We start from the raw sequence: 112,874 nt of genomic DNA, 5'->3' as shown, positions 1-112,874 counted from the left end.
TCCACCGTGGTGATCGGGGATTCCATCGTCCGGGGGCTCTCGCTCCCCTCCCTCGGAACCACCGCAGCGGTCCACTGCTTCCCTGGAGCCCGAGTGTTAGACCTCAACACCCAGCTTCCAGCCGTGCTTGGAAAGCACTGTAACGTGAGTACTGTGGTGGCACACATCGGCAGCAACGACACATCTCACCGGGAGTCCGAAATATCAAAGGAACATTTCAAAACTTTGATTTCCAGTCTGAAAGCAACTGGAAAAAATATCGCAATATCAGGACCTCTTCCAACTCACAAAAGAGGCATTGAAAAATTCAGTCGCCTGTTTTCGCTCAACTTATGGCTAAAGTCCATCTGTGATAAGGTCACTTTTATTGACAATTTCGATGTTTTCTGGGGCCGTCCAGCGTTTTTCAAACGTGATGGACTTCATCCAAACCACAGGGGCTCTCAGATGCTCGCCCAAAATATAGTGCAGTGTATCTCTCCATGATCTCCTACCCCTTCAACCGCTCCTGATTTTATTAAAACCATCATCTCCACCCGTCACTTCTTCAATAAAACTACAAAGGGTCCAAACTTCAATAATCTGGTAAAAGTTCCCATAAACATAAATTCTATGTCCGCAAATAAATGTACAGAAATTAAAATGGCTCTTTTAAAAGTAAGGGCATTATCAAACAAATCATTTATTATTAACGACCTCATTAGTGATCAAAACCTTGATTGTATTTTCCTGACTGAAACCTGGCTGGGCACAGATGCGCCTGCCACACTCCTAGAGGCTTATCCACCCAGCTACACCTTTTCTTTTTCCTGCAGAGAGGGAAAGAGAGGTGGTGGAACAGCTGCTATCTATAAAGAGGCACTGAAAAGTAGGGACATAGATTTTGGAGAATTTTGTTCCTTTGAATACAATGCTACACTTTTAAAATGTAAGCCACATATTCTGGCAGTGACAGTATACAGAGCCCCCAACTTAGTTTTCTCCTCTTTCTTAACAGAGTTCTCTGATCTTTTATCTGTTGTTCACACAAGTTATGATGCTTGTATTTTAATCGTTGACTTTAATGTACATGTTGACAGTCTGGCAGATACCAGAGCCAAAGAGTTCTTAGAGTTATTAGAATGTATGGGTTTTAAACAGCATGTCAATACACCGACTCACAAACATGGACACACCCTCGATCTGATTATATCATATGGCCTAAACATTAATATTTCATCCATCACTGACCTAGCTCTGTCTGACCATCATTGTGTGTTTTTTAACAGTTTTGATCACTCTCCTCCAGGTGCAATAGAACGTACGGTTAACAAACGGCACATTACCCCAGAAGTAGCCACAACTCTTACATCACATCTTACAGCTTACATAAATACCACCTTACCATCATCCTGTGAACAACTTGTTACCGATTTTAATTATAAACTGAGGACAGTGCTTGATGCCTGCGCTCCAATCACAACAAAGACAGTAAATACAAAAAAGGTTGTTCCGTGGAAAAACAATGCGACCAATGCACTTAAGAGAGACTGCAGAATTGCTGAACGCAGATGGTGAAAAACAAAAATAGAAATTGATAAAAAAATATACTCATAGAAGCAATAAAAGACTACAACAAAACCAATCCGAAAATCAAGGCAAGAATATTTCTCAAACCTGATAAACAGCAACATTCACAACCCCAGACATCTTTTCAGAACAATAGATTCTCTGTTACACCCCACAACCAATAACAGCTCTGTGCTCTCAGGAGCTAAATGTAAGGTTTTTGCTGGCTACTTCAGGGATAAAATAGTTGACATTAGGTCTGGTATCTGTCAGCAAAGCAAACACACCGCACTTTTTCCAGTATCATGTACAATCAGTGATGTCAAGTTGGAAAGTTTTGCCCTGGTTGATGCTGCAACACTCAGGACAGTGTTCCCTTGGCCCAATTCCAACATCCCTTTTTAAAACCATTTTTAATTCAGTATCAGAAGATGTCCTCGATATAGTAAATCACTCCTTACAGCTAGGTGTTGTCCCTACCGATTTTAAGACTGCCTTAATTAAACCTCTTTTAAAAAAAGGGAACCTGGACATTTTAACACCTAGTAATTTTAGACCCATCTCAAACCTGCCATTTTCAAGCAAAATTTTAGAGAAGTTAGTTTTTAATCAGTTGAGTGCCCTTTTAACCTCAAACACTACATTAGAAATGTTTCAATCTGGCTTTAGGGCACGCCACAGCACTGAGATGGCCCTGCTAAAAGTAGTTAATGATATCAGAAAAAACCTCGACAACAACAAGCCTTCAGTTCTGGTACTACTCGACCTCAGTGCTGCTTTCGATACTGTTGACCACCAGATTCTTTTAGACAGACTAAGTGAGCATCTAGGCCTTTCTGGAAATGTTTTTAACTGGTTCACCTCGTATTTGTGTGACAGAAAATGTTTTGTATCGATAGAAGACTGCACCTCCAAACAATACGAGGTCTCCAGTGGGGTACCACAAGGATCAATTCTAGGACCACTACTTTTTAATTTGTACATGTTACCCCTGGGTGGTGTCATTAGGAGGCACGGAATCTCTTTCCACACCTATGCTGATGACACTCAGCTCTATGCTCTATGACTCACTTTTTAATTGTATTTTAGATATAAAAGCCTGGATGTCACAGAACTTTTTGCAGCTCAACCAGGACAAAACAGAGGTTTTAATAATCGGTTCAAAGGCTCAGAGAGAGAAACTGGCCCCCAAACTAAAAAAAATAGGACTCAACCCAAGTCAAGAAGCACGGAACCTTGGGGTGATCTTTGACTCAGATTTTAATTTTAAGGCCCACGTAAAGGGTGTCACAAAAACAGCATTTTACCACCTGAAAAACATCACCAAAGTGAGGCCATTTCTCTCTCTGAGCCAAACAGAGAGACTAATGCACGCTTTTATTACTAGCAGGCTGGACTATTGTAATGCTCTCCTTTCTGGTCTTCCAAAAAACACAACAAATCGGCTTCAGCTACTACAAAACTCTGCTGCACGAGTACTGACAAAGACCAGAAGGAGAGCACACATCACACCTGTTTTAAAATCTTTACACTGGCTGCCTGTTAGTTTTCGTGTTGATTTTAAAATTCTTTTATTAGTTTATAAAGCATTACATGGCCTTGCACCAGACTACCTATCAGATATGATTTTAGCTTATGAACCAGTACGGCCCCTCAGATCCTCCAGTTCCTCTCTCTTAGTTGTTCCACAGAGCAGGACAAAAACCTTTGGCGATGCTGCTTTCAGCTGTTACGCTCCGAGACTATGGAACGACCTTCCTGAGGGTCTGAGAGGAGCCCAGAATATCGAGATTTTTAAACGCAGTCTTAAAACTCATTTATTCAGTCTGGCTTTTATATAGTGTTTTATATCAATTCAAATCTTAACATTACTGTACTGTCTTTTTATCCTACTATAATTTTAAATATTTTCCTCTTATATATTTATTTTAATATCTTGTTGCTTTTATGTGTCGTATTTTATTTTATTGTATTTTATTTTTATACATATATTTTATTTTTAATTCTTATTGGTGTGCATTGGTCTCTCAATGATTTTATAAATTACTTTTGTCAATAACTTTTCTGCACTCTTGTTAAGCACTTTGAACTGCAATTTAATTTGTCTGAAAGGTGCTATATAAATAAAGTTTGATTTGATTTTGATTTGATTAACCTTTTAGAGACTTTAGGCACCACAAGCAGGCCTCCGTCCTTCAAGTGTAATTTTCTAGAGGGGTAAAAAGGCACAATTGGTGCCTGAACATGAAGAACATTGTAGATGAGGAGAAGGAATTATATTCTATTCTAGATAGGAGCCAGTGCAAACGAGCTGATAGAAGTAATGATTGTTTTCTTTTTTTTTACTAGTTAGTCAAGTCAGTATACCTGCTGCAGCATTTGTGACCAGTTGAAAAGTCTTCTGAGGCGAGTTAGGTAAGGTAAATGGAATTCAGATGATCAAGTCTATAGTTAACAAATGCATGGACTCGTTTTTTGCATCATTTTGTGACAGGACGTGTCTGATTTTTGTGATGTTGGTCAAGGTCAAAAAAGACGGTCCTTGAAATGTGTTTTATGTGGTGCTTGGTGCCAGAGTTGGTGTACTCTGGAAGTAGACTATTGTAACTAGAGCTGGACACATCATTTTTATCATGAGGCAGAATGTATACCCATTGTAATTGCTATTGAGCAGCACTATCATTTCTGTATTCAGACACTTCTTGTGTAGTGTTAAGAGACTTAGCTGGGATATTTAATTGAGAAAGTAATAATATTCTTATAAGAAATTACAAAGTCACACAGCTACAATCACATCTAACACTGAACATAAAATACCAAGTCACAAAAACTATTCATAAAAATACTATAAATTACTTCCTAATACTGAGTAGAAACACTTAAACTGTGGTCTCAGATGTGTTTTGATATGTTTTGTGTTTTTTATTCAGCAGGGCCCACACAATACTTACTGTAATAATTGATTATTAAATGAACAATTAAAAGAGAAACATTGCCACTAAATAGAAAAGTGACTCCCTTTAAGTTCTCTAATACAAATGATTTCAAACATTGCATCGCTGTTAAAAAATGGAAGTGTACTTCAGAGTTTTCCAGGTAAATATAATTTGAAACTGAAATAATGTTCAGCTTTTTTAGAGGGTAAGAAATGTAGACCTGAAGTTAAGTGACTGTCCGCGAGGTGGCGTACTAAAACAGAAGAAGAACATTTAGCGTCAGTGTGCCGCACGAGTCGTTACGTCACTTCCTCTTACCTTGTCCTTGGCAGCAGCAGCAGCAGCAGCATTATCCACGCTGGTTGGGGTGTAAACATGGCTAAACTGAGCAAAGAAACCAAGCAGCGTCTACAGCAACTATTCCAGTGTGGACAGTTTGTCATCCGATGGGGTTTCATCCCAACCGTGCTGTACCTCGGTCAGTATCAACAGTTTAAACACGAGAAGACGTGCTGAGCTAACTTTAGCCACTTAGCTTTGCGTTAGCATTAGCATTCACCTACAGACTAATGTAATCCTTAACCGGGGTGGAAGGGCAAAATGTCATTTAATTGAGAACCTTAATAAGTATCAACGGGGTCCTTCATAGACAGTGAGTGCGAGAAATGAAATGTCAAATTTGACGTTTCCAACCTTGTTTCGTTGGATCAGTTCCAGGTTTAGCAAATGTTTCTCCAGACATTTGATTCTTAAAACTGCATAAAGTTGAACTTTGAAGAAGTGCATGTATTGTTTTACATGCAAATACAGTGAAGTAGAGCTGGATATTGTCCACAACCTCACATTTCAATTCGATTTCAATTCTTTGGGTCACGATCATAGACTGTAAATATTAGGTCACGATTCGATATTGATCAATCAGCGTCGATTCTTAAGAGCAGTCCACCGTCACTTCCGGCTCGCCAGAGTGACCACGCCCCCGTTTGGGTGAAAAAAGGGCCTTTCCGAATTGTCACAGTTCAGTAGGCAGTATGTACTTTTCAGTATGGAGTTTCAGTAGACTGAACATTTCAGTATGGATACTAACTTCCAGGATTTATGCAGTATGGATCGGATGCGTGCTTACAGGAAATGAATTGTGTTTTACTACCCACAATGCTGTGCGAAATTAAACGTAAATCGTCACTTCACGTTCGCCTCCAAATCAAAACAAACAAGCGTGGATTAATAGAATCAATTTTTAATCTAGAGTTAAAGTCCCGACTGAAATCACTATTTTAAATTAACAACTGAAAATAAAAAAAATATCTGCATTATTATAAAACCTTTCCCCCTCTATTTAAATAATGATTTCACTATTTAAATACGTCTTTATTGGTTTATTTTACTTTATATTCTGTATATTACTGTCTTTCATTTGTTCTTTCCTTTATGTAGGCTACTGTATGTTATTTAGTTATTTAATCTGCCTTTTTGGGTTAGGGTTACGTAAATGACGCCACTTACATACTGAATGAATCAGAAGAAGTAGGAACAAATATCTGCCTACTGAATAGTAGATACTAACAGTATACAGCACGGATAGTAGCTACTGTCTACTGAAAGATTGAGTAGGTACTTGGCAATTCGGATACAGCCGAGCCCTGAGAATGTTTCGGCGGTAGATTAGAAAACACTGGTAGCCGTGCGATTAAACCTAAACGCGATTGAGAAGCTTTTTCTACTTCAAACTATTTTAAAAACACAATTTAGTATCAGGTTTTGATTTACAAAGGACACCGGAGGGTTAAAGAAGAGCTCTGTGTGTTTGGACTGAAACTAGAGAGGATTAAAGTGGTAAATTGTGGGACCGCTGTCATGTTCCTGCTTTAAAGCAGCGATCGCTCTGTGACAGAAGAGAAGTCTGTTAACAGATTCTTCACACATTCACTAACGTATTAACAACTGTCACGTCACATAAATATGTTGATGAAAATGTCTCTAAATGAAGGAACACTACAGCAAATCCTCTTACTGAAAAATAAATGTCAAAATAAAAAGTTCTCTAGCTCGATATAACACCTTGTCTCGCCCCACTCATCATTATTTACACTCACGTATGAATACAAAATGTTTTAATCTCATCCAGGTGACTTTACATGTTATTCTTTTCCAAATGAGATGATAACTCAGAGTTTATGTCCCCTTTTCTCTAAAATAAACATCTGTAACCACTCTATTACAGCTATGAACACTGTTAGAAACTATTACAAATAAATGTTATTTAAAAATAAAGATCCCTCTCGGGTAACACGGTTAATAATTACTCGTCAGGTGTTTAAAGTCAGTTTCCTCTGATGACTCATTTGAGCAGTTTGATGGCGAGAGATTAAACAAACACTCACATACATGGTTAATTCTATACCGTTATGATGCCGATCTCTGTTCAGAAATGTCGTATTTTAAATGTTTACATCACTGGTCATCAGATTTAGGCTCGTACTTGTAGTTTTAAAGTATGGTTTTCGTTTTTTAAAGACTTTAAATCGGTAAAGACCCCAGCTTGTCCATTAACCGCCATTCATTCAGAGAAAATGATTTCACCCAGAAAGGGGCGGGGCCGGCATCGTTTGGGCAAAGTACCCGGATGGGTTGCTCTCATGAATATCGATTACAAAAGATGACTCATCACAGTACCTTCTAATATTTGTTAAATAATAATGTGTGCATTATTTGCATAGGTTTAGAACAAGCTGACTCAAAAGTGTATTCTATCATTGAATTATTCTTTAATAGGCAAAGAATAGAACATTAAAGTACAGTATGATCTAAAGTGCACAGTTGTGCCTGAACTGAATTTGCAGCAAAATCTTAATAAACACAACAGTGCTGTAATGGCATGGACAAAAAGTAGATGTTAAGTGCACAATTGTGCCTGACCTGAATTCACAGCACCCACAGTGGAGAGGGGTGTCATTTCAACGAAAAAAATCAATCTCAGGATTTGCCTGAATCGATAGTGAATTGGGAAAATAATAATTGCAATGCATTGATTAATTTTTAATTTTTTTTTAAACCAGCCCTATGTGAAAGGGAACAATAAGTAGATGGGTTGTGACTGATTAAACTACTTGTAATGATTTTGTTAAAGTTAGCTGTAAAACCGTTAATGAGCTATTTTCTTAAAGAATAATGGCATGTAATGGGCAGAGACATTCGTCTAATGTGTCCTGTCAACTCTGACTGGATCAAACCTGTGGACCTGTGTCCAAATGTGTTTCAGTGCTAAAGTCTGGGGCATGTCTGGGGCATGTCTTGGGACCTAAAATACTTGGTAGTGGTTTGCACTAGTGCAAAGGGGGAGTTCAGACCTTTTGCATGGCTGTGGTTACGAGCAAATATAGGGAAGTTGGAGACTTTTGCATGTGTGACCCAACGGCCGCTGGAGTTACCATCCGCGGTGAATCCTCTCTGACTTCAGAATTGTGGAAAGACCAACAGTGATGTCATACTTTCTCCCCTCTCCCCTTTCTCTTCTGACAATCATTCACCTCTTGCATTCAGGATTTTCTGAAATTGCAAACATTTGGCGCTCGTGCATTATCACAATTTGAATAATAATAAGCCAGGCCCTCATGATGTGGTGGTGTTGAAACAAATCAATTACATTTAATGTTTAATTGATGATAAAGGTTGCTAGAAGTTTCAATTAAAATACATTTGGTCGTACACCTTTGGCTCTTTTCTTGTATTGTAGAACTCGTTTTGGAGAGGATGGGTTAGGGCTATATTAAGTTTTTTAGGAACCTGTTTCCTTTCTGAAAATCCTTTGCTTCATGGTTTGTTTATGACCTGTGAATGAAATCAGCAGAAATCTTGGAAATGAAATTTCCTTTCTGTTTACTTCAGATGAAGGCTGTGACTCAGATTCTCTGATGTTACTACAAGGCTGTTTTCACTATTTTCCACAGGAAACGTATTTCGTAAAATAAAGCTTTCTTGTGAAATAATGTTGTTTGATAAAACTGGGGTTTTGCAGCTATACTAATCTGTTGATAACCTAATGACACCAAACAGTGTTTCCCCTACCATTATATTGGGAGGGCGGCACGGCCCCCCTGCCCCCCCTGAAGGTCAAGTAAAAAAATTATTATTATTATTATTATTTATTTTTTTTTAGATTTATTTTTGGGCTTTTTGTGCCTTCATTGTAGTGATAGGATAGTGGATAGAGTCAGAAATCAGGGGAAGAAGTCATTTAAGGATACCTTTCTGATAGAAAAGGACAGCTGTCATTAAAAGTAACGCATGAACACCAAGATTCCTTCAAGTGTTTGTGTTGTCATGTTGGCTTCTCCCCACCCCCCCAACGCTGTAAACCTAGGGGAAACACTGAAATAAGACACCTTTTTTTTAGGGGGAAATGTTGGCTTATAAATTATTATTGTTAAATAAACAGAAATTTCAAAAATTTAATTTCCTAGAGCGTACTTTAATCAAGCTTGCTAAAATAAAATAATATTTTATACAGCAGAAGATGATTCAAACAATGTTTGCAGCTAGCTTGTGCAAGTGGTTTCGATAAAATGGATTTTCACCTTTTTTAAAAGTCTTCACACATATGCTTTACTGCTTCATGGTTTTTGTTTTCCAGGTTTCAAGCGAGGAGCAGATCCAGGGATGCCTGAACCCACTGTGTTGAGGTGAGCACAGGTTTGGTCTTAAGTGAACCCTTCCGACCAAATCATGTTTGTGTTTTCAGAAGAAACATCAAGTAGAACCGTAAGAGAAGAGACGCTGAAAAGGAGTTTTCACACCTTCTACAACATGGCTGTGTTTCCTGTAGTCATGGAATATTTAATTCAACTGTCAACTGATAGTCTTGTAACAACATTTTCTGTCTGTGTGAGTTGTTCTTCCACATTTTGAAGGTAATCAACGAGTTCTTCCAGTCGTTTTGACATAATGAATGCAAGGTTAGATGGTTTGAAAAAACAGCTAGTTGGAATTTCCTTCTTTTAAGCAGATAAGATTCATGTCAATGACGTAGATTTGATGAACACATTTGCTGCACAAACAATCAGCTGAATTTGTATCCACAAGCTGTTCTAATAGTGTAAATCTTGGGCATGCACTTATCAACATGTTTTCTTTTCTATTGAGATGTATGCTATTTATTTCTGTTATTGTTGTTTGTATACTAAAATGAAGGTACATTTACTCTTGTGCTTTGTTATTGTAAACAGTGTTTCCCACAGAATGACTCGATATCTGGGCGGTGGAGTTCGCGGGGGTCGTCATATTTTTTTGGGGTAGATTGCAGGGGGGTGGGGATACATTGTAATATTGCGTTTGTATTTATATAAATTTTTTCTTTTCCTCTACATTAATTTAGCAGGCTGTGAGATACCGTTGCTATTGTTAAGTTAACTGTAGACACGGTGAGTTTGATCACAGATCAACTTTGTGCTGTTCTAAAGTAAAAAGGTGCGTGCGTGCGTGCGTGCGTGCGTGCGAGCGTGCGTGCGCGCGCGCGTGCGTGCGCAGCTATGTTCCCAGCGACGCGCACAGTCATGACAGTAGAGAGAGGAGCAGGGAAAAAGTAGCTGCAGCTACATCTAACGCTCTTCATACTCAGCACGCCTGCACTCTCGTATGCTCTCGCTCCCCCGCACTCGCGGTCACAGAATGACTCGATATCTGGGCGGTGGAGTTCGCGGGGGGGTCATCATATTTTTTTGGGGTAGATTGCAGGGGGGTGGGGATACATTGTAATATTGCGTTTGTATTTATATCAATTTTTTTTTCCCCCTCTACATTAATTTAGCAGGCTGTGAGATACCGTTGCTATTGTTAAGTTAACTGTAGACACGGTGAGTTTGATCACAGATCAACTTTGTGCTGTTCTAAAGTAAAAAGGTGCGTACAGTCATGACAGTAGAGAGAGGAGCAGGGAAAAAGTAGCTGCAGCTACATCTAACGCTCTTCATACTCATAGCACGCCTGCACTCTCGTACGCTCTCGCTCCCCCGCACTCGCTCTCTCTCGTGCATGCAGCAATTTTATGAATACAAAAAAATTAATCTGTGGCGGTCCTTGTTGATAATGTGGCGGGCTGCCACGGATTAATCAATGTATGGGAAACACTGGTAAATAAACACAAATTGTAGGATCACATATTGTTAATATCTTCACATAACAAACCTCATTTGGAAGTAAACATTAATTTAGTTACAGAAATAAACATGTTGGAATTTGACTTTGAGTGACAGAACGTCTTTGGATTGATGGATTTCTCCTTTCCTTTTCCTCTCTTTAGTTTGCTGTGGGGCTGAGGAGCATCTCCACACAGCCAGTACATCCCATCCCAACCCCCTCATTAAGACCATATGACCCAGGTGATTGGAACCGGAAATGGACATTGTTTTTCTCTTTTGACTGAAGACCACACTGTCACAAATCTGAGAAGTAATGAGGGAATGGTTTCTGCTACCATCAAATTAACAGCCACATAAATAGAATGGAGAGTTTGGGCGACATGGGCTGAAGAACTTGGAATGAACTAGGTGGATTCAAGACTTTGTCCCTCAAAATATGTAGTCTGGACTGGACTATTTCTGGGGTGTGTTTTTTTTTCTTTCTTAGTTTTTTGGGTAACAATGACAGTGATGTTTGGATACACCATCCATTCCATGTTTGTCCTCTTTGTTTGTAATTTATCATTTCTGAAATTAAATCCTCAAAGAAATTCCTCTCTTATCTCCAACACCAGGACTCATGCTGATGATGCCTGATTTTCAAACAACAAAAGTCAAGTCTTGTAAGAAAAAATATGCAGAAAAAAAAACGGATTAAAAGTTGTTGTTTTTTTTTAAAAATACATTGAACATTATTTTTTGTGTTACATATACATATTCCCCAAACTTAAATGAATGGTTTTGTATGACCATGTTTTCAAGTTTGGAGTTTCACACAAAGTGTCGTATATCTTGGTTCCTTTTTAAAAGGCAGACCTGAGGACTCCCAACTAAATCTGCTTCAGTTGCTTATAGTTTCTAGAAGACGGTTACACAATGAGTTGTAACCCTTTAGTGAAGTGACATGTGTTGGAAAGAAGAACTTATTCATTTTTTTTCAATACAATTTTTTTATTTCTTCATTTGTACAGATTATTAAAATATCTTTGCACAAACCTCAACCTTAAATAAACAGCATATTTACTTAAATAATGTTAGATGTAAATAAATAGCAGTAAACATTACAGAATCACTGTTTATGAAAATAAATGTCGTCTTTGAAAAGTTAAGCAGTCCCAAAATTGCTGCTCAAGTAATCTCACCACAATTCAGAAATTGATCAAGACTCAAATCTAAATAACATTCAAGTACAAATGGCATTTTCAGTGCTGGAAACTCACAATCCTGACTAATAAATTAAACTTTACCTCAAGTATAAATAGGTTAAATAAGTTGTGCAACTGTGGGCAATTCCAGACTTGAGGTCTTTATAATTTAAGAAACCCATCACCTCCACTAAGTGCATGTTCCCCTTGAAAAACAATGAAAACACAAAATGTTAAAATGAGGCATACAATGTTCCTTGAGGTATTCCATCATAATTTCACCTTATTCTTGCATTTTTAAACTTGGTTACTGAACCTGATGGGTAACAGGTTCCTGTTGGCCATTCTTCCTCTGGCCATTTCTCTTTTTCTGATTGCTCTTTTGCATTGGAGGAGGAAGTTCCGGAGGTGGTACAGGATGCTGTTAGCGGTCATCCTTCTCTTGTAAGTGTCAGGGCTGTCGATATCCTTCAGAAGCTGCTCCTCCTGGCTGCTGTTCAGCTCTGTTACACTTTCGGGATGCTTCATCTGTAGGGCACAAATCAAATATATGTTCAATTGACACCTTTCGTTTGCAGAAAACACAATCAACTTATGAGGGGTTTATAATACATGCATCATTACCAGTTGTTTGTATACCAAGTATCTCTGACTCACATTTACTTTGATTAGGGTGATCAGCCGGCCGCAGTTGATTCTGGCCTCTGAGAGTTTGTAGTTGCTTGGATACTCCTTCTCCACGTGCTTAATAAGAACTCGGTAGATAAGTAGACCTTGGACCAACCTGTGGAGACAAGTCTCCTGAGGAGACGTCAGATAAACGCCATCAGTGCCTCAAATGAACCCAATAATCCATCACATTCTGTTACCTGTGTGACGGTAGGACAAGGAAGAGCAATACCTTTCTTAAGTCAGAGGAAGGGCAGCTTTCTGGGAGTGAGGAGATGTTGTATTCCTCCAACATATGATATTTCACCTGGTTTTGGAATTCAGCTTCAAACTAAGGGGGGAAGAAAAAAGAGTCAGGAGTGCAGTATTTTCTTTGTGCATGCTAAGAAAAAAGGAAACAGTCAGCCCAATCACATTTCGAAATTGACTCATTACACGAAATTCAGTTCTTCAAGTTCTTCAATAGACTAACCTCCATCGAGTGATTATCGGTCGCACCAAGGATCAGGCCCCAGAACCTGGAGGTGCTCAGAGACTCGGCGGCTGCCTCCCCCTCCTCACCTGAAGTGTCACCTGCCAGGCTTTCGGTGGGTGCAGGTTGAACTGAAGCTACCTGAACGCCCTGCAGCAGAGCGACCAACAGCAAGCAGGCATCTATACCGAGAGGGAAAAGCATGAATGACTGAATGAATGAAAAGAGGAAGAGAGGCAGGAAATGCACAGGCTGCAAATCACTTACTGAGTGTGTAGGGCATGTCCGCTGGTGGGAAGCACTTGTAGAGTGTCGATGATGTTGAGGGCTGTCTATCAAGGCAGGAAGGAATAGCCTTGTCTTTTATAGTATTCAGCCAGGAGGGATTTCCCAATACCTCACTTTCTATGCATGAACGGAATTAAAAGTTTCCATCCAGCATCCGGTGTCCCCCCCCTTGGCACGAAGGGGTGGATGGCAGGAATGGGTAAAATGTGGATGCCCATAATAGTGTTATGCTGGTATTTTTACCATCACGCCATGGTTATTCTATGATGTGAGAAATCAAAGGGGAGAGTGTATCCATTCCTTCCTTTAGGTTATTGGTGCTGATTTTGGTAAAGATTGCATGAAGTTTCCATTTTCAGAATTAGCAGAGAGGCAGGAAATCGAAGTCGAAACCGCTTTGGTGGTTCTATTGAAAGAAGTGATCTATGATCCTTTTAATAATGAATAGTAATAATGATAGTTATTTAATTAAACTGAATAATACAGTTTTTAACATACACACTCGCAGAAAAGCCTTGACAAAATTGTGAAAAACAAGAAAATCCCTATGATAAACTAGTTTCAGCCAGATAATTTAAATGGAAAATCCACTACAGCCAAATAGTTTCATAATAACACCAAGTAAATCCAGAACCAGAAGAGAGAAAGTCAAGTCAAATATCTGCTAGATTTTAATTTATTTCAAACTAAGGGATTACATGCCATCCCAGATACCTTCCAGAGTGTTAAACTTGAACTCCCTGTTGAAGCAACATTTGTCATGTGTTATGTAAGTTGTTATTCCTCTCACTCAACTGGCTAAAATGATCAATATCTGACAATGATCAGCTTTTCAACACTTTAATGAATGAAGATCTTACAATACCTTTCACTGATGTTTGCTTTTATAAACTCATAAATGTAACAAAGGCTATTTTCTTTTAACCACATACTTGAATTTAATTTTACATACCACATCCTAACTAAGAATAAAAGCTTTTATGTCTCTGTTAAAACAACTTATTTTCACTTATTTCACTCAATTTAACTTATTTGACAACCATTAAATGGGTGGTGTCCCTAACAGCTACTGGGGCACTCCTGTTATTATTCTTTTTCTAGAGTTCCCTTTTTTTTATTCAAGGGACACTACATATTTTAATTATCAAGGTCAATGTACTACTGTTTTTACAGTTTTCACAAGCTGGAGGGGCTTTGGGTCTTCTTCCCTAAAGTTAAAGATACTTTTATTTTATTTTTCCACAATTGGAATATTCCACATTGACTTCCACATTGATATACTCCAACAGACGACATGTCATGCAAGTTATTATTTAATTCAAAACTCTTCAACACATCAATTGTCATTTGCTTTTAATGATTGTATTTCAAATAAGCAGTAAACTCCATTTCAGTTGTGGGAAAATTTGATTTGTTTTCACATTTTGCCATCTTTTGTGGTTTCTTTGACAGACGTTATTAGATCTTTCTCGAAGTTAAATTTTGGACACCACAAGGCACTAGTCTTATCCCACTGATGTTTTTGCATATAAATCTCAACACCTTGGCGTCTCCAGTATAGCTCTCTCCTGGTTCCACTCTTACCTCTCTAACAGGCAGACAGTTTGTCACCATCAGCAAGTCCAGCTCCTCCCCAGCCCCATTAAACCAAGGCGTGCTGCAAGGCGTGCCGCAAGGTGTGCCGCAAGGCCCTCTTCTTTTCACCATCTACATTCTCCCCCTTGGTCTGATAATCCGCCAACATGGTCCCATATTCCATTCCTACGCCGATGACATGCAACTCTGCCTCAGCACTCTTCCATCCACTAAGGCCCCCCCCCCAGTGACTAGTCAGCTGCCTGCAGGACATTAAAACCAGGATGTCTTCCAACCTCCTCAAACTTAACAGCAGCAAGACTGAGCTCATGATTGTGGCCCCCAAAGCACTGCTCAGGAATGTTGGAGATCTCCTCCCTGGCAAGCCCTGGCAGCACATCACCCCCACCCGATCCCGATCAAAACCCGCATTCACTACAAACTCCTACTACTCACCTATAAATCACTCCATGCTCTAGCCCCACCGTACCTCACCGACCTCCTCCAACCCTACACCCCGTCCCGTCAGCTGCGGTCCTCAGCCACAGGTCTGCTCTCCACCCCCACACCAAACTGCGATCCTTTGGTGACAGAGCCTTCAGTGCCGCAGCCCCCACCCTATGGAACTGTCGCCCTGCCAAAATCCTTACTGCTGCATCTCTAGACATCTTCAAAAATCTCCTCAAACACTACCTGTTCACCAAAGCATTTGGCCTCAGTTAACACTTCCCCCAGCACCCACTTCTTTGTCCTTCATTTGTTTGATTTGTGTTTTTTTCTCTTTGTTTGTGTTTTATTTCTCTCTTGTTGTCTCCTATTACAGCCCCCCGTTTTGTACTATTGTTAAGCGTCCTTTGGTTTCTTGAAAGGCACTATATAAATCCAAGCTATTATTATTATTATTATTATAAATGGTAAATGGACTTGAGCTTGTATGGTGTTTTTTTCTAGTCTTCTGACTACTCAAATCGCTTTTTACACTGCAGGTCAGACATACCCATTCACACCCATTGGCACACTGGTGGCAGAGGCTACTATACTGGAGTGTCGACAAACCAGTGAGAGCAACTTGGGGTCAAGATGGGGATCCAACCCCAAAAATCGGTTGAGAGACATAAGCAACTTGGGGTTAAAAGTCTTGCTGAAGGACACATCGGACATGTGGCTGCAGGAGATGGGGATCGAACCCCCAAACTTGAGGTTGAGATACGACCGACTCTGCCACTTATCCACAGCTGCTTTGTCTGGCTATTTATTATATAACAATAACAGCAATCCAATCAATCAAATTGTGTACAAAAGCCAGATATCAGCACTCGTCAGTTGCTGGATCTTTTGTTTGACAGTGCAAATGCATTTCCTTTAAGACCACAAATCCTAAAAAATAATAATTGAATAATCAATCAGTTATCAGAGCTGCATTTGCTTCTATAGGACTATAGCCTCACAGAAAATCACAAATGTATAATAGCTTAATATTAGTTAAATAGTGATAACAGAAGTAATAGATAAGATAATCTTTTGGGCTTGTGCGTTGAATCTGCAACCACTGCAAAGTGGACTAGTTTCTGTACCAAAATGCCCACTCTACTATTGGAGCTAAACCAGTTCTCTGTGTAATACAGATTAACTTGGAAAACTCAAATGAGTTTGTTGATATACAGGATATTAAACATCATCATTCTGTGGAGCTCAGAGAGAATTTGACATTTATAATAAAGAAAACCGGACATAGATATGGGCTTTGTTTTTATTACATTTATATTGTATCGCTTACCTACAAAAACTGTTTTCTATCAAGCAACTGAAAGAGAAAGACAAGGGAAGTGCTTTCATTTTATTCAGCATGGACACAAATTGTGATCATTAGCTATTTTGAAATGAACTTTCCCTCTGTTAATTCAGATTACTCATGGGGAATCAAACCACAGAACTCCCAAATCAGGTCAAAAGAAGCAGAACATGCATATATTGGATGGGTTTTTTTTGCCCTACAAGGAGGATGTTGTAAGAACGGGGTTCTGTTCACTCTTCATTCAGGGTGTCCTTGTACTTTTGGTGAACACTTTGAGCCTTGAGACTATCTTAGTAGTATCACTGTGGTAGCTGAGTGCAGATTGTCATCACCACATGAAGAGCTTTTGACATATTTTCCATTTAATTTGTGGGCCCCAAATTAGAATTGCGCACTTAGTGAAATTCTGAATCTTAAATTTACTGAAGTGCTCTTGTAAATAATTTATGATGCATTTGTGATTATCATGCCACATTAGCTTGTGTAGGAAGTCGGTCTGGTGGGCTTAAAATAGAAGGTCTGGCTCTCATTTCTGTTTTTTTTTTCCTTGTGTCTAAATAAATCCAGTGTTTTACCACTATATGGTCCACAGTATGCAAACTCATGAACTACAGACAGTGTTGACTTAATTCAAGTTTAAGATACAGCAGATATTCTTTCTTCGGGTTACATTAACTCTTGTAAAGCAAATTGGTACTCGATTGTAACTTCTCAGAGTAATGTAAAGAAATGTGTCTTGAATGCCATTATGACCCCACTGTATAGTAAGCGATGGGAGTGTCACTATGAGATTACCATCAGCGTGGTGAAACATGGCTGTTTCAGGAAGTGCACAAAGTGAAACAGTATTTTTTAGTCTAATACAAGTTTGCAGGATGACCTCGAGGCTTCCTCTTGCTCTGCAATTTTTTTGTTCCTCTCGTGTTTCCTCTGAAATTCTATGTAAGGGAGGAGTATGCGTGAAACAGTTTCAACATTTCATTGCACTTTTATGACAAATGATACTCAAATTATTAGAAAGATTGACGAGTGATTTGTCAGTTGGGATTTGACCAGTTTAAAAAAAATGGTCTAACCAGTATCAAAAAAGTGAATGTAAATCCAACATTGGTAGTTTTGCCCTCACAACCTTGGCTTACATTAGTATTCCCATGTTTGCATCCTTTTCATTAACCTTAAGTACACATCTACCAGTTTTATTTTTTATGTATCAAATTTAATACCAAAATGCTGTGTGTGTGTTCTCCTTATGTCAAATGTTATTAGGATTTCGCTTGAGAAACTAAAAATACATTTTTATTTAAAACAATATTCAAAATGTTTTTAACTGATGCTTTCAGCCTCACATAAACCTGACAAAAATTGTACTTCCAAAAGCAAATATTCTATAATTGGTCTTGCATTACCTTAAAGCACTCCTGAACGTGAATTCTCAGCATTACTTCCATCAACTATCCAAACGATCAATCCTACATTTTGACACAGGACTCATCTTTATGACAGTGAATTTTGGTTTTAATTGTGCCTACATGACATATTCCCCTAGCACATTATGCAACACTTTAGTGCAGCACGTAAGGGTGTTGACTGTTTTCGAAAGAGATGTTGACAAAAAAAGAAACGTGCAACATTAAAATGTGTGATTATTAAAACAAATATGTAGTGTAGTGTACATTTTACATGCATCTAACCGGTCAGCCATCTAACAAAGCCAAACGAGTTGTTCTAGAAATGTTTTATAAAGTTTAATATTTGTTGTCCAACGTTTTGTGTCATTGCAGAGTTGGTGGAAAGTAAAGCTGTAAGATTAAATCCTAAAGTGTTTCACTAAGGTTTCCTACAGGACCAAAAAAGCACATTTTTTTAAAGTTTAGAAAGTGTGTGAGCAATCTATTCCCACCTGCCCCAACGTGTTCTTGCATGCACTCCTGTGTTTGATCTTTTAAAAAAGTCTATTGTGCAATGTCTGGTCCCATGCCTTTGAATAACTAGAGGATTCAAGGTTTCCACTCAAAATATTGTTCATTATGGTTGCCATATAGCGCCAGACACTGAAATTCTATTCAGTCTGCAGTTCCAGAAAGCCACCACTAGATGGCAATCACGCAGCTCTTATTATGAGCGCAATGTTTAGCCCTCTCAGGGGTTTACATGGTGATGCAAATGTAAAGTAAGAGCTTTTCTGTGCTATGCCATATCAACAGTGAAACATTTCTCTTCAAATGTTTTTTTTAAATTATGATCTGTTCATTGTTAGAATAAATGGAGCAGTTTGAAGGCCATCTACAGGGCTATAGGCGATGTTAACCGAGTAGGAGCCACCGTTTATGTTGTGTATGTGCATGCCTACATTTGCTAGTTAGCACTTAACAAAATAGCTGATGCTGAGGGAATGTCTCTTTTTTATTCAACTCAACAATGGAACTAATAGATAGTCAAGAGAATACCAAGGCTAATAAAATTCCTCACATAGGGGAGATGAAGCAACATCCAACCCCGCTGAGACTCACTTTGTCATGTCTCATACAAACAGGCACATCAGGGTCCTTCAAGTAACTATAAAGTAATCTGTCCACTGTAATTTAAGACCCTCAGAGAAACTGCTGTCAGTGATGTTGTACAAACAGTGGCGATATAGAGTCTGGTTGGGCCCTGGCAAAAATCAAATTGGGGGTCCTCCAGCAAGTGTCCCAATGCTTACTCCTCCTCCGAACAACTCGTGACCATATTCCAGGAGACTGTTATTTCAGGTCTAGTGTAAAAAAGTAAATATTGAATGTTTTAGCCCTTCTCGTGATGTTCTACCTAACTTTAAGCATATATTTTTCTCTGCCTAAACCTAAACAAACTCTTTGTGTTAGACAAGAATAAAACAGCCGCTGCTATGTGCTTCTTTTTGACACCAAACAGTCCATTTGTGTCTGTACTAGATGCCAAAATAAATCTGATGATGTGTCTGTGTTTGACTTGTTGGGATGAGAACAAGTTTGACTTAAATTTATACCAACTTTCATTTAAGTCCATCCAGTAGTTGAAGAAGCAGGTCATCTAAAATGACAAATGGCAACCACATTGTAGCATAAAAGTAAAATCAAAAGATGACAAATTGTCATTAGGATTCATTCTCTGGGGACCATGAATGTCTGGGCATGATTTCAGAGCAATTCATCTGATAGTTGAGATATCTCAGTCTAAACCAAAGGGATGCACCAACCAGCTTGCTAGCATGGCTAAAAAAGTCATTTGTCATCAACTAAAAATGATAGTAGTTACAGAACAGTATCGGCTATTCATGGTCTGTTCTTTAATACATGAACTCATCTGTCATACTGTGTTATAGTTTCAAATACATGTTAATATGGCTGCTCTTGCCTTCCATGTCGCTCCCTTCTGATTCTCCTCTGTCTTCTTGTCTGCTGTCACTTTCTCCCTTTCTGTCTTTTCATTACTGTCCAGCTGTTTTTTCACCACTCCTCTCCTCTCCCCCCACCCATCCTTCACTCTTTCCTCTCCTCTTTATCCTCTCCTTCTCTTTGTGCCTTTTTTTAGGCCTTCTTCTTCTTCCCTCCCTTCATTTTTTCCCCACTTCTTCCAAAGAGTGAGAGCTCCGCACAAGAGAGGAGAGGAATTGTATCTCTGCTCACTTTGCCACAGGCACTCCTCAATATTTAATCAAGAGTGCATTTGTTTGAAGAGAGAGCTCGGAATATGTGTGCAAGTGAGTGATAAAGAGAGATGTCCGACCGTGTGTGTGCGTGCAGATACTGTATTTGTATGCAGGACACAGCGGAGAAAAGATAGAAGTGTGTATATTTTTGTGTGTGGTGACAGTTTCGGGATGAAAGGCTTTTTTCAGTCCTATGGTAATTGGTTTACTATCTCGCTCTCCCTGCTACGGCCTTCCTGCTCCTCTCGCTCCTTCTTTACCCATCTCCTCCTTCCCCTCCCCCTACAATCTATTCTTCCCCCATGCATCATCACGTAGCCCCGTGTTGTACTGTATGTTTCTATATTCTCGGCTATGTAGGGCTCATTCATTCAAACGCTGTGCTATAAGGTTTATTTGATTCTGCTGTGTGTGCATATGTGTTTGTGTATCAGGCGGCTGGTCTCAGTGTTCCCCCGGGACGGCGGAGCAGCATATTTCATCATCCCAGAAGAAAGCCCAAAGTCCCTTTTTATTTCTTTTGCTTCTTCAGCGATTCAGCCGTGCGTGTGCGTGTGCGTGTGTGTGTGTGTGTGTGTGTGTTTCCTTTGTTTCCTTCGTTGACTATCAACGTGACTCCTGAACACTGAAAATCTATATAATATGTTACAATACAATTGTGCTGCTTTTTCAGACACACTGAACAAGTCATGTGCTGTAAACGATGTCCTTTGAAAATAGCTTCAGGACTTCTGTGCTGTAAAATGTGACAAACGTACACATGAATGCAGAATGCCAGTCTGCATGAATTATGATAAAATGTCCAATTTGTTTATTTCAGTGCATGCCAAATCTTAATTTCTCACAGTCTTTCACACAACAATATCCTCTCCTCAGAGTTCACCATGGCTCTCCTTCAGCTCTTTCCAGCAAATCTCAGCAGGCAGCTATCTGAATGATGATCTGCAAAAAGAACTGATGGATTTAATGATGGAGTTAGCTCTCCTTCTGTACTTTGGCAGATTGTGGCTATGATGAAGCCAGACTAAAGATTACGATTCTGCAGCAGAGAAGATCACAAATACAAAGCACCTGAAAGCCTTCCTTTCAAAATGAGCATTATGTGCTAGTTGCATAGGCAGCTTTACATTTTTAGTTTAGTTTTGAAAACTTTGTAGTTTCCTTCTTGTTTGTTGTTATTTGTTCTCAGAATTGACCTTACTGGGAGGAGAGAAAGGAAATGCAACTTTCCTCTGGCCAACAGGCAGCCATGGTATCAAAATTTTCAATCGCATGTAGCTACAACCCTCTCCCTTATCCAACCCTTATCCTTCTTTGTTGTGTACTTAACTCTAAAATCAACATTATGCTGTATTGAAGAAGACTTGAAACTTGCTATTGAGACTGTAAACTCATTAGTAAAATGTTCACTATGTATAACATCAACTCAGAAGTTTGGTTATTTTCTAATGAACTTCCACATTATAAGACCTTTGTTGAGTCGCCCCCTTCTGGCTATTAGAGAGTCAGCAGGGATTTATGCACTTTTGCATTAGATTTACTTTTGAACCAAACGCCTTCATCTATACTTCTCATACAAAGACCACACAACCTCCATCTTAACTGTCCAGCTTAACTGTGATGAATCATGAGGGAAACCAACACTGAACAACATGTTATCTCCATGGTTCAGTTCTTAAAGACCCCACAAACCTATTTTCTCCATCAGCTTTTACTATGACAAGACATTATACCCTCTGCCAATGAAAGAACTGTTTTTGTTACCTTGAAAGTTGTCTGAATTTTGGTTTGCATGCTCTTTTCTCAATTGCTTGAGGTGGGCTGAGCTTGGTTGGAAAAAAAGAGGATTTCCTATTCTCCCAGTCCCTTCCACCAATCGGCTGTTTACTAATGATGCAAACACTGCCAGTCAGATCTGATAAAACTACATCCACAAAGTTTAGATGAAAATTAACTCTGACATAATCTTGAACTGCTCAGGTATAACAAACAGTTTAAAAAAAAAAGAAAGATAGAAATTAAGAAATTTTTGTTAAGGTGGTTTACAGCTCTCAGATGTATCCCTCCTACCGAACATTTAGGATATTGGCTCTAAAACTTGAGGAAACTTAACATAAAATAAAAGTGAACTTGTAATGCTCACATATGCAATACAAGCACCGTGCAGATTCTGTACAGTTTTTGTTTTGGTGAAGAAAGAAAAAACAAAGAAACTTGTTTTACTCTTTGATTAATGATTCTCATTTTATCACCGTCAATGAAATCCTTTTCTTCTGACATACAGCCTTCTGAGTCCAACAACTCTGACAGATAAACATCAACAGCTTAGTTGTGTTGAGTACTAAAACAAAATGTATGAGAGAGTGATATTGGGTGAAATTGTCAGTGTTGCCATTAGAAAGGTGACAACACAAGTGTGAACAGCGTTTAGACAGTGGGGGGGAAAAGTAAAGTGTGTTAAGCGTTTCAGAGTACATCACGTTACATTTCTTAATATGGGTCTTGATTCAGCTCCACCACATTTGAGTTCAACATGTTAATAGATGAAATGTAGCGCACAGCTAGCAGGGCCATTACCTCTGACAGCGATGGTGTTGGCATAATCTGGGTCCCTGAAAGGGGCCTATTATCCCAGATTACAAGTCCTATCAGGAAAGCAGACTCGACATCTGAGTTATAAAACTGAACCCACTGCACTCAAGCTGAACCCTTCTCAGACTGATGTCCTCTCGAGTATCAGCTTCAGATTCTCTCGGATCAAACAAATTCAAATTAATTCTTTTTCGGATCACACCCACTTGAAAGCTTTTATCAAATTGAATGCAGTTTCACCAACTTCCCAGGCATGGATCCTTTTTAACCATCCAAGTTCTCTAAATAATAACATCTTATTATAGAACAAGGGTAGTGCTCTTATGTTGAAACATCCTTGAAGTGCAATAATAAAAATAAAACGGTTTTAATTTCTATAATAATGCAATTTAAAATATTTAAGATACATATGGGCTGCACACTTGTGTAAGTTACAGTGCTGCTCCCATCCCCAGTTTGTGCCTCTTGTTGGCTAACATCACATTGAAGTTACAGATCCACGTCACTGTTTCAATATGGTATGATCACTGAAAAATACATCATTTGTTTCCTGACAGGGTTTTCTGGAAATACCCGAGGAACAGAGATTACTTTTATTAAAGAATGGTCTTCAGTGGGAAAGGGGGCTATTAATTAAACCATGCAAATTCAAAATCAATGCATGTTGGGGTGGCTGGATACAGTTTTTTTATGATGTTTTTTTTTTTTTTCTTTGGCTGTGCATCATTTCTGAATTTGCAGCTCTTTGTCCTAGTAGAAATCTTTCGGGCAGTTGCAGCATGTTGCCTCTTTTGGGCTACAGTACAGTAAGTGTTCTATAAGCTGCACCATTACTTGTAAGCAAACAATAAGGTAGGACCTTTTGTTTTTTTGGCAAAGGATTGCACCTTGGAAAAATTAACTCTTAAGTGCTCTTTGACATAAAATGGCAGAATCCTGAAATCAGTATGAAAGAAGGATATTCAAATTGTTTATTTAAAAAAAAACATTTTATCGTAGTGGTCCTATTGGGTCTGAATAAGAAGAAAAAACATGAACACCCACTGAGTTTTGTTATTTGTATTTCATTTGTATTTGACCTTTGTGTCGACAGGTTGGTCCTACTGAGATTACAAATCTTTTTTAAGGGAGACCTGGTCAGGAAAGTCAGCAGCAAAAACACGAAGTTACAAACAGACACAAAGGGAGACAAAGTACAATTCACAAACAATATCCTTTACACTAAAAGAGAACTGAGTCAAAAAAGAACTTTCTGTCAGTAGCCGCCTACAGAAGACAAGCTAACACTGAATAGTCTGCTTCCAAATCTTTTAAAGTGAATAACAAACAAACCTACTTCACTGTATCAAAACGGTAAAGAAGCTGCAGTGTTACTTGGAGTTTCTTCTTTTTGAATGACAAAAGGCTATAGTACACCAGGATGGGCATACTGTAGGTCTGAATCGCTGCTAAATTAGAGGTTTAAACATACAGTACACTACAGCAACAAAAAAGATACAACAAAAGAAAGGTCGGCCTTTAAAGGCAATTTGTCTGATGAGATTTATTATGTACATTTATAGAGTTTGGAACCACATGACAGACATGGTGTCTCATCTTTAACAACCCACAGACAGCATGGAGGATGGGGCAGCCTCTCGTGTTTCAGCTCACCTGTCTTCTGCCCTCAGGTTAAACCGGACTGTCTTCTCACAAAGTAAGAACAAAGCCCAGCTCCAAAACCTGAAAAAAAAATGCTTTGCCAGGTATCACACACACACACACACACACACAGGGACATGCACTCTGTGGCTGCTCTTTGTTTACCTATGGAAATTTGAGCCAGGTAATATGATGACGTCGTCATCCTGAGCTTCCACTAGCTCCTTTTATACTACTCCCCCCTCGACTATTATTTAGTAGGCTATTGTGTTTAATTAAGCTTACAACTTATGATGTAACTACACTTAAAATGATAGGCTACTTAAATGTTAACTGCACCGATGCAACAGTGGAATGAAGGTGGAAGTGATGCAATGTTTTTGTGCACCTGTGACAACCCCCCCTCCTCCTCCTCCTCCTCCTCCTCCTCCTCCTCTCCATTCACACCCCCACACATCAACCTGGCAGTATGGAGGAGTAGGACGCGCGAGCCATTGGGTGGAGCAGCAGCAGCGTCGCGTGCTGCGGAACACATAGGTCGTTAACGCCGCGCGCGGTTTGGTTGCAGATGCAGGTCGTTGAGTGTAAGCGCGAGGCGGGGGGAAATGGCGTACGGGCGCGGGCGGCGGTGCGCCTCATTGTGAGGATCCAGTGTTGAGACCCCAAGCTCGAGCGCACGCAGGCGGAAGCTCGAGGAAAGACAGGAAAAGTCGGGAGACGAACCATGGACGAGTCCGAGCCCGCAGAGGACGGCTTGCTCGCGGGTTTGCGATGGAACCGGAGTGCACGAGACCAGGCTCAGCTCAAACACAAAATCCGGGATCTGCCAGGACTACTGAAGCACGGGCTGCACCTGCGGAAGAAGAGCGTGAGTACTTCAAACAGACCGCGGACCGACTGTCCGTCCTTCCTTCCTGGTTTTTTATATGTTTGAGGTTATGAATGACTGACTGTTTTATTAACCATCAGTTTTCACCACAACGTTTCTCTGTGCCGCGGGGCTGTTTCATAACCCTGTCACGACTCAGGTGTTTGCATTTTGACACAAACATTACTGTCGCAGAGGCAGTGTGTATGTGTAAACGTGTACATGTGTGCGTGATACATCAAAAATAACCAATTGCTGTTGGACATCATCATACCTTCACACTCCGGTCGTCAAGGCAACACTACCGTAACCAAGAGATTCACTTCACACACCAACACCTCTACCCCAAGCATACACTAAGAAATACACACCTTTACATATTTATAGGCTAGGCCTACAAAAAATAATTTGCAGCTATGCGCCTACACTGTGTTTTCACATGTTTTTCAGTTAGGCTACAAATAAAAATGTAACATCGATGCAACCTGTCATTGCTTGCTGTACTGGAAGCTCAAGGTGATGTCTTTTTTTTTTTTTTATCTGACCAACCTTAGCTCTCAAAGGGTTAAGTGAAATTATATAAAATTATGGGTTGCAGCAAAAACTCAAATTTGACCAAGGTGCGGAAACTGCAACTTTTACAACAACATGAAAGTAAATTAGGCCTATCTCTTTTAATTTACTAATTATTTGTTTGATTTTGCTCAAGCTAGTCTGTTTTGCATGAACTAGCCTCTCTGAAGCCGGGTTTCATTCCCAGTCCAAATGGGACAAATTTGTAGCCCAATCCTCTAAAACTCTTCTCATGGGTCCCCTTGTTCTTTCTTGTCGTGATGTGTCTACTAAGCAGTAAATGTGTGTGACTCAATGTGCCCTGATGTAGAACGAAAACACCTGACAGGCCAAATTTCTACTCAAAGTGTCCACTCCACTCATCTTCATCGTCAGTGACAGTCAGGAGAAAACGTGTCCCCGATTCCCGAGAGTGAGTGCCAGGACCAAATGCCAAATGGGATAAAGATATGCAGCAATTTGGTCGTGTTAAGCTTCTGTGGACAGAGGAGGTGAATGTTTTATGTCCTGGTACATCTTGTTATTTCTTGTGATGTTCAAAGGGCTTATGCTTTACGTTTGCTTAGTGTTCCTGTTATTTTTCTGATTATTATCACTAACTTCTCTTTCCATAAAACAACCCAGAAGTAGCCGAAATCTTCCATCAATTTTAGAACAAAATCAAAAGGTAGAAAAAGGACTCCTGTAAGAAATAAGATCACTTCAGTGGCAGCCTGTTAGCCTGTTGCATCAGTGACATGTTTTTGTTCTCTGTGATTGAAACTAGGGAAGGAAAAGATTTGAATTTTAAGCAGAATCAGAAAATGTAGTGTTTTTCTTCTCCTGCCTGATCTAACTGTGTGTGCATGTGTGGGTGAGTGTGATGAGGCGTGGGTAACTAGTGTAAAGGTATGGCTGTTCTGTCCAGACTGGTTCTTTCTGCACTCTGGCAGTTGACTTTGATTAGCCGGGCACTCACACACTTAAACAGCAGCACACTTGTTTTATATGTGCAAAAGATAACGTAGCATTTACGGCTTTTTTTTTATTTTTATTGCAGTGAAAAAGAAAACGGTGACATCACAGCATTGTTTCCTGTGGTGGACACTTCTGCACTGCACCTTTGATCTTCTTTTGTTGTTTCACATAGATTCTCGTCCTTTATTTTTATTTCGGGGCACAGATTTTTTGAACATCCTCCCGTGATTCTTTAATATTTGACAGCTGATGAAGTGAATTGAACTGTTGATTTGCACAAAGCCGTGGGTCACATTTGATGCCAGCTTTTTGTAGCCTCACCTTTGAATCCTGTCCTAATCTCTGTTGTGACTTGCTCTGGTATTCAATTATAAGTCCTTTATTGGCAGTGATATGACAAGAGAATTACACTAATGCCATTACACTTGCAAAGGTGATTTGTACACTGAGGATGGGTACATCTATAGTTTTATTATCTCCTCTTAATAGATGACCACAGCTCAGTGAAGTACAGCCTGGAAGGATTCTTATTTGTCAGTCACGCACTAATCCATACTGAAAGTGGAGTGGAACATATTGGTATATGCTGAAACATTTGTAATGATACTTGTGAGTATAACGGATCCCAACTCTCAGGGTTCAGATCAGATCACAGATTTTTGTCACGCATTGGATAATTTTAAGGATCATCAAAAAAAAAGACGACATTTAAATAGATATAAACCGTCTGTAATATGAAAAGCTTCATCATTTCATAACGAGTATTTGTTACCCTCCATTAGAGACATCAGCTTTACATACACTGAACAGAAATATTTCAGTAACAAATTTTCTGTAAATTACAAAATCAATATATTTTTCTGTTGTGAGTTTTGACAATGTTGAAAATGTAAAATATGCACACTGTTCATTTGTGTGCGTCTGTGCACTAGAAGCTCCTGCAGATCACGGTGAGTGAGTCACACAAAACAAAACAGGATTTTTACATTTAGCAACTATATCTTCAGTTTTTGAACCAATACAGCGCTTTTTAAACAAAGCTTGTTTGGCTAAGTTTACAACTACAAACAACAGCAGGCTGATACTTTAACTTTCTGATTGTCTGTTTGATGTTATCAACTACAAGCTGATACCTGCATGATAAATAAAGACATGGTGAGATGAAATGGTGGGTAGGGTTAGGGTTAGGGTTTGGGGTTTAGGGTTTAGGGTTTTATCATTGTTTGATCTCCACTGTGCCTCCATGCACTTCTTAAATGCTGTCTTCTTTTTACTGAGAATCTGCACGGGGAGTCAGTTGCAGTTCATTTATTTAACACAATGATGAATGATACATTTTTTATCAGTCATGTTTAGACCCGTCAACTGATCAACTGTGACCTGTTTCACCACTACCTGTGAGGAAAAAAGGCAAAAACTCCATGGTATTTTGCTTAAGCCTGCAGTCAGTGGACAGGGGGGAATGATTGTTGATCATGGCCTGATCCACCGTCCAGACCAGTCAGATGACTTTCTGATGATTGAGAATTTGGACATATGATGTAAGTACAGTGTGAGCGCTGGTGTGCTTAACGATTCACTTCATACAGTGTAAGCCTGGCCTTTGTTGATGCAGAGGCATTGGTGTAGAGACTCTATTTGTGATCACCATATGTACACTAGTGCAAGAACATTGTGAGTGATGATGAGGATGAGCGATTTGGGAAGTGCATGCTGTAAAGTAGTCGAACCTTGGCCACCTGCTTCGAGGATAAAAGCCAGTGTACATGTGGCGCGTGACACAACTTCAAGCGCCCTGACTGTTTGCTTTCTTAATGCAAATAAAGGAAGTCATGAATGTTGATTGTAGAAAAAGTGTAGACATGCAGAGGTATATTTTTTTGCATAAAGCATCTTGAAAAACAGCTGAATTTTGAAGAGCCTCTATTTAATTATGGTGTTCTGTTTGGGGATTATGATGTTTTTGTTGTTGTTTTTTTGTCGGATGTGTTTATGGAAGACAAATTGTATTGCATCTGCATCACGTTACCAGATTATATAGTTTGAAATAAGACATTTGGATGAATTTGATGAAAAATTACACTTTGTGTGACCACTAGTTGTTGAGTGGAGGCTTTTTTTGGATGAAAAGTTGAACACAAACCCACAATACCATAGAAATGTGCGCTTCTCAAAACACATACTGTAATTAAGGCTGTGAATGAGATTATCACACTCGTACTATAAGCTTTCAGAATTTATGATCACGGCATAAGAGGAAAGTTGATGATATTCTCCCCAAGATTATCTCATTTCTGCATCATTATGCAGCAAAAGAGTGGTTTATGTTGTGTATTTGTATGTCTGCCAGAAATCTTTCACATCCATAACTACATTATACATTGAGATGAGAAAGATGAAAGGGCAAGAGCGGAGGAGAGAGAGAGAGAGAGATTCGACTCACACTTGCACACAGCATAAATGTTTCCACATGCTATCACAAAAACGCTGTATTTGTCTGGAAGTCTTAGCATAGTGAGATTATCATCCTTATCATTAACCACTTAATTATACTAAATGCATACACACATAAAATATGCACAGTAATGCAAGTGTAATCACAGTCAAATACTGAAGGAGAAAATGAATCAGCACGTTTTTATTTTTTCAAACAATTCAGGGACTTTAATACAGTATGAATAAGAAATATTTTTTTAAATTGGACACATGATGCAATACTTGTCCTACAAAGACCAAAATCACAGTAGTTAATTTCTGCCTTTAGAGGTTCTACATAAAAACATAGTGAAAGATGGATTTGATGACGTGGGATCATGGTATTTTTTATTTCTTTTCATATTTTTGGGCCATTTTTGCCTTCATTGGAGAGGACAGCTGAAGATAGACAGGAAGTCGTTTGGAGGAGAGAGAGGGAGTGACATGCAGCAGAGGTCGTAGTCACGCCGACTGTAGACTCCGGGCATGGGGCGTGTGCGACATAACCACTATAGGCAATCTGGCGCCCTGGGATTATTGTAGTTTTTATAGGTTTGTGTATAATATGAGGGATAATTAGTTATTCTTATTATTATTCTTGAATTTCTGATGATAGATATCTCAAAGAGAGGCGGATTCTTTTCTTCTTCTTTGAAATATCCTCTGTTGTTGTTGGAATAATGCATGAACACAACTCAACAAAAAAGCTGTAGTTCTGGTTACTTTTTAGATATTTAATGGTGAAAAATGTTACTTATTATATAAAACAAGATGTTGTTTTGGGATGCAAACGCTTACAATTACTCTCCAGAGAACTAACTTAATTATTTACTTAAAGTGTGGATTATGAAATGCCAGAAAATAAAGTAATATGTAAATATTTCCGTTAATCCCAGTTGACATTAAAATAGAGCGCCCCAATTCCAAGGTTTTTAGTTTATTACAACCAAAGACTAAGAAACAATCACATTTCAGATCATGAGCAGGTACATTTTCATACCTTTCTTTTGTAGACCGACCCTGAGTGTTTGTACATCAAAGGTCAAGTGTGCTGGCAGTGTGTGTGTGTTGTGTGTATTTGTGTCCATTGAGTTATAGCTGCTATGATGTCTCTGTTTTTACTTCCTTGTTTGAGGGATCTGTTGGGGAGTCGACAGGAGCTTAGTGTGTGCCTGTGTGCAAACTGTGCTTGTGTGGGTGCTTGTGTGCGTGTGTGTGTGTGTGTGCGTGCGTGCGTGTGTGTGTGTGTGTGTGTGTGTGTGAGGAGGCTTGCCAAGCATACCGTGCTACAGCTCGTCACTGTGCTCAGCAATCTAATCTGAGAGTAATCCATTTCTTGCAGATAATGACCTCGCTCTCTGCTGCTCCCTCCCTCTCTCTCCCTCTGTATACACACTTTGAAGTCATCACACAAATAAGCGTGTCAGCATGTGCTCCCTCTTTATAGCTCTCATTCCTACTCATTCATCCTCTCCTCTCTTCTTTCTCTCTCTTTTGGCCTCCGGTGTAACGACAGCGATGGGGCCTGTGATGGAGGAGTGTGTTTTTGAGAAACACGTCCGGCCGACTAATCTCTTGTCTCGTGAATGAAACACCTCTAACACTGGTGTGTCTTTAGTGTGTGAGTGAGAAGAGATGGTAGATGGCGGTGAAGAAACAAAGACCTCCTGAGAGATCTGTATTCACCAGACAGTATATAGTGAGACAAAGAGATAGAGAGATAAGATAGAGCGACCGAGACAAAGCAGAGAAAGACAGAGATAGTAAGAGTCAGAAGCAATTTATTTAGTCTTGTGCCTGGCTGGCTGGCTGGCTGGCTGGTGTGCTCTACTTAACCCCCAATCCAAACATTGTATGTCTTCAAACACTCACACAAACACAGAAAAAAACCCCGCTTTTTACTGATATCTATTGTTCATACTGAGCTGGCACTTTTCTAAGTCAGAGACTGAGCTCTTTTTAAATTGTTTTCCAGTGTGGATATATCGAGAAGTCCAGCCTCGGGATTTATTGTGAGAGGGGAACAGCCGTGCTTTTTGAACTTTGAGTGACCACAAGCGTTCTCTGTGATCTCTCATTTCTAATGCATCTGGTGCAGAACACTTTCTTGATTAGACAATAGATTGTTATATATCATGAGAATTATGAGCAAGCGATCCTCAATAGGGCGTCCAAACGTTTGCTTGTTTTTTTTAAATTACAATAAAAAACCCAAAGATGTTTAGTTTATTGTCACTTTGCAACTTCTTTTTGATGTATAACACTTTTATTATTAAAAAAACAGAAACCTTGAAACTTGGTTTTTGATATTTATTTATTTGTAAGTTTAATTCATTCATCAACCAAACCATACAAGTCAATACAAAGGGAAAGGGTAAAGGGAGCAGAAATAATCTTATATAATCTGTCCCTCTTTCACATATATTAATTAACAAAACACATTATTCAACACAATATCCAAGTTTGCCGTAGCTCGGGCGTAGGTCCGGTGTCGAGTTTCCAGTCCTGTTAACACCACATCATCTCTTATTGAATATTGCTCCAGTTCATCCACCCTCTGCACATATACCTTTCTGTCCTTCTCTGTCAACATGGTTTTCAGTGTTTTCACTTCCTCCATCAAGACGTTCGGTCTTTCCTGCTGCGAAATTAACTTTGTCAAATTAAGTGTAGAGATCTTTTTATCTCCTCCAGGTTGTCTGCAGTTATCATTTCTTTGCTCCGTGTATTATTCTTTCTGTTAGGGAATTCTTCTTCTCCTGCCGCTAGCTGTTATCGATATTACTCATGATTTGATTGCCATATTAGTGCGGCAAGGTCAGGATGACCTTTCACATGGAGCTAACAAAATTGTTCAGCATTTTAGAAAATGATTATATTTTAATGCTAGCTTAGCCGAACTGTTTGGTTTGGTTTAAGGTTAAACTAGCAGAGAGAAAGCTCAAGTAAAACTGGGAACCTGGGACATGAATATCGTGTCTGATGGGGACACAGTATTTGATCTGGGGGTCTGTGGGTTTTGTTTTTGGATGTAGCAGGAGATGCTTTCGGCAATGTTCCGGACAGTTCCTACAAGGCTGTTCAATGTTCTCCCAAGAGGACGAGTGACCAAATGTGAAACCAAAGTGCAACCTTAATGTAAACCAAATCCATCATATTTTCCTGAACCTTACCAAGTACTATTTGTGCTTTAACTTGTTCAAATTGTGACAACTTAAGAAAAAGGTTGCAGTCTTAATAAGTTTTGCAAAATATCATCCAACTGCAATGAAATAAGAACTGCCCCTCCCACGTATAACTGCTCATTTTAAAATTGTATCAACAGTCCAGTAAAAACATTTAAAGAAAGAAACAGACGCTGCAGTTGGAACCAAGTCAGCAGCAGTATAATTAGAAGTGGATCTTCATAATGAAATCACGTCACCTAAATAAGAACCTCTAAACCTGTTTTTTTTTTTTGTTTTTTTTTTGCAAATTAAAAAAGTTTGTGTTCATAAGTGAGCTTGAGACTCGCTGGTAGGAGAATATTGTTCCCATTTGAACAAAACCAAGCTGACAATTTCACCCTGTTTCCAATGATTATGCTAAATTGAGCTAAATCACCACCTTACAAGACAGAAAAATTGGGTATTTCCCAACAATCTTGCAGTTTCTTTTATGAAAAGTAGTTCCTGTGTGATACATTCATAAGCTAAGGATTAAGCATCTCTGCATATGCAGACTTGCTTTTGTGTTTGCTTGGGATCAGCCACGCTGCTGTTCATCCAATCACGGGTCACAGCCACAGTCATGTATTCCTCTCCCCCTCTCTGTTTGTCTTGCTCACGTTTTCTCTCTGACGATTACAATTAAAATGTTCTCTCTCTCCGTCTCACCTCCTCATCGCTCTCCCTCTCCATCTGTGATGCTCACATCCCCTGACATGTATTCATAGACTGTTGTGATTTGTTAAGCCTCCAACTCTTTATTTTTCTTCATCTACACCTACCTCCCACTGTTGGTTATGTGCATTTTCATTTGTACCAATTTGATCTCTCTTAGAGAGTTAGTTTACAGACCAGTTGTACTCTTTTTGCAGGAAATTCTGTCATCGATGAAGGCAGACAATTCTATAGCATTATAATAGTGTTATCGATTGTAATCATACATACTTCTGTTTTTATTTTGCTGAGTTCATGTTGACAACTTTCCTCAAAGAATTAAACATATACTGAAGAACAGCAGGGTGAATCCTCAATACAGCTAAGGGACTTTCACACTTTTACTTCCACTACGGTCCCTTTTATGAAGACCTAAGAAAAATGGTCTTTGACAAAGTACCAACACACATAGACAAGGCAAGTTTATTTACATAGCGCCTTTAAGACACCAGGCAATTCAAAGTGCTTCAAACCGTGCTTCAAAAGTTCTTAATGAAAAGAAAACAGTAAAAAAAAGTTATTTCTAAGAAACAGTGTTTATGTACTTACTTTGTAAGTAAAACAAAGTAAAGCAGGTAAGTTGTCTCTAATAACAGACATGGTGGTTTACTCAAAAGCCACATTGAACAGAAATGTTTGAGCCCTGATTTAAATGATTCCACTGTTGCAGCACACCTCAGAAACTCTGGCAGATTGTTCCAGAGGAGGGGGCGATGGAAACCAAAAGCTGCCTCAGCCTGCTGTATTCTTATTCTGGGTACACTGAGGAGGCTGGCCCCTGACGACCTTAGGGGCCCGGGGTTCCTTATACAGTGTGAGGCATGTTCCAGGATAGTGATAAAATGAAATAGCTTTTTGATCACCACATATTCACAATATCTAATTATGAAGGCTGGACCAGAAGGAAAAATAACTTCTGCACAGTAACATGCTATCAGAGATGAATGAACAGGGGGATATTTGAAAGCAGTCTCTCTCTCTTTTTCTGTCTCTCTTGCTCTCGCCCCTCTTGCTCTCTTTCTTTTTGTATCAGGTATTTATTGTGTTATTTTGGGTTAAATTGTTAACTTTATAATTGTATCCAGAAGTGATGGGCTGGCTGATGGGCTCCATTCATTCATTCCTTCATTCTTTCATTCAACACAGTCATAACAATGTTATATTTGTGATCTTTAGAAATAACTGCAAACCAGGGATATTTAGACTGATGAGACTGACTGACGTGATGTGCATTACTTTTGGAATTATTACTCAACTCTCTGTCCTCTTGTATGATTTGACATTTGTTTTTGTTTAAAAAGAGGGAAAATAGCAATAATTGATACTATCAAATTGCAATACTTGTTGTGTCACAATGCTTCAGAAAAAATCTAATCAGGATCAAAACAAATCGGGGGACAAAAGCTTATCGACCCAGCCCTAATATTTCATTTGATGTATTTTATTAACTCTGAAGATTAATTGAACCTGATTCGGGCTCAAGCTTAAACACGTTATCTCAAATCAAAACTGGGACTTTGAGACCTTTAAAACAATTGTTCTTTGAGCATCAGATTTACCAAGATGAGATGTTTCTATGTTACATCTCAATGTATTACACTACAGAGCAACACTGAAACAGATGTCTGCATGTAGAGCTGTTTCCGCTCTACTTGATCCAACACTTACTATCATTTTTAATCTGTTTTATGACAAATGTATCACCACAGTGGGGAAAGCTGTCTTCTAGCTCCTCTGGCACCAAAATAATCCATTAGAGATTAAGAGTTTATTTCATGGAAGGGGAAGCAGAGGGGGTGATACACCCATGGCAAAGGCTACTACATGCCTCATTTTGTAACCATATCAGAGATTTATTGTGTTATGTTGTTAACTTTTGACATATTATTATTCTAATAAATATATGTTTGTTAATGCTAATAAGTCCAAAGATCTGGTTTCATACTGGTGAGGCTTGGAGTGAATCTGTGTAACTGTTAAACCAATGACGACACATGGTCATTATTCTCTTTAGAAGAAAAACTAAACACACAACAAAAATGATTGTTGCTGCTATTGGTTTAAACAAAACCTGACTAATGTTTTAGGAACATAAAACCGGTCTTTCTCATCTCATAGTCTTTGTTTGTTTTGTGTGTTTTCTATGTGTGTCATTTTGTGTTGGTTCTTATGAATTGTGTATTTTTTCCCCACAGCAATCGCCTGACACTATTCCAGGACCGAGCACTGGACCTTCAGTAAACAAGGTAAGGCCCACGCAGGTGCACACACACACACACACACACACACACCCACACCCACACCCACACCCACACACATGCGCACGCATGCATGCAAACATGCAAGCAGGCTTAAAGGTGATGTCCTCCTTCTGCGGAGGACATCACGGAGTTTACTGCGGAGGGAAAGTGTTTGTTTAACCTTCAAACAGATGACATAGGTGGTGATATTACCTTGGGCTTTTTCCAATTACTCAAACAAACATGCACATGCACACACAAACACGCGCACACACAAACACACACACGCACAAATAAAAGTCTTAATGTGCCATACATCACTTCATTGACTTACATACTTTTTTTGTATTTGAATAGATTTGGTGCATAAAGCAATCGATGCTTTTCAAAGTTTGGCCTTTAACTGTATCTTTGCACACCCACATCTTACCTAGAAACCTGAGTTCTTTTCAGGAGGTATTAGTCTAAAAACTGCTTACTAAAACCTGATTAGACCTGTTTGCTGAAAGCTTGATCAAGCAATAATCCATGGAGATGACTATAGATCATGATGACAATGGGTGGAGCTGCAGTATAAATTATAGGTTGGTTCTGATTTCCACCTCTTGGCTCTCTTAACTTTGTAAAAAAAAACTTAATTTAAGCTTTTTATTTACCACACCAAATGCTACCACAAAATGTGAAATGTAGCAGTTTTTAGAGCAGCTATATAGAAGAACAGGTTCCAGCAAAGGACAATAATACATGCTGTTTTTCTTGAAAACGAACACACCTGTGTTAACATTCAAGGTTCTGAACCTCAACACAGTGCATCTGTCCTCCAGGCCAACACACATTTAGAATGTATGGCTTTCTTTGTAAAAAACAGTCTTCTCTCATGCCTCTAGTTCCAATATATTTTGCATGCAATGATCTTCAGTAATGTGTTTTGTTTCATGTGGTTTTGCAATTGCATGTGTCTCATTTTCTTGCACATGCATGAGATGCAAACAAAACATAGCCTTTCTTCAATACCATACTTACCAATTTTTCTAATGGCTTAAATAATTCATGGGTTGCCTTAAATGCTTCAGAAAATACTCGATTTATCTTACTCGGCCTGCCTTCTATAAACGTTTATGTTTACTCAAAGTGCTGTCATTTTTAAAAAGCCAACCATATAGCCAAAAAGCTTGGCTGTAGATAGAGACTGTGTAAACAGCTTAATTGAAATATGGTCTTAAACACCCAAGCTTCAATAGCAGGATTATTGCGGAGCGTGTAGACACAGTCAATGTTTCATTCCTCAGGGGGAAAGAAATCGAGCTGTCCTTGTGAGTCGGTCAATGACAGCTGCATGAAGCCACACCACCTCTCTGCATCAAATGTGCATGTCTCATTAAGTGTTTGGATTTCTGTTTGGATCTTTAATCACATCAGATTTTAAAGCAGCAGTGCAAGATATGTTTCATTGATGTTCATTGTGTGTGTCAGTCTTGTTCGCAGAGTTTCCCATGTGCTGGTCGGACTGTGAGGAATGCCTTCCTCTCTAACGGACCGTACCCGGCCAAAGACAAGATACACCTGGCCAGAATCATACGGTACACTTGGTTTATGTGTTTGGTGTGTCTCTTGTGTCTGTCTGAGTGCAGGGATCAATCGATATGTCCGGTGAAGCAAAAACTTTGACTCACCAGTACCCATTAAGCCTCATCCTGATTGGTCCGTCAAGTTGTTTATGCAGTAAGACGAGCTAAGTGTGACGTAGATGGTCTGGCAAAACATGCAAACTCATTCAATATACAGCACATACACACACACACACACACACACACACACACACACACACACACACGGGAGGATTTTATCCTGGGGTGAAGCAGGTGGAAAGTATTCTGTGTTTTTAGAGGAAAAAGGCTTACTGAGAACTAATGAATAATCAATGCATATTGATTAAATAAAAACACAAGCTCGTGCTGAGGGAAGAAATGTGTGTATTTAAATGAGTGCTGAAAGTGTGTGTTTGTATTTCAACAGGCGTAGCTATGTTGGGGTGGAGCTGGTGCAGTGGCTGTGCGAGCAGTGTGTGTACGTGCGCTGTCGGACCACCGCTGTGCGCGTCTGGCAAGTGCTGCTGGAGCTGGGAGTCTTGCTGTCAGGTAAATCCCGAAACAAAAACACACATACATTCATGCACACACTTATTGAGGCGGTTATACTTTGTATCGATATCTGTTGGAACTGTCGAGGAACATCTTCTACTTTCAATAAATCTATAAAAAGGTAAACAATGAAACAGTTAATCATGTTACTTCCAATAGAATATAAATGTAAACTATTACAGAGCCTACAATACAATATGTCTTTATTCTATTAAGTCTGTGATATCATTCATAATATTTTTTATTCTGCCTGTAAAAACTACACTCAGTATGCTGTGCATGACAATTCCTTTCACAAAGGGTTTAATTTTCAAATGCAGTTAATGTTTCTTCAAAGAATGAGTAAGCTTTCCAAGTAGCTTTTGGACATTTGCTCAGATTCAGTTCATTGGACTGGCTAATCCGCAATCGCTGCTACAAAGAGTTTATCCAGGTTTTATTGTTGCCAACATGTCTTTTCTCTTCCTCTAGTGCTAAAATATGTGTCAACTTTAAACTACCATTGTGTGTCTCACCCTATTTCTCAAATCATCTTGATTAATCACACTAATAATAAAATCATAATGGAAGGTCACACTTTTCCTGCTTCAAATCTATAGGGACAAAATGTTTTTTTTTTGCTTTTTAACAAATGCATCATCTCTTTATTGCTTTTATAAAGCAAAGAGCAGCAACTTGAATGATTTCCTTAACAGTCGTCCTGATTATCCATTGATTCAGTATAATTTGAGGCGTAAAAAAACAAGCATAAATAGTATTAATTTCAAGGTTATGAGAATTAAGATAAATTGTAATGCAACAACTAAACTTATTTCTAAGCAGTAGGGTTTGTTATCTGTTTAAATTTCATTAAAATTGATAACTTTGTCTTTTTGGCGATTCAGAAAGAAATGCTGAATTAGATAAGGGAGCTAATGTGTCCTTAAACTGTACCTTCCAACCTTTAATAACACTGGTGGTTTGATAAGTGATGTCATCATAGATTTTTGTGTGTGTTTGTGGCCTTATTTTCTCCAGTGGACCAGCGGGTGACGTTTTCAGACTCAAACTCTTACTACCAGTTCAGCTTTGAGGAATGTGACTCCGCCTCCTGTGAGTTTCGCTCCAATGAAGGGGAGTGGCCAGAGGCAGTTAGGCTCCTCCTACAACTCGCCCCATACGTCCAGTTCCGCTCTGGAGGTGGATCCAACAGCCCGTAAGTGTCCATTACACTTCGATAGTGAGTTATGCTGTGAGGTGGATGATATAGTTTTAAAGGACAACACCATTAGCTGTGACAATCTTCAACTATCTTTACGTCCACCGACTAATTCAAGTTTCTAGCTAGCAGGTAAATTCAGATTCTTTGTAAAACGGGTTAGATTTAAGAGAAAATAAAACTTTATGTTTCTAAAATTATACAAACACCTTACTGTCTCAGAGATGATCTGCTGTCTTAATACCTTCGATGTACACACATGATGTGCAGACATGCACAGTGTTAGGTCAAAGACGTAGTATGGCTTCTTTTTTATACATGCAGCAACACCAATAGGCTGGATTAAGAAAAGAAGACAGTTTAGAAATGTAAAATCATACATAATGAATATTCAATTGTATCAGTGCAGCTGTATTTTGAGGAGGTTTTTTTTAACTTTCATATAACAAGTGGATAAAACTGGATACTGGATAAAAAACAGTTATACTCTAAGTCATATACTTTGGTTGTTATAAATTATATAAGTTAGAGGTTTCCACTGCTGTCACTGAGTCTCTCTGTCTTTGAAGAATGTTAAACTTTTGCCGAATGTGGATCATAGTTGACGGAAAATGTGACAAAGTTTTGAAGTACTTGGCGTTGTCCATTGACCTGAAGTAGAAGCTCACTGCTCTGATAAGATATCAAAGTTGAAGTGACAGTGTTTCCGTTCACATTTAAGATTGAGGTCAATTGTCTGTCTGATGATTTACTCTGAAATGTGACAAGTGACCGGGTATTGGGAGATGTTTTTAAGCTCATGCTTGCAAGTACATTACTCTTTTGCAACTTTATAGACGCTCACACACGCACACACATACACATACACTCTCTCTTAAATATTTTTCAAACCCCAGCTTGAAACGTAATCTCTATTCACTGTTTTAAATCCTCGATCTGCTTATGTGAGAGACATGTTCATGTGTAGGCGCAGACACCTCCACATCCTTAGCAAAAAATACACTCCTGCACAAAAGACTGCCACATGATACGATCACTGATAAACATGACACAGGCTCTGCACACACCCACATGCCGAGCAGTGTCAGCCAGAGTTCCCTGCCTTGCTGCTACTGTGTGTGGGATTCCTGCTGAGGCTGCTCCTGAACTCAATCTGTCACTCAGAGGGAGAGAGAGAGTGAGATGGGTGCTGGGTGGGGACAGGGGGGAAAAAAAAAAGAGTATATATGCAGAGCGAAGGAACAAGAGCACGCTTCTACACATTCATCGGAGTGTCGACTTCAAAGTGCGTATTCACAGAAAGGAGAGGTAGAGGAAGACAGCAGGGGAATTGAATGTCATACCTACTTATATAAAACTCATGTATCTTACTGTACACGCGCCTATGTTCTCCATCAGCTACTTTATGTACAGTAAAGTGGATGACATGCCAACTTAGAGGAACTCAACCATGGTGTCTCCACGGGTTGGCAGGGTGCAGAGGATTTAGTTGGAGAGAGGTTTTGAGTTGAATGCTTTTACCCACTGCTGGTAAGGATATAGAAGGATATAAAATATATCAATCACCCTTAACTATTTGAGTAGATGTAGTAAATGTAGAATATACTGAATCAGCTCAATATTTTGACTGCTAGAAGTGCAGCTTTCCCTTTTAGTAGATTAGACATCAATGAGATTTAGAATTTAACACTCTAGCTCTCTGTCACTTGGACCCTGCTGCTGTCTGTGTTTTTGAATATCACACCATTTCTCTTCAGGCATCCTCTCTCTCTCTCTCTATCTCTCTATCTCTCTATCTCTCTCTCTCTCTCTCTCTCTCTCGCTATCTCTCTATCTCTCTCTCTCTCTCTATCTCTCTCTATCTCTCTCTCTCTCTCTCTCTCGCTATCTCTCTATCTCTCTCTCTCTCTCTATCTCTCTCTCTCTCTCTCGCTATCTCCCTCTCTCTTCCTCTCTCTCTCTCTATCTCTCTCTCTCTATCTCTCTATCTCTCTCTCTCGCTCTCTTCCTCTCTCTCTCTCTCTCTCACTGTCTCTCTCTCTCTCATTGATGTAAAGGACAGAAGTTGTTGCTGTGAGGGGAAAACACCTGATGTAACTCTTTCCAAGGGCCTTGGTGGAGCATTTCTTCTAAAACACTATTCCATTTTTTAACCTTGAATCTTGTTAACATTTTTACAATGAGATACAATTACCTTAAGGCTGATAAACTGCTGAGATTTAAATAAAATTCTGGCACTGCGCACCGCCTCAGAATGTCTGAACATGCTCAAATATAGAAATGTTCGTTAAAACACCTGTTATAGTCTTGTTCAGCAATGCTCATGGCGGCCTCAGGGTGCTTGAACTCCAATTTCTTTGGAGACGAGTGAAGTTCTCCCTGGATTCATAAAATTAAGATAGAATACAGTAGTACAATGCAGAAATATATATCAAATAATTGTTAATATTATTTGCAGAATATATCAAATATAGTGTTTTTTAAATTCTTATCATTAGAATGTCTTTACCCATAAACGGGTCTTGCTGCACCATATCTGATTGGAACAGGTTTCTTATCATGATCTTATCTTCAATATGCAAGCAGGTCCATTCATAGTTAGGATTTATGTGCTTACATTAACCTGTGGCGTTGTTACAAAATTTCACATTTTAGATTTACACTACTTCTGAAGGAGCTGAAGCAAGATTAGAAATGCCTCCAGGTGTAACTGATGGCTGTTCTCCTCATGAATTATGTTACCTGTCTCTTGCTGTGGTTTGATAAAATAATGCAAGAATTAATTAGATAATGATAGCTTGATACATGATGATCAGGCAGCATTACCAGACTGCTATGCCTCCTAGCGATTTCTGCTAAAGTGAAGCCTGAGATCAGCAGGCTATTAATTAAATGGGTTTTGTCCTGCGTATCATGTGCAGAAGAGGTTTCTCAGTGTGTGTCATTCATTTCATATAAACACTGCCAGCATGTCTCAAAGGTTTGCTGTGTCTGAGCAATAATACTCGCTGCAAGGCGCATTGCGACCATTAAAGTTGATTAGTTTGTTGAACATTGTTCTCCGCAGTGCTCATCAGAAACAAACGTTGTTTTGTGGAGTAGGCTACACTTAATGAGAATCTCAAACAAGTTCTTAAACTTCAGCTTCATGTATTACATTACCTTAAACTTAAGCGAGTGAGTCAAACATTATCATACAAAAAACCCTTCTACCATGATGCCTTTGCTTGGCTCCCTCTCTTAGCTCAATTTTAGATCCAATTCAGTTTCAAACGAATGACCTTTAACGGTGTCTCCGTCTCATTTTCTCTCGCTTCCACTTTGCCTCATGTTACAGCAGGCCTAAAACCTGCATATTTAGTGCTTTTTAGAAGAGCTGCGTAAGGAGAAGGCATTAAAGTTTAACTAAATCCTGCACACTGCCCTTGCAGGAGAGGTCACCACATTGGTTCATTTTAACATTTATTACAAGCCATGGTAAGCCTTTTGTGTGAACCCTGTCCTAGAGAGGTTCATGGTAAGATATCACCGCTATCCTTTCAAAAACTAAATGTTTAGACAAAAAATAAAATATACAGAGGCAGCAACATGAACACCCACTTAATATTATACAACTCTTACATATTATGTGCATTTTTGGCAATATGGTAATATTTTATTGGAAACATTGATAAACATATAACATTAATGATGCACACAAACAAACACACACTGCACTGCAACACTTTTTATTGTTATTCAAGTCACCAAAACAGAAAGCGAAAGGGTTTTATTTCATATTATATTACACAATTTTGATAGTTTAAATAAATGACTGGAAATGGTTTTCTGTGTGACAGTAAAGATCTCAACAAACGACATTTACTCCTAACAAGGCCACCTCTTTATTCCCACATTATCCTGTATATTATATACAGTAATACCTCTATACATACAGCCTTCATTCATATAGTCTCCGGTGGCGTCAGTAGCTAACAATCAAGCTGACGGTTTTCCTTCAGTCTTCTTTGCTTATCAGTGTGCAGGGGATGCAGAACTGCCAGGAGCTTAAATATGACACCTTGGCTTCAGAGGAGAAAACACTCTTGCTTGCTTTGCAGAAGGCTCTGCTCCAAAAAAAGGGCAAAAAGCTAAACATCAGAGACCGGGCAGAATGCTGAAGGAACAGTTTGGATAGAGACGAAGGCAACAAAAAATCTCACTGTTTTTAACAGAGATTACATTCTTCTTATCTAACATGCAAGCTTTACCCTGTGTACGAGCACTCACAGGCTTACTAAACCACAGAACATGGCTGCAGGTTTTCATGGTGGGAGGCGTTGCGAGCACCAATCATGTTAATGCTCTATCGATACCACTCTGTGTTGCTTAATGATCGCTGACACGCCCCCCACTGTGCATATCCTGCAGCTCTGCTACATTCAGGCTCATGGTGAGTCAACAAATTACCAAATGAATGCAGACTGAAAAAAAACAACAACTTGATGACCCTGATGAGAAAGAAATATCATGATGACTGAGGAGAGATATTTAACATCTCATGAGAATGAAACAAAGAACTACACTAGTAAAATGATAATTTTCCCCAGTCAGGTTTTAGAATATTTGTCCTATTTTAAAAGAGAGTAAAGTTTTGTTGTCCATAAATATTAGAAGGGAAGCAAAAATATACGTTTTCAAGCTTTCATTTTCATCTCATTGCATCTGCTGGACCACCTGATTCTCTCTCTCTCTCTCTCTCTGTCTCTCTCTCTCTGTCTGTCTTTTTGTGTCAGAGCAAATAGCTTAAGTGTCAGGTTGGGCTTATGTTATCATTTTCTCTCCTCTCATTCCTTTGTCAGATTACAGTTCACAAAAAGACACACACAATCATACATGCACATCATACACACAGTCACAAAATGCTTCTTTATTTTCCATTACTATTACTAGTGCCACTGGGATCTGTTGATAAAATCCAAATTGTATGCAAATGATCTTTGTGTGACTGTGTGTGTGCAGAGGTGAGGCAGTGTGTGGGAGACCATTCCAAACATTGTTTTTAAAGAGAACGTATTAGATGAGGCACCCTCGGGTGCAGTTTTCTGCTGTTGAAGACAAACCGTACAACCTTGTGTTATTGCTGTGAGAATAATGTCGAGTTTACCACCAAAACAACCCCCTGCTTGTACAGCAAACACACACATACGCTCTAATGTCGTTAAACACTTCTCATCAAGAGTCACACATTAATGGAAGGGTGTGAGGGTGTGTCTGGGAGCTTTTTTAAATCAACCCACATGAAAGCGAGACAGGGGGAGCAGAGAGATTCTTCTTACAAAAAATGGGAGCTGTAAAAATACAAGAAAGGCCGACCGTAGGGAAAATAAAACCAAGAGTTACAACTCTGTGAAAAAGACAAAAAAATCACTCTAGAAATAGTCTTAGTTTATCATGTTAACGGCTGCAATGACCGATCTCTTTGTTATATTTGTTCAGTCAATAAAATGTGAAAACACATGTTAACGTCTTCAAATGTTTTTAAATTGCTTGCTTTGTCTGACATAATTTTAAAAGAGCTGCAGAAATTCACATTTTGACAACATCGAAGACTTTTCAACTGTTAAATTTAAATTAAAAAAGGTAATGATATAAATTGTGTTGTAATGCATTGAATATTTTTAGCAGTGAACTGAACAAAAAAAGTAATTTGTCATCTTCATCTGCCTTATTTTGCGACCTTATTTCTCCCTGATTTTTCCTCAAAGAAACCAGGGAGCATTTCTTATAACTGGATACATAGTTGTTGTTTCTTCACGCAAAGGGTTAAATACAAAACTGGCTACTGTTGACTTGTATCATTATAAATGTTGAAATGCAGAAAGGTCTTTACTTAAGAACATCCAGCTGGTACAGTCGATGTGTTTTTGACTGCCTTCTCCTCTGTGTGTACTAGGGGGCGATGTCGAGAGGACCAAAGTGTCTGCTCAAAACTTTTCCTCTGGTGAATGTTTGAACACGATGAAGCACATGTCAGCTGCATTGTAAAAGTGTGTGTGTCTGTGTGTTTCTGTCTGTCTCAGGTCAGAGGAGGACTCTGAAGGCAACAGGGACATCTGCGGTGAGATCCTCCAGATGAAAGCTCTTGAGAGGCTCACTTCTACGGTCAGTTTGAGCCTGTGTGTCTCAAGATTTGTAAATAAATGATCCACAGGCGCTGATTCATTACAATATAACTTACTCCATTTAAAAAAAAGTTTTTGTATTCTGTCCCTTATTTGACACTTTTTCCCCCTGCAGGTACAAAGTGAGCTGGCAGCAGCTCTGGCCCGCAAGACTCGCAAAGCTTGTAAGTTTACATGAAGTGGCTTTTCTATTACTTCAATGTGATCAAATGGAGTGACAGAGTGGCATGAGAGTGAAGAAAAGAGTGAAGAACTGTCATTGATTACACATCTTTTTGTTTTGTTTGCTTCAGTATCAGAGCAGGACTCTGAGGCGACAGAGACGAGCCAACAGGAGCCTCGCACGCCAAGCGAAGAGAGCAGCCCGGTAAAATACACTCACCCAAAAACAGACACTCCTACTCAAATCATTTTGCTGCCAAGCATGATTCTTCACTTTATTTAAGCTGATTGCCAATAGGGCTTAACATTTAGTTCATTTCCCTGAGAGGGTAAAGTAGGTCCTTAACATAGAAGGTCAATTAAATCATACTAAGATTTTATTTTTAGATTTACAGAGAAAAAAGCATGCGTTCAATCGAGCTTGTAGTTATGTACACTTTGAGGCAGTCTGTAATTGTAAAGACATTAAAATGTGAACGAGCTCTCTTTATACTCGACGTTTAAAAAATGAAGTCAAAAGGCTTTTTTTTTAACCACTCGCCGCTTACAGAGGAGTTCTATGTTTAATTTTCCAAAATGCATGCAAACAGATGCTGTCACTGTGAATATCATTAATTGAAAAAAGTGGATGCTATTAATTTTGCCACCCTTCTCTGCAGGTTGCTTACTCAAAGCAATGCAGTGTTTTAAGTGTTTTTATAAAAGGATAAACTCAAGTTTTTTGACAGCTTTTGTTATCTAAATTACTCTAAATTCATCACACTGATTCTGACCGATAAATTAAAATACAACTTGATCATCTCTAAGACAAAGCGGTTGACACAGATTAGTTAGAGACATCCATATCAACAGATCATAAATATTCTGATTACCTCTCTCTTCCTGAGAAGGTACCTGAGTACATTTGTGTCCATGTGTTCTCTCTGTGAGGATGAACCTACAAAATGAGGTTATAAAAGAGCTCATAGGAAGGCCTGATTTCCGCTGTACATTGGAAGCCTCTTTTTTTTCAATCAATAATTCATTTTCTGATTACGTTAGAGATGAGAGGGAGAAAACAGAATAGAAAATTCTTAAAGGAAATGTGTATGTTATTTTAACCTTATCTATATCATAATTAGTTCCAAATAATGAAGAGATGCAGTGAGGCAGGGACCTCAAGGGAGGGACACCAAGACTTTTTGGCCCCTCACTTTCAGATGTTTGGGTAATAAAGTGGTAATAACATTTAAAATAGACATTCAGTCATACTGATAATGTCTAAGTATTGTCTTATGTGTTTGACCTTCATATCCAATCATATCTGCTCCCGTGGTGAGAAGATGGAGCACATTTCTCACCACATTGTAGTTTTAAAAATACCATAAACTAACACTTTTTCTTGAATGATGTGTTTATTTTGAAAACACATTTACAGCTTATTGAGATGTTGTAGTACCAGGTGCTTGGTGGTTGAATATGACACCAATGATCACTTACTTTTATATCAGTTCAGTGATCTCACAGCTCTGTTTTGTAATCACACATTTTTTAATTGTATGAATTATCATTCATGCTATTTGAAATAAGTACAACTTCAGACTCCTGGTCAACATGAGCCAAGATCAAATATCTTATTTTGGGTGTCTGACAACAAAAACTGGAACACTTTCAATATAAACCAGGAATGTAAAGATCAATACATAGGTTGATAGGATTCATCCTCCTCCTTTGTTTAGTTTATCTGACATAATTAGAAGGAGAACAACCAAACAAATGGTCAATACATTTTCAGTTTTGCTTCAGCCTGCTGAAAATGTAAGTTCTTCGTTGATCTCAAACACCATTGCTCAAAGAAAAATAAAGTGAGCGACAAAAGGAGGTAGACGGAGACAGCCACACAAAACAACTACCCACAGACACAGACATGTTTATCTCACAGTGTTCTGTGTGTGGGACAGGAAGTTAAAACAGGTTGACAGGAAGTAGAAAAGGACAGGGGGTCCGAGACTGATGTAACAAATTTTGTGTGTGTGTGTTTGTGTGTATGTATGTGGCTTTTATAGAAGATAACAGTTAAAGTCATTAGGGGGAGTTTTCCTCGTAAACAAAATGAAGCGTGGGAGTATGCCATCGTGTTGTGTGTGCGCGTGTGTGTGTGTGCGTGTGCGCGTGTGTGTGCGCGTGTGTGTGTGTGTGTATGTGTTGGCAGCGTGGGATAGTTGAGCTCACAGGAAGGGTTAAACAGATCTGAGCCAAATGAAATACCCTTCTTTGCCTCTTCCAAGTAAAACAAACAGACCAAATGCCCATCATGGGTGATAACCATCATACTTGCAGCACCCAAGGAAGCACACACACACACACACACACACACACACACACACACACACACACACACACACACACAGAGGTCTATCCAAGGACAAAGCCATTAGTTTCCAGTTTCCTAAAGCTCTTTTAATTAAAGGCATTGTGTCTTTCTTTTCTGCCTTTATCTTTTTTTTCTCCAAGTCTTTTAACATGTATGTTTTTTTTCCCCTTTTGTTCCGTTTTTAAGACATCACTGTTTTGTGTTTTTACACTTTTTTCACATATTATTAATTACAAAACAAAATAATATATAAAGTTGAACTATGCTTTGGTAACTGTAGCTGCAATTGATATCCATATCCAATCACTAATCCCCATCAGTTGGAATTCATATGAATGTATTTACCCCTGATTTATATTAGACTACATGAATTCATATCATTAATACACTTTAAAATACTTAATCCCTGGATTTAAACAGGAAAGAGCTGGAAGTTGGACTCTATTTTTTTTGTGAAAGGAAAAAATAAAATTAGAATACTTGTGAAGATTGTGCAATTGACAGATATACTGAAAAGACTACAAACAATAAAAGAGAAGAAAATTATTTGACCAGTTTGCTTAGAGAATCTGAAAGTTTCTCAAAAAGGTCCCGTCACATTTAAAAAAATGTGTAGTGACAGTTTCCACATTGTTTTTAATCTTTCTGTCTGCTCAGTTGGGCTTCAAGGATGGCTATGTTTGTAAGTCTGAACTGTAGATGGGAGGAGGCAGACACATGAGATCACACACACACCCCTTACTACACACACCGTCGTCCCACACAGACACATTCCCGCCCACTTACACTACTAATCACACACACTCACTCTTTCTCCAGCAGATCCTCTGACACAGAGCACTCAGACTGAGACAAAGAGAGGTGTAACAGATAGAGGGAATTACATCCTAATAGATTAATAAAAAAAAGTGAGACAAGGGAGAATTAGAGATAGAACAGAGAGAGCAAGGATAATTCTTTTATCTCATTCTCCTCACATGGACATAAAGGGGTAGCTGAAAACGTGCCCCTGCTGCAACTTTTGACTGTTTCCATCATGTCCTGGGACTGTGGGTTGAGATATGTCTTCATGCCTCCTGTATTTCAGCTGGGCGGGGTGTGTGCATTGCGGGATGCTGGCGGCAGCGTTGGTGGCGGTGGCGGAGGAGTGGGGACCGTGTGTGGGCGCGAAGACCTGACCAGCCGGCTCGGGCTAGAGGCCGTTCAGCGACTGGCAAAGGACGGCTGTCGGCTGTTGCAGAACCACAACTACAGGCTGCCAGACAGGAACCAGGCGGTGAGTAGAGAGGGTAGCAGAGGGTTTATTTGGAAACATCACTTATTTTGCAGTATTTCTGCAGGACCGATGATTGTTTTTTTTTTGGTGAACTTCATGGTCTTTCCCTGTGTAATCTGCAGAGTGAGTTGTGGCTGGATGGTTAGCTTAGTACAGAGGAGTAGACGTCATTATGTGGTCAGGATTGTCGTCACTTTTAAGCTCACACTTCAGGTCTAGGTTACTCATGGAGTAAATCATCATCAGGACCATCCTGAATGATACACTCACATATGCAAGTTTACGGTACACATATTCTCCCTTGCACATAATCTGAGAACATGTTAAATTGTCTTTGCAAATGCAAAGAGTGTCGCTTCATTGAGATCACTTAGGATGAAACAACCAGCCGTCCTCCAGCTAGTCTTATGTGGGTGTTAATAATGGCTCAGTGCAAAGTGATCTCACAATCCTTTCACAGTATGTCAAGTGCTGCGTGTGTGTCTATGTCCACTTGTGTATGAGTCTGGCGGCTACAGCTTATAATCATGTGTGGGAGCCCGTGTCGGTGTGTTCATACCATAGACACTGTTCGTGCTGTGGCAGGCTGAGTCAGTGGGTGCGCATAATGAGTGGGATGTTAGTGAAGCGTTGTACTGTATAATCCTCCTCTACAGTACACCTGAGGGCAGGAAACCAAGCGAGGACAGTCTGATTTCACACTCGCATCACCAGGCGAGAGTTTGAGAAGTTAACTCAGCCTGGTGAGTGGTGCTGAAGCTCAGGGGATCTACCAAAGTGTCATTTTACTTGGTTCTCTTTGATATACAAAAGTATGAAATTATTGTATCTTTAGCTGAAAGGAGATTTGTGTGCAACATTATGTTGAATATAGATGACTTAATGGAAGCACTTTGTGTGGATGTGTCGTTGTGTATTTCTAATTGTATATGGGATAAAAAGTATGGGCAGCATTAGTAACAGCTGATGGATGAAAAGATGCACATAAAAAATATCTCTGAACACTCTCCAAATCTAATGTATGTATTGCTCATGTCTGACTTTGATTAATTATCAGTCTATATATATCTTGTTTATACAGAATAGTTGTCACACATGTTTTTGTTTTTTTGGCAATCATTGTGAAATTCAGGCTTTAAACTGCAGCAGAAACCAAAACCAAGCAAAACAGCTCTCTTCACCACTCTTCTTTATCTGGTTGTCATGGTAATTTTTTTTTTTTTTTTTTTCCCAGTGACAGACACGCTCTGACAAACTGGTGTGGGCTGTTTCCATAGTGATATAACACACTTCCCGTGTTTCAGCTGCATCTCTGCCTTCTTCTCTTTTCATATGTTTGCATCTGTGCCTTTTTTAGTTACCCTGAGGTAAACCTACAGAGGTAGGCTTTTTTGGGATGCTTCTGTTACTTTCCCATAGTTGAGGAAATTACACAACATTACAATATACGTGTGCGAGTGTGTCTTTGTGCTGATATGGTTGCAGATTATGTGCACCGTTCCCTGTTGACCTAAAAGCATTGTGTTTTCATTTTCTTATCCATTATTTCCAGGAATCTGGCCCAGAGCTATCACAACATAGATATGGCTTTGTTGCTATCAGTGCAGACACACACACACACACACACACACACACACACACACACACACACACACACACGTACACACAGGAACGGGAAAGGGAAAGGGAACACAGAGTGCTTCCTTTAGGCATGCTATGAGGCCCACCTTTCCTCTGTACAATTTGTCATATTTTGTGTGTCTGTGTGCGTCTGACAAAAGTCTGATTTTGTAAGGGGCAGAAGAGGTTTCCTATCGTTCTTTTCTTTTTCAGTGCTCACATTGAACTCTTTCAGTTTGTCTAGCTGTGTGTCTGTGAGTGAGAGGGAGAAATGTGTTCATGGTTTATGACCCTGTGAGGGGCACAGCAAGTGCATGTCTCTGTTTTCCAAATCTCAAACCTCTAGAGCATAAAGTCTGACCATTCAAAGGCAGAGACAGAGAGAGACTCTGCTGGTGCAAAGTGCGAAGAGGAAACATAAAAATTGTAGAGGGGAGACGGAACGAAGGGAAGGGTGGAGATGAAGTGTGAGTACAGATAGTTGAATTGGAGGAAGGGATGGGGAGAAATGGAAGGAAGGAGACCGAAGCACCTGTTAGGTGAGAACAAGTGGCTGCCCTGAGAACTGACCTTAGAAAAGTTGTTATGGAGGTCTGTAGATACCTGATATGAATGTTTTAGTCCTGATCTACAGCAGGACGGAAAGTCAGACCTGATCTTTGACCTGCTTTTGATGGATTTAAACTGTGACAGGAAGTATTGCATAACTGCTCATTTTGATTTGTCTAAATACCAAAGTCTGGCATTGATGTTCCCATCAAGAACTGTCTTTGTTGATTGAACATACATTTAAATTCAGACTACTCTCAAGTTAAGTAAACACTCAGAGCACAGTCGAAATGGTCGAAAGGGGGGGGGGGGGGGGCCGATCGCTCCTGATAGAATAGTGGATAGAGTTGGAAATCAGGGAAAGAAGTCATTTAAGGATACCTTTTCAATAGAAAAGGACAGCTGTCATTAAAAGTAACCCATAAACACCAAGATTCCTTTAAGTGTTTGTGTCATCGTGTCGGCATGTCGGCATGTCGGCTTGTCCCCACCCCCACAATGCTGTAAACCTAGGGGAAACACTGGTGTGGCACTTTGCAACATGCATTAATCTGCAGGTAATCCATGACAAGTTGGTTTGCTGAGTGTGGCTAACATAAACAGTGCTATAGCACCACCAACCTTCAGTCCTGCTTGGAGGTGAACGTCCACATGCCTGTGCTGTATGTGGTTACGCATTACTCGGGTTGAGTGGTTATATGTCAATATATCTGCCCTGCTCTTACGAGATGCCATCCATCCACTGTGCTGGTTCACATCTGGGCAGTAGAGCAGGGAGCAGTAGTGTCTGGTGGCTGCTTTATGGTTACAGACGCAACATCTAACCCGCATTGTGGAACTACATTATTAAATATTTATAATGAATTTAACCGACTAGTAATTCTGCTGCAAGGGAGGGTGATGATATCCAAACAGTTTTTGCAAGATTTTCTCTTTTCTTTTTTTCAAACAGCTATCAAATATATTCCTTAACATTTGAAAATGTAATATGATATAAACCACATTGAACACAAAGGTTTACTGTTTTTGCAGTTCTACCTCTCTTCTCACTCCCAGCTCCTAACCCTCCTCTGTGTCTCTCACTTTCTGTCCTGCTCTCCTGCCTTTCATCTTGCTTTCTTTTCTTGTTCCCTCTCTTCTGTGTTGCATAACTGTCTGACCCCACCTCACCACAGTGTTCAAGTGCATACTTCGTATATTTTCCCTTCAGATGACTTGCATTCTTTCTCAGACTTAATTTATGTTGTTCTTGGACGCTTCTGTTTGCACTTTGCACTTCTGTTTGCACTCTTCAGAGATTATTTGTGTGTGAAAATGCTAGAAAAGCACAAATAGTTACATATAGTTGGAATGTTAAGAGTTATTCTTGTGTTGGTGTATTTATGCAAAGCCTCTTGATTTGTGTGTGTGTGTGTGTGTGTGTGTGTGCATGTGCGTGTGTGTGTGCAGCCTTCCTCTCCTTGGCTCTGAGTTGTTTTTCTTGGCATCAGTGTAAAGGGTGTGAGTGTGTTATCAGAAAGATCAACTATTTGCTACTGTATCAAGAACACACACTTCACAGCACTTTCTTTTCCTTTTGTTTTCATAGTAGTTACTGAAGTACTGGTTACATAATCTCCCTTTTTCTCTTTTTTCCCACTGCTTTTTTTTTTTGCACAATAATTCATTATGAAATAATTGATGTTCTGGACAGACAGGAAAGGACAGAAGAGGTGAGGTGAGACGTATGAAGATGTTTGAAATCTAGAAGATGAGATCTATTGGCAGCTCTCTTTTAGACCACATAGCCACCAAACTTCTGATCATAACATCACATATGGGCTGCAGGGCGCAATCTGGGTGACAGCCCAAAATGTAATTAATGGCATGCAGTGTCAGATCGGTTTACATTAGGCATCACTGTCTTATTTATCAGCTGTAAGCATCTCTGTGTTGTTAATCTTTGAGGACTTCCTCTCAGCAGGTTACATAATAAAATGGTAATGATATTGTGAAAGTAAACATGCTGTAAAAGAGCATGCAAGTTCTCTCTACTCGCCAAGTATGAAGTCCTGTGAAGGATCATTTTTAGCAAGCTTTATTGCAAAGGGTTCAAGGGTTTTTTTGGAGCTGTTGTTGATGTATGTCATCACTATTTTTGTCCTTTCACTAAAACACATTATGGTAAATCATTTTACAGAATAACAGAACATTTACAGAATGCTGTATCATATATAACCAGTGTGTGTCGTATGGCTTGATTATCAGGAGACTGATTATAAAGACATTTTGAAATTGCAGTTTAATTTACTGCAATGGGGATCATAAATCTCCTGAGCAATTTTCATTTAGCCTCAATCTTGACATCCCCTGTATACAAAGCAGCACGTCTAATCTACAACTCACTGTTAAACTTTCCCCTGAAACAGTCAAACAAAGGGTGATCCTGTCATTGAAAAATAACTATAGCAATAGTCAATGTTGTTGCTGATGCCTGTTTGGATTTTGTTTGTCATTAAGAGGCACAATTATTCATTTCCGTCTGTTTCCTAATCAGCATGAAATCTCCTCACAAGTTATCTAAGCATAGTGGAAGATGCATTAAAGTCTTGAAGAAGTCGGTGAGCCGCCATGAACACCTTCAGTTTTGTTTTCAAATGCTCAGCCAAGACAGAGCTCTGCTATGTGGAAGTATTAAGAGGGGGCAAGTGTTTTTCTCTTTTTTTCCGCTATAACCTTTGAACTACCTGAACATCCCTACAGTGACTCATTATAAGCTGTCAAATTGAAGATAGATATTCTGTTTTTCAGCTGCGAGTGTTATATCATCCTGTCTTTTGACAGTTATGTAGACACAGGCAGTTACGAAACACTTAACTGAAGCTTGAAGTAAGTTTATATGGAAAACCCCAAGACCACAAATTAGCCTCAAATAACCTCCACCCTCAAACCTTTGATCCAGATAAGGACACCCCCCCCCTCCAAAAAAAAGAAAACAACTCTTTGATGCAGGGAAAATATAGAAGCATCTGGAAAGATAAAGTCAAATTGCACTGTAAAGCATTTACTTTCATTTTATTTCAGGAACTTTATTAAAATGACTTTATTAAATAAGGGCGGACAAGCACAAATCCTTTGGCAGAGTTGTAGTTAAAAGGCATCCAAATGTGAGATAATGTTGTATTTAAGCAGAGTTAGAGAAATCAGACACATACCAACAAACCTGTAGAGGAGAAAGATGATCTACTGTAAATCTTTGATAAGAACATCTGTATAATACTCCAGTGTATGAGTCATCAGGGCACGTCGACACACAAACACACGGTGCACTTTGGGCATGTTGTTGTGTCTGACCCGAGCAGAACCCAGCTGCTGTCTCTGAGGATCAGACAACTCCTTTCATCGGACCATTACACAGATAGCGTGAGTGCATGTTTGTATGGGTGTGTTTGTGTTTACTTGTTCATGTCAGCGGGTTATTGACATGTATTTGTGTCTTACTGAGGTATCTCTGGCTGCATTAGAAGTGCTCTGCGTTAGGGCTCCATGATGTCTAAAACAGAATCATGGTTCTCAGTCTTATCACAGTTATTGAATACTACGCTGTTGACAGTTTAAATTAACTTCTGGATTTTTTTCCAATAAAGCAAACACAAGTCTGAGGAAGAGCATGTTGGCTCGAAACGTCACTTATCATTGAATCCTTTAAACGGGAGCTTTTTGGTGTGCGGATCTTGTTAGCTTTACTTTACCTATTCGTGTTTTTGAATTTTTCAACAAAGCAAACACTCACATCTTCAGGATAATATATAATGCTGACATTTAAATGTGTTTCTGTTATCGAAACTATTTGAGAAGTCTCCATTGAGACCTAAGGCAGGATCGTGTATCTGTTGGGATGGCAGTCATACCACAGCAATAATATTTAACACAGCTGCCACAAGCAACTTCTGTTCAAGAGGAGAAAAAAAAGAAATGATTAGAAGTACATTATCAAAATGCATTATCAAATATCAATTACACGAGTGTGATGCTGGTGGACAACATAACTTTAGTCAAAGCTTGCAAAGTGTTGGTGTGCAGAGATGTCCTATGTCCCATTTTAAAGTAATAATGATCACGTAAATGTGAAGACAAACATTAAAACACGTGTTATGTTAGCTTAGCTGTCTTCTACTATGAAAGCAATCATATCACATTCATGGATTGTATTGTGTATTTTGTGTGCATGCGTGCTTGCGTGCGTGAAGTCGCTGCTCAATTTAAAGTCATTTCAAGTGTCAGCCACATTCCTAGTTGTCCTCATTGTTATTAATTACAAAGCACCATTTCTCCTGAAGGCAGGAAACGTAATACTTCCCTTTGATAGTGCCAGCTGGATCTGCCTGTGCATGTTCTGATTACTGACCGGGTGTGTGTGTGTGTGCTGCTTTGACTGTGAGCAGGAGAAATATTGTCATAGTGAAAGGCTTTGAGACTAGAGCCCAACTTTTATCCTTGCATATTTTTGTCTCTCTTTTTTTTTTAAAACATAAGACGTTGCATAATGTCTTTGATTCACAAAAGCTCCCGTGATGAACTTTTCATTTGTTTCAGTTTTGGCACCCTCAGTGGACAAAGCGGTATCTCTTATATCTTTGCTTATCTTGATCCTGTACATGCATAGGTTATGTGTCCTGCAGAAAAATCTCATCCTGCTTTGTTTTAACTACAAATGTATCTTTCACTGTGAATTTTTGCCATGCAACATGTGAAAAAAGGCTGTTTCTTTCCAGTTTGTTTGACACCGACCCAGTGGCAGCAATTACAGGAATTTACAATAGTCAGTCTTATTCCTGATGGTCTGCATTGCTTTTGTAAACCATAAAGATTCATCAACATTAATTTATCTTTCATAACCAAATTAACCCTCTTCACAGACGCTTTAAACTTGTTATTAAGAGTTGTGGTCAAGATCTTACATTTTGCGGGAGACACTTGACAGTTGGAAGCTGTTTTGTTCTCTGGTGGAAAGAAAATGTAATGTCCAGAAAGTAAAAACTGAATAATATCTCAGACATACTTTTTCTATTTCTAAGATGTATTATTACTTACCATTGGCACACACACATAAACGGTTAGATCTTGTTAAAAGCAAATAAAGGCCTAAAGTCTCCATGTGATTATATTTTGTTCTCTTTCCTGGTAAAATGTAAATGTACAGCTAACATGAGCACTGACTGGGTTGTTTGTGATCAGTCTGCAGAACTTGTATTGCCTAATGAAGCTGAAAGAAACACCAGCCACCTCAAAGAGTTTGTCCTTGCTTCACTTCGTAACATGTTGTTACTTTTTCTCCCTAAGGAGGCGGTCGGGAGAGTTTGTCTGAAGGAAAGAGGAAGAGACGTGTTGGTGTTGCGGAGAGTGACATCATCAGTGACGTCACCATCGGACCGGCCTTCGCCCACATCGTTGGGGGGCGGGTCCAGAGAGGAGGATTGTGACAAGAGGTCAGTCCATCCTAACCTTCTTTATAATAAGAGACCTCAAACCAGAAGAGGTAACAAAAACATAATCATACTCCTCCCTCTTGTTTTCAGTTTGAGTGTACTTTAGGAGCTTAGGTTGCGACCACACACTCCTGCATGAACATGCAAAATGTACAAGTGTGCGTGTGTGTGTGCGTGCATGTGTGCGTGTGTGTGTAAGATAATGAATGCTTTAGCTTCTGGCACAGAGAGGAAAGAAGAGAAAGGCTTTTTTGTTTTCAGCTAAAAGGGAAACAAAGATGACACCAAGGCTGTTTTACTTCCTTCTACATATCAGTGTAATGGTTGTGTATAGCATGGATGTGTGTGTGTGTGTGTGTGTGTGTGTGTGTATAAGCATGGATGTGGGACTGTGTGTGTTTGTGTGAAATTGCTTTCCTCAAAGTCCTTTTCTTTGTGCAGTGTCTGTGTTTGCTTGCATTTAAGCCAGTTTGTGCCAAGACCTAAGGCACAATGCAGGGAGTGTCAGTGACAGGCAGGTTAAGTGTGTGTGTGTGTGTGTGTGTGTGTGTTTGTGTATTTGTATATACAGTGTCAGAATCTTCACGAGCAATCAGTTCACTCTGAGTTCTACTGAGGCAGCTGTCAGACGGAGGGTATTTTTTGGAGTTTCGAACCGACTGGGCCAGTCTGCTCGGCAGTTTACCCATCAGGAGAGCACCCTCCTTGGGTCTGCAAAGCTTAGATGAGTGCCCATCCCTTGGAAATTTTTCGATATGAGAATGAACAACGAGCTAGCTATGCTCGCAGAGGCAGAGGAGGACATAGATGATGAGGATGACGAAGAAGATGAGGATAGTAATGATGATGAAGACGATAGTAGCATCTGTACTTTTGATGTTCCCCACTTCCGCTACATCGATGATGATGATGTGGAGGAGAATGAGGAGGAAAGAGGGAGGATTGGAAATGGTCATTCTTGGTCCTCACGCCCTAGTCAGGAAGATTGTCATGACTCCTCGTCTTTCAGGTATGTGGTGGTGTCGGGGACGCCACTGAAGATCCTGGAGCACCTGCTGAGTGACCTGCGGTTGGACGACCATAGAGGGGGGCCAGAGAGCAGGGAGAGCGGTAAGTTTGTTGACACAAAGACTTACAGAAGCACGTGGCAAATAGGTTTTGTAAACATTATGCACATGTGTGAGACAACATCCATCCACACCATTCATTGTTTTTAAAGGACGTTCATTGTCCTCTGATGTCACTCTCAGGTTGGGAAACTCGAACGCTGTTCAAATGTTGTACTGCCATTGATATTTCATAAGTTCATCATCTTTACTGACAGACTCAGGAGTCCATTAATAAACAGATAAGAAACAAAATCAAGATAAGAAACAGGAAACAAAGACCTCCAATGTCATAAAAGATATTATAAAAGATAGCTTATTTGTAGAAACCTCTTACATTTGACAAATCGCTTTCTAACATGGCATCCCAGTTGATAAGCAGCTGAATAGAAAAAGATAGTTAATTCCAAAAGGACATTGTACCACATTTCAAGATTACATAACATTTTTTGCTTACTAATTTGCTCCTGTTAGATGACAACTCATTGTAACATTGAGTTGTCAAGACAGACAGTGTCTAGACAGCAGATATTAAGACCAAAGCTAACTGTATTGTTAGCTGCCTAGGGGAATTTTTAGTGAGCTAATGGAGATTTTAGGGTAAGGGTCTGTTCTGAATTTGCTGGATGCTAACATTAATGCTAATCTTGAACCTTGGTAGGTTGAATTACAATGAATTGAGAAGAGGTGAAATGCAAGGATCAATCTGAAATACAGACGGTACTGCATTGGCAAAGGAATTGAGCTTCCCCCTCTGAGCAAAATGGTAGTTAAAAATTGTCACTGTGTGGATATAATTCATTTTTATGTATCTCTATATAAAGATAGCAACATAGATGTTAGCTATAAGAGTCAAAGAAAGTCAGTGGAATCAGCATGTTGTATAATTAAACGGATGAGACGTCTCAGTTATTGTACCCAAGCATTTTTAAAACTAAGCAACTCTTCACCCTCTCATTCCAAGAGCTACTTTTTCAGCACACAGCAAGTTACAGCACATCCCAACCTGGACCTCTCTCTGTCTCGCTCATTCTCTCTAAAATGGGCTTAGACTCAGGGGGTATGCTATTCACCTCAGCTATGCCGTTATACTATGAGTCAGTCAGCCCTCCCACCACAGCCAGGTGCAAGTGTGCAGTCACTCAGCCATGTCATCGCCTGTAAATATGAGGAACATTCAAGAGGTTAAACGCTTTGATGAGTTTGTCAAACGATTCCCTCGGGCTGCTGCAGGCTTTTTTTTGTTGCAAACTATTTCAATGGGCTGTTAACCATCATGTCTCATTTCTTACAAGTCCACCCCTTAGCTACTGGGTTCTTTGACAGTGCAGCAGTTTGACATCGTATATACTGTTTTTTTCTGTATTTGCTTATAATATATCAACCATGTATTTAAGTAAAACCTTAAATTGCTTGTGGATGTTAATTGACTTTGAGGACACAATGTCAAATACAGTTTGCGCTCTTAATCTCTTGTGAGTACACTTATTTCTGGTTATACTGAAGAAAATAATTCATATTTTATTTTTTGTTACTTTGAAGCTCAAGTAAAAAAAAAAAAAATCATCCAGGGACATCTGGGTCCCAACTTATGTAAAAAAATAAAAATAAATAAAAACTCCACCAGCTTGTTTGCGCCGCTTTTAAGACAGGGCATCTTTATTTATCGACTCCTCAGCACCACCAGTTCCCAGCAGTCCACAGGGAGCCGTCTCACTGAATTGCATGAAGCAAATGAAGAAACAGAGGAGAGAGAGAGAGAGCGAGAGGAAGGGAGGACTGAGGTGGTCTTTGTGGAAGAAGGCCGCCTGATTTTTATTCACTTAAAGGAAAAGACACTTTTTTTCTGAAGGAGAGGTAGAAGCAGGGGTGATGATCAAGAGTGTGCAATGTTAGCCTGTCTTTGTCTCTGTATCAGTGCGCATGCATCCTTTGGTCTATGTGCTTTGAATAAGCATGAGGACGGGTGTGTGCGCGTGTGTGTTTGTGCATGCGCGTGTGTCTGTGTGTGTTAAAAGGCCCTCTGGGATGTTGCTGTGCCGTTTGAGCGGGCTTAGCCGTGCAGCATGTTGAACAGGCATGAACACGCTTCCATAAAGAGAGAGAGAGAGATTACCCCAACCACTGCTCCTCATGTACACATAGAATCACACAAACACACACACACACACACACTTACACACAACAACAAAAACAAAAACACAGAGGCATATTACCACGATTAGTTCCGCACACACACACATTCCTTCTCTCCCTTTCTCTCCCATGAGAGATAAAGTCCCCAAGGTCAGAAGTGAATGAGTTATTCATCAGAGTGCCGTATGTGTGAGTTTGTGTGTGTGTGTTTGACTTTCTGCGTGCCAGCCGGCCATCGCAGAGGGCATATGTTGAAGATGAACATTGATATTTATCATCACAGAGAGCTGAGTGTAGGAGGAGAAGAGGAGCAGCAGGAAAAGTGGCCGGCAAGAAGGAGAAAATTAAGCACTGGGTTGCAGGAAGAGAAAGAGAGAGAGCGTGAGGGTAACGGGAGAGAAAAGACTGACGGCTGGTCAAGTAGCCTTTCATCCGTAGATTGAAGGGAAAAGGCCTCACACAAGGAGAAATGACAGTTAGTCAGCAGGGTTTTTAAAAAAGTCATGAGCTCAGTCAGACCTGCCTTCAAATATTTCTTTGGAAAAGTAGTGTTTTTATTTCCAAAGAGAAAACCGTCGATCAAATATTAATGCCGCGGCCTCTGCTCAGTCTTCTATAATTGATTTTTTTGCTCTCTGCCTGACAGAGCCATATTTGGGTCACACTTTTTCCCAGGGAAAGAGTTTGACACCACACACACACACACACACACACAGACACACACAGACACACACAGACACACACAGACACAGACAGACTACTACTCCCTCACACCACCAACAGTGGCTCATTACCCATCTGCAATGAGGGCTGTTTATATTCGGATTCTTGGCCATTGAACACCTGCTGAGTCTCACACACACACTGGCAGTTTTTACTCTGATGAATTTCTTCCACCGTGTGTGTTGTTTTCTGTGTTTCAGAATATGAGCAAAGAGGAAGAGAAGCTTGTATCTTTTGTAGTGGTGTAAACATTTGCTTACCTGTTTCTCTAAGCTACAGGAAACATAGTTTCACGTCTCACTATTATATAAAATACAGTAGACACAATAAACAGCACTAAAAGCTAATATTTGCAAAGTATCATTGGTCATAATTTATTAAAACGTAAACACTAAAAACAGTAAATAATGTAAAAAGATGATCTGCATTATCAGGCTGTGGTTGTTTTTGGAAAGATTTTGATTGATAGTTTTGAGCAACATGAGCATGCAAACTTAAACCTCTTTGGCCTAAAGAATCAAACTTAACATAACTTTATCTGACCTTTAGAAGAAAGTCTGTAGCCATACAAACAACATGTTGTCACTTTTTAATGTGATAAGAGTTGCATTCAAAATGATCCAAATGACACAGAGCAGTATTAACCATTCTTCTAGAGTTATGTTTCTGGCTCACTGATGACTGTTAGTCCAATATTCACTCTCACTTTGGTCTCAATCCAACTCCTGAGGGAAATATCTGGCTCTTTAGCAGCTGAGTGCTCCACAGTGTTCACCAGCTTGTTACTAACTTTGTCTGTCTGCTTGCGACTCTGAGCAGGCAGTGGACAGAGAGTTTAAACGGAAAACACTTGTTGGACACACAAATGATGCCATGTGAGTGAACTAATACAGTAAAGTTGTGCACTGGAAAACTAAAAATGAGCTAAAAGAAGAGAAATTGAAAGGATCATTCTTGGTGAATGGGTTCAAGTCCATCTATGATGTTTTTTGATGTGGCTCTAACACAGAGGAAATCGTTTACGGCTTCATTATTTATCCGTCTCTTTAGGACAGTGGTTCCCAAAACACTTTCTTCCAGGCCCCCCTTTGGCAGATCAGAATATTTTCAAGCCCCACCCTCCACCCACCAGCACATATCGACATACACATAACACACTCTCAGTCCTGCTCTTTGCTAACAAATTCCTATATTTATTTTAAATTTATCTCAAACATTGGCTTCAAAAGGAACAGAATAGCAACCTTAACCTGAAAAACCAACGAGCCACTTTTTAAAGAGGAAGGAACTGAAAGTGATACTGTTACATGAAACTTCCAAGTTTGTCTGCTGAAGATTCATTTTCAGTCTAAGCAGCATAAAACTCCTAAATATGGTTACTGTTATTCTCTGAACATTTTGAGAACATCAAAATCCACATGCGCAGTGCCAAGTATGTTATTCATTCAATTTTTACACATTTTATCTTAACATGAACAATGAGTGGAAGTGATACCAAGAGACAAACAATTTGATCAGCAAGTTAATGTTTAATGGGTTACACAAAATGAGCCTCGAAACATTGCTGCTTGCTGTTCACCTTTTTAAAGCTTCCATTAAATCAGATATTTTAGACCTCATCAATCACAGAAAAAAGTCTTCAACTGCATAGTGCAGACTGAACATGGAAACAAAGAGGAAAACGGAAAATTCATTTCACATTACTCTCGGTGTCTTAGTTCCAAGAATTGGTTAAAATCTTAGTAGTGTCTAATGATGCGTTTCTTTGTTTCAGAAATGCTGCTGGATGACTTCCTGTTGACCTACCTGGTGTTCATGTCCACCAATGACCTCTGTCAGGCTCTACTAGGACAATATCCTTTCTGGAATCACTAATTCACACATAGACACAAACATTTAACTTACACACTGCCTGTCTTTGTCTCCTTGACTGCTCTCACTTATAGCAGTGCTCGCTGCAGGGGCCAGGAGGAGGGCAAAGACGCCCTCTTCAGAAAGCGTAAAGTACTGCAGCTAGTCTCCCACTGGAGCAGACTCTACAAGGATTTCCTCAAGGATGAGGAGCACGTCAGGAGCTTCATGAAGGTACTCCACTCTTCTTCTTCATCATTATATAGTTCTATTATCTCTCTTCTGACTCTATCTCTCTCTGTCTCTCTGTCTCCCTCTCTTGAATGATTTAACAACTTAGATCCTCTGGTGTCCCTTCACCCGTGTGTCATTCATCTTCATTTGTCTCTGTCTTGTTCTAAAACTGGGCTCTGCTGCCTCAGTTCTGCACAGACAGAACATCAAGCATATTGTGAAGAAAGAGAGAACAGAGCCGTGTGTGGATGTTGGTGTGTGTATTCTCCCTGATCTTTTTGTTTGCTGCCTTTCCTGTGATCTGAGTTTGAGCGATCTCCCATAGGAGAACCTTTGTTGATGTTTTTATCTCATCTTTCTGAAAAAGCAAACAGGAAAAAAAAAAGGTTTCATAAGGAATGAATGCTTAAATCAAGATATAAGGCTGTATTTTCTTCTTTTTAGAATCTAAAACATGATAACCAGCAGAATCATTCACATTAAATGAATGCTGACGATTCGGTTATATAAACTTTTTCGACCTCCTTACTGAGTGTAAATAATGACCTACTACCTGCTTTTAATGTTAAAAGGATATCTATACATTAAGACTTGAACTCTTTGCTAACAAGACCTAAATTATGTTTCTTGAGGTCAATAAGAACAGCTCAAACTGGTGATCAGATTCTTACTTTGAACAAGGTGATTGAATTCCTGGGTTTTTTCCTAAAAAGAAATCTGTCTTTAAATCGTCATAACATAACAAGTGTGAAACTGGGGTTCTTCTAAAAAAAAAAAAAACTGTTTTTTTCATTTTTTTATTTTTTAGTAATTGGCCACTGTGATATTCTTTATATGCATGCTACCTTGGTAATTTTCCTTTTAAGGATGTTGTGTTATTTAAAAGTATATCGATTGTAAAACGTAATGTGTTGTACCGCTGTGTTCATACAGTATAGGTGAAGATTTTAAAGTAAAGTGCATGGAGACATGACCATATATGGAGACTACCCAGCAGGCTATCCACCCTGCTGCAGTTTACTTAATAGTAAACCTGATGAAGCCACGGGCGAATCGGTTGTTTGTTTGAAAATGAAGATTAAGAAAAGGGAGAAGAAGCAATTCAGCTTTCTTGTGAGCGGTGAATCCACAAATATTTTATCTTCAGCCTGGATTTAAGGAAATTATGTTCCTTTGAATTCTAATATGGACAAAATAAATAATCTACACAGGACATCATAGCTCCATAAAATAAAAACACAGACATTTTCAGTGTCACAGTAAAACAAAAAGTCACGTTAAAATGCTTCTTAATCTGCTCCACATTAAAAACAGCGGATGTGAATCTGAATCAATGCGACGTCTCTGTGAAACAAGAAGAAGAAAAACACAGGAACACGTGAAGTCATCCCCACACGCACGATCACTTGTCCCTCTGTAACCTAACGGCTGCATTGCACCGTGCCGTGTTGCCACGGAAACCAAAGTGCGAGGGTTGGCCTGGGTATAATCTCATGAGGAGTGCGTAACCCAGGTGATGGTTGCCTAGTAACAGAGGAATGAGTGAGGAGAATTGGGATGGGTGGCGATGGTGGGTCAATGTCAGCAGGTGTTTGAAAATGTGTGTGTGTGTGTGTGTGTGTGTGCAAGTTATTACTGTGTCTGCTTTCATACTTCTTGGTCATTTTACCGAGCAGACAAACACACAGACAAACACACACACATGTTAGTGTGTCACCTAATCCCCCATTTCAGTACAAGATACAGAAAACATATGGACTTAGATGGAAGGATTAAAATAACAAAAGTCTTTCTTTTGTTATATATTTAAAATCATTAGCCTACTAAACCTGCATTGATGTGATTCGAGCACTAACGTTGTTATATGGTCTGGCTCAGTACACAGAAGGACTCCCAACTTAAAACAGACAAACACTGATTTAAATAAAGCTGCTTTATTGTGTGTTTTTTCATGAAATAAGTATCTGAACTTTAAATACAAAATACAGTCTTGGCATGTTTGAGAACACACTGGATGCTGAAGCTTTGTTTGCACCTCACATGATAGTTTACCTGAAAGCTAGGGCCTGACCCGTATGAGAGTTTTGGGGCTGATACCGATAACGACGTTAGGAAGAGAAAAATTCCCATACAAATATATGTGCCAATATCGTTCTTAGATCTTTGTTCGATCAATAGAGATACATTTAGATTAAAGTGTATATTGCGTTGATCTCTATGCAGTTGTCAAATAGTTTTATAATGAAGACAAGATGGTCACTCAACTGGAAAGTAACTGCTAGTGTAAAACAACAATACTGAACAAGAAGAAACATCAAGAATTTTGATGAGGCCAATAATTGATGGTTTACACTTGGTTTATTGACTGGCATACATTCATCCATTCACAGAAACCCCATTTTTAAGCAAAATCAAAGTCAGTGATGCTCCAGGTATCAGTAGTAGAACAAATACGTTTTACAGTATAAGTGTGTAGTATCAGTGCACACAGACAACTTCAGCAGCTCGATAAACAACCATCACAGAGTCAGTTTAGAGAGAAGGTTGGAGAGAGTTTCTATGATATGTTGGTAAGTTTTAATGAACACATTTTTCCCATGTTTGTTTTTGTTGCAGACACTGTACAGGTATGTTTTAGAAGACTTGTACGAGTTCCCCACCCTCGAGAAAGACCTGAAGGAGTTCCAGAAACTTCTGCGCCGCAGACAGTGAGTGTTTTTGTCACTGCACAGGACTTCTTCTTCTGGATCAGATATGATAGCTTGTGTTTATGTGAATTGGGGTTTGACTGTCATGCTTGTTTCTTCTCATAGCACTGTGGATGACTGCCCTCCTAACCAAAAGGTAGGTCAGAGTGAATATTACTACATTCATGCTGCTTGACACTATCACTTACAAATATGTCAAATGGTTTATTTCAATAAAGAAAATTAAGGGAAATAAGTAAAACAAATGTCTAAACTGTGCTTAATATTATAATACATGATAAGTTCATCTCAACACTCATCTTCATGTCACTCCTGCTTTCTTTCTCTCAGAGTAAACAAACGTATCAGCAGTTGAGTTTGAAGGAAAACTGTTTACAGCTTCGTAGCCCACCAACAGAGACAAGAGAGGGTATGTAACAAAGATAAAGATATAAACAACACCAAGCACAACACACTGCCCAGGACTGAACGCAATCATACATAATGACAGTCTGCAAGTTCTATGTTCATGCATAATGTGCACATTGAATAAAGAGCTTCATTTTGTCTTTTTGAGCACTCAAAAATAAACTCAAGTCTCCCTCTTGAGTTTATTTTGCCTCTGTTTCACTATGACTTCAAAGAAGTTCCTTCTTTTTGTTTTTGTGTAACTAACACATTTTGAGTAAATGTATGTTTTCTGCTCTAAACATTTTCTATGTGTGTTGTAGTTATTTGCTGCGTGTATGTGAGCGCTGACTCTTACCTGAGCGTCCAAACACACCACTCGCTGGAGGCCCACGAGCTGCTACGGATCGTAGGTCTGAAGATGGACAGAGCAGAAGAAGACATGGTTCTTGCTGTTGTGTCGCAGTCTGGAGGTATACTCACAAACACACAAAGAAATGCATAAACCATTTATAATAGTAAAATTGACAGAGCATTATTTACCCTCTTGAAAAAGCTCATTTTTCAGCCCAGTGGTTCCAACTTTAATTACATAAAAGTCAATAATGTTACACTACGTTGTCAGACAATGGGAAGTTAAGGGTGGTAGTAGTACACATGTTTTTTTTTATGTTAGAAATGCATACCTTTAATATTTTGATAAATATTCATATCTATGACTTATAAACATTTCTTACCGTTATTTCAACGATTGCAATTTTCTTTCAACATTAAACATTTCTTAGTACTTTTTGATCATATTTTAAACTCTTCATTAAACTTTGGGCTTGCTAAGGTTATCAAATTCATCTTTTTAAACACTCAAAGCTTATTCACTAAATGTGTTTAGTCATAACTTTTAAGCTATTTCTTTTACTAAGCTGTCCCTTTTTACCATTATTAGATCATTAATTAGACTTCTCTGCTTTCCTGGCTACCTTGCCAAACACAAAGGTGTTCAGGTATTACAACAAAATGTTTTCAAAATCATTATTTAAGGGTTATTAAATCTTTGAGCTTCTAAGATAATCCCTTGACCTTGAGAACAGCAAAAGTACAGCAAAGTACCCCTGTTTGGGAATCAATACTTCTACTCCCTTGGCTTTAAATTATCATCATCGTCATCCTTCTGTTGTTCTCTCTTCATCTGTTTACCTGCAGAGCGGAGGGTGTTACAGCCCAGTGACTGCGTGTATTCAGAGTCTCTGACCCCACAGGGGAAGCTCATGGCCTGTCGCAGGGACCTCACCGAGATCTTGGTATGTAAATGTGCTGTTCTGTTTTCTTCTTCTCTCCTACTGTGATATGACATCTTTCCAATTTCCATCTTTTGAAAGCATTCATAGATGCTAAAGAAGCAGCCTCTCAGAGATATTATCATGTGGGCATATTCTCACTTCTATACAGTAGATGGTTTTATCAACTTTAGTCTTCCGGGTGAATCAGGCATGAAAAATAAAATCCCTTTTCCCCATATGACAATTCTTTCCACAGCATTTTGGAGAGTCATGCTTTATAAGCAAGCCAGAAAGACTTAGGCCAGGCTGTTGCTAATAACTCTGACTCAATGGAGAAGAAACTGATGTGAGCCGCAACCATTTTGTTGTCGCCCAACCATGACAGTGGGATGGAAAAGTGCTGTATCAGTGTGAAGTGTTGTTCTGTAATGGCATGTTTTTCCTCACAGTGGAACCTAAAGTCTTATTCAATCTACATTTTAAGGACATGTAAAAGTTTACAGGATATTGAAAGGCCTTCTATTGACTAAAAAGTAGATCCTCTACACATTTTACTGAATGTACTGTATGAATGGGATGCTGACAGACATGTGGTGTTTAGTTTTAAAAAGTAAACACTGACGTCAGTTGTCAGGCACACAAAAGCAGAATTTCATTTCATGTAAATAGAGCAGGACAGAACAACCGTGTTGTAGGAATCACCGCTCTGGTTTCAGCTTTCAAATCTGCTTGTATAAAAGCTGGAGGCTCTCTCTCTCTCTAATCTTTCTTTAAAGCTGTTTTGTTTTTATCCACTCACAGTCTCTTTGTTATGTAATGTATGATGATCACGGGACTGTTTATTTTATTTAGAGGTCTTGTTCTTGTAAATATAAAACACCTGTGTGTATGACAGTAAGCAGTGTTCTCTATTTATTTTTGCGTTGACATTGTATTTCTGTGTTTCTTTCTTTTCTGTGTGTGTGCACAGCCTCCTCTAACAGACAGTGCTGAGCTAAGCAGGAGAACGGTGCGACTCTTGGGTATTAACACCTGGGATGTGGCTGCTGCTCTCACACACCTGGACTGGAGCCTCTTCAAATCCATCCATGAGGTTTGTACCCGCCTGCACATAAAAATATATATATACATGTGTTGTGTGGGTATAGTGTGTAATGAATTCATATTCATTTCAGAGATTGCTTAAACATGAGCGCCAAATATGCAAATGCTCCATAAGATTTTCCGGATCATTAGTACAGAAAGTCTTCTTGCAGCTTCAGAAGAGCTGAATATTTGTGAAAAAGTTGAAGCATAGGATAAAGGGAGAAGCAATGGCTACATTTTAACGCTGACATGTGGAGGTTATCCTGTCTTTGTTAATTCTAGGCAAAGTTGCTTCATCATTCTTTAAATGTTGATTTTTTTTTTTACTTCTTTGTATGAACATGTTAATTTTTTCCTGGTTTTGGATTATTTGTTGTACAAAAAGAGCAACAGAAATGTCACTTCTAACCTCTGACATGTCTTAAATTCTGGGTGAGTTTATCTTTCAATCATGTTCTTCCCTCCTTCCACATGCAGCAGGAGCTGGTGTACTACACCCTCAGCCGTTCTCCTGGAGGTGGCCACACGGCGGCGCTCACAGTCCTGCTGCAGCGCTGCAACGAGGTACAGCAGTGGGTCATGTCCGAGGTGCTCATGTGTGTGTCACTCAACAAGAGAGTACAGCTGCTCAAGAAGTTCATCAAGATCGCGGCGCAGTAAGAACACACTCTCTCAGAAATAAATACACAAAAGAGTACATGTGTGATATGCATGTGTGTTTTTGTGCAGAATGCTAACATCTCTTGACCTTTTTGTTTTTTTGTAGCTGTAAAGCCCAAAGAAATTTGAACTCTGCGTTTGCCATCATCATGGGTCTTAACACAGCAGCTGTCAGCCGACTGAACCAAACCTGGGAGGTAAACATGTGCATTGTTGTACTTAGTGTTTTTCTGCTCATGGATTTGTATTATAAATACCATCTGACCAAACACTTTCTTTTGTAGAAATGTCCAGGGAAGTTCAAGAAGCTTTTCTCTGAGCTCGAGCTCATCACGGTGAGATTTCACAAACAGATACAAGAGATTAATTTTTATTCTTTGATTATCAAATGTTATGAATAAATCTAAAGCATTCCTTTTTACAATCTATTCTTTTCAACCTCTCTGTTCTTTCTTTCTCTGTTTTTATTCAGGATCCTTCTCTGAACCACAAAGCCTACAGAGAAGCATTCAAGAGGATGAAACCTCCCAAGATCCCTTTCATGCCGCTTCTTTTGAAAGGTACCATCTCTAACCCTTTTCAAACTAACACACAGCTGGTTGTTTTTATTGAAAAAACTCATTCAACATTTGTTCCTGTTCTAAGATATCACCTTTATCCATGAGGGAAATAAGACCTTCCATGACAACCTGGTCAACTTTGAGAAACTGGTGAGTTAAGTCAGTTATTTCATTGTTTTTTTAATGTCACTCAGCAAAGGCCACATATAAAGAGCAATTATTATTTTAACCATAATGAAGTAAATACATTCACATCAAGACGGGATGCAGGTGAGCGCTGATGGGATCCAGGATTTCATCATGGCTGATGGGTCCGCTTCATTTGGCCTCCACACAGATGATTTTTCCTGCACACAGACAAAGCCTGATGAAATGCCAGTGGATGACACTGCTCTGACTACAAAACCAAAGTTTTCCTGACACCAAAAATCATGTCACCTGCCCGCAGATTCTGTGTTCATATATAGAATCTGTTTTCAGAGATTTGTCATTGTTGTGCCAGATTCAAGAGTGATTTGGATTAGATCTGCAAAAATCTAATTCATGTTGATTTTCCTGTTCAGAATCACCACAATCAATCTGGATACAGTCTGTTATGCCAAACACACACACACACACACACACACACACACCTATATATTTATATATATATATATATTTATATATTTGGGCTAGAAGATTGATGAAGGCCCCAGAGTGTTGTTCGTAACAGATCAAGAGAATGACTGACACTGTGTGGAATTTCACCTCGAACAAGCTTTGTTTTGATGATTTATGTTTTTCCTGAGTGCTATAAAGCAGCACAATAATACTCCTGTTTCCTATTGCACTGATGCAACATGTCTTCTATTGAACCTTTACAGCATATGATCGCAGACACAGTGAGAATGATTCGCCACTGCCAGAGTGACCAGCCGGGTGAGTTTTCTTCTTTTTTTTTTAAACCTCTGACTTAATACCCGAGTTACAACGATCCCTAACAAAACAAAATGGAATGTCTGCTCAGCTTCATGGGCTCTTGTCGTGTGACAGTGTGTTGGATTATAGTGTTGATGTTTAGATCAATTCATTGTAAAGACTCTACCGCCATCTGCTGCTGAGTTGGTATACTGCAGCTGTATAAAGCAGTTACCAAGCAACCATTTCCAGACAAACCTTTACACTCTTTGTATGAGTCTATGTTTGTGTGTGACTGTTCTTGGAAACTCTTCTGTGTGACTGATGTGCACTTTTTGTTTGTGTGTGTCCTTCTCTTAGGTAACGAGGTTATTGGGAACGACAGTGTAGAGGTGAGGGCGAGCGTTCACTACCTGCACATCATCGACAATCAGCAGACGCTTTTCGAGCTGTCACACAAACTGGAGCCACGCGCTTAAGGGCACACGCACACACACATACACTTACGTGCACAAAGACACTAGACAAATGCTAGCACCTTGTACGTGTGACGTGGGGGACGCTTTGTGAAGCAAAATGTGACACACTCAAGTGTACAAAGCAACAAAATATCACTACCAGCAGTGGTGCCACAATAAGAAGGTGACATTTATTGTGACAAAAACCCATGGAGACACAGAGCTGCCTATTTGCTGATGTCGTGTGGACACCAAACATGGACAAAAAGTATTTGTAAAGGCCTTCGAAACCCAAGAAGAGATTCTGTGCAGCAAGATGGAGGTCTGCCAAACTGAGACAGAGGAAGTTGTAACTAGTTTGTACAGTATCTATTGGGCTGAATATTCCCTTGTTTATGTTCCTGTGATGAGCTTTTTGTTATTTATGAGCCGTTAAAGCAGGTGTAATGTTTCTTTATTTCTGTCAAAGTCTCCTGACAAGAGTTTAACAGCATCTTCATCACTTCAGCTACAAACAGAGGGTGACCTTGTAACCAGGGCCCATTTGTTGAAAATCTTTATCCTGGCTAAGAATTCTCCTGATTCGGAGGATCTGCTTTTTTGATATCCAGGATCAGGTAATCCAGCTCATTTTGGCCACTTTCTTTAAAAGGACAAAACATTTAGTATTATACTAATCCAGATACAGACTTTAAAGGAATACAAAATCTGGATTACCAGTGATCTAAACATCCTGAAAGATCCTGACTGTTGCTTTCAATTAAACATTTCATGTTCGATATCAACAGCTGTTTGGTGAAATGTTTATGGGGCGAAAATCCTTTATTTTGTCACAACCCTAATGTCTAATAGTTTTACTATGTCACATTTGACATTTTGCTAATCAATTCCAAAATGATTTTAAAAGTTAATTAAAAATGTTTTTCCTCTAATTCCATGTCAGTGTAATTCAGCCTGAATCCACTCCTCTTGGATCAGGACAATCCACATTTTGAGGTCAGAGTTTTTCCAATCCTGCACTGCAAAGTCTTTAACAACACCTACATGAGGTTTTTATCCAGATATAAATCAAGATTGGATTAACTGATCATATTCATTTTCAGAATTGTTTTTTCTTTCAGCAACCCCTCGTCAATGTTTAATATAATGTGGTAGCTTTAATCTAATCAGATGACTTTTGAACAACTGGGCCCTGATATCCAAATCCTGCCCCACACATGGTCTTGTATGATTCTATCAGCATATCATAAATCGGCCTTTTAGTGCATGTATATGTGTACATGCTTACAGTTTGTTGGTGTTTGCTGTGAAGTTTCTGCTGTGGGTTCTTGTGTAGTACTGTATTATGTAACACAAGCAGCAGCCTGTTCTGAAGCAGTACAACACTTTAACATACCTACACTTTTTTTATTTTGACCTTTTTTTTTTCTCACTGAGGCTCCGTCTTAAAAGTGCAGCTCTACAGTGTATTGTATCTTTCGAATTCAGGAATTATATTGCCAGTATAGTTCTCTTGAGTGTGCAAAAGTTCAAACACTGTTGGTAAATAGTGAACAGCACTTGGTTCTTTGTATTTTAAAGTCCTGGTTGACTTTTATTTAAACTCTCCTCGTGCGCTCCTCTCTCCGAGGTTTTTGTGGGAATAGATAATCATTATTCAACATTGTATATAATATGGACCTATACATTTTTTCAGTGCCAAATGTCACATTGAGTCCTGGCTCTTTGTTTAAAGATTAGTGTCTTTTTTTAAAATATCAGACACTGATTTCCTTGAACAGGAGAAGATTCAGATCTGCCTCCTCTCAGAGAAGCTTTCTGACATTATGATGACTGATTGCAGGATGTGTGATTGTATTTTGGTTGATATGAAAACACATCCTCATCATAGAGCTCTTTTTCTTTTCCTATATGAATCCTTACATTTTATTACATGAAGAGATTAGTCAAAGCAACACATCTGAAACTTTGTTTAGACATACTGTAGCTTTATTGGACACAATGAACACACACACTATGGAAGCACAAGGACAAATACTTTCTTTGTAGGACTCTGGGAGGATTTTCACAGCTTTGCTATTACCCATTATTAATCCTTCTCACTCATAACAATGATTCCCAATATTCTTGCCCTCTAACTACATATTGACTGGAAAATGTATCTGTTTCTGAACAAAATAGGTCAACAAATTCTGACGACAATTCTTTCATAGCCATGGCTGTGAAATGTAAAAAACACCTGTTTGTTATTCAAATCACTGAGACCAACCTGCTTTGTTATGAGTCTGTCAGTATGGAGTCACATGAAAGTGTTGAGTAGAATCATATTCAGTAGTAGTGATGAAGATTATTACAAATTAAGATATGAAACCCTCCCTTTAGAACCATGAGCAGTCTTCAAATCGTGTTAGTTTGTCGTCTCCTTGTATCAGCAGTACATTTCTGCTGGGTAAACTCCAGTGAGATTCTTATGTGTTAAGTTGTGATGCAAGCCTTGCATTGTGTTTGCAGTTATAAAACATGAAGGGTTAAGTGCAATATTGAAGAAATGTTGTTGCCACGTTAGTTTATCCTCATTTCAACTCTTAAGCCAATCAGAGCACCGAGCTGCTCTCTCCTGCAGATCAGTACGAATCAAATGGAGGACTGAAATGTCCAATACATTTCAGAGACACATTGTTTTTAGTTATTTTCAGAAAAAGAAAAAAAATCAATTACCCCGATGTGACTGACTGATTTGTTAAATTTTTGAATCACTAACTTGAATAACTCTTTCAAGACCGATGAGGTCCTGTTGTTTTCACAAACCCTTCCTGTAGATTCTCTGACACTGAATATGGAGCCAGATTTGAGGTCACAGTCATCCACATCGATAAGCTGAAGCTGAAATGCTATTTGAGCAAGTTGAATATTCAACTTTATTTTGGATGTGAAATATTTTTATTGCCCTGGATTTAAGACTACAAACTATTCTTGAGATTGTTTCCTACCATGAGTTATTTAAATCCAAATATATCACATGAACCCTTTATAATAGGAAAGATATCATTGATTAAGAACCCTCGTCAGTCATTCTTTGACTGCTGGAGCGGTAAAATCAGGGCTATGGGTTTTTTTTTTTCAAAGTCAACGATAAAGAAAAAGGCCTTTGGTAGTCTTTTTTTTTTAACTATCCTGTACATGATAAACACACGTTCAAATCAGATTAACTGTGCTATTCTCATAATTTATTGTAGTATATTGTTTATTTATGTATTTTTGAGGTGACAAAACTACATGTGCCATGTTCAGAGGTTCAACAATGTCAAAGAGCTTTCTTTAGCAGAAAAGATGAATGGGTTTAAAAGCTTCGAAACTGGAATGTAGAACTGCTTGTTCTGTTTTGTGGCCGGTAGAGGGCAGCAGAAGAGCAGGTCAGTGTGATGATGCTCACGTTTGTTCCTCTGATGCTGACTTCTGTGATGGACAGGAACTGACAGGGAGATGTGTTCGAAGTTTTATCTGCTGTTGTCATGACTGTAAAATTAGGTTGTTGTTTTTTTTTTAAATTAAAATAATGTTGTTTAAAACCTTTTTGCATGTTAAAAACAAAACAAAAAAACTAACAAAGTTCACAATGCAAGAGAGGACACATTGAAGGCTTTGTACTATTGTAATATTGTTGATGTGTAAATATATGCCCACGTTTGGTATGTTGTTATAATTTATGGGTTGTAAATGAAGAAAATAGTCAACCACAAAGCAATACGTGTCCCCTCGTGTCCCCTCGACCCTCAGACAGCTGAAGCCACATGTCTTTTCTAAAGCTGTGTTTTACTATGTCGAATTTGACTGAAACAAATAAATTATAGGTTTTATGTGACATCTGTGTCGGCTTGTGTTTTTTGTCTTGTGCTCTGTCACTGTTATTGTAAACAAGTGCATGAGTATGTCAAGTCCATTAGACCAATGTTATCAGACTAGCAGTGTCTGATATCATACTCTCTGAGGCCCATAAGAGGACACAGACTTTAAGTAGCCTTGCAGTAAACTTTTACTTTTGGCTTGAAGGAGAGCCAAACAATGCTGGAGAGAAGGAACACCGTTCACATCAGTACGGTAGAACAGAAATTAAATGGAAAGACTGTACGCCTAAAACGATTGGCTTTTGTTTGTGCTACTTGGGAAATTTGTTATGAGCAATTTAAAAAGTTTGTTCTATTCATCTGTTTAATTCAACAATTAGTTATTTTGTTCTTTCACATTCAAGGCTCTCTATGGCCTTTCTGGATGAACTAGTGGTCTCTTTGGCTCATCTTCAGACACTGTAGTTGTCTCAGTGATATAAAAAAAATGATTTTCAACTATCTCTGTAAGCTTTTTTCAATATCATCCCACAGTGCAGATCAAGTTCTTCAAAGACAGAGACTATGACACCAACATGCTGCAAGGCACATTGTAACAGGTACCATGGTATTGCATAGACAGCAGAAAAAAATAAAATAAATAATAAATGAATAAAATTGGGATTTTCTGTGACCTTCCTGAGTGATTTAATTGTTTTTGTCAGACTTTTGCTTAGACATTGTGCGGTTGTCCTTGGCTGATGAAGAGTTCAGACTGAGAGACAGCCAGGAAGAAGGATCATACATGTGGTCTGACGGGTCTTCAGTTGACCTTTTTCCATACGTAAATCAGTGCTCATACAAATACAACCGAGCTGTAGTCTGATGACAACTGATTGTCCATTACTACTAACCTCATAAATACATTTGAATATTTTGCAGTTACTATTAAATTCTACAATTCACTTAGCAGACTCTTTTATCCAAAGCGACGTACATCAGAGAGTAAGAACAACACAAGCAAGCATCTAGAAAAAAGGGAACAATGTCAGTAAGAGCAAACGATCAGCTTTGAGTCTGATTGGACACACAGGTGCTGACAGAAAGTGACCAGAGGTAAAGCACAACATTGACAGCAGTTCTTGAGAGCTCTAATCAGTATGGAAACCATCTTATAAGTCATCGTTATCAAACAAAAACAATTGTCACAACCATCATCATAGTCAATGATATGGAGACCATCATCATTAAGTTAGTAGGTATTCATGAAACAGCTGGGTCTTTAGCTTTTACTTAAAGGTGCAGAGGGACTCTGCACATCCAATGGAGTTTGGAAGTTCATTCCACCACCGGGGGGCGACAGAGGAGAAGAGTCTAGTCAGAGACTTAGGACCCTGTTGTGAAGGTTGGATCAGACGCCTTTCATTGGCAGAGCGTAGTGGGCGGGAGGGAGTGTAGACCTGCTATTTGTCCCCATCAATCATCATTAATCCTTGATGAATGAACTGTCTTCACACAGAAAGTGAGCAGGACTCTCGTTCAGAGATCAGAAATGACTCATTGATATGAGATATAATTAAAACACCCCAAAATTATTTTACCGATTCTCACATGTGGCAAGAAACTTAAATTTCATTTTTTTAATAGTGAATCAGAGAGCACATTTCACAGGAAGGGATGCTGAACCAATGATTGTTTTCATATTCAGTCGATCTGATCATTGAAAATCTCTCCAACAACTTCCCACAGCCTGAAGGTAAGTCTTCAAACTGCTTTGTTTATCCAAAAAAAAAACATTCCTCAAACCAAGGACTCTTTGTTTAATATCACGAATGACAGGAAAGCAGCACATGCTCACATTTAGAAAGACATGTGAAACATCTTTCAGTTGGTTAATTAACTGCAGCCCTCGTCTGTTTCTTCTGGTAGAGCTCATTGATCGATTGAATCTCCCTGTTTGCACTTTTCATTCCTCTTGAGCCCACACTTCAGCTCTCTCTCTCTTCATCTTAAAATGATGTAAAGATAGCCAAGGAAATCAAACTTGTTCCATCTTGAACTGCAGTGCCAAATGAAAAAAACTCTAGTTTATGAAATCACTGTTAATGTTTTGTGTTGGACAGAGGAAGAAGAGGAAGGTGATAACTTTATCACACGAAGAAGACCTCTAGTCAAATGTTGTGATTTTGATGGAATAAAAAGTTTGTGGCATTTGAGCAAGTGTGCATGCATATCTTCTTCCTCAGTCTGTTGTTTTTGCCCTGCACCTATGTCATGTGCATATAACTACCCTCTTTTTCTTTGTGTTGGACAGCCAACATGTTTCAGTCAAATTGATCTTCTGGAAACATCGTAGTTTATATATATAGTAACTTGTTTAAAAAAATGCTTTGGTGAAGAAAGAAGTGTTGTTAAGTAAAATCAGCTTTGGTCCTTGCTGATAGTCAAAGAACGAGGTTGAAATCAAGTTGGACAGAACAAAGTTGAGCAAACCAGAACTATATGAAGTTATCATTTTATTCATTTTTATGAAGGTTTGATAACTTTCACACAACAGACAGACAAAAACTCAAACAAAGAAAGAACATAAGAGCATGAATAACAGCCCTTTTTTTTAAAGAAATGAGGAGAATTAAAGCGGCTCAAGCTATCAGAGTCCCAGCGGAGGCCATGAACACCTGCGGCAGACAACAACCACGGCAAACAGAAACACTGAGCGGGGTCTGGATGTCTGGAAGCTGCACCAGCACCGTCTGCCCCGTCACATCTGTCTGCAGCACAAGCACGTTCTGCAAAGGCTTCATTCCTAGAACCCCTGTTTGAGAGGTGGAAGGATCCGTGACCTCCATCAGCATGGGAGGAGCATCCATCACTGGGGACTGTGACGAGGAAGACTGCACCACCTCCATCACTAGATAAATAAAACAAAATCACTGTTAAGTCTTTCTGAACTTTAAATACATCATGCTGCTTCTTAAATGTATGTTAAACAATATGTTACCTAATATGTTCTACTGATAATATATCATTTTAACTTTAAATTCATCATGCTGCTTCTTAAATGTATGTTAAACAATATGTTACCTAATATGTTATACTGATAATATATTGTGATTAAAAAGGTCTTTTTGTACCTTCTTTTGGAGCCACATTTTGAGCTCTCCTCCTCCTCATTCTCTTCATCTTTTTGCCCTAAACAAAAACAACAACAACAACAATGTTAAAACCATTTTCCATCTGTTATCATGCTTCTATTGTTGTTTTGTTGTAAACATGAGGCAGTTGTGTTGCTGTGTGTGAGAAGCGTGGACTTACATAATTGTCTCTTGTGGTCCACTCAGGGTGCATCTGAGAGTGAAGGCAGCTCTCCATATCAGCCTGTAGGTAATATCTGGCCTGCTCGTCCTTGGACAGAGACCTCCACTGTGGAAAGCACATTGTTGGTGAGCACACAAACACACTGAGTGTAGTTCTAATGAACAAACTCCCACAGTTCATTTATTTACTGTGAGGATGTTAACTTTGCAAAAATACACTTACAGTCTGCCCGAGGAACACGTTCACTTCTGCACTTCCTCTTTCCAGGATTTCAGCGGGGACATTTGGTCTCTGCTCTTTCATGTACAACATGAAGGCGTTCGGAGGCTTCTTCACATAAGTCCTGTTTGCGTCTTCAGTGCTTTCCCGCTGTCTTTTTCTATCATTCAATAAAAACACCAGTGAGGCACAAATGACGATATGAGCACATTTTGACCTCATCTTCTGTGCTGCTTTATTTCTAAATATTCTACAGACACTTCAAAGTAAGCAACACCTGAGAGACAAATTAATGTGATATTAAAAAAATTATATATTAGGCCAGTCGTCAAAATGTAGAAAAAATGTACTTTGACCCAAACATACCTTGAGTAGCAGAAGCTGAAAGGAAGAGCAGCAGAGACAGGAGGAGTCGGCCTCGAGATTGATGCTCGAAACTCACTCAACAGATCTGCAGAACTACACAGAGAAAAGGAGGGCAGATACAAAACGTTAAATAACAGGAAAAGTTTGTAAGAGAAAACAAAAAACTCTGTGGGCCTTTGTGTTCTTACATTCAGTATGTGTCTGTGTTACTAACATCACTCGGATATGCTTGAAACGTCTTTTTCTATCATTCAATAAAAACACCAGTGAGAGCTGATGTTACTCCTCATGTCACTCTTTTTTCAAACAATATGACGACATGAGCACAATTTGACCTCATCCTTTGTGCTTCTTTATTATATACACTTAAATTGCACAATTATTCATGAAGTATTATGATAGACATTTAAATTAATGTGATATTAAAACATGTATATATTAAGCCAGTCGTCAAAAAAATGTACTTTGACCCAAACATACCTTGAGTTGCAGGGGCTGAAAGGAAGAGCAGCAGAGACAGGAGGAGTCGGCCTCACGTTTGATGCTCGAAACTCACTCAAGAGATCCGGAGAACTACACAGAGAAAAGGAGGGCAGATACAAAACGTTAAATAACAGGAAAAGTTTGTAAGAGAAAACAAAATAACAAGAAACTCAGTGGGCCTTCTTATGTGTCTGTGTTACTTACATCACTCGGATACGCTTGGTGTTTGGCTCAAGGCCGTCTGACGGTGTCAATGGTTCCACATTACACTGCAAACACAAGCACAGAAATAGAGGTTAGGTGAGCTTCACTGGTGTCCATCAGATGTCTTTATTTCCACTGATGATGAAAGAAGATGAAAATGTGACATGCTAACTGGGGGGTCTTACTTCTTGTGGAGCAGCATCAGGATAACTGATAGGGGCTGCCTCTGCAGCAGGAGGATCATCCTCAACAGGCATCTCACAGGGCAGGTACTGTGGAGAGAGAGTGAAGGTTTACCATCAGAAGAACATGCATATAGTGTGCTGTCAAACAAAGAGAAAGAAGCAGAGCAGTGCGAATATTTAACTGCTAAACTTTAATGTTCAAACTAAATGTTTTGGGGTTGTTGTTTTGTTTTAAAGCAAAAAACAGTTTATGTGGCTATACTTCCAACAAGACTTGTTTTTTACAGTGATTGTTTCTGGAATATCTTTCAGGGATCAATCATAAAGTTTCAGCTGCGACTTTCGAAGCACCACTTGGAGCAATACATTTGAGGAGAACTGGTCTCAATCTTCTCCTGACAAACATCTGTATAAAGAAATGTGTTGATCACTTTACAATGACCTTTCATTAACCACTTTGGAGTTTCTTACCTGCTCCTGGATGTGATCACCTTCCTGACCATGCAGGTCTTCAAGCTGCTGGGTGTCTTCCATATACAGACTTCCAAACTGCAACCAGGGACTACCCGTGGGGCTCAGCATGTCAGACAGATCTAAACCTGTTTCAAAGAGCAGGTGCTCTTCACTCTCTATATCCTGACTCTTTTCTTCCTGTGGGTGAGCATTGGGCTCAAACCCAGCAGGGACATCAGGAGGTGGAGGTGGAGGGTGGGCTGGGTCAGCCAACAGACCAGCGATGGTCTCATCAAGGTAGGAAACTACATCTGCCCACTTCATCCCACTGAACGCATCTCTAAAGTCATTCATTTTGAAAGCAGAGATGTTTTCGTCTGTGTTCGGTTCTGGTCTCTGAACTTTGCAGAAGACAGACACGGCCTGGCTCTGCCTGGTAGCTTCAGGACTCCTGTCACACACAGTACAAGAAAGCTGCTTTAGAGACACTTAAATTGAAGACATTTAAAATATATATATTTTTTAGTTCTATAAATGAATAGCAGATTGCAGATTTGAATACAAAATATATGATAGGTTTAGATATGTCCATGCTCTACTGTGACTATCATGACTCAAGAATATATATAAATTATTAGCTGGCATTAAATGGTCCATTTACAAGTTTATTTTGAGTCTATATGTCTGAATATAAGAAACTATTTATCACAAGCATCACATTTTGACTTTTGATTTATTTTAAAAAGAAAATATAGCCTAAGTAACTGACCCTTGTTTTCAAGTTGTATTCTTTATTTATGCAAAAACAAGATTAGAATAAAACAGTAATATACATTAACATATAACAATTACACGGGTGGAACTAACTACCTTGTTAAAGGAAACCAAGAAATATTCAGACTTAAAGCATCTTCAAAGTCTTGCCACAAATGTACATTTTTTTATCAATAATGTGCTGAAATAATAAAAGCAAACGCTTATTATATTTCTCTGAAACCAAACTGATGTCTTTACATTACAATGTATGAATCATTTGATCTTTTAAACACACACACAAAAGTGAAAATGCCAACAACAGTCATCCAGAGAAAGTTATTTCTCTGAGTCTAAAACAAAAGTATTTAGAGCAAACTCAACAGTACAAAAAAAGCTCTATATTTGTAATCTAAGAAGTTTTAATTTAAATTATTGCTGGTAAATATTTCTCTCAAGTAATGTACATTTCAAACTTAATACACTCAGATCAAGTATCTCTGCTCCTCGGTCCGCCTCTCTCTCAGGTGACCTGTGTTTCTGTACTTACTTGACACGTTTACTGATGGCTCAGTTCAATATCTCAACTTCAATTCTTCAACAGTTTGCTATTATTCAGATTTTTCTCTGGGTTTGTCGCTCTCACTCTAACTGTGGCTCTCTGGCTGAAGTCTTGAGGTGCAATGAATTTAATATGAAATCTCAGGAACTAAGAAAACTCTGTAGAACGTCTCCATTATGATGTCACTCTTATGATGTCACAGTCCAGATGCAGAATTCCATTCTCTTACATTCCCTGATTCCAACATGGCTGCTCCCTGAACCAGCTAATACTGACATTCTGAAACAACAAGTTGTTAGTTACATAACAAATAAACAACTATTATTTACTATAAAACACACTCACAGTTTATATTGAAATACACAAATTATATCTTTACTTGTTGATACAGTATATATGTCCCAGAGTGGAAAAACTTAGTGAAGTAAAAAATAGATTTCTGACCTAAAATTGAACTTGATTAAAACATGATGAGAGTATTGTATATTTCAGGGACTCATATGTGTTACTTGTAAAACATTAACCACCACTGGCTGGAGCCTAACTGAAACAGAATTATTGGATCTATGAGCATTTTCTGATCAGATCTGGAAAAATAACCGACACATCAGGATGTAGTTTTACACACATTTCAGTTAAACCTATCAAATAATGCCTGGTGGTGAAAACTAATTTTTCTATTTTGATCACAGCGGGCTGCAGAAATATGTTAATTGAATTATAAACAAGAAACTAAACAAACTGAAACAATATTCTCACTTCTACAATTCACTTAGCAGACGCTTTTGTCCAAAGCGATGTACACCAGAGAGTAAGTACAACACAAGCAAGGATCTAGAAAAAGGGAACAATGTCAGTAAGAGCAAACGATCAGCTTTGAGTCCGATTGGACGCGCAGGTGCTGACAGGCATTGACCGGGCAATCGAGGCTACTTGAACCTTAAAAGTTAGCTGGTCATCAATCATGACACCCAGGTTCTCAGCAGACTTTGTGGGCATGAGTTTGGTTGTTCCAAGCTGGATATTGATCTGTGGTTGCATAGAGGGACTAGTTGGGATGACAATGAGCTCAGTCTTTGAAAGATTGAATTGAAGGTGCCGTTCATTCATCCATTTAGAGATATCAGCAAGGCATGATGAGATTCTTGCAGAGACTGTAACATCGTCTGGCGGGAATGACAGGAAGAGCTGGGTATCGTCAGCATAGCAATGGTATGAGATGCCATGAGAGCGGATTATTGAACCGAGTGAGCTTGTGTATATGGAGAAGAGAAGGGGACCAAGCACTGACCCTTGAGGTACCCCTGTGGATAAGCTGTGCGCTTTGGACACTTCTCCCTTCCACGACACTCTAAAGGATTGCCCAGAGAGGTAGGACACGAACCAGCAGAGGGCAGATCCTGAGATGCCAAGTTCAGAGAGCGTGGACAGGAGGATTTGATGGTTGACTGTGTCAAAGGCAGCAGACAGGTCTAGCAGTAATAGAACTGAGGACTGACCCGCAGCTCTGGCAGCTCGTAGCGATTCTGTTACTGACAGTAGTGCAGTTTCAGTAGAGTGGCCCCGCTTAAAGCCTGACTGATTTGGGTCAAACAGATCGTTTCTGGACAGGAACTCAAAGACTTGCTGAAAGACTGTGCGCTCAAGTATTTTTGACAGAAAGGGCAGAAGAGAAATCGGTCTGTAGTTTTCAACCTGGGCTGGGTTTAGTGTGGATTTTTTGGGTATTCATTGTGTTTATAAAATGTGACTTACTTTGACATTTGAAACGTTTCTTGCCCTGTGTTTTTGAACCTGTTTGACTTTAGTGTTTCAAAAAGTAGCTGTAGAATTTCCTTGGAGCTAAATCCCCCCAGGAGAAGTTGTCGCAACAAGTGTCATCCCCGTTCTTGCTACATTCTTGACTGTTTTTTAATTTTAATTTTAATTTTTTAATTAGACAACCATACCCCATTTCAAGTGAGTTCAAGAGCTGTTTCTATGCAAATTATTTTATGTTGGTTAAGTAAGAGTGACACAAATATGAAAACATACAAATGACTGGTGATGCTTGGGTTCTGTCAGCATTATTAAAAGCCTGCTCCTTGATTTTATACCATCAAACTCTCAAATGACGGAATGTATATAAAAATAATGAAAATAACAAAAACTGCATCTTAAATCAGTGCTAACCATAGCTTTAATGTCTATTGTATCCATCTCAGCACAATCTCCCAACAGCACCCTTTCCAAATGACAATTACACGGCACCTGCTTCACACTGAGTCTGTGGGTTCTATTTGTGTCACTTCCCTCTTCATCCTCCTGCTGGGTAAAAGACTTGTTAGGAGGACAGCTAAATGACTATAAGCAGCAACAGGAAAACATAGGCTATTGATGCAGCCTGTTCCAAATGCTCAGACCATTACATCCCTCCACAGAGACACAAATACACACAAAGACAACACATGGCAGGGACACTAAATCAAAAATGAATTTACACAAAGCAATTAGTTGCTTTGTAGGAGAGACTGTATGGTGCACAAATATTACACATACAGCAATAATCTTTGGTGTGATGTCTTTGAAGATATGCACTTTGAAAACACTTGACTAACACAGCTGTGATAGTTGCTGATGACAGCAGGACACATTACTATACAACAACTTTAGTCTGTAGGTATTTTATAATCCTTGCAAATGGCATGACAGTCCATAAGCAAGAAACCGTTTATTTGTGATTCAAAATTCAACACAAACAGAAACACATTATACAGAATGGATGATTATCAGCTGTAGCAGACATACATGTTTTGTTTTACAAAAATCATGAAATTAATATACATAGTCTTCATATTTAGAGCAAATATGATTTAAAAGGTGTTTGTACATTTATTGTACAAAATGCAAAAAAAAAAGTATCGTGTACACAAATGAAAGTGTATACGTGTGTTTGATCTTACATATTAAAAAACAGAGTAACAGGTGAGCAATAACCAGGTTGAATCAGACCATTTTTACATCTCAGTTGCTATGGACAGTTTATGCGAGATGCACAAACAGAGGGAGCCAAACGAGAACAAGGTAAATCATTCCATTTTCGATCTATGCCATAATTGCAGAGGCCACAATGTTCACTGTGCGCATTGTTAGGTTTAGCTGTCCTCAGAAATGATCGAAAGATCACTTTCTTTTATATGCATCAGAGAGGGTGTTTACAATGTTGGTGAGATTTCATTTGTCATAACTATCTGGCAAACACTTTCACTTTAAGATTTACCCAGATAACTGACTAAAGACCTATGATTTATGAATTTAAGGGTTAAATTATGAGGGTTCCTCACTTCACATGTCATTCACTACTATGTTGATTACAGCTGTTGAGTGTTATTTTAAAGTCTAAAATTAAACTTTTCCATGAAATGGAGTACAAATGTAAACCAGTTGACATGCATAATCAAATCTTTACAAGCAGCTTTAAGACGTGCTTTAAGCTTTCAGGAACAGTTTTAAATTGTAACATAATCATTGACAAACAAAAAATCATATTCTCCATGCAGTGTTTGTCCACTCAAATAAATGTTTTCTTCAATTTCTTGAATGGTTTATTTTTGCTTATGTCAGCTAAATCCAGGTTAATAGTTGTATCCTTGTAGATGAAGAAAGTGGAGCTCAGACAAGTTCTCTATATTCTGGCCAATAAACTTGAAGATGGACTCATTCAATTTAATTTCAGATTCTATCAAGAAACTAACTTGCTTCAGGCTGGTATTTCTTAATGTAGTTAGTTACTGATAATTAACTGAGTCTTTCCACATAAGTCTTGTTTAGATCGGGTTATCAGCTTGATAAATTCAATAAAACCCTCCCTGAGACAAAACTTTCTGCAACACTAAATAAGGAAGGCCATTCTAACAAAGCAAAGGTCACCTCAGCATCCAGAGAGATCATGTGACCTAGGACGTGTTGATTATTGATAACAACACGTGTCATTCATATCTGTTGATAGATAACAGTTATTGCGTTCTGGCACATTCAGAGGGATTTCAGGGTTTATTCTAATTTGTTATTGGATTTGAATTGCATTACTTCATCATAACTATGCATTTGAATCATTTCAAGTAATCATAAAAGAACACAAAATGAAAACACTATCCATAAACTATATGAGATGGACAAATCATTCCCCGCCAGTCTCAATGTCATATTTCTTTTTGTTTTGTTGTTTTGATTAGGAGCCCCCTGGCGACAGAATTCATAAACTGTGCGTTCAAACCAGGCTTTCCCAACCTTGGGGTCACAACTCCTCGTGGGTTTACGTGGAATACCAATGGGGTCGTTTAAAATTTTGATTTGTTTATCCAAAAAAAAAATATATATATATATATATATATATATATATATATATATATATATATATATATATATATTGTATATTGGATACATTTAACATGGGCTGCTGTGGGCCAGTGTCAAAACAAGAAACTAGCTCTGTCTGTCATCCATTGTGCAGAAATGTCCTCCCAGCCTTCCTTCCTCTGTCATCTATATTACACACCTAAAAGCCTAAATGTGGTCTCAACAAATGTTTACTTGCAACACAGTAGAACAGCTATTGCATGATTGAAAACACATTTTTTTTTACCTAAACACTGTTTGTGTTTTTGGAGGTCTGGGGTCACCAGAGTTTAGTGAAGTCAAAGTGGGGTCACGAGCCAGCGAGGTTGGGAACCACTCGTTTAAACAGTTAGGATAAGAAGATTTTAATGTTGCCTCTGCTTTGTTACTTTATAAAGCTAAAAATGATACCATAACACTTATCAGATACCTAACGATACAATACGCCGGAGGTGATGCTGCTTTCAGAGAAAAGCTGTTTATTTCTGCATGACTCATGTCTGACAGAATAGTTTAGAACACAATTTTAACACAATTCAAAATGTCTGAACACGATTTTGTTCCTCATGATAAATGAGGGTGAAGCCCTGTTCAGGCTGCCTGTTCAAGGCGCCATATTTATACCCCAGTGACGCCTCTCCTTTGATATCACTGTACTGCGAATGGGGGGATGAAGGGATCCCACCCGGCACAATCAAAAACTGAAAAGTGCTTTAGCAAGTGTTTCAGTGTGTGTGTGATTTATTTTAACAAAAGCGAGTCAGTGTTTTCTTTGCATTGAATAGTGCGTTTGCGTTTGTGTGTTCTCTGGCACCGAGAGATGCAGAGACAGACCGATTCCTTGACGAGTCCAAGGAAACTTTTAGAAGTTTTGTCTGTTTGTAAGGATTAGGATGAGCTGTAAACAGTTGATTCACTCTCTGTGACGTGACAGTTTTGTTGGCTTGTAGTCTAACAATAGTGTGCGTAGTCCGTATCTTAAAAACATCGTCAACAAGGGGCGGGCTCAGGGCAAATCTACCTGCAGGATGTAGGCTGTTGACCAAATCACAAGTTGGAAATCGTACCAGGGATATGCCCAGGTTGCATGCAGCTCACAGAAAATTTAAAAACAGTATATATTGTTTTTCTGGGGGCAGATCCGTGATGACAAAGTATCTGAAGTTTACACTTAAACGTTAAGTTAGGCTGACCATATTTTCAAACCTCCAAATTGGGACACTTTAATTTTAACGCACAAACCCACAACGTCCTGGCACACTCACCAGGACACCTCTCATCCACTCAGTCCAACCAGGTCAGAGATATAGGACTCTGACCTGGATAGGGAATGTTACAAAAAGAGTTTTGTCCCCTTGGCTATTGAAGCACTTATCAAACTCCCACATTGACTGTTGTATTGGCTGCTATCCTTGACTAACATGCTTACCCATATAAATACATGTGTATCCATGTACCAACTGTACAAGCTGTGACAATAGATTTCCTGCTGGGGGACAATATGGTATATGTGTTGTATCAACCCATAGATTGGTGACCTGCAATGGTCACTCAAGGTGGTAGGTAAAGGTTTCCTCCTGAGCAGTTTGTTCAAGCTGGTTGTAACCAGCGTTTGCCGCACTGAAGTAGGACGCAACAGTGCTACTTCAAGCCTGTACCCACTGTTTGTATTCGCTTGTTTTAATATGGCTTTGTATGTCCACATTTCCAATGTTGACATTGCGAAAAGCATATTCACTGCCTCTTTGGAAAACGCTGACTTCCTTTTTAGTTTCACAGCGAGCCTACGGACCTGTGAATATGATTAGATGTGTTTAATGAGCAGCAGCCTCAACCCCGAGGATAATTGACACTCAACAGACACATCAGTATTGAGCTTTGACTCACAGTGCATTAGTGATGTTTTTCTACTGGTTAGAACAGCAACAGCCTTGGCAACGACATTGATTGACATATATAGAGACAGAACAGTTTTGCAAGCATGGTGCATTGTTGTGGTTGGTTCAAACTGGGACAGGGAATGTTTAATCCCGGGACATATTAGTGTTTTATAGACATTTGTGGGGACTCGAGACGTGGAGCTTGAAATCAGGACGGTCCCGGTCAAATCGAGACATATAGTCACCCTTTGTAAAGTGTCCTTATTAGTCTGTCGACTCGGTAGAAGACGCATTTTCCTCAGCCGGCGTAAAAATGACCTGGAAACAGTGTTAGACTCTCAAGTGTCTGTAGAGGAAATCAAAGGGTGGATGCAAAATTCGGCAGTGTAGAAATTCTGTCTGGGATATTTTAAATTGTCTTGGGAGTCGCATGCAATTCTAAGCAGGGAAGCATTTATCAGCATAACACCGGCATTGAGGAAATGTATTTCTCAATTGGATGAACAGGAGGGGGAAAAGACGTTCATGCTCTGATGGAATAAAACAACTCCATAAATAAAATGTTGTCTGCCTTTCTTTTGTAAGGGTGGTGGTCTCCTCGGGGTGTTGGTCCCCAAAACCAAATTAGCACAGGAAACACTGCAGAGTATCTTAGCGGAAAGACACATAAAGTAAACGTCCTACTTAGTCAGTGGGGCAGGTTATGATGTTAGTGGGTGGTCAGGGCCAGGACAAAGTGGCTCCAGCTGCCACAGTACAAGACTTGAATTTAAGGGGATAAAGTTCTGCCAATTATGAGCGCTAATACCCCCGTGCAGGAACTTGTAATTTTGGTGAGCGATAGGAGGCTCGGAGCCAAGAGAGTTGAATCAGTAATCCACGTTACAGAGCCTGGCAGAGATTTAACAGCTGGCCATCTGCCTCCTCTTCAGACCCCCGGGGGGCACAGCGGTGCCTGCATGACGAACGGGAACAAAGAAAACTCAACTGATGATGTCAACATCCACCAATCTGCATTCAGCAATATTCAAAAGACTGAAATATCTGGATTTTATTTCTGAGGGTGATGATAGAGCAGCCTACAGACTTTGAGTTTTATCCACATCTCAGATATTAAAGTTTGTGATCTTTTTTGGACTCTGTATAAAGTTTTAAAAGTCTTTATGTGGACTACGGTTCTTCGCTTCTTGGTGAAAGTATATTGTGTTTATGAGGGAAAATATGTGATTGCAAATAGCAGATATGATCATGTATCCTCATTACATGGCCCCGGTTAATCTGGCCATTGGTGCTGGTTGGAGATTTTCCAGACCCAGGAAGATTGAGGATGACAGTTTGTCCAGCATCCTGCATGCTGCGTGGTCGTCTCTGCTCCTGTGAGCTGGATTATCTGTTTTCATTTATCATCTCTCTGCGGAAGCCCCCCATTCACTTCCTCTCTGCCTTTTAGTAAGGATGGCTCATGCTCTGCTGGAGGTTACACGTGCATTATGAGCAAATAATGGATATTAATTTATATTGGCAATCGCCAAATCAAAAGTACAGACATCTTTGTAAACACTCATTAAAAGATCATCATGCAGTCAAACAGGTGCTGTCAGTAACGTTTTATGCATTTGAGTCACATCTTCGAGGTTTCATGGTGAAATGAAATCTTCTGATTGAACTAAAATGTTTAATTACATGCATGAATATTCACTTTAATCTCATTCATGGACCTGTTTCTACTTTTCCACTTCTCCATCTGTTGTAACTCTTCTCATCTTCACCTCCACATATTAAAACGTGATGACTCAGAATCAGTGTCAAGATTTATTTTTTTGTTGAAGGCAAAAAACATGACGTACTTTTGGAAATCAGATTCTGTTGCGGAGCTTGGGATCATCTGACATGTTGGAGTGAAATCTGTGTGATCAGAAGATGAAAGACAGTCTCTCTTTCTCTCTCTCTTTTTCTAATAATAATATGCTGAATAAACACGAAAGTTAAGGTAAAGATCTATTCTTTGAGCTGGCCTGCAGAGGATTGATAGTTTTATTTTCTCCCATTGGGTTCTCTGCTTGTTATCAACAAGGTGGTCTTAATGTTTAATGACAGGCCACCTCTAGTGCATTTTAAAGCTGTTGTCTTCTCTTGAACTTTTTCAATCACAGGAATACAGTTTTAATGCAATACTGCCCCCCAGAGGATGTTTGTAAAACTGCATGAAGAGGCCTGTTACTGTCACTCTAAAATATTATAATTACTGGGTTACAAGGGCAAATGAAATGGACCTAATGGGTTTTTAGGTGTCATCTCCCCTGCATTTTCAGTTTGAAGTAAACTGATTTCCAGCTACACTTCATTTCCTCCATACAGTATGTATTCATTTATATTTATTTAACCAGGAGAAAAGGCCATCGTGATTTCCGACACTATCCACTTTCCCGTCTCTACAATAAATGTCCAAAAAGCCCAAAAATGAATCTGTGACAATCCGTGTAGTCCAGAATAGACATAAAAGAGCCAGCAACCAGTCTGTATTTAGATTCAACAGAGAGGCAGGATTTGATTCTTAAATAAAAACCAGTTTCAGTTTGAACTTTTTTACCGACTGCTGAATATGAGGAGTATGAGAGACTTATCCATTAAAAAAACACAAAGACATGTGAAGCTCGTAACAGACTCAATCTGAGATCCCTGAGACGTGAAGATGGAAGAAATATTTAAGAAATCATTGCTGAAAACAACGAGTACTTTGGGGTGAGTGTTCACATGTTGTGGTGTACTTGTATTTGGTCTATTTAATTAGTCATGATGTACATATTACAAATGAACAGTTCATAAAGCAGTAATGAATAATCATGCCCGCTTTCACAATCATACCAATCAGAACTTTGATTTTCCCTGCATCCTATCGATTGAGCAGCTCCTCATCCTCCTCATGTCTGCTCCGTGTGCCCTCCTCTCAGTGTCCTCTCCTCCTTCTCTTTGGCCTCAGTGAACTCCTGCTTCACCCTCTGCAGCAGCTCGGGTCGCAGCAGCACATCCAGAGCCGTCATGGCCAGAGCCTTCGCCGTCCGCAGGGTGAAGAACTGAGCTCTGTCATCGCCTGAAACAAACACAGAAGAAACAGGAAAGGCTAAGCTGAGTGAGGAGACTACAACAGGACTGTGAGACGGGAGCTCCTGCAGGGTTCACTTTCTGTATGTTTTAAAAATGATTTTATTCTTCATATTTCCAAAGTTTCAGCCTCTTAGAAGAAGAGACCATTTTTAGGTGAATGTGGATTATATTAAGCTCAATGAGATTTTATTTTACTAGTAATTAGACAAATACAACGGCTAAACTTACCATACACACCTTCACACCTTCATGAGAGAAGCAGCCAGCAGGGCGAGGGTTACAGTATTACAAAGACTCAAGCTGTTTTCATTATTTATAAAGAAGGAGAATTAAACAGAACCAGGATCATGAGCTTGTCTCACCAGAGGCCACGGTGTACTCCTCTGTGTGGTTCAGAGCCTTAGAGCCGATGTAGAAGTACGGATGGATCCCAGGAACAACAAACGTCACGTTTCCAAAGTCTGTGGAGCCTGAAGACAGGAGAGACGGTCACAGTTTATCCTCCTCTTCAACCAGTTTAAATAAGTCTCAGAGCTCCCCAAAACATGTGTGTGAAGTTTCTTGTTCTAAATCCACTCTGATCCTGTATTTGATCATGCCTATAAACCCCTCCATGTCAGCCCTGCTCAGAACAGGCTGTTTCTGTGTCTGTACCTTTAAATATGTAAATGAGCTGTTTCTGACCACGCCCCTCTCTGCATCTGAGCTCATGCTGGACTCTGTGATCTTGAACCTCGGTTGAACAATGGTTAAGATGAACCTCAGACATGTAGACGTTTTTACCCTGACACCCTGATTCTATTTTCCTTTCTGTGGCTTGTTAAGACATGGATGAGGAACAAGGAAGGAGGGGGCTCTACAATCTTAAAGCGCATTGGCTCATTTTTTTTTTCTTTTTTTAAATGAGTCTCACCAGAAGCGTTGTTCAGGACTTCTTCATCCGTGGTGAACTCCATCCCCAAAGCCTTTCCATTGTTCTCGTACAAATCCTCCAGAGTTTTATTCCTCAATATGTTGTCAAAAGCATTTTTCGAATACTCCACTTCAACCTGAGGAGGACAAAAAGAGTTAAACGTCTGCACAAACTGCAGATCTCCCTTCATGTTTTGAATTGTTTTATACCCGACATCCAGTGGCCTCAGCAGCTGCTCTGAAACACCCCTCAGCTTTGGATTTCAGGAGAAGAAGCTCGGCCCGGGATGGAGTCCTCAGATAGTACTCCAGCTGAGTGAAGGCAGGGATGATGTTGGGTTTCTCTCCTCCGTGCTTTATGATACCTGAATGACACAGTTAAACCAGAGCTCAGTGAACTCCTCAGAGAAACACACCTGAGGACACAGACTCATCATGTGTTCACCGTGAACTCTCCAGTCCGGCTTCATCTGCTGTCTGAGCACAGACAGACTGTTGTAGCACAGCACTGCCGCGTCCAGAGCATTCACTCCCTCCCAGGGGTAGGCCGAGGCGTGAGACGCCTTCCCGTGATACTTTATAATGACGCTGGAGGAAAAACACACACGACAGAAAAGATCCATACAACCCATGTTTTAATCATGACACAGTAAGAGCATCAAAAGAAAGACTAAAGAGCAAGGCATCATGGTCAAGTACCCAAACAAACATGAGGCAAATGTGTAAGGGAGGAATTAATGCATCAAACGTTGAAAGCAAACTCCTGAACACTGTCTAAATTGCACAAAAACATTGGCAACGTTTCACTTCAATGTGTTGCAGAAGTTTGTGAATTAAAAACAAATCCCATGCATAAATATCCTGCATTTACAAATTAGCACCAAACAAACATAAACACTAGAAAATATTGAACTATTTCTTTAAAACTTACTCATGTTCAGCCACTAGGGGGAGATAGGGAGCGTCATCCTGCAGGGGGTGAGCCATGAACACTACGTCCATGTTATCAAAAGCCCCCTCATTTAACAGGTCTATTTTCCCTCCACCATCCTCCTCAGCTGGAGTCCCCAGAACTGTCACCTGTGGACATAATCATTACGATTAAAATATTTTATTTATAGAAGATCAGTAAACAACGGACCAGGAGGCTATCTGTTTGCTTACTTGTCGAGATGTTTTTTCATCTACTGAACACTTAATTCATGAGTTTGTAACTATTCAGAATTTATTTCCCCCTGGGGATTAATTACCTTTTACTGATTCTGACTTTGTTTCCTTTACTTTGCTTTGTATTCATGGAACTCTTTAAAGTGTCATTGAGTATTTTGAAATACATTTTGTATTACTAAAGTGTAATTAACCTGCAAAAACTAAAACTTTGCAAGTGTTTGTCTTTGTGTACACGATCTACAAAATATTACAACTAGTGATGTCTAATTATGAATTTTTAAAACCGGATTAATGGCTAATTTAAAAAAGTTAATCATAATTTATCACGTATTTAATCGTGTGATTGAAATTTCATTATTTTGTACTAAAAATAAAAATTGTTAGGCTTTTATTTTGAATGTTTGTACTGTCTTAGGCTGAGAGTACTTTACCTGTTGTTCTGAATTCAACCCTGCTTTTATTTTGAAATAAAGTCAGGACACTCTTGCAGATTGAAAGTTATTACATCAACTTTACCACAGATCTTTACCGATCAAAAACTAAATTGATGTCATAAGGGCGGATTTTACATTTGACTCATCAGCTGAGCTGTCAGAGAGTTTTTTTTTAAAGTGAAAAGACATTCAAAGATGCAGCAGTGCCTTCAGATGTGACTTGCAAATGCGTCGTCTTCCCTGTCCAACAAAGCATCCATCCAGTGCATCCTTTGATTCACTGCGCATCAACTCAAACGAGCTGGTGGACTCTGGAACTTTTAAATGTTAGTAATTGGTCAAAATATTTTCATGATTGACCACATTGAGTTTTTGACAGGTGAAGCATGTATTTTAAATGTTGATAATAACCACTGTCAATCACGTTTCTTTAACTGTGGGAAGGAACAATCGTGATAAAAATTCAATTAATTGTGCAACACAAAAGGGGACTGTTTCCTGAGGGAATAAATCAGACTTCTGAACAGTCAACCAGAGAAGTCACCCCCTGCTGGTTATAAGTCAGAAAGCAGATACTGAGTGTTACACCTGTCCCTGGTCTCCCCCTCTGAACCAGTCCTCACCTTGACCTGTACTGGGAGGTCCTGGGTGTTCTCCAGCACATCTTTGAACCCCACAGCCGCAGCAGCTCCGACCTCAGCTATCAGGTTGTGTCCACACGCGTGTCCGATCCCCGGCAGGGCGTCGTACTCGCACAGGAAGCCCACGTTGACCACGTGACCGTGATTGCTGCCCGCAGGTGTCCATGTGGCTCTAAAAGCGGTGGGAAGCTTGAAGTGAGCGTCGACCTTCCAGCCTGTTTCCTGAGTGAAGAACTCCACCAGCCTGTCATGAGACTTGTGCTCCTGATATGCGAGCTCTGCACAGCTCCAGATGTCCTCACTGAGTCTGCGCAGCTTCACTGTCGAGTCATCGATACAACTGCTCAGTCTCTGTTTCACATCCTGCAGCTCATCACAACTTAAAGACATCTTCTTTTACTTTAAGTGGTGAAGATTTCACGGGTTAGTGATGACAACAAGACGTAGAGGTCCTAAGTGTACTGACTTGTCACGTGACATCGTTTTTTTTATTGGTACAAACTTTATTGAGCGAGGTTCAGTGTTACATTCACAGTTTAAAGAGTGACTAATGTTAACTAGCGTCTGTGGTTGTCATAGTTACAGCAGATGTTGAAGACGGAATATGTCCTAATGATGATTTTTTTTCCATATCTAATATATATATATATATATATATATATATATATATATATATATATATATATATATATATATATATATATAGTATTTTTGACCTTACAATTCAAAACATAGAGGCATTTGTTAGGAAACTTTAAACTTTTCAACCTTCAACGTCTATTGTAACTATGACAACCACAGACGCCAGTCACCAGATAACATGGTCACTCTTTAACCCATAACACCGGGCATAGAAAGGTAAAATATTCACTCAAGTTTATTGATTTAAAGTAGGAGCTGGATGAAATCTGATTCACAATACTGTGGACGTGTTCTGTTATGTTTAACAAATCATTAAAGTTTTGTTTTTTTTTGCATTCGTTTTGCACAATAACCGTTTTATAACCCAAAAGTATGAACAAAAAGGAAAAGATGAACAGTGCCTTGTATCTGTCACTAACAAAAGAAAGACACAATTAAAAAAAGGAAAATATTCAACACAAACTAAAAAGCAATTAGCCTAAATTAATAAATAAATAAGAGAAAAAGTCAAATAAATGAATTACAGTTTTTTTCTAATATAATATAATATAATAGCTTTCCTCATTATTTTTAAATGCACAACAAAAGAGCACTTCTCTGTCTTTGTTACCATTTGCACATTTATTTTTTCAGATTTTGACATGAGCTAAAAGCAATTATTTGTAATTGTGGTACAAAAAAGCTTCATCAAAATTTTTTTAAGGTTCATTTTTGGAGCTTTTATGCATTTATTTAGAAATAGGACAGTGGATAGAGTCAGAAGTTGAGGATAGAGAGAGTGAGGAATGACATGCAGGAGATGCCACAGGTCTGGTCCGCTAACTTACCAAGAGTAAACGGCAGATTGGCTTATCTGAATTATTTAAAAAAATTAAAGATATAAACTTTAGTGTGCATGCAGAAAAGAGTCACATCAAGTTGATTTATTGTTGTCACAGCCTGCAGTTGTCATCATTTCCAGATGAATGTAGTAAAACAGTCAATTAGTTAAAAAAATCAATGTAGGCAGCAGCACACTCACACTATTCCAGTAAAATTAGATTTATGTGAGAAAAGCTTTAAACTATAACGTCATTGAGCCTTTTTTTTTATCTTTCATAAAGTTTAGTGCAGATTCCTCAGGATCCACAAGAATAAAAAGAATACCATAAAACAAAAACTGCTAACATTGACTTTTATTTTTCACAAATGAAGTCCCTTTGGGACACCTTTTAATCGTCCACAGGTCTGGTCAGGTTGGTTTTGACCACGTGTCCATCTCTCTGTCCTCTCAGTCCTGTCAGGTAGGTCTGAGGTTTGGGCACGCTGCTCTCACCGTCTCTCTTACTCTGGCAGACGGCGTTCTTTGGTAGCCACGTCTGGGTTGTGTTTTCTCGTCTCATGTGGCTCAGATCGGTTTGTGTCGAGTGGGTCACTTTGCTCAACAGATCAGCCTGGAAATATTCAATACAAAAAGATGCATTCATTTATATCAAATGATTCGATATACATATTACTTTTACACCTAATGTGGTGTCACAGTGTGACATTTTTTACAATGGTTCATCACATAATACATTAATAGTAATTAAGGCTCACCAGTTTGATAGCTTTTCTTCGCAGCTCCCACTCGTTCCACTCGTACGACTTGTCCATGTTCGTCTCCAGCGGGTGGATGTCGGTCTGTGTGCCGCTCTCACATTTGGTGATCGGCTTCACCAGTAAACTTTCACCTGGCTGCATCTACAAAGCCATGAAGCAAACATTCAAACTCTGATAAAACGTCAGAGAAGAGAGACTGGATCCCCTCCAAACAATAAATCACATTCAAATAAAACTGTTTTCTGGGTGAATGCTCTGTCCAATCTTTATATTTATCACAGGTGTTACAGGTGTACGTCTTTCACTGAAGCTGCTGACCTCAGGGTACGCACTGACGCAGGAGAACTGTTGGTGCAGTTTGAGGAGCTGAATAAGTTCAGGTGAGAGCTTTGCTTTCTCCGCCACCTCTTCAATGAACTCTTCTGGACTGGAGGCAAATTTTACCGCAGCGTCTTTGGAGCTGAAAACATAGAGCTTCTCTTTGTGTTTGAGGACTCCAATGTAAGGATTACCTGTGAAATAAAGGACACAGATATTTAAAACTGAGCAGTTTTAAAGGAAAAATCAGAATCAGAATCGAGTTAATTGCACATGGGGAGTAAGAATTTAATTTATGGGAAGCATTTGATTTGAAATTAAAAACTTATATTGCTTGTGTTGATTAATGGATCAGTTTGGACATATTTTTGGCAGGTATTTAGGTATTTATAGGTAGAGTTTAGTAATTATGGAGGGCGTGATGTACAGGTGGTGTGAGAAAATGAGAGTATCTTTATCTTTAGAGTAGATTCAGATTTTGGAATATTACGTTTGGATGCTGTTCAGGAAACTGCAGAAACTCTCAAGTGAATAAACTGGAAAACGAAAAAGATGAAGCCCTGAGTACTGATATATTGAATTGGACACGCTTCAAAAAACAGGCAAAAGATTGGCTGCTACCATTTGAGTGACATTTTTAAACACTCTTTATGAAAATTGCCACTTCCGTATATTATAAATTGATTGGTTTTTAGGTATGACAGAAAGATATAAAAGCATCATTTTCTAAAGGCCTTAGCATGCACCAGATAAAATGGTTGTAAGATCACCCCACAACCAGTGGCCTAGTGGTTAGTTCGCGTGCTCCATGTACAGAGGCTACAGTCCACAAAGCAGGAAGCCCGGGTTCAAATCCGACCTGTGGTTCATTTGTTGCATGTCCCCACTCTCTCTGTCCCTAATTTCTGACCCAATCCCCTGTCTCTACCCTGTCTCTCAAATAAAGGCATAAAAGGTCCAATAATAAATCTTTAAAAAAGATGAGTGTGGATGACTTCCTGGTGTTTCATGACGATAGTACCTGGTAGTAGGAGTCCGTCTCTGGTCACCACAGTGTATCCACAGACTCCGTTATACTGCAGTGGCAGCTCATTAAAGCTGGCTGTAGTTTCAGGGAGGAGCCAATCGTGTGACTTCATCTCACCTGGATCAATTCGCTCGCCTACACAGCATTACAAAGAGAAACAGCAGCATTAAGGTTCAGATACAGTTCAGTTCTTGAAGTCTTGCAGAATATGGACTTTACTCTGTATTTGATTTCAAAAGAAGTCGTTACCCGAGGACTCGATCATCCTCTGCTCATCTGTCTTCACCTCTGAGGACTCCAACAGGCCGTCTAAATGAGCTTCAGAGAAGATCTTGGCCTGCGAGGCGATGAAGGGCTGCAGGTTGATGCTGATGTTATTGAGGATGTTCAGCAGCTCGGCCTCGTCCTGGAGTCCCGACCACAGCTTAGACAGAGCCTTAAACAGCGGCTGAAAGACCAAAAATGAGTCTGAAGCACTTCATGTTTTTTTATTCATACAAAACCTTTGATCAAAGATGCAGTAAAAGGTGCAGTGAAAAAACAAAGGAAGATAAAACAAAGCAACATTTTGTAATGGTAAACGTCTGTTTTCATAAAGGCACACTTGTTGGTTTCTTCTTGAACTGATGAGAAGACATGATCGAGATTATTCCTTTTTGTTTTAATCTTGTACGCACAAACTGTGATTTATACTGTAAAATGAGCATTATGTGATACTTTATTGAGAGTTTGATGAACAGAAGGTAATTCCTGCCTGTGGCCTTCAGATTTTATAACTCCATTAGGCACTCAGACACTTACTCTGAAATTTCATGGACTATTAACCTGGATTTATTTAACCTGGCAACCGTGCAATCTGCCCACAAACTGGTCAACAATTTCTTTATGTTTTGTTCATATTGAGCCTTATACAAACACTGTGCAATATCTACTCTATTAACACAGCACATTGTGTATATTAATATTTTTAAACATTGTTTATATCTTTATATCTTTTCAATTCCCTGCCCTTTGTGAATAGCTTCTTAGTATTACTCTCACTTATTGCTTATCTTAAGACTGCACTGGTAATATTGTAATATTTTCAGAATCAGAATCAGAACCGGGTTTTATTGCCAAGTACATTTACACAGAAAAGTAATTTGACTTGTGTATTGGAGCTAAACAATTAACAAGGAAATAACGCAGAACTAGCAACAACTTACATTTTGTAAAGCACTTTGCCATAGATGCGATACTGTACTAAATTAAATTTTCTTACTACAACTCCCCTGAGTACCTTTATTTATTTTTTGAGTACCCCCCCATCCCCCCCCCCCCCCCCCCCCCCGGAACGCTCTCCCAGGAGATACCCTCAACGCTACAGCCTCAGACCCCCCTGTTCAACACAGCCTATGGACTTCTCTAAATTCTGTCATCCTGGGTAATCCTTTTTTTTTTTTAATCTTACTTACTTACTGATTCAATCTGTTCTGTCCTTTCTTTGTTCTGCCCTGATAGAGCAAAGTATCCTTGGGTTCCTTGACAGGCTCTTTATAAATTCAAGCTATTATAATGATTTGTATTAAATGATTGAACTTCTTCTGTGAGAGATAAGGTATCAGAACTTACAAACACTGTTGCAGTGGGTACAGCTGCCTTTGACTTCACAGTTTCTTTCAGCAGCTTCATGTTTGAGGAGAACTCGGCCTGCAGGAGCTCTGCGTGTTTGGCGCATAAACGAGCATCAGCCTGGTAGAACAATGGAAAACACATATTTACAAAGCAGTGACTTACATTTTGAGCATGCAACAAAACTTGTATGGTCTTGTTTTTATCATCTCAGAAATATTTCTAAAATGACATCTTTAAAACACTTTACAGAATTTAGATGCTTTTATCTCATCACGCCTCGATTACTCTAACAGCCTTTTGACCTGCCTGAGCATCAAATCTATAGATCGACTCTAGACGGCACAGATCTTAGCTGCCAGCCTTTTAACCAGCACCAGGAAGCATGACCACACCACTCCTGTTTTAGCATCTTCACACTGCCTCCATGTGTGTTTAGAATGGATTTTAAGATTGTACTGATTACTTTTTATGCTGTCCACAACCTTTCTCTCTGCTACATCTCTGACCTATTAGTACCATAAGAGCTGACTTGTACATTGAGATCCTCGGACAGAGGACTTCTGGTCGTTCCAAATACCAAACTGAAAACTAAAGAGGACAGAGCGTTTTTCTGTGAGGACTCCAAAACCGTGGAACAACCTGCCCCACAAATGGAAAAAGTCAAACTAGTTAAAGATCTTTTTCAGGCACAGTGACGTTTGAAGCTTCAGAAGTCACCCACCATGAGACGTTCTTCATTGGCTCGAAATGTCACTTGTCAATAAATATTTTAAACGGGAGCTTGTTTGTGTGCGGAGCTTGTTTGCTTCTCTTTACCTATTCGTGTTTTTGGATCTACTTTGGATCCACTTAGGAATGTGTACGAGACAAGCTTCAACCCACTCTGCTAATAAATAAGTTCCTCTAGTCTAAGTCACTAAGTGCTGAATAAAAGGAAACACACACAAGTGAAATAAACCTGTTAAAACATCAAAATCTCTCAGACAGATCTATGGAAATGTAAGCTACACAAACCTTAAATATCTACAGATCATCACCACCAGCTGCTGTGTCCTCACCAGTAACATCCTGAGGAAACCTTCATGCTGCCTGACGTTGTAGAGAGCCTGTTTCAGTAACACCATGGGAACATCACGCTCTGCAGATCGACAGTCGGGGTGCGTCAGCTTCTCCAGCACAGCCGTGTATCTCCAAGCCAAACTCTGAGAGACTTTCAGCTCGCTCTCTAAGCTCGTACTGATGGCTGGAAGAGCTTCAGTCAGAGCTGCAGGCACTGCAGAGAGAATGTTAAAAGACAGTGACATGTTTTACAGAAGTGGAGATGATTGGACCCTAGTTTGACCCCTCACAAGCTACCTTAGGCAGAGGTTAACTTTTTCAATTTATCACCAGTAAGGTTCCAGGTACCTCAAATTTGAGCAGCTCTCACAAATTTTCCTACAGGAGTTAAATTTAAATATTTTTAAATGTGTTATAAGACTCCTTTATGAACACATTTGTGAAGAAATGTCTTGGTAAGGAATTTATTCCCAGATTGTTCAAATATCTGATACAATTCCCTCACTATGAACACTGGTGCTGATTCTCTTAATGTGGACATTTTAAGATGATTTCTGCGTTAATACACTGAAGTTGTAGAAATTCTAGAGTTGCTGTATCATTTTTGGACTGTAATGGTGCAGAAAACAAGCTTTTAGGTCTACTATAACACAAACAGCTCAAGCAATAGATGATCATCTTCTTCTGTGTCTGTGAGGTTAAAATGACTGTTGTTGTCAGTTGAGTCGGGTGTCTTTGAAGTGAGCGATGCAGCGTCTGTTTCTTGTTAAAACATCATCTTCCTTTTCAACTAAAAGCTCTATCTCTGTATGGATCCTTTCTGTCATGTTAACAGACACTAAATATAACAATCAGTGGCCTAGCATGGACAAAAACAACAACTTGTACTGGACAAATGTTGAAGAATTATAATATACAAATGATTAGATTAAAGCCAATTTCAAAACTTCAACTGGACTCAAAACACATCAGAAGAGAGTCAATATTAAAAAGAAACCCCACAATTTTCAAGTTTTTGCCCAAGTTGATCAGACATGTGAATATTCATATAACATCCAGACATGGTGCTTTCATGTCACTATCTGCTTGTGTGTACTTAGTTTACCGAGGTCAGTCTCCTGCTCTCCTTTCTTTCCGGCCTTGTTGAAGAGTCGGATCCCTGTGATGGTCATGGTGAGCTCTTTGAGCTGCAGCTCTTTGTCTTTCTTCAGGAGGACCATGAAGGCTCCCAGCTCAGTGTGAGGGAAGACGCTCTGCAGGGCAGCTGACGAGAGAGGAGGAAGCAACAGTTCAAATACAAATGACTTATAGTCTAAGCAGTTTCAGTCCAAATCATTTTGGACTGAAACTGTCAGATTGTGTCCGTTTAACAAAGTGTGTTTTACTGATGTTTCATTAGCCTGAGAGGTTTTTCTCTCAGGCATGTTGTACATTTATTGGGCAGTAGAAGACTCGAGTAAAACTATTGGTTAGAATTGTATCTTACGTCAGGTTGTTTTGAGAGTTACTTGAAGATGATCAATTTTATACAGCAAAAAAACTTAGTGGAAACATTTAAAGGTTATACCCACGACAGTTCAGTCAATACTTTTACTTTTTCTCAGCAGCTACGAGGTTTGAGGTCTTATTCCTGAATGACTTTATCCACACTGTCTCCCTTGACTGCTGGTACCCCTAGCGTGAACTGCAGGGTATCATACAGTTTGATATCATTTCAGCTGATTTCTCCCTGTTGTCTTTGTCCTTTAAAATAACTACATGTGATTGTGATGGATTAGTTGGTTTGTATTTATGGATTAACGCCTGTTGATAAAAGTTACTTCTGGCTTCACAACAAATCGCCCTTTGTGAAAAAAAAGAGATATCTGTGATTGAGTGTAACATATACAGAGGTGTATTGCATTCACATGAGAAAATAAAAATCTGCTCTGTTTTTCTGAATCAACGAGATAATGATGTCAGCGTTACAAGTGTCCCTTCAAACCACTGGTGCCTCAGTTGCACTTAGTGGAGATCCAGTATTTACAATAAATACCTGTTTGTCTCGAGTCAGCAGGTAGCCGCCTGAATGCAGCTCAGACGCATCTGCGTTATATGAGTGAAACATCCTGACAGATCAGAGCGGGGTTTGTGTCTGCAAAGATCCAAATGGCCTGCTCAAAGTTACAGACTAATAACAACACCATACATGTTACATAAAGTGTAAACTTTACAGTTTGGGAATGTTTACTGCATTAAGTGGTAAGAATAAGACTTCCTGTTGGGATTTAGAGGTTCCAGTATCTCGTTAATCCAGAAAAACAGAGCATGTGAATATAATTGGCTTTGGTACAGTATATATATTTTAGAAGCGACCAGTCCTGCATTGTCAGGGACTTGATAAATATTTGCTGGTTTCAAAAAACATTATTTGCACACCATAAAGTCTAATGCAGTCAGTGCATGTTTTCTATCTGTGGTTCTGACAAAGTGAAACACTGTGTTAGTTTGAACCTGTAGCCTCGTTCACAGTGTTGACGTCTGCGGGGGAGCCCACGCCGGAGCGCAGCAGGATGTACGTTACGACTTTGCGGTACAATGCTTCTAACTCTTCCCGTGTTTTCACCCTGCTGTCTGTGATCTCTCTGCTCACTGAGCTCAGCTTGGACTCCATCACCTGGTGGATATCCTCCAGGAACTCTCCTGCACAAACACATTCAGGTCTCTGCTAAGATGTTCAACTTACAAAGCTCATATGCAATCCTTAAAAAGGCCACAATTTAAAAGAAGGTTTCCATAAACAACTTTTCAGGTTTTTAGTCAAAAACATGTTGGATTTGCTTCTCAATTATTCTAAAATCTTTCCTGCAGAATAATCTTACTGATTCAGGCGAGTTGACTGGATGATCGTAAAAATAATATGGTTGGTTTTATTGGTTTTCATTTCAAACAGAGACACTTACGTCTGGAGGTGTAATTCAAATCAAAATACACCTGCATCTTGATTGTGTCGAGGGACGGGCTGCACTTCTCCATCAGTTTATCCAGACACAGCTGTGAAGAGCAAATCAGTGACTAGTCCAAGGTTTTTACACTAATAAGTTGAACTCATTTACAGTTAAATAGCCGTTTAAATCAATGAATAAATCCTTCAAAATGAACAATAAATATTTTATAACCTTTAAAAGATGTATTTTTTCTAAGTCAATTCAAAATATAAATGTTGCGGCTTCACCTCATGACATCAGTATTTAGAAAATACTGTAACAACATAAATCTCAGGAAGTGTATTTGTCTAATCTTTCTTGTTTTTATTCCAATGGTTTATTCTGATGATTTATTATTTTATTTTTAATCTCTGTAGCACTTTGAGATTTTTTCCAAAAAGATAAAGTGCATTACAAATAAAATGTATTATTATTATTATTATTATTATCATTATCTCTGGTTAAAAAAATCTAATTACATTAATTACAAGGCACATTTAATGACAAGTCCCTCCCACCCACCCAGCCAGAATGTGCTCAGGCATTTCTTCATGATGTGACTGACGTACTGTATAGAGAGGGTTTTTAAACAGATTTTGAAAATACTTATGAAAGTATAGGACTTAATTGTTCATGGAAAACGGAAAACAATTACTATAACTGTATGGTTTTTAATTGTTTCAGTGTTACCAGTGTTTGGATAGGCCTATTAGTGCGTGTGCTTGGCTGTGAGTGCCTTAACCACCTCCAGGGACCGTAGTCTGGCACCCTATTTTGGGGGTTGTGAGCTGAAAATGTATTAACTTTAAAAATATATTTTCATAGGGTAATTTCTAGATACATCTAATTACATCAAAATGAATTTAGTAAAACAGAAATGTTTTTTTCTTTAATGCAATGAGAAGTGTTATAAGGAGAAAAAATAATTTAACACTGTAGTAAACTCACCTCTTCGAGTTTCTGCACATCTTGTTTGGTCAGTATCCGGTCCCCATTAAAGCCATTTCTAGGGTCCAGCACCACAGCTTTCACCTGACAAAATGCAAACAGGACAAAACAATGCATGTATTAAATACAGTATATATGATAAATATAAATAAACAGTTTATAAATGGAGTTTTAATGTCCTCCACACATGCCAGACTGGTTAGTAGAAGGGGAGATGTAGCCTATATTTAGGTTTTAATAAATATAAAATGACATTGTTAACTGTTATTTGAAGAGTTTTCACCTGTTAACACATGAAAAAGATTGATGACTGTCTTAACTTAATTTATATTAAGCATTAAACATGTTGAACTAGTGGTAGTTACCAGCTAACTTTAAGCTACAACGTAGTTAGCAGGTTAGTCCTGGTTACTGACCATGAAAGCCACCAGAGTTTCAGACACCGCATGTCCTCTCACCGCACACTCCCGCACTATGTCACCAATAATGTCTTTAATGAGGCTTTCTGCGTGACCTCCAGACATTATGTCGTCAATGTCTGTTGTTAATCACACAGACTGGGTTAAATGTGCTAAAACAGCCCGGCGGATCCTGTTGATAATTGGTTACCACAGTAACAGGGCCAGTCTTGGATGCATTACGTCAGTCTCTCCTCTAGAGGGCGGTATAATCCAGCTGTACGCTTCCGTCTTTTGTTCGTAATTTATTTGTTTATTTTTTATCTTTATTTTGCAAAGTTTTATGAGGATTAGTGTGACAGTGACCTGGCTAAAAAAGACATCCGAAAAATAAATTAACATATGCCATCTGAAAGACGGCTGCAGCGCTTGGAGGGGGATCTAGACTGTTGGTGGTCCTAGTGTTAAGACAGCAAAATAGAGCAGAATCACATCAGCTTCAGAGCAAGAGAGAGAGAGAGAGAGAGAGAGCGAGAGAGAGAGAGAGAGAGAGAGACTGTCCGTACATGCATCAAAAACTGAAGCTTCTCCTGGCTCCGTTATGTACAGCTGCTTGCTGCCGATTGTACTGAACTCCAATAAATAACAGATATCTGTTAATGTAGACCTACAGCTGCTTGCTGTTGTTTCAGGACTGAAATAAAACGGAATATAGAGTGAAACTTTTCAAAACGTGAGGCTTACTCCTGGTGTTGTTTATGTCTGTGCGCGCCAGCATGAATTGAGCAGATTAAAGTTGTTTGTTGCAAAAACTAGATTAATTTAGAGGGGAAAACACATTTGATATAAATACTACCCAATAGATACAAGACAGATAAGAGTATGACAAAAATAAAAAATGTAGTTTTATGCTGAACAGGTTTGTTTTTTATATTGTGGAGATTTCTTTGCGTACCACCGGTGGTAGGCGTACCATAGTTTGAGAACCACTGCTTTAGAGCATCTGAAGTAATCTGAGCTATGAAACCTGAAGACGGCACACTACAGTTTTTTAATGTCTCAGATATCCTTTTCTAAACTCTGAGAAAAGCAACCTACCTACCTACATTACGCGACAAAACAAAAAGCTTATTTTTGGCTTCAAAGTTGTTCATTGAATGCACACTCCACATCTAACCTCAGACACACATTTCAAAATACTCCGGCATAGGAATAGGCTTGAGAAGATGTCTGATCAGAGGCTTACTATAAATATATTTACTTGGGATACTTTTCATTGTCATCCCTGAGCCAATGAGTTTCATTTTTTATTTTAATCGTCTGTCATTCATTTTACAAAATAGGCTACACTGGGATTTTCAGGATGAATGATTCTCATGTACAGAGAAAATTGTCTGTTGTTATAAGGTGTAAAACAAAAACACAAGCTTACTGTCTCATATAGAAGAGTAGAGGTCTATGAATAACCAAAAGAGGGGCGCCGGTAGCAAAGTGGTTCATACACACGCCCCATGTACAGAGTCTACAGTCCTCCAAGCGATAACCCTATCTCCCACTGCCCTGTCTGTCAAATAAAGACATAAAGAAATAATGTGATGATGTTGTGTATAGGTACGTTCAGGAACATGAGCTTTAGCTTTAGAGACCGGAAGGTTTAATGGCGCCCCAGAGAATGTCTGCATGTTTTTTTTCATGTAACTTGAATCTGCTTTTTCCCACAATGATTTATTTTTGATAAAAATGTTAATCAGTCATATCTGTTGAGCTGCTGCTGCAGGATCACACTATTTTACATGCAGAGAACATTCAGATTCTTTTAAGTGTTTAGTATATTCAGTAACAACAGGAACAGCTGTCCTAATTGTGTTCAGAGATCTACAAACTAATTGGGTAAAATCATAACTGTAAAATACAGGTTTCTTTCTTGAGACTTTTAAATTTGAGTTGTATCAACAATCTTTCTGATTTAAAGTAAGAATTCAGGTTAAAATGTGTTCCTTAGAAATCTGAATGATGACAGTACATGTCTGTGTTCATTGAGATTTCAATCTACTTTGTTGTTGACAGAGCGGCTTTGTGTCCCGCTTTGGAGCGAAGCAGGACTTGGAGAGCCAGGTGAACAAGGTGTGCTGTTGGGCTCTGCTGGCCTTGGCTGTGAGCATCCTCACCTACTGCGTTTGGAAGAGAGTGGTTTAGCCAACACTGCCACCTACCGACCACAACCAGGAACTGTCAGAGACTGAGCGACAGTATGGAAATGTCTGCAGAGGTGGTTTAAGATGCATCATTTTATTAGTAATCAGTATGATACCTTCAAACTATCAGTAGAATTCAAACGCCAAACACTGCATGTGATATCTGATGAACACTTTCCTTTCAGCTTGTAATTTAATCAACATTTAATGTAGTTATATTTGTGCAGTTTAGTGTAATTATGTATACATGTGCTCTTCGTCTAAATTTTAGCGGCTCCTTTATCTACAATGAATAAAAATAACAACAAAACATTGTATGAACCACATGTATATCCAGAATCTCCATCATGACCTTACTACTTTACATTAAATTCACATTATAACAGATTTTAAATGTTTGTTTACTTTTGTATTTCTGGCAAAACACCAGCCATGCAACTACACCTTATCTACAGTGTAGAGCAGGGGTGGGCAATTATTTTTACATAAAATATTGTGGAGGGCCGGGCCAAAAGGCTGAACTCAATTCTGCATAATATTAATTATTATAAAAAGCAGCAAATAGCATCGTTTTGACAAGCTGGTAAGAGTAGGCTATATGTTATAATTAAGCAATGAAAAAGTTTAGGGGTTGCCTTACAAAAAAATGTCATTTATTCAATCAAATTTCCCAAAGCAATGGTAAACAAAATGTGAACTTTTGTGAAACTTTTTTTAAACATTTGTGACTTACATTAGTGAACATTTTCAGTCACATTCACTCCAAAACACATTTTGAGTTTCAAATACTGTTGGAAAGAGGTTCTTAGCGTTCTACAGACATCACAATATTGTCTTTGTGCTCCAAACATTAAGCAAGACACATCATATTGAACTAACAGAACTGTGATTTTGAGAAAAAGGCTTCCAAACAAAGTGTCCCAGTTCACTGCAAGTTGATACCTTTACATGCCTACATTTGTAGTCTAACCACCTCATTTGGTGTTTTTAAGTTATTTTTTCTTGTTCAGAGAGAGAAATCTAGTCTCTGCAGGGCTTTAACGAGTGCATCGAAGTCAGGTTGAATGTCTGAGGTGGAGATGCGAAGCACAGCTGATATATGATTATCAGTGAGAGAGGATCTATACCTGGATTTTGTAAACTTCATCATTGAAAATGTTTGTTCACATATGTAGGTAGAGCCAAAGAGAACCAACATCTTCTGAGCATGTCTCCTCATGTTTGGAAAGTTCTCCTCCTTAAGAGAAGAGTAGAAATCCAGCAGAGATCCTGACTTAAAGTGCTCCGCCAGTACTGCATCAGACTGCAGGTCAATGAGTTCCAGCTGAACATCACAGGGTTTATTATCCACACTGCAGGTACAGGGACATGAAATCATGTACATTTCATCCTCGATTGTTCTGAGATCTTCAAATCGCCTTGAAAACTCACCATGCAATGCTCCTAACATGGATGAGTACCTGCGGAGGTGATCAGCTGATGGTGTGACTTCTTTCAGGGTTTGCATGTGAGTGAGAGTGTTGCTCTCCAGTTGGCTTGAAAGAAACTGCATCTTTCTCATGAAAGCCTTCACCAGACTGTGCATTTCATGAACAAAAAGGCCCTTGCCTTGCAGTTTGGTGTTCAGTTCATTCATCAGTGCAGTCACATTAACAGCAAATACAAAATCTGCCATCCAGTCCTCATCTGAGAGCTCTGGGATGTCTTTGCCTTTCTTCTCACAAAACACTCGAGTCTCTGCTTTCAGGTCCCAAACTCTTCTTAGCACTTTGCCCAGGCTGAGCCATCTGACAGCTGTGTGGTAGCCGATGTCACTTTGCTCAGTCTCATGCTCCTACAAAAGTGTGACAAACTGTCTGTGATTCAATGCCCGTGCCCTGATGAAGTTTACTGTTTTAGCAACAACATCAATAACATGGTTAATTTTTAGCACTGACTTGCACAACACATGTTGGTGTATGATACAATGCAAAAATACCAATTTCTGATCTGCGTTGATTTCTGTCACTTTATCTTGCATACATTTCAAAAGTCCGACCTTTTTCCCTGTAAGATTTGGACAACCGTCCGTTGTTGTGACACCTGCCAGTTTATCCCATTTCAATCCCAGAGTGTCCATGCACGCATCTACCTGTAAACAGATCACTCCCTGTCGTCGTCCCTTTCATCAACCGCGTGGCTGCCAGCTCCTCCGTAATCTTGAAGTCCGTTATCCCCCCGGACAAATATGAGAAGCTGGGCTGTGTCGCGAACATCACAGCTCTCGTCCAAAGCCAAGGAGAAAAAGTCAAAACTTGCCACTTCACGTTGCAGCTGAAGCTCCAGATTCCCCGCAATGTCATCAATCCTCCTCGTCACAGGTCGCCCGGACAGCGGGACTTGCTCAAATGCGCCTTTTTTTCTCAGGGCATATTAGTGCTGCAGAGTCCACCAAGCACTCTTTGACAAACTCCCCCTCCGAGAATGGCTTACTGTTTTTAGCGATTTTGTGGGATATCACAAAGCTGGTCTTGGTTGCTGCATCCCTGGATGTGTGAAGCGTGGTAAAAAAAAAAAAAGCCTTGCTGATTTTGCAGCTTAGCTAGCAAAGCATCCGATGTTCGCGCCCTTTCAGCACCAGTCATTTTTTTGTATTTCTCCGCGTGTTTCGTCTCGTAATGCCGACTCAAATTGTAGTCCTTTAAGACGGCGATCTGCTCCCCGCAAACTAAACACACGGCTTTACCTCCGACTTCAGTAAACAAATATTTAGCAGTCCAATTTTTGTTGAAAAGCCTGCATTCGGCATTTACCTTTCTTTTTTTACCATGAGTGGACATTTTTGAGGGCTAAAGTTATCTTGTGACAACGATCCAATCATGCGCAGGTGTTGCTATATGTATCGCGTCATTATGTACGTGAATAAAAAACAACTTCAAAATAAAAGCAATGCAGCTTTAGTCCATGCATGAGATAAAATGAGAAAATACGTTTATTTTGTAATTTCCAATTAACCTTACACGGCCGGTCAGAGTCAACCAAAGGGCTGTATGGGGCCCGGGGGCGTACAATGCCCAGGTCTGGTGTAGAGCATCTACTCTAATAAATACTTTGACTTCATAGTTACATCTCATTTGAAGGTAGCCTATTAAACACAGTAAGACTTCAAAAATGCAGAAGAAACTAAGAGCAAGAATTAACATAACAAGAACTAAGAACACTGAAAACTAAAACACTGAAAACTGGAAAACACTGAAAACACTAAAAACTGGAAAACACTGAAAACTGGAAAACACTTGGTTGGAACATCAAGTCGTGCAGCTGTGACGTGGGTCGCAGGCAGCCATCATGTTCTTGTGGCAGTTTTGGCTAAACCACTCTCTTCCAAACGCAGTAGGTCAGGATGCTCACAGCCAAGGCCAGCAGAGTCCAACAGCACACCTTGTTCACCTGGCTCTCCAAGTCCTGCTTCGCTCCAAAGCGGGACACAAAGCCGCTCTGTCAACAACAAACAAGTAGATTGAAATCTCAATGAACACAGACATGTACTGTCATCATTCAGATTTCTAAGGAACACATTTTAACCTGAATTCTTACTTGAAATCAGAAAGATTCTTTAAAAGTCTCAAGAAAGAAACCTGTATTTTACAGTTATGATTTTACCCAATTAGTTTGTAGATCTCTGAACACAATTAGGACAGCTGTTCCTGTTGTTACTGAATATACTAAACACTTAAAATAATCTGAATGTTCTCTGCATGTAAAGTAAAATTCTCTCTCTCTCTCTCTGCATTTTTTTGATGAAGTTAAATACAACTTACTTTTATCTACAAACCAAATAGACTATCAGCATAAGGCAGGATTGGTAACCTTTTAAATGTCAATTTACAATATCTGTCGGCTTTTTTAGAGCGCTGTTTTTTACTGCTGCTCCACGTCTCCCGTTGCTAAAACACATTCTACAATAATTAAACATAACTTTTAGTCTATTATATTGTTGGATATATTAGGCTATGCATTTTAATAAAAACACTGCAAATAAAGAGATAAACACCGATGCTCCTCCTCCTCTCTGCAACTGGGTTTGTTTCCCCGACATAGAGGAAATCATTGACCAACACACACACGCACGCCAAAAACAACAACAACAAAAACACAGCTATCTATGGGCATGACAAACTATATAGCCTACAAAAAGAACTGCAGAAATCCATAACAGATGCAGCGGCGAACAAACAAACAGATGAACAAATGAATGATTCTCACCCAGCTGCTGGAACATGTGATGCCAAATCTAAAACAAAAAACAAAAAACAAAACTTTATAAGTTACTGAAAAAGCTTAAACATTTTAACTACTCTGGTTCCCAAACCACCATTTTGTTAATTTTGTTTTTCTTCCAGTGAACACACTCTCTGACACCACATGTTGACACCAGGTGTAAAGAGGGTCTTTGAATAACAATCTGAACTACAACTTCCCGCCGTCCAGCAGTCCGCGCGCGGCCTCACCGCCTGTTGACTGCAACTAGCTACGTCATTAACCGCCAACATGGTCACGACTGCGGACATTTTAAACACGCAGAACTTTGTTCAATTTACATTACAGGCCAAGACAAGCGAAAACACTCACTTCATATATTTCGCATTGCGGGAACGATTACATCACCGAGTAAGATTTAATTAATGATTTTGACCACTCAATGGTCAATCCCATCCGCAGCAGTTAACTGATTTCTACTGGTTTGGCTACAAATTAACACAATTTATCGGATTTGTAAATTAGGTAAAATCGATTTATATTCGTTACAATTCGACGCATCACAACCCATAAGGGCAGCTCTTGAGAGTTTAGGTTTGGATTACACGTTCACAAAAGCACAGAGGACTTATCTTTTCTAAAATACATCGATTTCAACTGCACAAAAAACATAAAAAGCTGTACTGACCTTGGTACCAATCTAATTCCCGCATTGACCGACCTGTATGGGCACAATTTCCCTCATTTTGTTTTCTTTTGGTAGACTGACTGCTTCTATAAATGAATTAAAATGTCTGTTAGCCTGTACCAACGGCGGTGCATCTGAATTGTCCCTCCTATCTCCTTTCACTGTCCACTTTACCTTAACCCCGCGAAAACGTCATGAGGTCAAGGAGAGATGTTAGGAAAATTCATAAAGGACTTAGGGGGGTGCATCCGAATTGTCTCTCCTATCTCCTTTCACTGTCCACTTTACCTTAACCCCGCGAAAACGTCATGAGGTCAAGGAGAGATGTTAGGAAAATTCATAAAGGACTTAGGGGGGTGCATCCGAATTGTCCCTCCTATCTCCTTTCACTATCCACTTTACCTTATCCCCGTGAAAACGTCATGAGGTCAAGGAGAGATGTTAGGAGAATTCATAAAGGATTTAGGGAAAGGCGATCTCGTTGCTCTGACAATCCGACCACATTTTCCACTAGGCGATGTCATTAAATGCGACGGGCCGGCGGAGGTTAATGACGTGAATCTGCCATGTTGAAACTACAATGTTCCGATGGACTACAAAAAACGCATCTAAAAAAACTCTTTCTGTGCCTTCTAACCGGTGAAATAATCCTAATCACCACAAGGTTGGGATTGAAATAAAAGAAATATAGACCACCAGGCTATGAGTAACAAAAGTGAAACCATCACCTTCCTGTCCAATCAGAAATCAACATCAAAATAAATATGAAATTAATTGTTACATGTATGCAAGACAAGAATGTACAACTGAAGAAATGCACAAAACATTCTGAATTGAATAAAACATGTTGAATAAAACACCATCTGATAAAAATGTCTCTTATCTTTTATCTCTTAAATGATCTGTGTCACTTTACGATCATCGTTAATGTTCGTGAAGGGTCGGATGCGCGAGTCGCTTTAAATGTTGCGGCCGCAAGGAATTGTGGGGCGTCAAATCTCATCTCCTTTCGTAAAGGATGGTCCAGTGTATCCTATGCTAAAGGAGGTTATAAAGGAAGCATTGACCCACCTTTCCTTAACTTTTAGAGAATTCGAACGGCTCTTATCATGGCCGCCACTTAACTGCTTCCGGGGTTAAGGTAAAGTGGCTAGTGAAAGGAGATAGGAGGGACAATTCGGATGCACCCTTAATTCATTTCACAGCCGCATGCAAGCGTGTTAAAAGAAAATGAAACTCATCGATCAGCTAATCTTAATAAAATATTTTGACTGTATCTAGTTATAAAACGTCGAGTCGATTTTAAATATTTAAAACAAAAATACACTGTTGGTCTACTAGATATTGGAAGTTGCTTGTCCAACAGCTGAAAAGAACAGAACCATTTATTAAATAAAAAATGTACATCTATAGTAAAAATACATCTTTATATCTTAAACTGTATTAATTAATTTTTCACTTTGACTTGACTGTGATAACTTTTTATGATTCATGACGATTTTATAGTTTTTATGTAGCCTACTTATAACTTGGGTTTTAATTAAGTGCTATAATATATGTACCGTATATATGTAAATCTATATATTCAAAAATAGAATTAGACACATTATTATACATTGTCTTAAACTGAGAGATCTTCACTTTTATTTTGAAATAAAGTAAGGACCTTCTGGTGTATCGAAGGTTACGACCATAACTTAACCTCGTAAAAAGAAACTGATTATCATCAAGAGACTAATATTGTAAGCAGAATTAATGATTT

At 39.2% G+C, this 112,874-nt stretch overlaps 5 protein-coding genes and 1 pseudogene across 7 annotated transcripts; 2 read left to right on the top strand and 4 right to left on the bottom strand.

Moving 5' to 3' along the window:
- Positions 1-4,789: 4,789 nt before the first annotated feature.
- Positions 4,790-11,341, top strand: tomm7 (translocase of outer mitochondrial membrane 7 homolog (yeast)). The gene is made up of 3 exons (XM_065948258.1): positions 4,790-4,962; positions 9,118-9,166; positions 10,783-11,341. The coding sequence occupies exons 1-3, from the start codon at positions 4,860-4,862 to the stop codon at positions 10,796-10,798; spliced, it is 168 nt and encodes a 55-aa protein (XP_065804330.1). The 5' UTR covers positions 4,790-4,859; the 3' UTR covers positions 10,799-11,341.
- Positions 11,342-11,953: 612 nt separating this feature from the next.
- Positions 11,954-13,229, bottom strand: LOC109982488 (interleukin-6-like). The gene is made up of 5 exons (XM_020631726.3): positions 13,214-13,229; positions 12,947-13,128; positions 12,707-12,805; positions 12,463-12,606; positions 11,954-12,333 (listed from the first exon to the last, which is right to left on the bottom strand). The coding sequence occupies exons 1-5, from the start codon at positions 13,227-13,229 to the stop codon at positions 12,103-12,105; spliced, it is 672 nt and encodes a 223-aa protein (XP_020487382.1). The 3' UTR covers positions 11,954-12,102.
- An 11,716-nt stretch (positions 13,230-24,945) lies between these two features.
- On the top strand, positions 24,946-74,413 carry rapgef5a (Rap guanine nucleotide exchange factor (GEF) 5a). Its single transcript, XM_020631634.3, has 26 exons — positions 24,946-25,372; positions 35,493-35,543; positions 37,011-37,117; positions 37,554-37,675; positions 38,696-38,873; positions 44,939-45,020; positions 45,156-45,204; positions 45,334-45,407; positions 48,643-48,831; positions 56,323-56,468; positions 57,478-57,578; positions 62,208-62,286; positions 62,374-62,518; positions 65,135-65,226; positions 65,332-65,362; positions 65,557-65,635; positions 65,937-66,086; positions 66,814-66,911; positions 67,861-67,983; positions 68,454-68,632; positions 68,743-68,833; positions 68,921-68,971; positions 69,109-69,196; positions 69,282-69,346; positions 70,060-70,114; positions 70,454-74,413. The coding sequence occupies exons 1-26, from the start codon at positions 25,229-25,231 to the stop codon at positions 70,570-70,572; spliced, it is 2,688 nt and encodes an 895-aa protein (XP_020487290.1). The 5' UTR covers positions 24,946-25,228; the 3' UTR covers positions 70,573-74,413.
- Positions 74,414-83,578: 9,165 nt separating this feature from the next.
- On the bottom strand, positions 83,579-93,924 carry LOC109982405 (peptidase M20 domain-containing protein 2). Of its 2 annotated transcripts, XR_002277918.3 has the most exons (8): positions 93,420-93,924; positions 92,124-92,272; positions 91,638-91,780; positions 91,403-91,557; positions 91,194-91,329; positions 90,643-90,750; positions 90,041-90,266; positions 83,579-88,130 (listed from the first exon to the last, which is right to left on the bottom strand). XR_002277918.3 is itself a non-coding variant. In XM_020631592.3 (7 exons), the coding sequence occupies exons 1-7, from the start codon at positions 93,825-93,827 to the stop codon at positions 90,097-90,099; spliced, it is 1,269 nt and encodes a 422-aa protein (XP_020487248.1). In that variant the 5' UTR covers positions 93,828-93,924; the 3' UTR covers positions 88,768-90,096. The 2 variants fall into 2 exon arrangements, 1 of the variants encoding a protein (XP_020487248.1); XM_020631592.3 differs by lacking the exon at positions 83,579-88,130 and having other exon boundaries at positions 88,768-90,266.
- Positions 93,925-94,679: 755 nt separating this feature from the next.
- On the bottom strand, positions 94,680-105,555 carry cfap206 (cilia and flagella associated protein 206). 2 transcript variants are annotated; one of them, XM_065948525.1, is made up of 12 exons: positions 105,423-105,555; positions 103,593-103,676; positions 102,621-102,711; positions 102,172-102,360; positions 100,784-100,942; positions 99,678-99,892; positions 98,617-98,736; positions 97,255-97,453; positions 97,000-97,140; positions 95,979-96,172; positions 95,658-95,801; positions 94,680-95,512 (listed from the first exon to the last, which is right to left on the bottom strand). In XM_065948525.1, the coding sequence occupies exons 3-12, from the start codon at positions 102,691-102,693 to the stop codon at positions 95,291-95,293; spliced, it is 1,656 nt and encodes a 551-aa protein (XP_065804597.1). In that variant the 5' UTR covers positions 102,694-102,711; positions 103,593-103,676; positions 105,423-105,555; the 3' UTR covers positions 94,680-95,290. The 2 variants fall into 2 exon arrangements, with proteins under 2 accessions (XP_065804597.1, XP_020487247.2); XM_020631591.3 differs by lacking the exon at positions 105,423-105,555 and adding an exon at positions 104,009-104,186.
- A 1,261-nt stretch (positions 105,556-106,816) lies between these two features.
- Positions 106,817-111,772, bottom strand: LOC114920209 (general transcription factor II-I repeat domain-containing protein 2B-like; annotated as a pseudogene).
- Positions 111,773-112,874: the final 1,102 nt, after the last annotated feature.

The sequence above is a fragment of the Labrus bergylta genome, chromosome 19 (assembly GCF_963930695.1).
Source record: "Labrus bergylta chromosome 19, fLabBer1.1, whole genome shotgun sequence".
In the NCBI taxonomy this organism is placed as follows: domain Eukaryota; kingdom Metazoa; phylum Chordata; class Actinopteri; order Labriformes; family Labridae; genus Labrus; species Labrus bergylta.
This window is presented reverse-complemented; position numbering and strand designations above follow the sequence as displayed.

Bases quoted from the DNA above. Each gene is read 5' to 3' on its own strand.
- tomm7 (XM_065948258.1), top strand. From the start codon at position 4,860: ATGGCTAAACTGAGCAAAGAAACCAAGCAGCGTCTACAGCAACTATTC. The intron at 4,963-9,117 runs GTCAGTATCAAC...TTTGTTTTCCAG, and splicing joins CCCAACCGTGCTGTACCTCG to GTTTCAAGCGAGGAGCAGAT.
- LOC109982488 (XM_020631726.3), bottom strand. The intron at 12,806-12,946 runs GTTAGTCTATTG...TTCCCCCCTTAG, and splicing joins CCGATAATCACTCGATGGAG to TTTGAAGCTGAATTCCAAAA. The intron at 12,607-12,706 runs GTATTGCTCTTC...ACGTCTCCTCAG, and splicing joins CTTCCTCTGACTTAAGAAAG to GAGACTTGTCTCCACAGGTT.
- rapgef5a (XM_020631634.3), top strand. From the start codon at position 25,229: ATGGACGAGTCCGAGCCCGCAGAGGACGGCTTGCTCGCGGGTTTGCGA. The intron at 48,832-56,322 runs GTGAGTAGAGAG...TTTCTCCCTAAG, and splicing joins TGCCAGACAGGAACCAGGCG to GAGGCGGTCGGGAGAGTTTG. The intron at 65,636-65,936 runs GTATGTAACAAA...TGTGTGTTGTAG, and splicing joins ACCAACAGAGACAAGAGAGG to TTATTTGCTGCGTGTATGTG.
- LOC109982405 (XM_020631592.3), bottom strand. From the start codon at position 93,827: ATGTCTTTAAGTTGTGATGAGCTGCAGGATGTGAAACAGAGACTGAGC. The intron at 91,781-92,123 runs GTAAGTTTTAAA...TTTTTCCTCCAG, and splicing joins CCCCTAGTGGCTGAACATGA to CGTCATTATAAAGTATCACG. The intron at 91,330-91,402 runs GTATAAAACAAT...TGTCCTCCTCAG, and splicing joins CTGAGGCCACTGGATGTCGG to GTTGAAGTGGAGTATTCGAA.
- cfap206 (XM_020631591.3), bottom strand. From the start codon at position 104,116: ATGTCTGGAGGTCACGCAGAAAGCCTCATTAAAGACATTATTGGTGAC. The intron at 99,893-100,783 runs GTAAACTAAGTA...TTCTCTCTGCAG, and splicing joins AGAGCAGGAGACTGACCTCG to TGCCTGCAGCTCTGACTGAA. The intron at 97,141-97,254 runs GTAACGACTTCT...AATGCTGTGTAG, and splicing joins GAGGATGATCGAGTCCTCGG to GCGAGCGAATTGATCCAGGT.